Source organism: Centropristis striata, chromosome 15 (assembly GCF_030273125.1).
Source record: "Centropristis striata isolate RG_2023a ecotype Rhode Island chromosome 15, C.striata_1.0, whole genome shotgun sequence".
NCBI classification, from domain to species: domain Eukaryota; kingdom Metazoa; phylum Chordata; class Actinopteri; order Perciformes; family Serranidae; genus Centropristis; species Centropristis striata.
Window position 1 is genome coordinate 28,236,377 of NC_081531.1, and position 107,754 is coordinate 28,344,130.

Below are 107,754 nucleotides of genomic sequence, written 5' to 3' on the forward strand. Positions count from 1 at the left end.
ATAAGCATTAAACAGGCGTGATAAGTGACCTTTCAACACACACACACACACACACACACACACACACACACACACACACACACACACAGTGCTTCAAATAAAGTAAACTGTTATTTCTGGAATTATGGGATGAAAACCACCATAACGGTATTCGCACCTCGAAGTTAAAGAGACACATTGAGGATGAATAGAGTAACTTTATTCTACCATAAAATGCCCATGTGTGTTTTTTGTCTTTCCTCTATTTGTGATATAAGAAAGTTGTAGGGCAGATTACTCATCAACAGTGAAAAATGATCCAGGCTATTTCATTTAAAGTCACAGGCATTTTTACACATTGCATGCAGGTATAAAGTCATGAAGAACATAGCTCCTGTCAGAATTCAAAGGCATTTTTTAGTGCTTTATTAAAATACGTAAAAGATGTTTGCACTTTTGACAAAACTAAAACTCTCCTTCTTTGATGTTTTGTAATAAGATCACATTTGTTGTCTTTTTTTGAGCTCAAATGATCCCACAATAATTTAACCTACAGTGTAAACTAATGCTGGGGCTTGAAACAAAGGATTCGCTGTGAACAAGCTGGTGAGTAAAGCATGACAAAAGCAAGACATAGCCTCAGGCAGAAATATATACGCATTTCAACAAATCCTTTTCAGAAGAAAACTGTGATGACTTGGTTTTCTCAGTACTGCTGTCTCACATTGTTAACCTGAGATCATAAACATTGTGCACCCTGACCTTTTAACCTTTAGTCTAACCCTATAAAGCCTGAACCATGAAATAATTGCCAGAAAATTCAATTTTTTTTAAAACCGAGTGCTTATTAACTTGCTGACGAATTTTAAAAAATAAATAAATTGCATATATGAATTCTAATTTGTATCATATTTGATACATCAGGTCTTTTTGTGCAATTTGTTGCTCACAGTTTGTTTTTCTTGAACTAACAAAAACATCAAACAACAACATTTTTAACTTTTCCTTTTTCCTCAAACATGCAAAATACATATTTTTTTCCATATAACACAACATCATACATCTGCTGATATGAAGTTTTTTAATGCAGCAATGATTGATCCACTCATGGAACCTGCATATCATTTTTGCTACATCCGGTTTTTTTTGTGCAATTTGTTGCTCAGTTTGTTTATCTTCAACACATGTATACATCAGGTTTTTGATGATGTAGAGGTCTCAAAAATTACTGTATCTAATATGATACACTTGGCTTTATAGGGCTAATGACTATGGAACTCTTTGCATGTGATATTTTTCAGGCAAGGAGGTCCATGACAGAAAACAAGTCACCACCAGAGGGCGCCATGCAACTGCTTTCAATTACAAATCTCTTTGCATAAATGACGATTGACCAAGGCTACCTTCTCTGTCTCCCAAGGCAACTAACAAACCAGAATTCTGCAGGCAGACATGCATTCATTTGGTTCCTGGTATTGAATACCAATGTAGAAACATCTTCAATCACACATTTGATCTCCATTTGAATAGACTTTCCAAATATCCTCTGAAAAGATTGTTGCTGTTGGATATGCCTCACACATCTTAGTTAATAAGCACAGTGAAAATGAGTAAATGAGTGACTGTGACTTCCTCTTTTGTCATAAATAGATTAATTGTACCCAGTTTGCTCTTTTTCCTATTATGGTAGCCTTTCTAAATTAAAGTATGTTTCACTTGATCAACTAAACTGAACAACATGTTATAATTTAATTATCAGCATCTCACTATTGACTTCTTTCTCACCTGTGCAACTAAAAGCCTCTGGTTTGGTGACAGTTAATGTTTTTCATGTGTAAATGACTTTGATTCCAAAAAGTGAGTCTCATGACAATCTGGTTTGGAGTACAATGACGTGGGTAAGAAATACACTTTATATTTTGCAAGACAGACCTTTAAATGGACTTGGAATGATTCTGCCCTTGGGCAATAGAGCGAAAGAGTGGCAGTAAAGTGTATTAAAGTATAATTTCTCTTTTCAGCCCTGGACACTATCGTTTCCCTTCCAGCTCAGAAGAACTTCAACCATGTCTCTTTGAACACAGAGGCTGGAATGACAAATTTAATGAAAAGCCATGGAGCATCAAGGAGAATAGATAAAATGTTTTTTTTACTTTTCTTCACATTTTAAACTGTGAATAAAGTCAAACTTCCCTCAAGCTCAGGAAGGTTAGCCACAAAAGACAAAGAGGTGGATGCTTTTGTTTTCTCTTAAAATAAAAAAGAGTGATATTAAGAAGTGACAGAAGAAGGACTCTGGAAACTGGATGTAAAATGTAACTTTCTAATCAAAGGGAATCATCTCCTTTCAATGTCTGATTAATGATTAATCGATCAGTCACATTAAAATAATGAAAGAGAGGAGGGTCAGCAGGAACTTTAAATGCAAGGGAAATGAAACTTATAAGACAAGTTGATTGTTAGATCATGTCTCATAGTATACACCACCAACTCTTTGAAGCCCCAAAATTATGCTTTATTTCAGAGAACGCTAAAAATCCACCGTTTATCGTCGAACAAAACTGTAAAAACATGTATAAACATGACAGTTCTTGAACCGATCATCGGTTATGAAAGTTTCCGTTCGAAAAAGTAACCTACATTCCTACATGTCTCATTTTAAAGGTCACCCAAAATAAAGCGTTTGGAATAACTAGATCTTGATTTAAAAAAAATAATAATAATAATAAATTCTACGCCCCATTCTACGCTTCGACCAAACTGAGAAGCCATGATTTATTTTTGAGTCACGTGACAAATGACAATCAAATGACACTGAAAATCAGACAGAAGTGCAGGCTGTTTACACAGAGCAGAGAGGAGAGGACAGGAGAGGTTTTAAAAATGTATATAGTTCAATATATGCAGGTGGAGACCTGTTTTCCCCAATATTCAGGAAAGTACTGTAATTTATTATTTAAAAAAAAAAAAGTAATTTATCACAGAAATTCAACTTGCGTTTTTTCTTTTTTTATGATTTATGTCATTATACTTGTGTTATACTGCACAAACACATTTCTTTAGTTATTCCCTATTCTAGCCATGATTCAATAGAGGCGCAGGACTTATTGCAGTGACATTCAAGGCCACAGGAAGTAAATTGTAAAAAGAGCAAAACGCGGCTTTGGTTCAGAGGGTTAATTATTATTCGTTACAGATGTGACCTCTGATCGTGTATCCTTTATGTGTTTTCTTCTGTATGTGTGTGTTTATTTCTTTTTCCATGCTAACATGCAGCTCTTTGACTCGCCTCCCATAGCTTTCCACAGATCTGCTCATTTAGTCACTGTTGATGCTCCATGCTCTCCACTGTTTTGGAGTAGGAGGAGGAGGAGGAGGTGGAGAAGGAGGGAGGAGGGGGGGCGCCGTGTGCGTCAGTAAGTCAAACATGTTCCAATAACGGGCTATATTATCTGCTGCTATTTGCAGTTTGCTGTAACCAGGCGCCAGACTGAGCTCGAGCAGAAACCTGCAGCGCTTTCTTGCTGCTCTTCTGTGATGGAAACGGTCTCAAAAGGAATGCCATCTGCAAGGCTGCTGGCAGAGAACAGGTAGGCTCAAGTTGTCTGTTAGTTTGGGGCATGCGGCGCGCACAATAATGTATCGATTCTTATGGGAGAGAGAGTTCATTTTTCATTTGATCGTGTCTTTTTTTAAAAGATTGCATGACGCGTTATCAACACGATTTCAGCACCATGGAAAGCAACTTGATGTCAGTTTTTAGAGGGTAAAAAAGTTCTAAATAAACGTATTTGTAATTAAATAGCCAAACCTACTTTTCTTTGTTCCACATGATTACTGTACTTAAAATATATGTGCTGACTCGACTGATTAAGTCTTTCACTAAAAGGTATTTGTCTTGAAAAAAAGCAACAACACTGGCTTAAAGCTCATTTACTTTCCTTTTCTTCAGGAATCTAACCCTTACCTCAGACACTCCCAGCACCATGCCAAAGACAGCACATTCAACAGAACATCAGGTCTAGGAGGACAGAGGATGGCAGGAGGTGTGAGGAGGAACACCGAGATGGGAAATAGATTAGCGTTGTATGTGAGGCTGCTGGCAGTGTTACTGGGTGCTGATGTGAGCCGGCTGGGCCTGGAAGGTCAAGTTGGGGTCAACGCCCAGAACACAGAGAGAAGAGTACTGACACATATCCATGGTGACATCATCATAGGAGCTCTGTTCTCTGTGCACCACCAACCACCTGCAGACAAGGTACATGTTGCATGTGTTTATGTGTACGGTTAACATATTGATTTGATTGATTGATTGATTGATTGATTGATTGATTGATTTTATTTGACCATTCTTGATATGAAACAATATAATATATATATATATATATATATATATATATATATATATATATATATATATATATAATATAATGTAATATAAATAGATAAAAAATAGTCAGGGATGACACAATAAAGCCCTAAGGCTTATTTCCATTGTGGTCCCTATATGCATGTGAGGAATGTTCTCAGGTGTGTTATTCTTTGCTCAGGTCCACGAGCGAAAGTGTGGTGCGGTGCGAGAGCAGTATGGGATCCAGAGAGTGGAGGCCATGATGCACACTCTGGATCGAATCAACGCAGACCCCGCTATCCTCCCAAATATCACCTTGGGCTGTGAGATCAGGTCAGAAACCATTAACGAAACTATGTTGTTGTTAATTACCTTTAATGTTGGATTATGAGTGAATCATGTGTTGATAGAATAAAGACTTTTGATATAAAAGGAGACGCTAAACAATTTGTCAGAGATAGACATCAAACCTTACACAGAATAACAGGATTTGTAGGATAGCAGTCTTCTGAAATATACAGTATATCACACTCAGACTGAGATAGTACAAAGAGGTTTGGCATAAAACTGTCTTTTCTTAAAAATAACATATGCAAAGTATTCAGAAAGGCAGGGATCAAATCAATTAGTAGACTCACAACAACTGCCTGAATTTAACAGAGATTTTCAGCACAAGTAGTTACTGGAAAATCATCACATATTAAGCAACATTTTTTGGGGATTCTGCTTTTAATAACATGTCATTTTAAGTACAACGCACTATTCATTGCAGTCCACATTCATTCAAAAAAATGTAAAGTTCTTACTGCTAAAATAAATAAATAAATTAAAAGCTGTGATACATTTGGATTTTTTTATTTATCCAACTAAAATAAAGGGAGCGAAGTCAAATTGCATTAAAGTTAATATTCTTTATTTGGGTTTAACATTCTGTCTTTGTACAATGATTTTCATGTACACTGTAAAGTGTTTAAGTTGAAGAAGCAGGGAGACTGTAGGTAACTGAAGAGGGCTGGCTAGAACCAGGTGATCAGTGGCTGGAGGAATTATGTAACAAGGGACGATTGACAGGTAACTTCAGAGTGTGGGCGGTGAGGTAAACCAGACAACAGCAGGCATCTATTTTCGAAGTCTAGATTTAAAGACCCACAGGTCACAGCAGCAGGGCAATGTGACCTACTGACAAAGGGTGGCTGGAGAAATTGCCTTAAAAGATTTTTTTTTTTCCAAATGATTCTGAAGTTCAGTGAAAGCTCCTTTGAGGCTGATGTTGCTGGTGTTGTTCCCCAGCAACAAACCTACACAAGATAACCAGGAGGTATCTCTCTGCCGCAGCTCATCAAGGAAACGCTCTCCAAGGGAAAATAAAGAATACATTTCTTCTTAAAAGAATTTGGAAGATTGATTTGACTGACTCAGACTGCTAAAAGCTCACATTAGCCTTGGCTGAACTTTGTGTTGCAGATTTCTCACTGCTCTAAAAATTGTGTTATTCAAGTGTTTTTTTCTAAAAGCACGAGGCGCAGACTGTGTTCTTAAAAAGCATCCAGTTGGCTTCACCAAGCGGCGTTCTTAGTCCTGTCCTGCTTGCCTAAACAACATTGTAAACCCAATCTTTCTGCACCAGGGACTCGTGCTGGCACTCTGCGGTAGCGCTGGAGCAGAGCATTGAGTTCATCCGGGACACACTCGTGTCCAACGAAGAGGAGGAGAGCCAGGGCAGGTGCACTGTAGAGTCCGGGAGTCTGTTGCTGCAGTCGAGGAAGCCCATTGTGGGGCTGATTGGACCGGGATCCAGCTCTGTGGCCATCCAGGTGCAAAATCTCCTGCAGCTTTTCAACATCCCACAGATAGCTTACTCTGCCACCAGCATGGATCTCAGTGACAAGGTAAGAACAATTAACAAACACAATATCAATAAAGTTTGGAAAACTTAACTACCGAATTACAAGGAAGCAAAAAAATGATTTTCCCTAAAATTTGTTTTGTTATTCTATCCAGTCAGTTGAAAATCAACTTGAAGAGTTGAGGAGTTAAGAGTTAATCAAACTTTATTTGTCTTTATTTGTGCCTTGTATACAGGTTAGTGCAGTTCAAAGTGAAATCTGACAATTTGAGGCCAATGAATACAAATCAGATAATTAAAAAAAGAAAACTGATAAAAAAAATATAATTTGAAAATATTTTAATTGGAAAGAGCTATTATGAGAGTTATAGTAGTAACAATGGATGATTGAGTTATAGTAACAATGGATGAAAAATAATTTGATAAAAATAAGACAGAACAAGAATACAAATCATGAAATAAAAATAAAAGTCAATAAAAGTCTAGACTAAAAATTGATTTTAAAAAACAAACAAAAAAACAAAAACCAAGACCAATAAAATCAATAGGAGGGATGAAAAAATAAAATGAAATATATATAAATGTTCAACAAAAATATAATAGAATAAGTCCATAATAAAATATAAATAATTTATATAAACTATTCCTGCTTAAGTGCCAGGCTCTGACGATAATGCACCCATGACAACCACAAAAGCAGACACTTCTCTGCCTATCTCAAGGACGATTTTCACATCATAATGGAAGTAATGAATGGATGAATGAAGGCCAGGTAGAATATATATTCTTTGAAAAACATCCGTGTGTCTGATTCCTATGCAAATCAGTTCTGTCCTTTGTTCTAAACATAATCTGGAGCTTGATGTTCAGCGAGTTTTCATGCTGTTTATAACCGGGGTTATTTCATGGATTCATGTGTAACTGGTAGACAGCCTGTCATGTGTACTGCTACTCTTGTGAATATGCAAATTCCTTCCAACAGAGCCTGTATAAATATTTCATGAGGGTGGTGCCGTCAGACATGCAACAGGCCAAAGCCATGGTGGACATTGTCAAGAGATACAGCTGGAGCTATGTGTCGGCCATACACACAGAGGGTAAGACATGTGTACTACCTCCTCCCATTTGTCCTTCTTTTAGTTTTGTCATTGTGTCACCTTCTTTTTATCACTTCCTCTTATCCTCATTTACACATGGATTAGGCAGCACTTATAGCCATGTTTCCACTAGGGGGGAAAGTGGCCACCGGGAAAGTCTCAGGCCACACCCTCTCAAAAGTCTGCTCACTCTGCATGTCTCCACTACAAGTTAGCCCCCAGAGGGATTTACGAGACTCCTTAGGTGACGTATGGTTTTCGACCATCGCTAACTGTGCGCAACGTCAGCTGATCATAAACAAAGCAGCATGGCTAATTATGCACAGCGTCTCCCATGATCATAAACGTAGTGATCGTGAATCAACCAGCATTGCTAACTGTGCACAGAGTGCCTGGTGCTTGTTGTAAACAAACATAGATCTCTAAGTGAACACCTCCTGCAGCAGCAGCACATACACACTGTACTGCTAGAGAGCTAACTGTAGGCTTGTTAAGAAGAGCCTCCGACCCCTGCGGCTTGTTAGGAAGAGTAAGAAGGAGTCGCTGGATTTGTCTCTAGTCGCTTTCTTGAAAAATAGTCGCTAAGGGGGTCTGAAAAGTCGCTAAATATAGCAACAAAGTCGGTAAATTAGGAACACTGCTTCGCCGGCTTTTACAAATGGCGTGTGTTGTTCTCGTGTGGAGTACTACGTCACATCCCGCTTAGCAATCTATCCAATCAGTGACCAGGCTTTTTTAGGGATGAAAAAAGTCCCAACAAAATTCCGCTCCGGATGGCTCATATTCAAATTAGGGGCATTTCGGCGAGTGAGACCCGCCTCATTCCGGGTATTGGGCGGTAGTGGAAACAGCCCTTATGACTCTTTATTCTGATACAATCCTTAATCTTTTTAATTTCAATAGTTTCTTTCAGTTTTCCATCTGAAAGGACAGAGGAGAATCATTTTTAGTTTTAATTACTGACATTCTGCCTTAGCTGAATCACAGGGTATATTTACACGGGTACACATACATACAGAGGTGGAAGTACTTAAGAAAAAGCATTAATTACCACACTGTGAAATGACTCCACTACCAGTAAAAGTCCTGCATTCAAAACTTACTGAAGTAAAAGTACAAAAGTTTCAGCATCAAATTAAAAGAACTCATTATGTAGAATGGCCCCCACTCAGATTGTTATATATATTTCTAATGTATTCTTAGGTTATTTGTATTGATGCAGTTATGTAAGCCGTGTTTTCATTTTGTAAAGATAAGGCTCATTTAAACGACTTAGTATACTCTTGTGAGTTTTAATTTAAAAAATGTGTGTAATAACTTTTAATTGATCATGTTGTTCATGTTAAACCTCGATCTGAAAAGTAACTAAAGTTGGCGGCTAAATGTAGTGGATTAAAAATACAATATTTGCCTCAAAATGGAGTGGAGTAGAAATATATACTTATATAAATTGGAAATATTCAGGTTAAGTACAAGTACCTCAAAATTGTACTTCAATGTAAATGTACTTAGTTAAATTCCAACACTGCATACATACAATACCACACATAAAATCCTGTTAACTCTCCTATAAAACATTTTAGTTGCAACTGTTCAGAGGAGGCCAAATCTATAGCATGGATATGAAATTAGCTCTGATTATATATTCTCTGTAATCCTGTTCATCATTGGCAAAGCCTCCCAGGGAACATCTGCCACAGGCTTTGAACTCTCTGGGTGTACTGGTGCTCTGTCTTTCACTGATGCTTCACACATTCTCACAGCAGTTGCTCATTATCAGATTTGCATTTGATTTTTTCCCCAATCTATACGTTACGTTTGATGCAGTGAAAAGTACAAGTGACTGAAATCAGACCACCCATAACTTTAGGAAGCAGCCAGCATTTTTTAATCACAAAAAAGCTCAACAAGTTATTAAAAGAGGCAGATAATAGATGCAAATGTACAGTTTCTTCAGGTGAATATTTTGTCATGCAGATATAAGGATGATTGCTAATCAGCATATGGGGTTAAGCCTCTGAATCACTAATCCCAACTATTCATAAACAGAATACATCATATTGGCATTTTTATCAATGTCAAATGCCAAATGCCAAATATTCCTTAGTGTCCCCTTAATTCACTGCTTCCCTTTTAACCTCTTAGTGGCTCGAGGCCCTATGTTTTTTTTAAATAAATCCATCTTGATCAGAATACATGCTAAATCCTGACTGGATTGTTACAGCTAATTCTATATAAAGACTAAACCATGTAGAGAAGGATTTTTGTTGTTGTTATTGTTGTAAATAAGGCCTTTTTCACACCGAATGTTCTCTTCTAGGATAAAACCTCATGTCATGAGTATAGCTGTTATTGTAAGAAAAGCCATATGTTTCAATATTTATGTATTGAGTTGCGTGTTGTCACAATGACTGCACATGTGTAATTCTTTGTAAATATTGACCAGTATTTGGTTATCGTTCTCTATTTTTATATATATATATAATCAAGAAAGTCTTATACACATTTGCTTATTATAGTTACAAGACAACAAACATTCTGTGCAAAATTACATTAAATTAAAATTTCAAGTCAGGCTGTATCGGGACCTCTAATCTCGATGAATAGTTAGAAATATATTGCACATCCTTGTTAGTACAGGACTGCAATTATAATGCCCCATCTGTCAAGGGCAGGTGCACCTTGTTTTCTACTCTGCACAACATTTGCATAAACTTATAATGAGGTTTATGGCCCGGTAAATTATTCAAAATGCACAAATTCTTTAAAAAATGGTCATCTGCACTGGTGCAAAAATTCCATTCTTCTGTAGCCAGTAGGTTGTGGATGAAACACTGTACTGCTCAGCTTTTTTAACATTATAATTATTTGCTAATACCTGCGGACAACAAACTAGTTCCTTTTTAGAAAGTTGTCCGCATAGAATATTAAAGCAGCATCATCAGCTACTTTAACAGAGGGTTGAAATGAGGTGAAAATACAGTTTTAAAAAATGGAAAATGTTACTGTTATTGTTAATAGAAAATGCCACATATGTGAGTAAAACTGGAGGATGCCTCAAACAGCGTCATGCCCAAACTGAGAGAACACTTGCTGAGCAACAGAAAGTAGGTGACCTCATTTCGAGCAAATACAGGGAAATGTAACCCCTGACAGTTGCCATAATGGGGGCAAATTCATTAGATTCCCAAGTGTTGTGCTGGCTCGGAAACCAAAAAATGCATAAATGTTAATGAAACAAAAATAATTGAAAATTCTGATGCTTAATTAGGCAACTAAATCCAGGCATTTTGTGTAAACGAGCACTATTTCATTCATGTATTCTTCTGTATTCTTTAGGTAATTATGGTGAGAGTGGTATGGAAGCATTCAAAGACATGGCAGCAAAGGAGGGGATCTGCATCGCCCACTCTGATAAGATATACAGCAACGCAGGGGAACAGAGCTTTGATAAACTATTGCAGAAGCTACGAGTCCACCTGCCCAAAGCCAGGGTCGTAGCCTGCTTCTGTGAGGGCATGACGGTGCGAGGCATACTGATGGCCATGAGACGACAACGTCTGGTGGGAGAGTTTCTGCTGGTTGGAAGGTAAGTGGAGGATTACTGGATGTAGAATTTCTTACTGCACGTCTTCTCTTTATTGCTTTTATAAAGGGGATAAAAGAAATGAGTGAAATATTTGTGCTTCAGGCTTTTTTACTGTTAATTTCCAACCCAGACTCTCTTCAGATGTCCAGCATCATCAGATGTTTGTTGTCTTTGGGGCCATCATTGTCCTCACATCATCATCCTTACTTTCATCTTCATCGCATCCATCATCTTCATGGTGGTCTAGGGGAGTCAAGGTATTTTTAATCAACTTTTTTATAATTACATGACAGTGGCCCTCTGCCACAAAGATTAATCAGAGTTGATGATTCAATGTATTATTTTTACATTATTAGTCTGCAATTATACACGTTTTGCTGTTATTGAGAAAGGCTAACCCAGCCTGTTAGTTTTTGTTTAGCATTCCAAATAAGATTAAGTCATGCTGAAGTTTTAATGGAGCAGCAGGGTGATGTTTGTAAGGCCATCAAATAAATTCATCCTGCAAAAAGGTGCTTGGAAAAACACTCCCAATCCCTACAATCTAAGGATCCAAAAAGAGAAATACAGAAATTAATCATAAATCAATGTTAAATAGCATACTATGTTTTTGTACAACAGTGCACCAAAAATTAAGTTTATCTGATAACCATGTAAATATCTGGGATTTGTTATCAAGAAACTAAAATAAAAAATAGAATAGATTTACAAAAATCAGTTTTAACATCTCTCTCGTACATTTCTCAATTGAATATATTTCACAAAGGATTATCAAATATTCCATTTTGTGTTATTTAGGTTTTAGACAATGCCGCAACTTTTTTTGGAACCAGAGTTGTAGACAAATTAATAGATAACGCAGTGATTGTTTTCCAGTATGATTAAATATGCCGCATCCTAATCCATCTTTAAAAATAAAACATTGTGGAAGACCAGTGCAGGCAGAATGCAATTAAAAACGTGAGAAAAAAAAGCAGGAAAGAGGGGTTGATTTTACTCTCTCCGAGAATAACATGTCTTATTTTAAGGTTTAGCTCTCTGGCTCGCTCTCGTCCCTCGTGTTCTATAAATGCCTTTCCTCATTAGGAGCCACATATGTAGGCTGTCGCTCAACTCTGACAGCAGGAAACATAAAATAACCTTGAACTACATATTGCAAAACACCACGCTTTAGCTGTGGTGTTTTCATTAGCTTATTATTATTAAAGATTATAGTGGATTTATAAAGATGTTTCTCCTCACTGCTCTGTTAAAGAGTCATTAGATTTGAGATGTGTGTGGTGGTCTTTTTTTGTTGCGATCACATTCAAGCGTGCATTATTATGTGTCTTGTTAATGGTTCTGTCCTCTTTCAGCGTCATGTTTCTGACCTCACTTTGTTGGCTTCATCACCTTTTGTGTTATTCTAGTTAGTTACCTGAACAAACCATCCTTTTCATGTCAGCCTGGAGAATTTATCACACGTTTTTTTGTATGTGTGCAGTGCATTCATGCTTAGGTTCCATTTATAGAAAGAGAGTGAAGGAGCAGATAATGATTTTTGTTGTTGTTGTTTTGTTGCCAGCACTACCTAAGACAATTTTTAACTGTTGTATCCAAGACACTGTAAGCCTTCCAACTGTTTTGTATAGAAATCAATAGAGAAACGACAATTTGCACACATCACAAGAACATTATTACCGGTCCAAGAGGTTTAGTCCTCAAAATTGGGGCAAAAAGTCACACAACTCCATTCCCTCTGTGCTTTCAGCCAACTATTTGACCGATTCTACTTCATCTCTGGTGCCAACATGAGGTTGGCACCTGTGGTTTTGGCTGAAATATCTCCACAGTTATTGGATCGATTGCCATTAAATTTGATGCTCACATTTATGTCACCAGAAAGATGATTTACTAACATTTCATCTTGCGCTTTTATCAGATCAATTTTTTTTATTTGGTCCACCAAAGTACTTTATTTTATGTTTGAGATGTAAATCAAGAAACACTTTCAATGATGTCATTCAGTTCAGTTAAAATTGTAGCTGTACTAATACTACTTTGCATTTTTTTATCTTCTTCTCTTTTTTTACCCTTTTCCTGACACATTATCAGTTTAATACATTTACTACATCTTGGGATTGTTTTTATAACATGTTTTAAATAATTTCAAATGACTATAACCTGATATTTTTTGGAGTGGAACTGTGTTACACTTTGCAGTCATCCATATATCAGCTACTTTTAATCCAAATGTTTCCATTGATCCCGTAGTCGCAATCAAGGTAATTTGGTTGGTTTATTCAGGTTGTGTTCAGCAGGGAAGGAGAACTGAGGAACCAGTCTGGGCATATTGCAGAGTGTTGGAAAAAGCACTTGGAACTCCTGAACCAGACTAACACATCCTCTATGGAGAAGACCTGACCAAATCCAGAGGTCACATACTTAGTTAAAATGTTCCTAAGACAGGACTTGTGGAGTGGCAGACCGGGGTTGTGGTTCCTGTTTTTGAAAAGAGGGACCGAAGGCTCAATTCTCAGGGTATCACACTGCTCAGCCTCTCTTGTTCAGGGTGCTGGAATGGAGGCTCTGACCGTTCTGACTGTTGAATATGTCATACCAGATGACTGTATTAGTCATGCAGGAGACCTATAACCTTTTTCCTGGGTGTTCTATGAGTAGAAATATAGGGAATTAGGGTCATTGCATGAATTCTTGAGAGGCAGTAGTTCTCCTTCTGGGTTGTGAGTGAGTTGCCGTCCCAGCCAAGGAGTTCAGGTATCTAAGTTGGGTTCACTGAGGCGTTAGATGGACAGGCAGCGTTTTGTGGCGTCAGCAGTATTGTGAGTGTTGTACCAGACCATTGTGGTAAAAAGGGAGCTGAGCTGGACAACAAATCTCTCGAGTTTCCGATTTATCTGTTCCAACCCTCGCCTATGTTCAAGAGCTTTAGGTAATGACTGGACGAATGGGTTTGTGGATTCAAGTGGCCAAAATGAATGAAGTGTTCCAACAAACTACTTGGAGTTTCTAGTGCTATTAAAGCAACATGATCCCCCACTTGCCTCCCACTTGTAATAGAGGTTACTTAGGTCATTTGGGTGTTTTTCCTTTTCCTCTCTGTTCAGACAATCTTTCAGTTTTTCATTATTCAGTCTAATTTTAGAAACGGACACCTTTCCAGCCTCAAGCTTGTACCACTACAGAGTAAAGTGTCCTCTCAGTAAAGATTTGGCTGCAAAGTTAACCAATATTGTGTTGCATGAGGTAAAATAAGAGCATGATGTGTGTGTGAGCACACACTTGTGTGTGTCTTCAAGCTAGTAGGTGGTGTAGCAACACGCTGCATACAGCATATTGCCCTCCCAGGTCGCTGTGTGGGTTTCAGAGCGCTCGTTCAAGAGTGATTCAAACTATCCAGAGTCAAATCCATCTATGCTTTTCATATCCATTCCTGTCTTTTTTATGCCAGTGTACCATTTCTATGCTCGCTTCTCTAAGGATGTGTTATGAAATGATCTCCTACCTCACCCAGAGAACCAGGCATCATAAAAAAAAAAAAAATCCACCCACACTACTGTTGTGTAACTCCAGCTCGGTTAGCGAAGTTTTAAAAAATGACTTCCTTCAGTGAGAGAGAGAAGAGTGCATTTCTTTGTGTCAGTGAGGTGTTTACATGTATGCACATGTGTGGAGGTGTTATCAGCCTTCTGTCTTTGTTGATCGTAGACAACACTAATGTCCAGAGGGGAATATAATAATAGATGGAGTAGAAACCTTTTTCAAACTGATGAGTTAGTTCATTGAGTCTAAGCCCACAGTGTTTTTGAATAAATCGCAGATCAGCTGTGTCTGCAGACGCTGCAGTCTGATGGTGTTGTCTGCTGTTTAAAGTTCATTGAGCATTTGGTATATTTTGTAATTATAGATCGAGGGTGTTATATCACATTGTCTTATGTAAAGTGAAACTAATAACTAATCCTTTATGTAACATTTCCAAGTTACAAATTAATATTCTCAGACTTGTCTGCATTAAAGATACATGTACTGATTGTGCAATGCAGGGCTATAAAGTTATTAAAGTCAAGTAAATCTGTATTTTTATTCCAAGTGTGTCTCAATGGACTGAACAGATAATGAGCCCATAGAGAGCTTATTAATCAGCGATCAGACACTCACTTTGCAAATAACAAAAATGTGACCATGGAAGTATGGCATGGTAAAGAGAAGCCTCTCCATCCCAGCCAGCCAAGTCCTCCCAGCACCATCAACCTTTGATCCCTGGAGGTTTATTTAAAGTTACATTTACATAATTAAAAAATTGTCACTTCACAAGTCTTCAACTCAGATTATATTTTCTATCACCCAGTGTGTCTTGTATTGGTACATCTGAGTCATCATGATAAATATATTAATTTATTTTACTCTAACTCTCTGCAGAGCAGTGATTAGGTTCATTTTTTTGCGAAGCACCACCTGTCTCTTTCAATCTGTGCAACAGTGGTGCAAAATATGGCCTCAAGCATTGAACTGCAGCTTTTTACAGCAGGCCACATTCAAATGCACTGCTGTCATGGACCTGGTGTTATTCCTTATTATAAAACCTTTAGAAATGTAATGTATTTAGGAAATATTTAGCCTCAAAAAGTGTATTAATATGGGCTAATGTTGGGTGTTATTGTAACATTTGCTTCCTGGAACGCTGAGCTGGATTAGTTTGAGATTTCAACCACCCTTTTGTTCCGTGGCTAAGTTTAGAAACCCAGTACATAAGTACAGAGTTGTTAGGAGGGCGGGAGCTGTTCTTCAGCATTGACGTCTCAATCTGAATGCTTCAATGCTCTTCAGTATAAAATATGAGGGCAGATATGAAAGAAAAGTCTCCCTTGTCAAGGACAGTATACGTTCTGCCTTTTAATCATTTGTTCCTCTGACACTGTGTTAGCTGTCCTTACACGTAAAAGACAATAGGAAGTTTGAGACAAATCTTGCTGAGGCGACAGTGCTGTCTAAACAATCCAATCATGGTGTGGGTTGCAATATTGAGCAACAGCTGCCAAGATGCTAAAATGGCAAACAATGTGCTATATAAATAAATGAATGGTTTCTATGTAAGACTTGCAAAGCTTTTCTATAGAAAAATGTGTGAACATCCACTATAACTGCTCCATTATTAATATGTATGCCTTAATTTAATATCTCAGCATTGCTTTTTAATCAATAGCTTGAGAAAGATAAAAAAAAATTATATAAATGTAAAAAAAGAAGCCTTATTCTAATTAACAGTCTGTCTGTCTGTCTGTCTGTCTGTCTGTCTGTCTGTCTGTCCTCCTGTCCAGTGATGGCTGGGCAGACAGGTACGATGTGACCGATGGCTACCAAAGGGAGGCAGCAGGTGGAATCACTATAAAGCTGAAGTCAGCATATGTGACCTGGTTCGACGATTATTACCTGAACCTGAAGCCTGACGACAACCTGAGGAACCCCTGGTTCCCCGAGTTCTGGCAGCATCGCTTCCAGTGCAGGCTGAGGGGTCATCCTCAGGAGAACAGCAAGTTCAACCGCACCTGCACCTGTAAGTGAAACATCATTTTCCATGACTGTCATTTTTGTTCCACCACAAGTTTAGACAGTCATTGGGTTTCTCCTTATGAGCAGGTCTCTATTCTCCACAGGGAGAGAGTCTCTGCGCAATCAGTATGCCCAAGACACCAAGATGGGCTTCGTCATAAACGCCATCTATTCCATGGCTTATGGCCTGCACGCCATGCAGCAATCCCTCTGTCCAGGATATAAGGTATGATAATACAGTGTACAGCGCTTGACAAATATATTAGACCACCTGTCATAAAGATGAGGAAACATAAATATTTTAGAAATCTTAAAACTAAAATGTTATTGTTATTTATCTGGCAAATAAACTGAAATTACCTTTTTATAACCAGAATTGAGCCGGCTCACTGGGCTTCTCTGAGAAGTCAGAAATCAAGCAGAACATTCAACCACTAAAACTATTTTTTTTTTTGCTCAGGCTTTCAAATAAATAGCTATTATTTGACATCTTAATTAATAAATAATAATGTGCTTTAATGCTTTTACAGTTTTTGTAAAACAGTACATTTGAAAATTCATGGATTACATTAATAATTATATTTTAAGATTTAAAAATATAATTTCCGTTAAAGAGCTTCTACATACTGGTGTATAAACCATTACAGACACATAAAAAAATATTTTGGTAATTACTAATGCTGTTAATTTAGGATAGCTGTGGCACAAATTGGTGGTCTAATACATTTCTTAAGCAGTGTACACGTATATGCTTTTACATTGGAAGTGACAATACTGACAGTGATTGCTCCTTTCCTGGTGCCAGGGCTTGTGTGAGGCCATGCGACCCATTGATGGCCGCAAGCTGCTGGATTTCCTCATGAGAACCAACTTTACTGGTGTGTCTGGGGAGGCCATCCTCTTTGATGAGAATGGAGACTCACCTGGCAGGTAAGGATTATAGTAGGGAAGGAAAGAGGGAAATGAAGAATCAGAAATAAATGTTAAAGGGAAATTAAAGTATTTTTCAACCTGGGCCCTATTTTCCAATGTTTTTGTGTTGAAGTGACTAATGGGAACAAAGACATTTTCTAAATTGTTCCAGTATTGATTGAGGGTGTTGAAACCAGCAGCAGTGCGTGTTTTTGTCACTGACAGGCTCAGATTGTTACTATAAGTGTCTGACAACATTATGGTAAGATGGACAAGTTGCCATTATCCTGCCTTGCTTTTGTGTGAATGATGACAATACAGTCAACACAATAACTTTAGCTAATACACAGTTAGCCTACATTCGCTCTGACTGCAGCTGCTCTCTCCACTTTTGGAAAAGCATTTGCCTCAAGGAAAATATGCTTTAATGTAGGATTTCTTCTCCTCTTTGGTTGGCAGTAGTCACCCTGGTCAACAAAGTCACTGCAGACCTCATCGTTAGCTAGACGCAGTGTTTTAACCAAAGTGTTAGGATCAGGCTCCAGGTCTGAGCAGTGAGGCAAACCAGGAAGTGCCTTAAACTGCATTCTACCGAAAATGCCAACAGGGGACGGCGGCTGCAGAAAGATTTCAGTCCATTCATTTCTATACAAAATGAGAAAACTTCTCACTTGATTTATTACCTCAGAAGTACAACACTGGTCTCAATTGCTAGTTTAAAATCTTCTTCAAGACAATTTGATGTTAATAGTGTAAATAATGGCCCAATTAGAAGTAAATAGAAGATAAAAAAAATCATATGGTTTGTGGCATGGCTACCTTTGATTGACAGGTCACTAACAAGGCGAGCCGTCATCAGGAGAAAAGCAGAACAATGCGTATCCACTGCAACATGTCAATGAAGTTATATATAATGTTATATAGATATAAAAAGGATGTTTAGCGGTTTGGTTTCACAACTTTGACCCTTTCACTGTATTTTCACTTAATGACAGTTTATTGGAACGTTTTGTTCAGTAAAATGTCTTGTTCAGCGTTTGGTTGGACACTCGCTGTTCAGTTTTCAGGTAATGTACATTTTGTTTTTGTTTTTTGCTAGCCAAAGTGAACCTCCCAGTTAATGCTCCAGTTAATGCTAACATGAGTTAGCAGCAGCTTCTCTCAGTCGGGTTGAGGTGTAGAGAGGCTGTAGTCAGTGATCAGATCCCTCTCGCTCCTCCACAGTCCAGATATGGTCTGCACTAGATTGCAACGAGTGTAACAATGACCTCGATGCCTCAAACGGGCCACAAACCAATGGGTGACGTCCCGGTGACTACGTCCATTATCTATATACAGTATGGTTAGGACCCATTTGTAGAACAACATCAGCCTGTCCAACAAATGTAGTCTATAAAAGCTGGGCAAAGTGTTTGTTTACACAGATTGGAAATGTGGAAACACAAGCCATTATTTAAAAAAAATATATATATATATATATATTTATTTATTTGACGTAACACTAACTTTCTGTACCCAAACATAACAAACTCCGGGCACTCTGTCCAAATCTTTCACTAAAGCTTCCACTGTTGTCTACCTAAATCAAGTCATCACTCTCTCTCTCTCTCTCTCTCTCTCACTCGCTCTCTCTATCTCTCTCTATCTCTCTCTCTCTCTCTCGATATCAGAATGCGACTTCTCTGTTTTTCCATATTGTTGTCAGACACTTAAAATAACAATCTGAGCCTGTCAGTGGGAAAAACAAGCACTTATAGTGGACGCACAAGTGGAGCACAATCATCCCATGAGATTACATTGCAGCCCATTTTGTGGCTGTCGGCTGCAGCACTCTCTCTCAAAACCGGACCAATTTCAAAAACTGTTATTCCCATTAGTCACTTAGACACAAAAGTTAAAAAATGCCCAAATCTCCCCTTTAAATGTATGCACATGCTGTTTCATGCACACAGTATGTTTGCCTCAGGTATGAAATCATGAACTTCAAGCGCACAGGCGAGGATGAGTACTCTTACATCCATGTGGGAAGCTGGGATCAGGGCGGCCTAAAGATGAACGATGAGGAAATCTGGAGTAACGACAGTGACATCATCCAGTCAGTCTGTTCTGAGCCCTGCTTAAAGGCACAGATCAAGGTATGCACCACTCCAACACACACACTTGATATTGTTGAGAAAGATATGCTTTATAAATTGATTAACTATGTTGAATTTCTTAAATTATAATAGATCAACCTCTTTAGGTTATAAATGATTTAGATTCATAGTAAGCATCAAACCATGGAAATTCTTTTTTGCCAATATCGACAGCTTTTTTATTATGATCTCCAGATATTTTAATATATTTACAGTAGAACAGAGAACATATCAAAGTTTTACTGAAGAAAACTGTTGAACGAGACCCACTCAGCAGCCGTGACTTGGGCCCACAGGTTTGAAAATTTGGTTCAATCAGATCCTCGACTACCCCACCAGGGACTCGAAAAGCTCTTTGTTCAGGCTTTAATCATGTCCCATCTGGGCTTCTGTAACTCCCTGCAGCTCCTCCAAATCATGGAGAACACTGCAGTCTGCCTCCTCTTAATCATCCAAAAGTCTCTAACGTTAAACCCTTCCTACACACTCACTGACTCCCCGTAACGTGACAGCTTGTAGGGAATTCAAAACTCCGGTCTCATATTTTGGAGGAGATCTGCTTGTTCACACCTCCAGGCCTTACATCCCGGCCCACACGCCTCACTGAGGCTCTACCAGCTGCTTGGTTGTTTTTGACATGTGCTGACCTATAGAACAGATAGGAGTCATTCCCGACTTCCTATCATGGTAGCAATTCCTTTTTTCAAAAGATACCTCACACTCTCTCGCACAGTTCCCGTCTCTGCCCACTACACCTGTATTCCTTTTCATCCCTCCACGAAGCTAGTCCCAGGTTACCATCACAGGACTACTGTAACATGCAGACCGCAAATGTTAGCATCCGAGAGCAACATGCAGTTTCCAGATCTCCTGAACTGCATGTCTTCAAACTGTGAGAGAAAACTAAGCGGCAACCTCCAGGGCTTAAAAAAGGAAACAAATGAGGAAACTGCATTTCCTCGAGTGGCCACTTGATGCTGGCTGTAAAAGTGAGTCAGTCCCAATAGACCCCATTTTAAAATGCCAAAATAAACATACTTATAGCCTGGTACAAAATACGGTTTGGTTCAAAGGTACTTTTTTTCTTTATAACGGACCCGATTTAATTATATTAAGTCCTAAAGTTATGCATAGTTAAGGGCATGGCCACTTAAAGTGACAAGTGGCATGTTTCAGCAACCAGGCTCCACGTCTTTGCCCTTTTTCTGGATAAGCCAGGAGTTAAATGGGTGACATCCATGTTTTATCGAGTCTATGGAGAAAATTGAAGCACCAGGCAAACACGCAAACTCCACAAAAATATATTAATCCAGAACTTTAAAGTATGATACTTTAAGTTATAAATCTTTCTTTTGGTTTCTCCTTTTGGTCCCCTGATGAAGGAATCCTCATTTCCCTGCCCTACAGGCCAGTCAGAGTGTAAGATTAGCTACAGGAAAGTGCCATTGGAGCTTTGAGACCTTCCCGCCCTGTGTGTGTGTATGTGTGTCTCAGGTGATCCGTAAAGGAGAAGTGAGCTGCTGCTGGACCTGCACTCCCTGCAAGGAGAACGAGTTTGTGTTTGATGAGTACACTTGTCGAGCCTGTATGCTTGGCTTCTGGCCCACAGATGACCTCACTGGTAAGCACACTCTCTGTGTCTGTTACTTGTAAATTCAAGATTTCAAAGCAAAGCCAGAGGAGCCTTAAATCTGGGTCACACACTCATGGTGCACCCAAAATCCCCTGACATCTTACGTACCAAACACACACACACACCGCAAACTGGCAAACACTCTGAACTTCACTCTGAAATCCACACAAATTCTTATGTACTGTACACACACCAAGAGACTTTAGATCATTGCCAGAAAAAAGGATTTGGCTGAAGCAAGATTTCCTAACTCCAAAGTCTGTAAAAACTGTTTGAAACCCCCTTTCAGCTCTTTTGTAAACACTGATTGTCTCCCACAGTATTCCTGTCCCCCTAGAGTAGAAAAACATATAAAGGCAACTCTTTTAAGTGTAACCCCCATAGGAGTCATCCCTCTGATCTATCTCTTTTTTTATTTCTTCCTTTCCCAATAAATTGTTGTTGTTGTTGTTGATGTTGATGTTGATGTTGATGTTCACAGCAAATAGAACAATATGAGTGCATTTCTTTTGCTGCATCTATATCAAGCTATGTTGCGGGCATGCACATGAATACATAATCCTCTCACTCATGCAGACAAATCCAATTTTTTTTTCATAAACTTTTCTGTGTCTTGTTCTCTCGCTCTTTGTATCCTGCAGGTTGTGAGCCGATCCCGGTGCAGTATGTGCGTTGGGGGGATCCAGAGCCCATCGCTGCGGTGGTCTTCTCCTGCCTCGGCCTCCTGGCTACACTTTTTGTCACTTCTGTCTTCATCAAGTAAGTACAGCCTACAACTTTACTAATCATGAAGATTAAATGTGTTCCACGTCAATGTTACTTGGACTACAAATGGACTACAAACAGAAACCAGAATGCTTCGACTACCAAAATCTTGTCCCATGCCTACAGATTCTGCATGCATATGCAACTATACGTTTATAGAGATTAGAATGTCATATATATGTTCATCACTGATACTAATATGTGCATCATTTATAGTTTTGAATGTCATTTACTCATCATTTTGTGTTTAAGGTAAAACTTTAACTTCTTGTGCATGACACTGGGTCAAAACAATAAGTAAATTGCTATTTTGCCCTAACCCGGGTATATTATTAATAAAGTAATTTTAGTATGTATTTATGTTGCTAAAATAGGCTCATTGTTTATGACATAAATGAGTACATTTTTATGTATAGTTCAGATTCAGGCACTGTAGCACAGATGTCTGAGTTATTAAGATATTAAAAATATTTTCAGAATATAACAATTAATATAGAATACAGTTTATTCTTACATACAACATTAATGGCTTTAATTATATGCTATCTCCATTGAAACCAGTGAGCTTTTGCCTCACTGTCTGTGTTGAATATCAATGTGTGAAAAAAGCAATAGGCTACTTTACCACTCTAGCTTTCATTGAACAATTGTGAATTAATATAATTTGATATATTCGTAGATTTTGGGACACTCCTGTTGTGAAGTCATCCAGTCGTGAGCTCTGCTACATCATCCTGGCTGGAATATGTCTGGGCTACCTGTGTACTTTCAGCCTTATCGCCAAGCCCCACATAATCTACTGCTACCTCCAGCGGCTGGGAATCGGCCTGTCACCCGCCATGAGCTACTCCGCGCTGGTCACCAAGGCATGTTCTTTTCTGTTCCTTGCCAGGAGGTTGAGAAACACATATACACAGTTCAAGTAGTATGAGTTAGAGGAAGACTTCACTATAGTCAACTTTGTGAGTTAATGCCCCAAGGTGTTATCATTAGCTTATCAGATGAATTATGTTTTTGTTAATCCCCCAAAATGGTCTCTTCCAGACTTTTTTGCAAAGTTGTTGGGTTCGAGATGCACTGGAATAGAATGTTCAAATGTCAACAGAACAAAACTGAAAGTAGCTGTTGATCAGATCACTCACTTCTGTCATCACACACACACACACACACACACACACACACACACACACACACACAGAGGAGGTGAAGGACAAAAAGGAGAAATATAAATACAATATGCAGTGAACTGTGTATGTTGGAGCCTTTGGCAAAGAAAAGAGCTGCTGCTGATGTTGCATACTGACTCATTTAATCAGACAACTTGTCTACTAGCATAGACTATTTCTTTTTAGATTTTTTTGCATAAATAGAAGGTCATGTGAGGATAAGGGCAGGAGTAAAAGAGCTACCTCCAAAGTTTGGACGATGGCCAATTGTAAGGAATGCACGGTAGAAGTTTAGGATCCGTGTGTGGGCTGAGGTTGATGTTTAAGATCTGGAAACTGAAAAGAGGATTATTGTTATGAATCAGCGCGAGCGGTATTATCCACAGTTGATGCAAGTGAAGCCTTCATAACCATTTGATCTATTTTTGATCCAGACCAACCGTATTGCACGGATCCTGGCAGGCAGCAAGAAGAAGATCTGCACCAAGAAACCGCGCTTTATGTCCGCCTGCGCACAATTGGTCATCGCCTTCCTACTCATACTGCTGCAGCTTGGGATTATTGTGGCGCTACTTATCATAGAGCCACCACAGGTATGTGTGTGTGTGTGTGTGTGTGTGTGTGTGCGTGTGCGTGTGCGCGTGTGTGTGTGTGTGTGTGTGTGTGTTTCCAGTGTGGGGGAGGCTCATTTACATTTATTTATACACCCAGGGCGACCTCTACCTTTCTCTCCTCCTAGGTGATCTATGACTACCCGAGCATCCGTGAGGTGCACTTGATCTGCAATCTGACCACTCTGGGGGTGGTGGCGCCGCTGGGCTATAATGGCCTGCTTATCCTGAGCTGCACCTTCTACGCCTTCAAGGTACCTTAGCATAACAGTAGTTAATAACCCGTACTTTCTCATGGCTCATGTTTTTTTTTCTTTACACTCAGACCTTTTCTTTAACAACACATTATTCTTCTACTTGTATCGTTTCCTTTCTACTTCAAATTCTACTCTTCCTTTTTCCCTGCAGACACGTAATGTTCCGGCTAATTTTAATGAGGCTAAGTATATCGCCTTTACCATGTACACCACCTGTATCATCTGGCTGGCCTTTGTTCCAATTTACTTTGGCTCCAACTACAAGATCATCACCATGTGCTTTAGTGTCAGCCTCAGTGCCACAGTGGCTCTCTGCTGCATGTTTGTGCCAAAGGTAAGAAATTGAATCACTAATTTTCATAATTTCAAAGAGAAACACACACAGCTCTACAAAATCTTCTTTTTGCATCCCTACATCTTTGTGCTAATAGTTGTTTTGTTGTTTACTTTCATAATCAGGTGTACATTATGCTTGCCAAGCCTGAGAAAAATGTCCGGAGTGCTTTCACAACATCCACAGTGGTGCGGATGCATGTAGGTGATGCCAAGAAAGCTGCCAAGACCAAATCTTCCAGCAGCATGGCCAACTTGTTTCGACGCCGTGGCTCTGCGCAGGACAACATCAGGTATATCAGGGACCTGAGTGGGCATCAGCTATAAATACTTTAACACTTCAGTATCTGAAACACCTGTGCCCAGCTGCATAAAGAAAAAAATAAACTGAAAGTAAAGTCTCAGAAAATCAGTATATAATGTTTGTTAGATATACTGCGTTTTGAAGCTCTTAAATAGAATAGAATAGAAAGCCTTTTTTCATATTGTCATTGTATATCAGCATACAAAAAAAATTGTGGGCACTGCTCCTATTAGTACCATTCCATTAGTTCTATTTAGTCCATTTGAGAGAGTCTAGTACAAGAAGACAAAGACTAGTACAGGAAATACAAGAAAATCTACTGAGGCAATAATGAAACATTTGAAATATGTAAAGTGCACAGTGAGTTTAGAATGGGTGTAAGTATACAGGGTTCTATGCATTGCTATACCGAAGAGTATAGGAGGATATTCAAGCCTACAGGAGAAATTGTGCAAAAACTGGGATGATGGACAAACATGAACAGCATGAAATAAAGGAATGTACTCAAAGGCTTTATACATGACATTCCGAACTGTAAATATCGGAGTAAACAAGTATTTGCTATTTAAAGATATACTTTAGTGTAGTAATACATATTACATTTTACTTATTATATAAGTATGTCATTGTTTGGCATGTTTATCAAACAATAATCTGACACCAGACCAATCATGGTCTACATTCCAATCACTCAGCATTGTTCCCCATGTTACAGCTTTATTAGTCTAGGACAGGGATTACAGTTCCATTCCAAGGCCCCCAAAATAGCGTTTGCTAATGGCCAGCGCCCCGTTTTGCAAGATGTCTTTAAAAACTCTTGAGCAGCTTTGTAGCAGGTGCAGAGCAGGTCAATGCTGGCAGCTTATGATGTAATGTATGATTTTTGACTTGCAGGGAATTACAAAGACAGGCACAGAAAATGAGATTTTGATACGGGTACAGTAAGACAGGGTGGGAGGTGGAGGAGAAACCACCTGCTTGGCTTATCATCAGCAAATCTAAACTACTCTCCTTACAGCCAACACTTTAGTTGTTTCTGACCAGGAGTTCATGTATACAAATTAAAACTCTGCTTAGATATTTCCAAGAAGACAACCATCACGATTCTTTGCTAAACTGTCTTTGGGAAATCAGAGCTGAATCCACTACAACAGGCTGAATGTGCCAAGAAAAACTGATCCCAGAGCTGAGAAAAAGGCTACCTCATTTGGGTTAAGTACTCCCAGAGGAGATCCACAGCCTTTAAGGATTTCTCTTTCTAGGGAAGATAAAAAGAAAATGGAAGGAGATGTAAAATTACACAGACAGCAAAGGATAGTATGGGGGATGGGAGAAATACTGACAAGAAGAATTAGAACATGACGATCACTGTACAGATGGTATGGTAATTCACAGTATGTTTACACACAATGTATTGCATAACTTACATTTCTATACATGTATCTTCACAGAATATGTGCAGTATAACACATTGGATCTGCCGTAGACAAATCTTATATCTCTGTCTTTCATATGTTTTGCAGTTCCAATGGAAAATCAGTGACATGGGCACAGAATGAGCACGCCTACAGACCAAACATATGGAAGAGGATGTCTTTCCATGTCAAGAAAAAGCAGCCAGTCGAGGTTAACCAGACAGCCATCATCAAGCCTTTCTCTAAAGGAGGAGACACAGCTGCCGACACTGTTGTCACAGAGCAGTATGAGGAGCAACAGGTGTCTCCCTCCTTCACCTGCTCCCCCTCTCCGTCACCAAGAAGTTTCCAGGGAGGAGGAGATGGAGAGGAGGATGCTCTACCCACCTTTGTACCTGAGCACCCAGCTGGGGTGAGAAGAAGAGGTGGGGAGCAGGGTGCTGGTATGACGGATGGTGGTGACATTAGTGTCATAGGCGTGGGCGACATCGGGATAGGGATGATTGGCAGCCAAGCTCAGGGCACCACTATCATGGACCAAATCAGCTGTGTGGTTAACCGTTTTACTGCCAACATCAGCGAGCTGAACACCATGATGCTGCCGGGGGGAGTCAGCTCCTCCTCCACCACCGCTCTGCCCACATCTGCAGAGGCCGCCCCCTGCCCTCCTCCGTACCCCCCGCCCAGGGCCAGACAGGCCCCCTCCACTGTCACCACATACGCCGAGGTCGCAGCCGTCTCCAATTTCTGCGAGAATCGACCGGCAGGCAAGATTTACGAGCACCTGGCGGGAACTTGCGTGAGTAGCAGGCGAGCCAAGGATATGGAGGAGCTGGTGGCTCTGACGCCTCCCTCCCCGTTTAGAGACTCATCTCTGAGCTCCAGTGGCAGCTCACCCCCCTCACTGTCCCCAACCTCTGAGGCGGAATATGGCCAGCTTCTGCTGAGACACTACAGCCAGAGCTCGTCCTCCCTCTAAACCAGCTCTTTCTGCACCTTTTTCTCCTTTTTTGTCCTCTATAAAGACACAACTTCAAACTGGACTCTTGGATGCATTTCTACTTGTGGATATTCTGGATTTTTTTCTGGGTCTCATATTTATTTTCATTTTCAAATTGGATTGAAAGCGCCCACATATGCCTCATTCATTGAGAGGACTAAGGGAAAAGTGGCAAGACTAAATACTGAAACGAAGCTGAGCAGTGTCAGTGCTTCATTGTCTCCAATTGAGTAAGAAAACTTGAAAAACTGGAACATGCATATGGGCATTTTACAGACTTTTAAAAGCTATTCTGACACAAGTTTCAAACTCGGTTTTAAACTTTTCAAATTCCAAAGAAAATAATAATAAGCTGAGAAAACATATGTAACATTGCCTATTAAGTTTTTCCCTTTTAAAATGGTTATCAATTTACCAAATATTTATGTTCAGTGTTTCTTTTCATTATAACTCATATAGTGAATCTGAAAATGCCCTTTTTTTCTTAAAGATAAGTATAACATTAAAAAATAGTTGTATTTCAGTTGTATATTTTGCATCAAACATTATCATAAACACAGAAAGCCTGATTTGTTTTTATGCTTACTGTATATTATTGGTGTTTACGTTCTGGATGCGTACTGGATGTTTCTGTTACTGACAAATTGCCCTGATCTTTAATCATTTTGAGGCCAATTGTATCAGTATGAAGCCATCTCCCCAGAAGAAAAAAGCTTTGTCAAAAATCAAGAAGTCAAACATGTCACCTTTTACTGCCCTTTGATTAGTCGTTAGTTGCGGAAGACATTGAGCAAGCGTTTTCTATCCTGATGCTAGAGGAGAAAGTGCCACATAATGTGAATCAGGAAGCAGGTTTTTCTGTTAGGAGAGTTTTAAATGACCTTTCCTTTTTTTTTTTTTGGAAAGAAAAACGTTTGCTGAAAATGAAACCCCCTCCCGTTCTGAGAGGACAGGAGCTCTTTACGTCTCAAGGGGAGTGTAGGACATTGTCTTAATGGGCACAACATCATCAGGAGTCTAACCCACAAAGAGCTTATGGACTACTTCTTTAATTATTTTCTCTAGATGTGACTTAGCTGAATGTACGATAAGTTGTCATTTGAAGTGGACCAAAATCATCTTCCACCTCAGGATGTGTCCGAACCAAAATACTTTCTGACTCCTACCTGCTGAACGAGCGTCGTCATCTGTTGCATGATGTCAAGAATTGGTTGCACTCTTAGTTATATTTGTAATGGATTACTTTTTGATATTGTACATGTGAAACCAATAAGATGAATAGCTACAGTAGCAAAGTATAACAATACTACCAGTGTGTGTATATTGATGTATTTTTAAGATTAGTTTGAGGAGGAGAAGAAACTGAAAGTGTGCCAGATTTTATCAGACATCTGTTATGAAACACTTGTCTGGCTTTTTACCTACATACAGTATGTGCCAATTTCTCCCTGCAGTAAATGACATTGTGTTTCTATAAACGGGCTCATGTTTCAGGCATTATAAGGAGGATATCATTTTTTATAATATTTTATGACAATGTTATTTCTTATGCTTCTTATTCAATGAATATTCTTGTTTTTGTATCTGCATTTCTTCCTCTCTGAGGGTGTAGATGAATGACAGTATGGATTGTCAGGCTAGCAGTTGTAACTGATGATGTTCATGTCTGAGCTAGCTTATGCTTTTTTTATCAGTCCTTTTTTTGTATGTTTGCACAGGCAGGAATGTGTTCATGTTTTTTGAAATGTGCAGTGTTTTCTACTTTTGGTGTAAAAATCATCATAGACAGTTGCCATATTTGCATGCAGGTTTGTGCCAATTTTGCAGGTGTATACTCCACTTTTTGTCAATAATTCACTGATGTAATCTACAGGAGACGTTTCTCTCGGTCTTATCTCTTCATTGGCCTTTCAGATTGCCAGATTTTACAATTTACACTTGTGCTGCATTAAAGGTTTCCAGACGAAATCCAATGCATTCTCCTACAGGTGTTTGTGATTCTTTGTAAATACTCTTTATAGACTTCATTCACATTCTTAATCTCAATTGTAGGAATAACACAATATTCAAAAAACAAAAGTATAACAATAACTGGAAGAAAGTGTCTCAAAGTGACCCCATACCATAATGTTTTAAGGAGTCACATTTCTGTTTAATGCTCCAAATTGAAACGTGCAGCTGTAGTTATTTTTACACTTCCTAAGTCGATGTTACTTATGAACCTTCTCTAAATAAGAAGATAATTGTGTCAAATCACAGTGCGATAATTAATAAACCTTTTGGGAAATAGGGTTTCTGGGGCACGCATTATTAAATAACATGTGATATAATTTCCTATGCCGTATATTGTAGACCAAAATTGTTCAGTGGAATTAACATTTACAAGATGGTGGATGAAGTTTATAGTTAGAGTGTAATAGCTTTGATGAGTCCAGGGAGAGAGTAAAGGCCTCAGTGGACCAACTCATTGTTTACCCTTGAAATCTGATGGTGGTGTATGCTGTTACACACAGACATGAGGCAGAATATAGTGTATATGTGTTGTCTCCCTCAGAGATACAGTTCATAACTGGCCAAAGAGAGCTGAATATGTATCAAACAAGGGCTCAACCCAGGCTGAAGATACAGAATGAGTCTGTGAATGCACTGAAACCAAATACTTTGTATTCCAATTGGGAGATATGGCCAGTAACAAAAGGTCTGGGATCTGTTGAAACATGCAGGTGTACCACCTTATTTCTACAACCCCAAGTGGTTGAGGGTTGGTGTAAAGGTAGGGGTAGAATAGAAAATGTTTTTTTTTTTTTTCTTTTTTAAATTTATGTAGTTTCAGTTATGTTTTAGCCACATGCTAATAGGGTACAACTGCATGTATTTATCCCTTACAATTCTTATGTTAGAAGTTTTGGCTCAATTTTTTTTGTCTAATCTTTTACCTTCCTGTACCCCTAAACCTACCCTGACAGTTGGGTTTTAAGAGATTACTAATAAACATTAGTTTGTAAATAAATAAAGTCAAAGTATAGTATAGCCAAAAAAGATGCCGTAATATAGTATGATGATAAAAAAGATCATAGGATAGTATGGTGTGAAAAACAGGTCAAAGTATAGTATTATAGTATGTGCAAAATTTAAAGAAAAAGAAGAGAAAGAAAGAAAAGAAAGAAAAGCCATAGTATAGTATGTTGAAAAAAGCCAAAAAACGGACATGGTGTTATTTGTGCAAAAATGTCAAGAAATGCCACAGAATAAGCTTATGGTATATTTTGACTGGAAATATTTTTTAAAAACACACCCTATGGTATGTCCAGGTAGTATAAAAATAAATAAATACCCAGATACGTACATGTAATACATATATATTATAGAACGTCCACAAATCGGAAGAAAAAAGGTGTTTTTTAAATAATGGTAATTAATTATTACCATTGCCTTTAATAATGGTAATAATGCGTAAAACGGCGTTTAAAAAAGGACATAATGGTGTTAAAAAAAAACTCAGAGTATAATATGGCCAAATTAGTTACACCTTATTCTGAAACGAATCATTCTGCTTAATGAGTATTTATTTAGGTCTATTTTGCTAATAAATATGTCATTTTAGTGATCTTGAATGCAGGCATTTTTCAAACTCAAATTACTACTTTGGAAAAGTACCTGAGTACTTTTTCCAGCTCAGCTTCGAGTCTGTTTGTTTTGGATAAAAACAATAGCCTACCATAAAAAGTGGCACTACATTACACTAGAGAGTCTCGGAGCCCTGGAACAGGAACTACCGCGCAGCGCCTTCAGTGAACCGTGCGCACTGCTCGTTTCCCCAGGGTGACGAGGCGAGGTCACAAGTTCCCAAGCACAGCCCCTGAGCAGATCACACACTTCCCCTCAGGGAGGGCGTTTCCTACACCCGTACGAAAAGGGAGACACACGGGATCAGGGGGGACAAAGCCTCAGACTGCACTCACATCGAGTCAAAGTCCCGGACTGCTGCTGCGCCAGAGATCCGACAAGTGGAATGACCAATCACACATCACACTCCAACGGCATGCAGAGCCTCCGGAAGGAGCACCTGTACAAGGTGCTGGTTATCGGAGACCTGGGGGTCGGGAAGACTTCCATCATCAGGCGCTACGTCCACCAGACCTACTCCACCAACTACCGGGCCACTATTGGTGTGGATTTCGCCTTAAAGGTGTTGAACTGGGACAATGAGACTGTCCGCCTCCAGCTGTGGGACATTGCAGGTGGGCCAGTGAAGAAGCTTATTTTACTGCTCATTGATGTTTGTAGTGCATTTATATGCGACATAAGTGAATAATATGAAGGATATGTTTGTATTAATGTGTAAGAACCAATGAACCCTTTTATTGAAAAAAGGGTCAAAATGTTCTTTAGCAAGACTGTTTGTTATAGTTCCTGAAAATGTGACGATTTTGAGATAAGACTTATCTGCAAATGGACAGTAAGGCATGACTGTTGTAAAATTATGAAACATTCACAGCTCAAATAAGCACTGTCACTGTGAGCAGAGCTGCTAACTGTCTGTTAACTCACTCTCTCTCTCTCTCTCTCTCTCTCTCTCTGTTACACGCAGACACACACACACACAGACACACACTCACACATGCTCTAATTTCACCTCATACAACATATTACTGGTCCACTTTCTTGTCAGATCTTTACTGAATTGCCATTTTATAACCTTTAAAACCTGATGTTTTTTAAAGGTTTTTCAAATGAAACCAATTAATACATGAAAAGAAAAAAAATCAGCTATCAGAACAGAAATGAAGTAAAACCACTCTGTTCTCTGTTGAGTATCCTGGGTTGCTGCATTTCTCAGGTGCTCCAGCAAACAAAAATTGGATTATACTATATGTGATAGAGCTGAAAAAATATCTAATTGCATTTTTTGACTGATTTTACACTTATGAGGGTGAACATTTTTGCACCATTATTCTCATTTTCATTGAACATAATCTTACAATATTGCAAACTGAACTCTGGATGTGATTGTGTGATCTAGATGCATTAAACTCTAATTAAGATCTCTCCTCTGGCACTAGATGAGTGTACCATCATGCTAACAGCTGTTTGAGACTGTACTTAGGCACAGAGGTGATTTGAGTTTCTCAGGGAAGTCATTCAGTCATTCATTAAAGGTATGGTGCTGCATCATGTGCTTGGGTCCATGTGAGCGAGATTTTAAAGCCAGTCACAGGAGTGTCATTGTAGCCTAAATAAAAACAAAAACATCATTACTCACTCACACACACACACATACACACACACGTGCAGGCACATGCAAAGTAGTAAGTCTGACATTTAAGTGTGACATCTGATTTAGTTTCATCAACTGATTCAGCCGCAACTGAAGACTTCTGGTGTGTTATAATGTAAAGAGGTGGTAAAATGTACTCGCTGTACTTTGGAGTTATGTAAAGTAGTAAATTGCGCCACCAGTTTATTGAATGACTGTGTGTCAAGTGACATATGTGACGTGTGTGTGTGTCTGAGACTGCTGTCACACCGCTGCACATGAGAGGCTCCTTGTGAGCAATGAAAGTCATTGAAACACACAAGTCATTGGCACAAAAGGAGGAAGTTCTTTATCCATGTCCTGTCAGATATTCCATTTCCTCTTACTCATGAGGCATCAGTCTGTCTACGTCAAAGTATTTCTAGCAAAAGTGGATTCTCAGACATTAATATTTATCAACTATGTAAACCTTTTTTGCTGTGAAAGCATGACATATAAAACCAGCAGGTTGCACACACCTGCACACTCAGTTTTGGACTCACACTACGCAGCAGAACACACACCCAGAGGGCATGTCGGTTGTAACCTTCTTCTCAAGCATCCTAATTTCAAATCCCTGCACAATCATGAATGAACACACATGCATGCATACCTGCACACAGACGTTTCACATTCTCACCAATGTTGGTGTATTCTGGGTTGAAGTTTATTTTCATTAAAAGTCAAGCAAAATACAGGTTTAATTTAAGTAGGCCTATTATCAGCGGGAACAAGCAGTTGCATTGACCATCTGGTTAAGTGCAACGTGACAGTAAGACTACAGGAATGTGCTATTTCGTGGGAATGCAGGCTCTACTAACTGCGGCCCTAATGCCATCTGCATTAGCTGTTATGCTGCAAAAATGCAGGAAAACAATGAGAATCTCTCATCAAACTGATAGCTGGGAACAAACAACAGTGTTGCCACACTAATGAAAGAAGCTACCTGTGTTTGTGTACGGCAGGTCAGGAGCGCTTTGGAAACATGACACGAGTGTACTACCGTGAAGCCATGGGAGCATTCATAGTGTTCGATGTCACACGGCCCACAACCTTTGAGGCCGTCGTCAAGTGGAAAGAGGACCTGGACTCCAAACTGATGCTGACTAGCGGACAGAGCATTGCAACAGTGCTGCTGGCTAACAAGTGCGACCAGGGCAGAGAGCTGGCCAACAGCGGCATCAATATGGACCAGTTCTGCAGGGACCATGGCTTTGTCGGGTGGTTTGAGACCTCGGCTAAGGTGAGACCATAGTTTCATGAAGTGAAATTTAGCCCTACCTGTGCTGGGGACTTTATGGTTAATTTTCTATGTTATGAAAATGTCTTTTCTCAACAAGAATGCAAGCTTATTTATGAAAATGTTAAAATAATTATCTAATCATCAACATGGTAATGAATGAGCCAGACTGTTAGCGTTTGCAGTGAGCGGCTGACGCGTTCATCTCCCACTCAGGTCACTTCAGTCAGTGAAAAACATCCCCACAGAGCCAACTGGAATTTCATATCCTCATGGAAAGTGGCTCTGCGAGAAAAGTTTATAAAGCAGGGTCAAAACGAGTAATTGAAGTGAAAAAACATTCAGTTATAGTTTTTTCTATCTGACTCTCCATCTTGCAGGGAGTTTAGCTCTCAAGTAAAGAAAAGTTGTGTAATCAGTAGAAGATTCTAGGTATTTCGTGCATAGCATCCCAATACTTATATGGCATGCACAGAAACACTGGGGTCTTTACTAGAATTTAAAATATAGTAATGTTTAAAACTTATTTCTATACAGTATGTGTTTGTTAGGAATGAGCTTCCAAAAGATGTCATTTTAACAAAACATAGTTTCTTTGATGCATAACAATTCTACTTACACGTAGCTATAAATTCTACAAAAGTTGTCTTCATTCACACATCTTCTGTTGACACCAATGTGTTGGAGCAGCATAAGTGTGCTGCCGTTCTTGTAGCATCAAGACTCCACATTCTGAAAGGTTAAAGGTTATAAGGAGGTTTTGCCAAAAGTGTAAGAGGTAGGCTATGCAAACAGATGTACACGTTCGTCTTTGGTAGCAGTTTAATGAAATGTTTACAGAAATCTTTTGAAGTAGTTTTAAACACCTTGGTGCACTCATGATGTTGTTCACACGAAGGTGATGGCATGCAAGTTACTCACGTTTCCAACATGCTGTAGATGAGTACTGTTAATGCACAGGATGTGGACTAAAGGCAAGGTAGCTGAAGCTGGAACATTATGTGCTTTATAGGCGGAGCTGAGATGTTTTAGTAACCATCCCAAACAGAAACCATTTTAATAAATATTTCCAGTGGACCATAAATATATATTTACATGACTTTTCTTTCTCTTAGGGTCATATAATCCTATTCTTCTTCTCATTGCCCTAAATAAATATATCCAATTCCGAACAATCCAAATGTCAGACAGGATGCAAAACGAATAAAATAAAACTTCAACAACTGTAGAGTGTTGAAGCCCATAGGGGTCATGAAAATGTGGATGTGAATGACTGGGGGCGTTGTTTCATTTATTGCATTTTAATATTGTACACTAAATAAGTTTTTCAAAGTGAAATGTCAAATGCCATTTTCATTTTTAAATTCTTAGAAAATTGCATTTAATTTGTGAATAAACAATGCTTGCACAATAGAAAATTATTCTATATTGTTTATATCAAATTTCAATTTAATTTTCAAATTTAACACTTGAATATTGTCCACTCTGCAGGAGGTTAAGTCTTTGAAAATGACATTTCAAATGACACTTTTATTTTTATTTTCGCTAGGAGATTGCATTGTCAGTTTTATTTTGGATTGAATAATGCTTAAATAAATGGAGAATCAGGTTACATTATTCAACATTTTAATATTGTCCACTGTGCAGTGGGGTAAGACATCGAAAAATCGATTGTCAAACAGCTTCTCCATTTTCATTTTAATATTATCATAGAACACCCACACAAGTATTGAAAAGAAAAAAATGCTCAAATAACAAATACATGGAAAATGATAAAACTCTTGTGGAACTGCATTTAAACATTCAAGTTTAAATGATCTTCCACATTAGATATTGTAAATAAATATAGGTACGTGCATTGAGAGCCATAACTAATATTTTCTCTGTCTTTTAGGACAATCTCAACATTGGTGAAGCTGCAAACCTCCTGGTCAAACACATCATGGCCACAGAGAATGACATCCTGAAAAGCGTAGTACCAGACACCATCTCACCTCAGCTTGACTCCAAGCCACAGATGAACTGCTCTGGCTGCTTCAAATAATGAAAGGAGACGGAGCAGAATGGAGACACATGTGGACAACAAGGGACAGGTGCTCCACACAGCCTTCTCATAGGAAACCTAATTACCTACAGTAGGGTACAGTTTGGCTTCTTTGGTCCAAACTGGAACTGAGGATTTCTTGTTTGTGGTTTGTTTGTGTTCTCGGTGGCTAATTGCAAGAAAACCAGGGCTTGCAAACTAAAATCACATGGACTAAGAAGTTGCACATTTATTAACAGTGTTTTGGTAACTGTGGGTTTTGAATCTATGCTCTTGGCATTTTTATTTAAAGTATCAAATCTCGCATTTTGGGACTGTTTTTTTCTGGACAACATTGCAATGTCTTCTATCAACAGTTCACTTGGAAAAGGAACTGAAACTCAACCTGCCGGACCAAACTGAACAAATGGAGTAAATGCTCCTGACAAGCTTGATATAACACACCCAGGGCTGTGCAGTAATTACAATATGACCATTTCAACCAAGTGTGATTGTGTTGCTGTTCTCCCTTCAGTTACCTTCACCTCCACCGAAACTTGGTGGAAAAAAAAACTGTTGGTGACACACAGGCATCCATTACATTTATTCTGCAAGAGCCAAAAAAGCAGTATTGACTGTGTAATTATGTGAATTTTGCACATATATTGTTTTTTATGATTCTAAGTTATTTACAGTATGCTTTTTGAGCATTTTGCATGTTAATGTTTTATCTACTTCTGCTTAAAATCCTTCCTACAAGTGACTACTGTGTGAGTTTTATTTAATCAGGCAAGTTAAGTCGCAACACGTTTGTATTTATAGCACCAACTTGGCTGCAAAGAAAGGGAGAGTTAAACACAGAAACATCCTGGAGCTTGCATAGTGTTACTAGCATAGAAGAATAATTTGAATTCTGTGGTTACTGGTCTTTTATGGCTAGTGGGTAGTTCCACTGGAGCAGTTCAGGTTGAATTGATCAAAGGTTTGTCAGACATGTTTGTTTTGGAGCATGACCGATATTGGATTTTTGAGTCATTTATGATTTTAGAGGGGAAAGATTCACAGATAACTGAATATAGCAGCCGGTAGCGTGATTTCATTTTAAAAAACATTTCTAAATCACCTCAAGAATAATTTTCTGCATATGTTCTGTAATTTTTTTAAATATTTTTTTTACATATAAGCTGATACTGATAGATACTTATATGTCCTAGATAGGCCAATAGAGTGTTTTTCTGTCTTTATTTTTTTTTTTAGGTTTTTTTTTGTTTGTTTTTTCAGTGCATGTATGTTATTTTTCTCCATCAGGAGGAAGATTGTGTTTGTCTGGATGTTAACTGGACATTCTCATGAGTTCACTTGGCAAAGCCTAACCCTCTGTATCCATGGTAACTAGATCATTTTTTATGGGTATCCTCTAACATCCGTGTGAAGCTATTTCTTGCTGCACTCACAACCATACAGGCACGAATGCACACAGATTTTCTCTCTCTCTCTCTCTCTCTGTCGTTTTTTTTTCATCTCGTCTTTTCTCCTCTCCCACTCCATCTCCATCTCCATCCTCCGTAATTGTTTCTTATCATGGAAAAATGTTCTGTTCTTTGTAATTGCGGCTGCATCTAGTGTCTTTTTTATGTGTCCCTTGCCCCTCTTTTTTTATACTTTCTTCCATGCGGCACGTTATATAAACCTGCACAGCCACGACTACACAACCACAGAACGGTACTTTTATTGATCTTCTCACAAGTTGGCTCCAGAAAGTTTTTTTTCTTCTTTTTTAGTGAACTTGCATCTCGAGACTACTTGGTAGTATTTGTCTTCTGTTAAAGGCAATGTAGTTGAACCCACTGTCTTCAAAGTTGAGCCTATTTTTTCTTATTGTAATTTAAGACAGAGAAGATGTGTTACCTTATATAAGCTCAAGTTTATGTCTTGGTATACATTATGCCAAATTTGGATTAAAAAAACTATTGCATTATGTGGTTTTCTGTCATGTAAGTGTAATGACCTATGTTACCTTGTTTCCCCTGTCTGCACAGTCTTGATCACAACAGTGTCATGTGTTATTGTGTCAGCTCTTGGCCATCATTTACAGCATGCACATTAGGGCTGAAATCCTGACACAATGCTCCACAGATTACAATTTCACAGTGTTAGTTTGGCTCATCATGAGGGTGTGTGACATCATGTGACATCAGCATGGCGTTGCGCTATACTAGAAAGAACTGCATGCTCACACACCCACACACATTCTGTGTAGGACAATACTTGTCTGCAGCTGATTGTGTATTGTTCTTGTTCATTATTTATTGTAAAGTCGTGAAAATAAATCAACTCATTTCACAAAGTTGTTGTAGCACATTACTGACCCCGGAGTGCAGTCATGCCATTTGACCTTTGACCTGGAAGAAACCATTTTACAGCCTTGTGATCACTGTACTTGAGTGAAGCGTTCACTGTAAGAGACTGTAACTTCCAAGTGTTATTAGTTTATACTGAGAAATGTGTGTGTGTGTGTGTGTGTGTGTGTGTGTGTGTGTCTTCAGGCTGATCCAAGACTCTCAGGTTCTCATTAGGGATCCGCATGACTGTGTGGATTATTCTCTGCCTGAGGGATTACATTTGGTCGTCTGCTCTTGGCTCACATTAAAGACATCACCACCAACAACTCGTCAACTGATCCAAAAAGTGCTATATAATAATCAGTTAGTTTTGTGATCTGAATTCATCCAATTCAACCACACAAACAGTTCTTGAGCTAACTGAAGCACATAGTTTAAAGGAATAGTTCACCTGCTGATAAATGATGATGAATAATTTGTATATCAACTACTCACCCCGTGTTACCTTGAATTCTTGAAGAGAATGTTTTCTCTCTCGAGGCCTCCAGGATGAACAAAAAATCCCAAAACTGAGAAAATTCCTGATGAATTTAAGAGCATCAGAGCCACATTTAACAACAGCAGTTTACAGACTCTCACAGAACTCACACAGTCTAATGAAGTCTCATTTATCAAGTTGTACGCTCACTATTTCCCATGCATTATTTTAAAAAGATTCAGCACACTCTTGTGTAGGCATGTCATTTGTCCATGTAAGTGTTAATGAAAACAAATTTTCTGATTTGAAAGTTTTCTTAACAAAATCAAGGTAGCACAGGGTGAGTAGCTGATATGCAGATTATAATTTTGTTGGTTTAGTACTACAGTGGTGGAAAAAGTATTCAGATCCCTTACTGAAGTAAAAGTACTAATACCACACTGTGAAATTACTCCACTACAAGTAAAAGTCCTGAATTCAAAACTTACTGAAGTAAACGTACAAAAGTATCAGCATCAAAATGTACTTAAAGTATCAAAAGTAAAAGTATTTGTTATGCAGATTGTTTTATATATTTTAAATATATTATTCGATTTTTTTGCATTGATGCATTTATGTAAGCAGCATTTTAATGTCCTCAAGATAGGGCTTATTTTAACTACTTTTATTTTTCCCTATATAATGTTTAATTAGAAAAAAAAATCATCTTATCACTTTAAATGTATCATGATTTTCATGTCAAAAGTCACCAAAGCTGGCAGCTAAATGTAGTGGAGTATAAGTATGAAGTTACATAAAATGGAAATACTCAAATAAAGTACAAGTACCTCAAAATTGTACTTAAGTACAGCTCTTGAGTACATGTACTTAGTTACATTCCACCACTGCTCTTTTAAGAAACACTTCAATACTGTTCTTAATGTTGACAAAGTTATGAGAGTGGGCGTCATAGTGTTAACATTTTAATTACATTTCAAAATATGTAATTAAAAACAAAACACTCAAATTAAACTTAGATTTCAATTTGGAGCAATATTCTCCAAGTTTTGATCTGTTAACTCTTCCTATGACAACAGCTGGCACAGATCTAACTATTCATTACTGGGATTATGAGCCCAACATATTGTGTTCTCTTTAGTGCTGCGGCTCTGCCAGAGAACCACCTACAGAAAACACCCACATATTCTCTCAGAGAGAGAGAAAGAGAGAGAGAGCGATAGAGACGAGGAGAAGCAGGTAGTAAGAGAAGAATATGAGATGGAAGAAAAGCTTCAATCTCACAGCAACAAAAGGTTACAGACGGCTCACCGTGCAGGTAAACAGAAGCAAACACATTAAACAGGTGACATTTAGAGTGCCTTTGAATTATTTCCCAGACATATATTATAACTGATAAATCACAGCACATTCAGCCGGCTTAATCACATGGAAGCCAACAAAGTCTTGTGGCTGGTTATGTAATTCAGCGACAAGAAGTCAAGATGAGACGTGATCTGATCTGATGTGATCGAGCCTCTTCACAGCAGTAATTGCTCATATGGTGCCATCTGTTGTCACATTAGTAACACCGCAGGCATTTTATTCACTTGAGGAAAACTTGAATGTGTCAACAAGTTATGGATGTTGATTGATTGGAAGCAGTTGTTCAATGAAAAGTGAGCACATCACACCAGTCATTGCTGCCCTCCACTGGTTACCTGTGAGTTTTAGAAATTATTGTAAGATTAATTGCTTGTTTATAAAGCCATCAATGGTCTGGCTCCTGCTTACATTTATGATATTCTTACTCCCTATGAGCCTGATCACTGCCTGAGATCCTCCAGCAGGGCCCTACACTGAAAAAAATTGGAGTGACATTTACTTTGAAAAAAAGCTAGGCAAGTTTTTCCACCCAAAAAGTGTTTGTAATCTTTACTCAGGCTGTTTCTAAGTAATATTTATTTAATAGAACCACTTTTTTTTTATGAAAATACACAAGTAAATTGCAGATTCACTGATGTCCCTCAATTACATTTTACTTGGAAATATCAACTAATTAAGCCAATGAACTGGTTTAGTGAATATTACTTGGAACGAATAATTCAATTTACATACAAAACTGAGGACACATAATAACAACAACTACATGAAAACTGCTATTTTAAAGTAAAAGCACTGAATTCGTATTTCTTTGTAGAATGTATATAGATGATTGAAATAATAATTACAGGGCCAAAAAATCAATTTTTTTTTCAGTGTATAGTTGTTCCTAAATCCTGAGGCAATCTTTTAAATCTCTTCTTCAAACTCACTTTTATTGTATGGCCTTTTCTGGTCCTTCTACTTATTTTAAATTGTTTTTATGATGTGTTTTTAATTGCTTTTTGTATTATTGTCAAGCACCTTGTAACCTTGTTTCAAAAGGTGCTATACAAATAAAAGTTTATATTATTACACGGCCGCCCATAAAGTTGTAATAAAATACTTTTAAACCTCTTTCCATGAAATGATTGTGACAATGTGATTTATTTTTGACATATAAAGTGTATATCTTCTCACAAATGTATTAATCAATCTCCCAAACATATCACAATGAAAGTGAAACCACAATTTAAAAAAAACAAAATTATTCCTAGTTTATGGGCAACTGTCTGTTATTTCTGTTAGTAATCAATTGAAAACCCCTCCTTTATTTTGAATCATACTAACTGAGCTGATTTTCATTTCTATAGAAAAACCACAAAGACAAAGACTGTTGGATTTACCAGCAGAAACACACACCCACACACGAGTGAAGTGCAGCCACTTGAGAGTGACTGGATTTGAAACTTAATTACAGCGTGTGAACACATGCTTTCCCAAGAAATTCGCCTCCTCTGTTCGGGTGACTTTCTCATCTTAAAGCCCTGGGACCTCAGTGACTCTCCCACTCCCACTCCCCAGTGCCAAAAATCTATTAGAGCAAGTTAACCTGCTTGACCTTTGCCCCCATGGATCTTCCTTTAACTCTCTTCATAATAAGCTCATGAGAATGACCGTCGTTACGGTGATTTACAGATCCTGGTGTAGTTTTCCTAATCATCTGGGGAGTATTACGTTATGTTTGCTCACATAAAAGAAAATTGAGAAATGAAATAACAGTCTCTGTATAATTAAAATGGAGAGAGAAAGAGAGAGAGAGAGAGAGAGAGAGAGAGAGAGAGAGAGAGAAGAGGAGGAGGAGTGAAGAAAGAGTGAAAAGAAAGAGAAACTTTAAAGTAACAGTGGGAGAGAGTGACTCAGATTCAGGAGGGAGAAACATGAAAGACTAAGTGCAGTATTAAATCATTAATATATCTGTCCAGGTTGAAAGATGAGTCCTCTGAAGACCTTGTGAGCTCTGCTATTCATCACTCACACTGAACACTGGCAGATTTTTACATCTCATTAACCTTGCTGATGGTTTCCCAATAACACCCTTTGCACTAACGATCATCTTCACAATTAAGGGATGAAAACAAACATCTTTAGAGCAATATTTTCTGTTTTAATGTTGATTGGTTCTGTTTCACTTTTGCTTAAAAATGCATTCAGACATTATCATAGAAATATACAGTTATTTGTGTGCATTAAAATACAAGGAACACAGCAGTGGAGAAATTTGTGCAGTATGTAGCCTTACTGTAATATACATCATTCCAGCTTGTTGTCTATTAAATGTGCAGGCACTGCCACTAGAGGGCAATAAGCACCAGTGTTATTATGCATTACTTGTGAATGTGCAGTCTGTAGTCGGCTCAGTGGGAGAAAAAAAAACATTCTTACCATTTAGTGACGTAAATAACATCCTCAACCCTCACTTTCCTCAGAAATACAATGTGGTTACTCAGCATGGCTCATCCGTGTGTAAAAAGGATCTGTTACATGCAGAGTTTGAATTTCCCCATTATGGGACTAACAAGGGAATCTAAATCTTAATAAAAACAATGTATACCTGATTTTTTTGGTCTTTACTGCATTATTTCATATTTTACACAAATCATTTTAAGTCAGCTGCACTGTGATGATTATCTTGACAAGAAAAGAAAAGAAATATATAAATATATGCACATATAATACAGTGAAACTTGATCATGAGGAAGTTGGGGTTTTTTGGGGGTGGGGGGAGGGAATGACTGTCAAAGTTCTACAATGGGAAGGAGAAAATAGGTAAAAGGTTAGAGGTAAAAATCTACAGAAAAGCTTCACAAATTTGATTAATAAATGTGTGGATGACAAAAATAGATTCAGTTATGCTTTTGAAAGTAAAGGTAGAACAAAATATACACATAAATATGTTCATATTGCGTTCATGTTAATGCTACATTGTTGACTTGACCCTTGAGTGTAATTTAGATAAGGGTTAGTGATAATCAGGTGAGAGCACCAGAAAATAGAGTCCATTTCCTGCTCAATACAGGACAGACACATAATGTAGGAGGAATGATTTTCATTACAAAGAGTGAGGCAGCTTTTCTCAGAAAAGTGTACTTTGTTCGTGTATAAAAGCTCTGCTAAGGTGCACTTTCTTCAGACAGCACTTTAAACTAATTTAGTCAACTGTGTGACGTCTGTTTTAGCGAGTCAAAGCAAAGCTCTGAGAGCTGTGAGCCGCCTTAGAGGAGCTGTGTCACTGTGGTCTGTTGACCACAATGACAGCCTGAAATATGAGCCAGACATATGACCAGAAGGTAAACATGGCACACTATGTCAGGTCTATTTATTGAGTTGTCTGGTTTTGGTACAAAATGCTGTTTTGTGTTGCACTGCATAGTGAGTGCAGAAAAAACACTGTCTGCAAGAGGTATTGTATGCATTATTTTCCTATTTACACCTGAGAACCTGTATCAAAATGTTTTTAAACATTGATATATATATATATATATATATATAAGGTTTTATTGTGTTATCCTGAGGTAATCAAGCAGCGAAGCACATTATAAACATAGAGAGACCATTGTTCCCTTTGATTTATGATTCAAGTTGTGATTGTCACTCACTACAGAACGTCATTTTGACTTTTATAATTGGTAGAAAAGTAAAATGAATGGTTTTGGAATGCATTTCTGACCTTCTGGAATTAGGTTTTAAATTGAAAAGGTAGCGAGAGTTAGTTAACATTTGTGCTGATCATGGCCTTCTCATTATAAATTTATCATCATATTATGATGAGTGTGCTTTAAAGTGCAGCCTGTACTCAGTCCACAGTCTGAGGTAATGTCTTTAGATAATGTAAGATGCAGGGTGGGAACCTTTGGTTTAAAGGTATAGATCATCCTTAAAATGACCATTTGTATCAGTTACTCACCCCATGTTACCTCGAATTCTTGAAGAAAACTTTGTTTTTCTTACCAAAAACTCAGTTCACTAAGTCAATCCTTAGTCAATTCAAGTCAATAGGGACAGGGTTTAACAACAGTGTGTACTTTTTCTCCATTCACCTTGGAGGCTTGCGAGAAAAACAAAGTTTTTTTCAGAATTCAAGGTAACACGGGGTGTGTAGCTGATATAAAAATTGATATTTTAAGGGTGAAGTATTTTAATCACCACTTTGACATCATAACAGACACTATGGGTTTTGTGCCAAGCTGCAATTAAGTGTGCTTCATGTGTGTCTACAGCTAACGTTGACCATCTCCTGTGTCTGTATCCCTTGTGGAGCTGGACAAAGCCTCCTCAGACGCCATATCAAGGCCCACGAAACGGGCCGAGAGCGAAGCCTGAGGCTCGAGAGGCATCCCCGGCTGTGAAAGGAGCGTGTCTATGTGAGGAAAGAAAGATGACAGAGGGCAATCTGTGGAGGTGTATTTGGATAACACCTGGAGCTGTTCTGGCTGCAGGCTGGCTTCGTTGCAGATCCTCTGGCATAACGTGGAGACACTGTGACACGTTTTTGACTTCAGCTGGTTCAGATGGCTCTTCTCTGTCATCAGTTTCTCTCTCTCTGATTTCTGTGACATACACACAATGTGATTAACATGTGTGGAAACAAAATATGGCTTAAAAAGAAATTAGAATTTTTTTTCTTACCAGTTTGTTGATTTCACACTGCAGGTTATGTATGCACTCTAGTTTCCTCTTGCGGCAGCGCTGAGCTGCGAGACGGTTTTTGCTACGGCGTCTCATATCGTGGACAAATTCCAGCTGGTCACGCGTGAAGACCTGTTGTTTCAGCAGATGTTGGAAGTCATTTCTGCTTAAATCCACAATCCACTCTACAGAGAATGGCAACTGCACCTGAGGACACCCAAACAGGAAATAAAGGTCACACAAGAGAGCCAAGCGAGAGATTATCTGCATCATTGAAAGAGCACCTTTAATGACAGACATCAGTGGATAATTAACAAAATCAGTGCTTTTACTTGTATATTACTTAAAATGTGTTAACATTTGTAATCTTAAATAATACATTGTTTTTAAATAATTATTTTTTAGATTTTACAGGTTGTATATTATTATTTTTTAATGAATTGATTAATTGATTTTTTATTTTTTATTTATATTTTATATATATATATATATATATATATATATATATATATATATATATATATATATATATATATATATATATATATATATAATTACATAATTTAATCATTTATTTTATTGATTTAATTAATTGTATTAATTTTTTATTCAAGTCACCCTGTAGGTGACATGGGGCTGTGTGATCAAACAAAACATTTATTTCCTAGGATATAATTTCATAAATTAAAAATACAATTAAAAATGTTTAATTTAATTCCATTCAATTCAATTTAAAAAAATGTAATGGTGAAAAATCACTGTGGATCTTGCTGTATATAAACAAAAAAGAAGTAAATTGAGGTCAAAATGGATAATGAGTTCAGATAGTAATATAGTTATATATTTTTTTAACCAAGCTATTAATTATTAACTCCAAAACCATGGAGTTAATCTTTAAAAGCAAAGGGCGGGGGTTAGGTTATTGCTGCTGCCAATGTGTGACAGGAAATGTACAGTTTATTGGAGCAGTATCAAGCATGTAGTGTTTTATCTTGAGTAAATAAAAGCACTGTTTCTCCTCCGAAATGACCTTGACTGAGTTTCTGCACTGTTCACACCTTCTGGACTGGAACACAAGCGGTTCTTCAAACCTGTTGTTTGTGTCGCCTGCAGTCATTGTTAACTCAACGGGCTGAGTTGTCAATTTTAGATGAATTGGACTCTGAACTAATTAGCGAGACACATGCACACGGCTGCAAGTACACACATCGTGTCAACTGGGTGAATAATTAACTTGGCTCTAAAGTGATTGTGCTTTCTCGTATATGAATGCAAGTGCTCTTTGATATTATGTACCTAACACTCTTATCTAAAGCAAACGTGGTGAAGTATTGACGCAGGTTCATTCCAACGCAACATGAACTTCACAGATTTGGTGGCAACGGGACAGAAACGAGGAAGAACAGAGCAGATATGCAGAGTTGACTGATGGTTGTGCTCACCTGTCTGGCCCTCTCTCTTGTGTAGGACTCGCTGTCTCCTTCTGTTTCTGTCTCTGAGTCTCCGTCCTCCCCTGAGTTGAGGGATGACACACCTGACTGAGATGCTCCCTCACACTCAGACAGCTCTTGTCCCTTCCATAAACATTTGCTTTGGTCCAGATCCTGGAAAAGGGGACAGCTGGTGCTTGTGGAGCTGGTTTCGTAGAACTTCAGCCACTCTAAAGATGCGTTCTGTGGCCTTGTGCTCCCTGTATCAGAGGAACTACCTGTCTCAGGCTCCTGGAAGCCCAGCCGCTGGGCCAGGTGCTCTGCCACCTCCCTTTCTACCGTGCTCCTTTCTCTGGCATTATTCATGGACATGGAGGCTCTCTCCATGCTTCCTGCCTGTCCGCTTTCTTGCTCAAATTCTAACTGTTCCCCTGCATTTGCATGAATGGAAACTGGGGCTAATAAACCACAGTCCCTTGTTTTTTCTCGCTCTGCGATGTCCATGACAAACCTCTTGTGCCCCAGTGACCGAGTGATTGCTAGTCCCTCACTAAAGGTCTTCAGGGGGCACTGGTGCAATATTAACCCTGATGACCTCTCACCCTGCACTGTGCTTGGCCCTGCAGGGACTGCCTCTGCATTGGGTGTGTGCAAAGAGCTGATGTCTTCCTCTACAACCATCTCTGTTTCCTCCATACTCCATTTCGCCTGCCTTTCATTTGGGTCCCTCTCAAACATATCCCCCTCCCCTCTGTCCACACCATCCTCTGCTTTCTTGTCATGTATTTCAGTTTTCCATGGCTCATCGGCTTCTCCTTTGCTCTGCCTGGTGGAAGTTGAGGTTGAATTGCCAGAGATTTTATCGTCAGTTTCATTCTTACTGTTCACACTGCTTGAGTAGGGCAAGCAGGAGAGGTCACAGTCCTCCTTGATCACAGTAACTGGATTGTTCAGATTTTTCTCTGTGGCACAATTTTCTTTCCCACAAGCCAGCTGGAACTTGCGATACTTAGGGCACTGCATAAAATGTTCATTTGTCCCTTCAGCTACAGGTGTAGGCGTGCCTGTGCTGCCCTGACTTCCCATTTTGCTGGTTTTAGCCACTTCCTGCTGAGATGGTGAGTCAGCAACTGGTTTGACATCTTTATCTTCCAACAATACGTCATCAGAGTCATTGCCACAATCTTCCTTTGATAGACGCCTCTTACATTTCTTCTTGCAACAGGTCTTCCTCAGAACAGGGGCAGAGCCCTGGCTGCTGAAGAACTTAGGGAGGAGGAAATCAAAGCATGCCTCGTCTAGGTCTCTGAAACCAAGAATAGAAGCTGAGTTGCGTATGTCTAAGACATCGTCTTTCCCGAAGAGAAGTTTGCATGTGTAGGCAAACTTCAGCAAGGGTTCAAAGCCAGCAGCTGTCACCTGTAAAAGAGGACAAGCGATATTATGAGCACTTTCTATCTATTATGTTCACAAGGATAGCAGTAGGTAACTAAATCATATTTTCTGTCAGATAATCAAGCAAATAAAGCACATGATTTTAAGGCTTTACTTACACAACAACCAACATGAAACTAATGTGTAAGAGGCACAGTACCTGTGGAATAATATTAAACCCAAAATCTAATTAGATTTTGTTATTAAAATTGTCTTTTTAGCATCGCTAAGCCAACAGGAAAATTCTAATTCTGATATGTTTTCTCCTTAAAACCAAACTGATTGGATACTTCTTGGTCTTTGTTATTTGTTTTACTTATTTTTTTCTCTAATTATTTCTTTAACTTCCGGACTATTCCCAAATCCCCAATGGGAATATATCTTGTTGAACTTGTCTGTCTCTACTAGTAGCAGACTGAAAACCCCTAACAACCACAAACCTTTCATTGTTGATAAGCATAAAGTAAGAGCGATGCAGCACATTCCAAGCTTCCCTTTTAAACTTTGTGTTTTCAATGTGACAGGTGACAATAAAATTTTTAGAGTTTAACAGCATATTCAATTTACACAACTCAGTAAATGTAATACAATTCAGCCATTGTACCAGTATACCAATGTACTAGTTGAGGAAATACATATTTTGGTCATTTGTCTCACTTCTCTTTTACACAGGGTTGTTGTTTTGCTTGAGTGTATCTACTTTTAATCTGTGAGGTCACATCTCACCTCTTGTGGCAGAGTGATGACTGCTCCATGTTGTGTGAGGGAGGAGATCTTGTGTGTGAAGTATTCGCTACAGGAAGCAAGCACCGAACGGTGGGCTCTGAAACTCTGACCTTCCACCACCACGGTAACATCACACAACGTGTCCCGGCAACGCTGCTCGTCCAGACGACGCAGCACATGGGAGGAATGCACTGTAGACTCAAACGTAAACACAGACGAGCGGGGGGCAGACGTGGCCATCAGGGACATCTATATGTACACACAAACACACAAACACACACACACACACACACACACACACACACACACACACACACAAGACACTTCTAGTCAAACATTTCCCTTCGATCAGGATACATACTTCATACTTAAAAATAACAACAAAAACATGCCTACCTTAGAAGGCTGACTTTAAATATCCAAGTGTCTTAGAGTGTTAAAGAAAGTCCCAGTTGCTGAGCACACATGGTTATTTCGAAACGGAATGCCGTCCAACCAGACTATGTTTCCCAGAAAGCCTTATCTCAACTCTGCTACAAACTAAAAACTGAGCTTGACTCAGTCATATGGCCTGTGTGTGAGTATGTGAGAGGGAGGGAGGGAGAGATTGAGGGAGCGAGAGTGTGTGTGTGAGTGTGTGTGTGTGTGTGTGTGTGTGTGTGTGTGTGTGTGTGTGTGTGTGTGTGTGTTGCAACAATTCTGGGTGTAACAGAGCAAGCGCTGACTCATGCACTCCTGCTGATATAGGATGAGCAAGCAGTTTTCCCGACCATACCAATCCCACCCTTGGATCTAAACTAACAGACTTTTCCCAGAATAGCACTTAATAGAAACACAAACAATAGAACATATCCTGTTCAAACGCTGGGCTTGTTGACGCTGAGTTGTGTCTTTAGATTTAGAGTTGTCTGGACTTATTCTGCTAACTGACCCTTTTGCAAGAAGAGGGAGGCTATTATGTTAATCTAAAGGTTAATGTTTGTCAGAAGGTCTCATATCTTGATTCCTTGTCATGTGTTTGGGTTTGTGTGTGTGTGAGAGAGAGCCTGAGAGAAAAAGAGAAAAAAGAGAAAGACGCCTTGCTAGCAGAGGTAGAATAAGGTAACAATTGTAAAACAGTACCAGATCAACTTCAATCACTGTATATATCCTTATATCAACTTTATTCATTTATTTTAGGCTTATGGGCTGTCAGCAACTGCTTTAAACATAAATTTGATCAAATATCAGCGATAGTATGACTATAGAAGCACATTAATGCTGACAGAAAACAATATGAAATATAAGCAAGAAAAGAGAAAACGCACCTTCAAAGATGAGGTGTCAGCCAGTACAACAGAGAGGACTAATCATCACCACAAAGCACTGTTGCTAATGTCACATGATATGAAGGAAGAAGGCTGCCAGAGTTTAACTGGCCAATCAGGTGACTGTTTCATAATTCCAGAATGAGCTAATCTCATCATGAAAAGAAAAAAAGTCTAGTTCCTTTTTCCATGTAAGCACAACAACACAGTGAGAGAGCACACATCAAAAAAACAGCAGCACCGGCTTGCAGAAATGAAACTAAGGAACTGATGCTGGTGTTAAGATAAAATGCATTTTATTAATAGATGAGAAAGATAAGCAACAGTTTATCGTTGTATACTTCCCCTGTACAGGTGGCTGGGACACGCTACGTCAAAAAAAATGTACAACTCTAACAGTGTTGTGTCGTGTGAAATGGATAATGATCACCCTTCTTCTTTTGCTGTTCCTCACAAATGGCTATAATTTCCTGATCCCTGACTGTTAAACACTCGTCTCATTTCCTTTTTTAATAATAATAACAGGAACTTGACGGGCAAGTGTCGGGGTCGGATGGAGGGAGGGGGGAGGGGAAACACTCCTCAAAAAAACGACATTTTGGACCACATTATACCACCTTTGGCTCCCTCCACAGACCTCAGGTAAAAGATCTGAGTCTCCACAGGACCTGAGACAGATATCAGAATATCTGGTCACATTCACAGCAGCTGACATTGTATAAATATATACTGTGAGGTATTGCAATAGCGACCAGGAAGGTTCTGCAAGATCACATAATAACAAAACCCAGAAAAGTGGCCTTGTGCCATAGCTTGGTGGAATCACTCCAACAGCTTCACACTGATGATGACAGTACGTCTGTGGTTCAAACAAATGACTCAGACATGAACAAACACGACGCCTTTCTGCATTACTAGCTGATTCACTGACTGTAGTTGTGTCAAACGAGCACTAGCTGAGCCTTTATACTGCTTGGTTTCCTGGCCTGGTGTCAGCTGGGCGTCTGGAGGCCAAAGGTCACGAGGAGTCCTGCCTCGTTCCATCGGTCAAGCACAGCGTCTCCAGCTGCTGAGCGCGCTCGTTGTGGACAGTCATCAAGGTGCGGTTCTCTTCTGTTAGGCGACAAAACTCCTCCTCCAGACGGGCAATCTCCATGGCAACCTTCTCATCCTCCACCAGCTCTGCCAGCAACTTACGCCTAAATGAATGGGAGAGGGAGATTTTAGCATTAGGTGAAGGTTTTTATTTACTTTTTATTTTTAAATCACATAAAAATGCAAAAAACAGTATAGTCTTTTTTTATTCATTCTGCACCGATTGACTGACATTTGTTTATTTTCTATCTCCCGCTTTATCTTTTTCAGTGGACACTGTCCCAGCGCACACTTGGCTAGAGTGCTGGGAAACACCCATAGCAGGTTCCCAGAGGCAGATTTCCAGTTGACCACTCCCAGTCCTACTCATGAGCAATTCATATTCTTGTTTCTACAATCCAGGGGGAAACCAGAGAAACCAAAATAAAAATAAAAACTATGTTATAGGAAGGGCTGAGCTGCTTACTGTTGGACAATAAAGTGGACTACTCTCGAATGAGTAAACAATATTGTTTATGATGCTCAGGTCAAATTTTTCCTTATTTATTAGGAAGTATGGCGTACTGATGTTTTGTACAAACCCTAATTCCAAACATGCAAAGATGTGAAAAAGACTGGCAGGCAAATTCACAAAAGGATAACGTAGCTATTGCGACCACTTAACCTGCACAAATAAGACCACAAGGCTCTCAAAGCACCCGACTGTGCTGCCAAGCAAGTAGCACCTTGGTGCTCCTGTGCTATCTGCTCATATTTAAATGAGGCAATATGCATACATTTGACACAAAATTAGCCCCATTTCATAGAAACTGGCATCATTGCAAAAACAGTCCTATTCACAAAGATTAGCGTTGATAGCCACATGCAGTTACAGTGAAATTATTGACATCTTCAGAGAATTGGTGGCAACTTAAGCACATTTGTACAGTTTCTTTCTGACACGGTTAAATATTTTGTATTGTATATTTTGTATTTTGCCACATAATTGCAACCACATGCAAACAAAGGGTAAACTGCACTCAGCGTCAAAACACAAAGTTTTGATGCTGAGTGCAGTTTACCCCTAATATTAGTAGCACGATATCTTTCAGACCTTGAGAGGGGCAAATAGCATTTGCAAGTGATGCATCTTTGTGAACTTGCCCAAAAAGTTCTGTGCTTGCAATGTAACATATGTAAGAGTTTAGGCTTTTGTGTGATAGTTGTTTCTCCAGTCCAACTATATGTTTTGTGTCTTGTAAGTCTTTCTGAGTGATGCCAAGCGACTTGAATGACTTCAGCTCTGGTTTAGGCAGGATGACCTGACTTTGCCTGGCAAACAGTGATTTCACACTCTGGAAAGAGCTCAGCCTTTGGACTTTGAAATGCAGTGTAAGCACACACGCACGTACATGTATGTGTACAACTTGCGCGTCATGGCCTCACGTCTGAGAGTGTGTGAATGTCAGTATTGTGTTACAGCTGGTAAGTGCCAAGTCACATAACAGGAGCATCAAGAAAGAAGAAAAGAAGTCTCTATTCTACAATACAGGCTGTCTGTGAGGCTTTCAAGGCATGACAGGAGAGGACAGTACTGGTTTTATTTACTGAGCGGCGAAAAGTTTAAAAAAAGATACAAATCTTCATTTATTTGAGCTTAATCTTAAGCACAACTAACTCAATATTAAAAGTCTATTAAGTTAGCGTGATAGCGTGATACAATTGTTTTGAATTTTGCTACTTTTAGTTTGCATTGGGATCACAAATAAACCCTTTAAAAATAACATTTATTTTAGAATTATTCCTGTATGCAAAAAACTCTTATTTATATGGAAGAAAACATTTTTGAGTCCAAAATGACACATCTGCTTTTCTGAATAACTCTACTGTCTATTACAATGGATTACTCATTGGAAAATGTTTTACGCAAATATCTGCGTGTGTAAATACCTATGAAATGTGACGATTCATTTCCTGATAGACCAGATCCACAACTAAGCGACCATAATAAAAAAAAGACATAACTGCTTGGTGGAAATTTTATCTTCGTATCTACAATCTGTTTCTAGTTTTTACACATTTCCCTAATACTGGTAATTCTACCTGAGTCGGTTAGCATTCATACATACAAAACACAGGGAAGGCAAAATGGTTTCTGTTGTGTGCAATTTTACAATCATACATTATTTCACTGTTTTTTGGGTAACATGACTTTGCTCAACAGTAATTAAACCACAAAGTTTTCACCTATTAGTGGGCCTCAGTGTTATTTACAGTAAAATATTTGTGATTCTGATGCATTTACTTTTTGTGCTGAGTTACTCCTTCCTATATTAGAAGCAAGTTGAAACCCGCAAGTGCACATGTTTCTGTGTGTATTCATGATTTTGTGACAGAAAAAGGTAAGGCATCTTTTTCCAGTCCAAAAGAATCCAGAGAGGCCAGACCACGTCTGACAAACATCTCTTTATCACTTAAAAAAAATCCATTATCACATTTGTTTATTTTGTATTTTCCGTGTAACAAAATTTGTGAGAATCTAACCAAAGTATAAATGTTAAGAAAAACACTTTTGATACATTGCCCCCTAAAAGATATAACTAAACCATTTGAAATACTTACACTGTGCACCAAAACATTTTCAAAACTTCTAGTATGGACATTATGTTTTAAAGAGAACTCGTGATTTTACAGCTCTTTCAAAATAGAGGTATTTCTTGTATAATCTCTTTGTTATAGATGGTATCAGTAATAGGCTTAACTACAATCGGCCTAATATCAATGTCTGTATTCTATCCTCACTGAAGAGGAACTCTTTTATTCCTCTTTGACCCACTTTGAGAACATTTTCGTGAACCTTATGATTCTGTTTCCTGTCTTAACAGGTCCAAAACTCAATAGTTATAAGAGGGAAAATTCAATATACACTGCTATAGTGTGCACTAGTGTATTACTAACCAAAAGCAGACAGGGTCATTTTGGAAAATCCCTCCGCAGTGTGTTAAACTTCCTGTTGTCATCCTTGCAACACTTCACTGTAGGTCCTAAACCCTCCTGTCTTTCTGTGTGTAATCATATGGGAAGTTACAAACTTTTCATTGTATTTTTATGTCTATTAAAAGTCAATGACAAATAGCAGAAAATATTAAAATATTCCATGGAAATTAATCTAATGTTCTAATTAATGGAGTACCAGTATCACTTAAAGTGTATTTTGAGTATCGGTGTAAAAGCACATTCTGTGGTTTTGCCTTCACTTCAGTCTCTTTGTGTCTCACTTTACTTTAAGTGTGAATCTGGCCTTGTTTGTGTGTACGTGACAGAGGCTGTTGGCATGAGCAACAGCGTGAAAAGAGAGAACCAAGAGTTTCTACTGGACTGACTCATCATGTTCTTATCTAAACTCAAGGCTATACTCATCCCATCACAGTCTGCCTGCTGTTCTGTATTTAGGAGCTGCCAAGTGGTGTAGGTTGTGTGTGTGCGTGTCTGTGTGTGTGTGTAGGTGTGGTGGTGGGGTAACAGCAAGGGCCTTGAAAAGCCCACTGCTAAGACTACCCACAGCTGCTGAGGGCACAGGGGACAGTGTGCTCTGTGTGTTTCTGTGTGTGTGTGTGTGTGTGTGTGTGTGTGTGTGTGTTATACTCCCCTGTTTGTGTGCAAGCGGTATGTATGTGCATTAAAGCATCCCACAGGTCTCACTCAATTACTCCTGATGAGGGTTGCAGTTGGTGTAATAGTCACCCAGAAAATATGTTACTTTTCCCAAATAGTGTGATCAAACAAAGACATCCAGTGTAACCCTTACATCCACACTCATCCCTGTACGCATCACATGCTTCATTTAAAAGTCATTATAATCATAAGGAAATGCATCTAAAATCAAACTTGTAAATTACCAGCTGTTCAAATATCTTAAGGAAGCTGCTCTCAGGAGATCATGTGCTAAAGGCTGCATAAAAGCTATTAACATGTGCCATCTGGTGGACATTCTGGTCCAAAATGCCTTACAGCCCAACTACAGTACAAGCGTTGGCAATTTTAGCAAAGGTGGCCCTAGTGGGAATTTTACTACTACATACACTAAACACTACTCATAAATCCTAAATCAGTGTTGGAGAGTTGTGAACTACATGTAACCGAACTAGTAGTGCAATGACATTTTAAAGTTATATATGTGTAGTGATTAAAGAAGTTAAATTACTTTTTTGCCATTTTGTGTGTAGTTCAACTGCTGAAACTATAGAAAAATAAGGAGAATTTATTATTATTATTATTATTATTAGGATGTCGTACCATGTACAGTCTGTGAAGCCCTTTGAGGCAAATCTGTGATTTGTGATTTTGGGCTATATAAATAAAATTGATTTGATTTGATTTGATTTGATTTGATTTGATTTGATTATTATTATTATTATTATTATTATTATCATTATTATTATTATTATTATTATCTAACCATTGCTACTGTAATTTAACCCTCTTTGACCTTAAACCTTTATGTTTTTATATTATATATTTTGTTCTATTTCTAAATGAAATAAGGGAAAATACGCATGAAGAAAGGGCAACTAAAGTAAATTAATTAATATAATTTATTATTATTATTATTATTATTATTATTGATGATGATAATAATAATAATAATAATAATAATAATAATAATAATAATAATAATAATAATAAATACTACCTATTGAATGGCATGCTGTAGGTAGGCTATTAAAAAATATATATCAATCTGACAATATGACCTGGGCATCTGTTTAGACAGTGTGAGTTTATAGGTATAGTTTTCTGAGTAGCTTTAGTTGACTAGATTTCTCCCTGAGTAGCTTTACTGTAGTTCAGCTTCTTCTGGTGAAGGCTTCTGCTTTGGCAAAGAACCAGTAAGTATATAAAGTAGTACAAGGAGTGACTCCTAAAGCGATTTGAACATGCAACTTTCCGATCTGGAGTCACACATGCTACCATTGCACCAAAAGATCTCATGTTTCTTTTGTTTTTTGGGGGAAAAGAATAATTTATAGGGACTCACTTGCGGTCCTCAAGCACGGCGATCTCATGTTTGACCTGGTGGAACTCTCTCGCCATCCTGCAGTGCTCCTTGTACACATGAACGCTCTCTCTCAGAGACACACAGGGGGGCACTGGCTGCAAGAGGTCAGAGACAGATTGTGACATCAGAAAGATGAAGCAATAGTTATTTAGAACAGGATTTTACAACTTGGAAGCTTTAAAAATGCTTCCCTTTTCCCGACATTGTTTATGACTATCTTTACTACTTCAGACTCTCTGGCCTTTCCCTCAGTGCCCCAGTAGGCACCATCACCATGTACTCTGATCCATGACATGTTATCTCCTGAAGTAATAGAAGAATACCCATGAAATTTGCTGCAGACATCACTACTGGTGAAACAAGAGATTGCTGAGCTTTAAGATAACAAGTGAGACCTTCCTCATAGTACATGTATGAGACCTTCAAATGCTTTATTTTCAAAAGAGTATAGTGGAAGACTACTGGAAGACTGCAGCAAAACGGTAGCGTATCAGACGTCAGATGAGAACACTACATCCTCAAATTATGTTAGATTTTAAGATTAAGATTTTTTTAAATTACAATACCATAAATCAAATATGATTATTTATAATATGGTGATTTTGCGTAATTAAGAAAAAGAGATAAAAAAAACATGATAACAGGATAAATGAGGACAAAACATAAAGCACTTTTAGCCTGTAGTATATGAAAGCTGTCATTCATTGGCCAGCTACTACTGTTCTCATTTGATACTTTAAACCAACATGCACTTTACGTGACCCTGACACTGGCACTCGTTGAAGGATAATTCAATGACAACACTAATAGCAGATTGAGCTCACACAGTGAAGACATTGATTTACAGGGTTGATACACTAAACCCAGGCTTCTCCATGATGCACAGACTCAGCTTCTGCCATAAACAGAGTAGAGTTTTAGAGGAAAACTCCACCATCACACAGACTTTCTAGGGTTTTGGTTTTAACCAGTTTATTTCACGATTTATTTCATAATGAGGTAAATCTTCCAGCTTTTTCCCCTCTTGACCTGGCCCCAGGTTGACAATGATTTCTCTGACCTAGCTTTAACTTGTGAATTAGTTATACAGTAAGTGGAGAGAGCAATAATGACATAGATGGTAATATAATAGAGCAAAAATACTTCAAAAAGGGAATACATTTGGCATTGCCTTGTTTGACCATCCATTAAAAAAATACAGCATTAAGCCACAAAATAGCGCAATGCATAATGCAAAATGATAATGATTATGCTTTTTTGAAGAGTACAGGGCAGGAAGTGGATTTTCCTTTTATTCTTGCAGCACTGTGGATTTAAAATCATTGCCAATTGTCTCTTGTGCTGCTCGGCCAACAATACAAAGTGTGTGTTTAATGCAACATTATGCTACAGGATGCAGTGTATACCTGTAGTCGCTGTTCAAGATCCGGGCAAGTCTGAGGGCGGCTCTCCTCATCTTTTACATCTATTGAAGCAGAACACATAATTCAAACATGAATAATCAATAAAATGAATAAAATCAGAATAAGTTATTCAGAAATCCGCAAATAATGTGATGGAAACAGATATTTCTTGGATCCAAAGGTTGTTATTGTACATCAGTTGATGATACCAACAATGTAACTAACTGACTATTTTGAAGGTTTTGCATTGACTATACTATACTATATGGTTTTATGCTGACCATTTTCAAACTCAAAGGCATACTGTTTTCTGCAGTGTTTGCAGAGTTGGAATAATTTTGTTTTCAGACACAATCCTCTGATGATTGTGGTTTCATTTTCATGGTGATATGTTTGAAGAGATTAATTAATAAAGTTTGAGAAGATATACACTACATTCGTCAATAATAAATCAAATTAATAAGTCACTATCATTTAATGGAAAGAGGTAGAAAATATTTTATTTCAACTTTAGGGGTTGTAGCAGTAAACTGTACCTGTAAAAATACAAGTAAATGTCCTGCACTCTAATTTTTAACATACTCAAAGTAAAAGTACATATATATTTTGCATTGTTGCTAACTATTATGAATGCATTAACATGTAAGCGGCAGGTTGAGGCGGCGCAAAATACTTTTTATACTGTTTTTATATATAAAAATACATCTGATCATAAAATGAATCATTATTGTTCTGTATAAAATATTAATATATATATAGTAACTAGTAACATCAACTGTCCAAAAAAGGTAGTGGAGTACAAAGTTGCAAAAGATTAAAAATACTCCAGTAAGTACCTCAAAACTGTACTTAAGTACAGTACTTGAGGAAATACAAATACTCAGGGAGACTCCAAAGACATTTGGATGTTGTATAAAATGTAAATAAAACAGATACAAATAATTTGCTAATCCTATTTTACATATATTTAACTGATCATTCAATGTTCAATCTGATAAACTTCTGTTTTTTGCAAATATAGACTTGAAATTCTAAATTTGAAGCATTTCGTTTTCATGTCCAAATTTTGTGAGGAATCGGTGTTGCAAGTGACTTTCTGCCTGGAAAGTAGCATGAAACGTTCCTATTCTATTTAAAAATTAATCTCAGCTTCATTTGAGAAATGAACATAGTGTGTTCTAAGTTAAAATGTTTTCTGCTTGTTCTTGTTGTGCAGCCAAGTGACTTGTCCTTCAGTCAGTTGCTTTAAAGCCTTTCTCCGCCTCGTAAAAAGGACCAAAGTGAAACACTATAGGGGCCTCTTGTATGACAACAACATAGCAACACAGTGATGCACTTATAAATGAGCCTTGTCCTCTTACTGTACAGCAATAATGAGCTGTCACACTGATTGACATTCGGGGTAAGAACACAAACAGACAAACACCGTGGACAGAAAGAACAGACAGGCCAGATGTATGGACAGAGAGGGATTCAGACAGACAGGCAGCCAGACAGACAGAAACAGACAGGTTGTCTGCACCAGCCTCTGCCTCGCCAGTAATGTCCCCCTGGAGTTGTGGAACACATGTGGAGAATCCTGGGATGATGCAACCTTCTAAAAGCAGAAGTATCAGCGGGCCAGCCTGCAGCCATGGGGCCAATTATGATGTGGAATAAATACAGTTCTCATGCTTAGGATTGACACAGTGTGGGGTTATAACTATGCTTGGCATGAAGTCATGAAAGCCCTAGAGGATGATCCCTAGACGGAGCACAGGTCTCAGTCCCCTGCTGAGAAACACAAGTTCAAAGAGGCAACAACATGATCGTCTAGGCTAGGAAATATCTAAAATTTGATTTTGGAGGCTAAGGTCAGAGCCTTCCAGAGCCTGAACTGCTCTGGAAGCTTCAACTAAAACCATGTAGACATACTACCAACTAAAGCAGGCCATGTGGAGCTACTTTGATCCTTAAAGGGATCCTTAAAGGGAGAGACAGTTTAACCCAAAACCAAAAAAACATGTTTGTTTTTTATTTTATTTGTGATATTTATGAGTCTACATTGTTGAGTGTGATAATTGCACTTTGCTTATGGTGCTCAAAGCACCTAAATAAATGCATCTGAAAAAACTCACCAGCAATGTCTCTTTCCAATTCATGTAGAAATTATACTCGAAAGAAAATAGTTCCTACATGAAACTGCTCACAACAAGGTCTGTAGATTATTTTGAGTATCCAGGTCATGATTTCTGGAAAGACACATTGCTGTTGAGGTTTTTGAATTTATTTATTTATTTGGCACTTTGAGCACCACAAGCAAAATGCCTTATTGTTCAAATACATTCAAGAGAATGCAGACATCTCTACAGCCAATATATCCAACATATCTCTTTAGATTTAGCAAAATTGAAAAGCGAGATGAATCTGAACTTCTGTGCCTTCCATGCAAGCTAGAATTAAAAGAACAACAAATGGTTGAGAAATGACAAAGTTATTCAGTAAGAGGACATGGTGCCATGTGCGAATGACAAGCAGAATGTCATAGAGTTCAATGAATCACTGCTCAGAGTGGGATTTGAGTGTCGTTCCTGCTACAGCCCTTCATCTCACTTCCTAAGAGAAAGACAAGGGGGATCAGAGATAGGCGGAGTAGGACTGGAAGTGTTAACTGTTTATAAATATAGGCCAGTGTTCTAAAATCTGAACAGTGAATCAGGCAGCTGGACACTGTTAGTATTAGAGAGGAAACCTGACTCTGCCATTGCGTAGCGGCAGCTGCTGTCCCAGTGCCTGGCCCCACTGCAGTAAAACATCCTGACAGTACCTTGCACCATAGGTAGGGCAGACCTGAGAGTTTTGGCTGAAGATTAGAGAATTAAACAATGCGGGTCACATAAAGTGTTGTGCAATCACTCGTGTGGGTGCATACATGTGTGATTTGCAAGTGCACAGCTGCGCACATGCATGTGTGGTTGGTTTTTAATATGCTGTGGTCATACAGAAATAGAGGGAGCACCTGTCTCAGCTACAGCGTAGAGGAATGAACACAGTTAAAGTGTGTGTGTGTGTGTGTGTGTAGGGGGGGGTGCTCGGGGCAGATTGTGCCCAGTCTGTTTTGGTGGGAGGAATGTCGTTCATGTGTTCACATACTGGAAATGTAGTGAGAGTAGAGCTCCAAGCAATGTCAGGTGTAAGATGATCAATTGTGTAATAGATGTAACTAAACTTAGAATAATTTGCTGCCATTGTTTTTGAGGTGATGGGACACAGGTGTGTGTGTGTAAGGTGAGCGTATGGTTGTGTGTAAAGACTGCAGTGTGTGTGTGTGTGTGTGTGTGTGTGTGTGTGTGCGTGTTACCTGATGTGTCGTCGAGGCTGAAGGCGATTCTAACTTCAGATTTATCAGGAGACACTCTTCTGGTTGAGGTGATCATTTATCCCTTCATGAGGCCACAGGCACAAAACAGAGCTGTTAGCACTATCAAGAGGGTCTCATGAAAGACAAGTGACACAGTAACAATGAAGGGATTAGTTGATCAATTGAAAACTGACGAATCTATTAATAATATGAGATTTACCATGAAAAAATAAATTGTTCCCAGCTTCTTAAATGTGGTGACTTACTGTATTTCTCTGATTTATGGGACTGTAAATCGACTATATCTATGTTTAAAAAGGTTGATGGACAGATATGAACAATTTGAAGATGCCACCTTAGCTTTAGGGATGCACAAATACAAATACAAGAATTCTAAATTCTTAGAAAAAAGCAACATCAGACTTGTTATGTCAATTTTGATGTTGCCATATAGGTAAAAGTGTGATCCAATAACTTCCACTCAGTAATTCATGCAACTTATCAATCAATCACAGGTATTGGATCTCCACTTACAAAGGTCAGTTACCTGTGTCAGTAGAAGTAAGAACATTACATTTCCTACATCGCTTATGTAAAATTATAACGGACTGCTAAGTAAACCATTATTTTTTTCTCCTACGACCTATAAGACTGATTAATTGCTCGTCCAATTAATCAGGCTGATTAATGCCCTTTTGAGGTAATCAGCATGGGCGGATGCCTGTGCTAACAAGGCAGATTATTTATTTATTCTAAAATTTTACGGAGCCAAGAGTTAAAATAAGAAAATGTTTTATTCTCTCTCAGAAAGGATATGCTGCTATCTACTGACACTGGTAAAATACAATATAGTTTAATTTTTAAAAATGTAAAAAAAAAAGTTTATATATAAAAAACGTTTTTTTCATTCATAAGCTGTTGTGTTTTTACTTACAAAGTTTACCTTTTTTATAAACTGTGCATTACATGAATTTAGGGACACAGACAGATTTAAATGTCAAATAAATGTTAATTTAGGTTCATTAAACGTGTATCTCATTTGTTATTATTAAATTGTTGCATTCATCAGATATTTCAAAAAACAAACAAAAAAATACAATATCGTCATTAAATATTGGCTGTTCTGCTCTCTAAATATTAAAATTTGCCTTTGAAAAATCAGTCGACCACTACAACCTTGTAAACTACAATATTCTGATAATTTAACCACAATGAACTAAATACTGAACTCAGCAGGTGTTGTGTTCAGATGGATTGAAAGCTTGTTTTGATAAGGCACGTGATTAATCCACACCTCGGAAAGTATGGGGCCTTCTGAACACACACACACACACACACACACACACACCAGTTTCATCATGCATTTAGAGCTGCAGTGGGATTAAATAATTAGGGAGCTTTGACAGACTGGCTCTGAGGTCTGGATCTTGCATGCCCCCCTCCAGTGAAGGTACAGGCTTTTTATATCAGGCCGTTTGCCTGCTGTAAACCCTCTGTCTCACACAACATACCTCAATGACCTTCGACACCAGCAAACAACCACTTTTTAAAATATATATCAATTTCTTTCAAATCTCTCAAAAAAGGTACAATTTTTAAAAATCAAACGTGCATATTGTAGGCATATTATCCAGTTTATTCCCTACATATTTGCTATCTGGGGATCTAAAATAAAACCCATCTGGGTCAACAGGTCATTGTTACCTGAAGCAGCACGAGCCCGACCCAGGAAATTCCGTATAATAAAGTTTAAAATCAGGGAGCAGTGTAAGTCCTCAATATGGATAGTCTGTCCCCCGTCGGACCACCAAAGTTTCTTCAGAAAAAGTCGCCTCTGAGCCGCAGCATGGCACAACTAGATCTTCAAATGTTGACCTCCACTTCCCTCTAGAGACTCCAAACTATATTGTTTTGTGTTCAGAAGTTTCCCGACATAGTCAAAGCATCCACTACACTCGTGTCTGTCAGAGGGACTCCAAGCACCAGCAGCTCAAGTTTGCGTGGGCATGGGCATGTTATCCACGGACTGCAGCCACGCGGCGGAGAGCAACACAACAGGGCGCAGGCAGTGGAGGAATGCCGTCCGCTGTCCCCCTGTGGCGGCCCGGGCCCAATTAAATGTCTCAGATGACATGACTTTAGCCAGCAAAAATGCCCATAGCTGCAGCGCTGCTTTGAGTGACACGGTCATGCCGCTGGGATGGTCTTTGGCTTTGCAATAGCTGTGCAATGAGGCAGTTGCTCAGAATGAACTTCTCATGCTATAATGGTTCTGGCGGAAGAAAATAGAGCATCTCAGACTGTTTCTTTTGGAGGGGGTGGTGTTGGAACTAAATGCAAGAGCAAGCTCTCCTTAATGCTGGAACTGTAATATACTTTTTATACCTAAGTGCTAAGTGGAGTTTCATGCAATGCATCAAACATAGTGTGATTCAGAAAGTTAGGTGGGGTTTTCTTAATAGGGACTCCGAATTTACACAGTTTCAGTTTACTCAACACAAGGAGTACTGCTTGGCATGTGAACACTGTTGTATTAAAAGATTATGATGATCATTAGCCTGAAAAATAACCCAGATGATGTCATTGGTCTGAAAAACTCTAATTCGTGATTTACACCAATTGTACCATTTCCCAAACTAAAAAAAAAATCATCTTCCAAATTTGGTTTGTTTTTGAGCTTTAAGTCACAATTTAATATATATGTGCAATGGTTGCATCTTCTGTCTACATTCTATATACTGTTGATACGTTTTATTTTCCTTTTTTTAAATTGTTAATATTTTTAATATATTTCTACATGTATAAATTGTATTTTTTTTAGTTTAAAAATATTTTTTTTACTTATATACTTATATTTCTAGTTTATACTGTTTTTTTTGTTTGTTTTTTTTACTATTTATTGTTATTTTTATTGAAGCTCCTATATCTTGCTATCCACTTTGCTGCTGTAATACTGGAAATGTCCCTGTTGTAGGACAAATAAAGGAAGTCTTATAACTTGGAAACAGAATGGATTGCACAAGATGTGTAATTGTTGCTCATATCATTAAAGTAAAAACTATATTGATAATGTTCATTTGCAGTGTCCCAAAAAACCACTAAAGCTTTGCTTCATTTGACTTACAGTCACAACCATATTCCAAATGATATGTGAATTAAAAAGTATATGCATCAAACCAACAAGCCAATACGTTTTTGCATAATATGTCATCAATTTCCACATTCATTTTTTTTTCACATGCACAAGTTAGTTACGACCTGTGTGTGTGGAGTTTAAAAGGTTGTGCATTTACTGGGCGGAAAGGGTAAAAGTACACTATTGAGTTGCATTATGGGTAAATGTAGGATTCTGTGTTTTTGAAACTTGATGCATTCTAGAAAAATAAATTAAAATGTTAAAATGTTACTTCAGTTTTGACCATATTTTTGTGTTCCCAAATCACCTTGTTTTACGGTGCAATACTAATTTACTAGAAAACATTTACATGAATGTTTCTCTGTAATAGTCACAGATACAAATATACAAACAGAAACAACTTTTTACTTACTTCTTGAAGCTGTTCAAAAATCACGTGCCACCAAATTCCTTTATTTTCCAGCCAAATTGAAGCATTAACAGTTCCTTCCTGGGCTGAGAAAATTCTCCAACTTCTAAGACTATAAGAATCATTTATAAACCCGTCGGATTATCTAAAAAAATGCTTTATCACAAGGCTGAAAACCAGCAGTGTTACTATGCTCATAAAAAGCTGATGATCTGGAGATTTATGGTTTCATGGACTGACAGTGATGATTAAGTGTCTGTAGTTGCTGAAAAGAAACAACTTATATTTAATCTCAGCTTGAAACCTGAGTAAAGGGCATCACTGTCTGCACTCCAAGTGGTCTGTTTATAGGCTTAATGTGCATGACAAGAATTCATTAAGGCCAAAACATAATAAAAATAATAATAAAAATAAAAATAAAGTTTTACTAACCTTGAGTCTTAAAAGATGGGTCTAAAAGGGAAAAAATGAGCCATGCAGTTTGAAATAATTATTGCTCAGTTGTGATTAACTGCAACATTCTGGCGTTTTCTATCCATCAGGCCAGTTCACCTGCACGCCAGCAGATGAGAGCATTGCCCCTGAATTATCCACAGCCAGATGGAAGGAAAGAAAGAAAGACGCAGAGAGACAAACAGAGAGAGATAAATGATGTTCTGCACCTCCGAGAGCCCTCCTCCTGCTCGTTTGTCTTCATTGACAGGCTGTTGACACAGAGCTGCCTTATCATCCTCAGACAGTGTTCATCTATTGTGATGGATGGGACACACTCAAGTGTCTGCCACTCTTTGTCGTTGGAGTCATAGTTTAGATTTGAGTCTTCTGGATGTACAGTTGAGGGCCTCATGTAGTCATATGTGAACCACAGTTGATGCGATATTTAAAATGCATACTGTATAAAGAGGCAGACATTTGGGAAGATGCTTTCTGATGGAAAATGTATTTATTTAACAAAGCTGGTTTTATTCAACAAATTTATCCCTATTGAGATTTTTTCTCTGCTTTGCTGACCTTTCCTTCAGGCGAATGCAGTAAAGACAGGCTCTTTGAGCTGTCTCTCCATATAGATTTCTCTGGACTTTTCTCTCAATCCCTTTCTCATCATCTGTGCAAGAGGTATAGAAGTATGGATCATAATCTCTGACCTTCTTACTGACAGCACAAACAGACAGATGCCACCATCTCTTTATCTCTCTCCATTTCTCTCTCACCTCTCCCACCACTGCCAACGTTGAGGGCTCTGCTTTTCAGATTCCTTGAGACAAATAATAGAGTCTGTGGGTGAAACAAACAGGGATATGAACACAGGTGGAGACAGAAACATTGTCCAATAGCAGAACATTGTTCAGGTGAAGTCATGTTAGGTTAGTAAGAAGGAGGAGCTCAGGCGTACAGGATTCCTAGGCCAGGGTTGTAATCCATGGCCTCATTCATGACGGATTAGATAATGATAAAAAAAAAATACTGCTCTTGGTTTTGATTAAGAATTATGGGGTTAGGAGATTAGAGATAACCAAACGCTATTACATTGGACTGAGCCCAATCCCAGAATTAATCTGAATACCAAAAAAGAGAAAACTCATTACATGAAGAGATTAAGAAAAGCTCGGTCCAATTCTCTTCGGATGCACACAAACCAGTGTGCAAACTATTCACCGAGAGAAATGTCACAACAAAACCTCTGACTCCAGTAATTTATAAAGTATTTATATCCATTTATTGCTCCTCCCTGTTTGAAATGTCATTGCATTAGCTGTTAAATGCTAGGTCAGTTTTGAAAGTCCTGACATTATTAATAATGAATTGTATTAAGATTTAATGCCTAGGGTGCTCCATTAACATTCCTCTTTCTAAGTTAACTTCCGACAAACAATTGGTCGTGTAGACGTCAATATAATTGTTTGGGCTCTTCTTCTTTACTTGTTTCTGATTTTTACTGGCGGCAGTATTTCAAACATGTCGGAGTACAAGGCAGGTGCACTGGGTTAACTCAGAGTTAAACAGAGGGTTAATTCAAATAATCTTCCTCTTCTCTGATTCATTCATTTTACCCTGAGGTCATCTCTAATGCTGAGTATGGAGAATGTACAGGCCTTGTCAATAAAAACATTCATTGATGCTCTCCGTATTTATGCAGCACTGCGGCAAGGTAAATTGAATTTAAAAAATAATGTAATATAAAAAAAAGAAAAATATAATATAAATTATGAAACATCTTTCAGCATCTATCACACAAGCATTTTATGGGGAATGCTTAATGAGAATGAGTTCCAAAAAAAAAAAAGGTTTTAGTTAATGTTACGACTCTGTCTATGGATTAATCTCAACATGAATTATAATGTGCGTTAAACCTTGTGGGAGGTAAACTATATGACATGTATGCTAAGCCTTTTATTACCTAAAGAGAAGCTGTATATTTTTTTAAATGCATACATCCACTGTGATCCTCTGTCACTAGCGGGAGACAAGATCCTCCCTCTGGCTTTCAAATTTGACAACTGCAAACAGAAAAAAAAAAGACTTATTGAAAAACAAGACTGTTACTCCCAGGGGAACAAGGAAATTGTCTTTGACCTCCTGAGAATTTCATGCATAAAAAAACTGTTTCTCATTTTCTCCTTTCCTCCTCCCCGTATCATATCCTTTTTTTGATGCACAGGCAGCAATATTTTATGATCACAAGAATTTGCCAGGCTGTGTGTGTTTGTGTGTGTGTGTGTGTGTGTGTGTTGGGGAGGAAGGGGGTTTCTGTCTGTGATTTTGGTGCTTGAAGGGTAAAAACAGCAGGTGTGTTCCTGACTTTCCTTAGAGGTCCTTATCTCTTTTCACTGGCCAGGTTTGGTTCAGCAATCGGCTCTGAAGCTACTTTGCTGCCTGCCAGTAGGCACACAAAGTAACATGCGCACAGACACCCCTGCCAAGCACAAACAACAACAACAACAGCAGCAGCAGCAAACCGGTCGTTTAAAAAATGCAAAAATCCTTTTACTCTGAAATTCAGCGAAGTTGTCATACATTTACACAATGGGGGGTATCTATAAAGTTAGCAGATCCAACTCTGAATTACAGCCATGAGGGAACAGCAATGGTTTATATGATGAGAGAGCTCTCATTCTCATAGTCATCACCTGTATTATCATCAATAATGTTGATACAAGGCCAAGACATTGTAAGCTACATCTACAGTATAATGCTTAATGTATTATCCAGACACATAAAGACGGGGTTGATGAGGAAACAACTTCATATCATTCAGTGTCCCACAAATAAATCTGAGGAGTGGCGAGCGATCAAGTAGCAGTCTCTGATCCAAGTTCCATCAGTGTTTTTAGATCTGAGGCTCACGTGCTGGAGTCCCGTGTCTCCTCTTCCCTCCTCGTAGTGCGTTTGGGTTGACAGAGGACACAAGCGGTCCTTGCTGCGCTGTGGGGACGCGACCTCCTCCGGATGCCTTTGTAACACTGCAGGGAGATACCCAACTCCTCCATCACAGCGCTGAAAGACACGCACTGCCAAGAGAGAATGACAATAAAAGGCCTGGGTTAAGACACCAATAAAGCTGATCTCTAATAAAGTCATAATGACCTTTATGTACTTTGGCTGCAAGTTTAAAGACCGGTGAATGTGCAAACATAAAAAAAATACGGCTGCTGCATAATTGGCTCAACTCTGGAATTATTGGATACAGCATTAATTGAAAGCTACACTAATTTAAGTTTAAACTAAGGTAATGACATTTGATTCAGCTTTCTATGAGCTTGCCTGCAGCTGAATGTAAGCAGGCATCCAATTATTAAAAGTCAGCTCTAAAGTCTGACGGGGCAAACATCACAAATGACAAACCACACATAAAAATTAAATCTATCAAACCAAGTTGAAAAAGACTTGTAAACTCTGTTGTCTCATCATGAAGTCCAATTACACAGACAAGAGATGAAGGACAATGTCTGCTGTGCAACATCCTCATGCAGGATGCTAGGAACTTATAATATGGTAATTATTTGAAATTATCAAAGAGAGGGCCATCTGAAATGAGAAGCCTCAGGCTTTTTGAATTTGCAGAATAATGCATTGCACTGATCTCATTAATCTTCGATCATGTTTATTTGCCTTTTATTTTACTCTCCACCAGACTGGGTGCTCGCTACATTTATTTTGCAAATTACTATTCGCAGCACAAAGTCATCCTGGTTTTTATCTGTTGGTCTTTGCATCCAAGGACCATAGAAGGTCTTCCTCTTTCATCTTCAGGCTTTGCCTAAGGCGGCTCAAATGAATAAGGCTCCCTGCAGGGTTTCCCACGAATTCCAGTAACACTCTGTATCAGTGGAGAAAACCTACCTGGTACCAAACTCAGATCTTAAAGACTGAGAAAGACTGAGAAAGCAAAAACCGAAAATTTAAATTCATGTATTCATGTATTTTGGGGGATTTGGCAGAACACTGTAAAAAACAAACTATATACCAAATATAAACTAAGTCAAATATGAACTAAATCAAATAAGAAATAAATAATTTTCCTTGTAATATCGCACAATACTGTTTTTTTCCCATCTTGCAGTACCAAAGTAAATAATTCAGATTCACCTTTGGACACAGAAACTGCTAAGACTAAAAACTTTGTTGATTCTGGTCTTATAAGGTAGTGATTCCCAACCAGGGGGCCCGACCCCCCCAGGGGGGCGCCAAAGATCCACGGGGGTCACGAAGCCCTCTTGATTTTAAGGGGTGTAATAAATCTATACCTATAAATTTGGGGAAAAAAGCCAATCTACAAACTCACAACACATGGCTTCATGCAAGTTTGAATATCTGCGTTTTTCAAAAGTAAGTAATTTAGCATATAAGTCAGGGATGGGCAACAATTTTTCATGGACACTACCACAGGGCCACAAATAGGACCGTGCACTGAACCAGATATGATGAAACTGCAATTTTAAATATGTTTACAGTGCAGTAACAAATTTCATGCTCAAATGCATGTATAACAGTATAAATAGGAATACAAAAAGTTTGAAGCAAATAAAAAATAACCACTTACTGTGATTTCTTTTTTATCAGTGAAAGAACAGCAGACCAACATTAATTAAAATGAAAGTAATTTTGTGCATCTTTACACTGCACTTTTAAGATTTCATGCTCAAATGCATGTAGTTGTACTGAGGGCCACTTCAAGTGAGGATGCGGGCCGTATGCGGCCCCCGGGCCTCCAGTTGCCCATCCCTGATATAGGTGTAAATTTAACCTCTCAAACCGAAGTCGCCAAAGTTTACAATGGTAAAATTGTGGGTCCTTCAAGAAAAAGGTTGGGAGTCACTGTTATAAGGTATCTGGTCCATGGGTAGAGACATGGCTCCAACAAGACACACTTTATAGTTATTTAGCCTCTTTTTGCTCTACTAGTTCACATAATTATCTTACTTATGCTGATTTTAGACCTTTAGACCTTTACACTTTTTCTTCATTATTGGAAATATACTTTTGACCAACACACTGGATAATTTCTTTTTACTACATTTTGGGGATCCATTAATCTTGCGACTAGATGACAAGGTCAGCCGAGGGGAGCAGAAAAGACCTTGAAAGTCAGTAAGTCAGGCAGCGTGATCCCATCCATCATTACTTCAGTTAAAATGTCCTGCAGTCAAGAGAAGTCATTTATGAAATTACAACTGTACTTTTGGCTTCAGATCTGTGTCAGGGGACATCTTAACTCGACACGTTGCTTAATCACTGTTATCCAAATTTCAGCCAACCAAACCAGTCTACCAACAAGCTTAATGAGGAGGAAAATATTCAAATAACTTTTTCCTATCTTTTGATTTCCCAAATGGCATTCAGTGCTTGTCTCGAAAGTATACGCAAATGCCTACTGAGACTTGTTGGAAGGCTACTCCAAGAAGCAAGCAAGAAAAGCAGTGAGGCAGCACTGCAGAGTTCTGCACTGTTTTGCAACTAAAACGGCACATTTTGCAAACTATCATGAATGTTAATAACTGTATGCTGAAAATAACACAATTGACTCACACATCACATAGAAAAACTTGAAACTTAACGAAACACAAACAGATGTCTATACTCCTAAGAAGACTATTTTTCTGCTTTAAGTAGAGTTCTTTAAAAGCTGCATAACAAGTGCATACAACTAAAAGGAGGCGGCCATATATGAAGCAGACATATCTGCACAAAGATGAGATGTATTATTTTTTTAAAACAACCTTGTTCATTCTTAGTAAAGTTATATTTATAACGGTTTCAATGAATCCAGTACAAAACCACACAATTATCCTATTAAACATTGTAATAATCCAATTATCCTTGGGACATTTCAGCTGAAAGAGGACAAAAGAGCACGAGGATCAGGTATGGGAGGTGGATTGGAAAATCTTGTCATTGGAAAAGGCAGACACAGGTGCAGATATACTGGGGTATTTTCAGTGGGGGACACAGAGAAGGACACCTAGTTACAAACCTATCTTCTAGAGTGTGTATGTGTTGTAAATGTGCTGCCATGGCTACTCTGTGTCATCCCCCAGTAGCCTGCCGCTCTCCAGATCAGTAGATAAGGAGGTGCCAGAGGAGGAGGTAGAGCCACGCCGCTGGAACTGACGGGACTGCACCCCATAAAAGAAACAGAAAGCCTGACACAAGCGTGCATAAAAAAAAAGAATGGGAGGAGAAAAGACACAAAACAAGATCAAAAACAGATATGTAGAGGCAAAGAAAAATGTGACAAAGAAAAGAAAAACACAGCAAAATAAGACACAAATGCAAAGCAAAGAAACTGATCATGTGAGTGGTATTTTTTTCCTTTTTCATAGCATCTGCTTCGATATCAGCGTGGAGAGGGATGTTATTGTTTTTGAAGACAGATGGAACTTATGCTCCCGCTATAGAAGACTGAGAATTAATAATTTTCATTTTACATTTGTACTTGATTAACAGAGAGAGAATATGTAAATAAAAAATAAAGAAACACTGAGTTCACTACGTTCAACCCACTGTTTACTGTGTAGCACTGTCTGACGCTGATAAGTCATTAATCCATCCAGTCACTTTCTTGTTGTCAACACCAGCAAGTGCAAATATGATTCAGAGTGAATTAATTTTTGATCAGGCAAACAACATTTAACGAGCACTTTCATAGTTAGGAAATAGGAATCAGTACGTGTTGAGAAGAAACACTAAACAAAACTCCTCGGTCTCTGAAAACATGTGGAAAAAGATTTGCATAAGTATTACTTCCCTTACAATACCGGTGATTAAAAAAACAAAACAACCTATAATTAAACCGCATCTGTTCTTCAAAAAGACTTCAAAACAAATATATTTTCATGAAGTTTCCTCAGAGGAGAGTGTAACCTTCATCCCTCAGCAGCAGAACAGTAGTTCCTCATCCTCACTCACCTCCTCTATGTCTGCGTTCCTGCGAGCCTTGTAGATGAACTCTCCGATAGCCACAAACACAGACAGCACCAGACCAGCAGCCAGGACGATGAAGATACCACCGATGTTTTCCACGCCCAGAGCGTTGGCTTCCTTGTTGTCCTCCTCTGGACAACCATTGCCTCTCCACCACTTCTCCTTCATCATGTGCAGCTTCCCTTCCTCCTGCAGCTGAAGGATTGCAATGGTCACTTTATCCCTGTATGGAGATCCTGGAGAAGGCAAAAAGAATGATATTATCTACTGACATAGAATGTATATATATATATATATATATATATACATATATATATATATATATATATATACACTACCGGTCAAAAGTTTTAGAACACCCCCATTTTTCCAGTTTTTTATTGAAATTCAAGCAGTTCAAGTCAAATGAACAGCTGGAAAGGGTACAAAGGTAAGTGGTGAACTGCCAGAAGTAAATAAAAAAAGGTAAGCTTAACCAAAACTGAAAGATAATGTACATTTCAGAATTATACAAGTAGGCCTTTTTCTGGGAAAAAGAAATGGGTTAACAACTTAACTCTATGGAGTCTTGGGCTATTTTGTCCATTTTTTAATTATTTTCATGTCTTTGTAAGTCATTTTGTGTCTTTTGGTGTCTTTTTTTGTCATTTTGTGTCTTTTTTTTGTCATTTTGTGTCTTTTTTAACCTTTAGTCCAACATAAAATGTGATTTTGAATCTTTTCTTTACTTTCAAAACACTATCATGCTCAATAAAGAATTTTAAATGCTGCAAATGTGCATTAATTTCAGAGTACACTGAGACATTAAACTGCATAATTTTCAATTAAATTCTGGAAAAGTGGGTGTGTTCTAAAACTTTTGACCAGTAGTGTACATATATATATATATATATATATATATATATATATATATATATATATATATCTTCAAATGCCCCTTTATTAAAATATGGCATGTGAGCCCTACTATGGAATACCTCTGTTTACTTTGTATTTATTGCATTTTCTACAATGTATTTAAGCCTTAGCTACAAGAAGATAATTAACTGTATGCAGTAGGCAATTTGAGGGGGAATGCCATCTGTTTGGGTTGGAAAAACGGGCAAAATGAATCCCCTTGTTAACCTGCCGCCCCCTCTCTCCATCCCCTATTAGCATAGAGTGTGCATGGCAGAGGGGTTGTTAATATGTTAGCCTAGTCAGTCTGACTCATTCATACTCTGATTTGTGCAAGTTAGAATCTATGGCCCAAACCTTGGCTCTGAAATATCCAACTGTCCTGTGTATTGATAAATCCATGGCACTGTCTGTTGTGCTAAAGAAGCAGATGGATTTATAATTGTGCCTTTTTCTCTTATTCTCCCCTTCTGTCGGTTTTGTCATAGAGCTAAAATATTCTCTAAATTGTACCCTATATTGTAGCCTGTATACTCCACAGCAGACCTGGGCATTAGGCGGTGTAAGGTTACCCGGAAATTAGAAATCAATACAACCGCAGTGCTTTTATTTTGAAGGCGATTTATGTACGTGTGTGCATGTGTGCAAATGCGTTCCACAAAAACACTGAGTTACCTTGTTACCTGGTGAAAAACACTTATTGCTTTTTGCACAAAGTTAATAAATTGCTGGTTTATTGCATAACATACAAGCTCTATATTGTTTTTGTGGTTTGAATGTATGTTGTGTTTAAAATAAATGGAAAAGTGAGATGTTGATTGGAGTTTTTATTATTTGTACTGCTATATTTGATTAATTCCACATTAACATAGTCTTATCATAATATGTATTCTTACCAGTAGCAACTCAAAACCAATTTAAAGCATTTTTTTTTCAAGCGGTAAAATTAATATTGAGCAGAATTTAGTTCAGAGTATTGGTCCGGCCCTCCGCAACCTTCACAGTATCTCATGTGGCCCCTTTGGGAAAATGAATTGCCCACTCCTTATCTACAGAGTAGTGTCGTAATGTCGTGGAAGTGCATCACTTCTGCCTGTAGAAAACCTACAATATTTCAATGAATCTACATTTATCTTGAGGATATAAAAGTCCAATTTGCATTTCTTATATTTATAGTTATTTAAAATGCATTTTAAGTAACAGGCTTCAAATAGTCTGGAGAGAGGGACGACCTCAGGTGGCACGTATGGAGCCAAGGAGCTGAAAGAATGAAATCACTTTTAGGTTTGAGAAGGAGGCTTTCTCTCACAACATTCCCCTTCACTATCCTCCGATGACACTTGGGGGCCTAAAACATCTGGAACATTAAAGCCTGTTGATCAGATAAGAAAGAGCTGAATGGATTCAGTTGTCAGCTCAGTGCAGCTCAGCCCAGGCATGGCTGCATATGCCCTAGCCCTGAGGGCATTGGCCTAAAGGGAGCTAAAGTTGTGTGCCGTTCAGCTGTGTTTAGTTCTTAAGCTTTAACCCCAAACCTGGACCTGTACAGAGTCTCTGTGCTGTGGAAAATATCCTGCCAAAGAGAACAAACTAAAAAAGTAATTAGGGAATTGGAGGCAAAAGCAATCACTGGAACCCCTGCACTGTGTCTAGTTGTTAGATATTCCAGAAGGGAATGGCATCATTTTCCTGACGTGCATCATCTTTTTCTTAATGCCATCTCGCCTGCCCTACTCTAGACCAGCCATTCTCAACCTTGGGAGATGATTTCTGGGGGTCGCCAAATCATTTTGGAAGTCAGCTCTGTCTCCACTGTGTTAAAGTGTTCATGTGTTAATGTGTTTTAGTCTTTTTGGTCATTTAATGTCTTTTTTTTGGTCATTTTGTGGTCAATTTGTGTCTTTTTTGGTCATTTTGTTTCCTTGTTTTGGTCATTTTGTGTCTTTTTGTGGTCATTTTTTGTGGTCAATTTGAGTCCTTTTTTGCATAATTTTATGTAATTTTTTGGTCATTTTGTGTCTTTTTTTGATCATTTTGTGTCATTTTGTGGTCAATTTGATTTGACTTTTTTGAGTAATTTTGTGTCTTTTCTGACAAATCCCAAAGTAGCAAGTTATTACTTTCCAAGGAGTATCTGGCTTGAAGCTGACTGTTACACACTCAGGAGGTCAGAATGGACCTTTAAACTTATAGCAAAGGACTTAGATTAAAAGTAACAATAAAATATTAAAAAAATATATAAATGCTCAGACAGAGAGATGTTTTAGTTGTTGTCTGCTTCATTATTTGTCCAAAATTCGTCTTATCAACTCAAGTTTGTATGATCTGAACTGTGTGTGTGAGATTCTGTTCAGTGAGTGGGGGTCGCGGACAACATGCATGTTAAATTGGGGGTCGTGACTCAAAAAGGTTGAGAACTACTGCTCTAGACTACACGTATACTTCTCTCAGTGTCATAGTTAAAAGAAAAAGGAGTACAATATGTACCAAGTGCATCACAGGTGTCTCCCTTCTTGTTCACCTTGCACATCAAATGAAGCGTGCTAGTTCTTGAACCAGCAGTAAAAAAACAAGCTGAATAAAGACAAATGGTGTGTTCTCAACCACCTGCAGCTCAACATCAAACAGGGTTGGAGGAGCAACTCCACTGGCCTCTACAAGAGAGCCAACTTAACTTTCTGAGGATCAGGTCATTTTCCATCTGCAGTGCTACGCTACAGATACTCCCCCTCTCTGTGGTGGTCATCATTATAATCTACACCGTGGTGTTCACGGTGAGAGCAGCCAACTGGAATCAACAAGCTCATCAGGAAGGTTGATTTGCTGGAGGTAGAGGTGTGTCAAACTCCAGAGGATAACTGGCAGTGTCTCTCGCCCCCCGCATGCAAACTTACGTCTGCTGTTTGTTTCTGTGGCCATCAAACCGTACAACTCCTCCCCCTGCTGCTCGGAGGACAGCCTCACAAACCTTTGAACTCTGCTTTCTGAATATAATTGGATCATAATTACATTTCTTACAGTTTTACGCCACCCCTTCCTCCGTTGTGTACGCCATTAGTAATCTTTTGTATATTATTTCCCTTAGGATACATAGTTATTTATGATTCCAAACCTCATGGAAGAATAGCGTAGATAAAAATAGGTAGTAATTGCTATGTACTAATGTAGAGTATATAACTGCCATAGATGAGGACAGCCAGGGGACATCGCCCACCCTTATTATTTCTATTGTCGTGGCCATATATTTAAATGTATGCCCTGTACTTGCCAACTTATGTAGGTGTGGAAAAGGTTCCTGTTCTCAGCAAAGCTACCCCAGTTTAAAGGAAATAATCGGCTCTACGTAAAAAATAAAACAAATCTCGAGACGAGAAGAGAAAACACAAGAGAGACACAAGATGCTAAGCACTGCTTAAGTAAATATCCGACTGCAGGCGTGGTCCATCAGGTTGACTTGCTTCCAGTTTAAGTTCTCAATCCAACAAACTGGCCAGAAACCTTACACGAACATTTGCAGTGAACAGCTGGCAGAGCTTTTGGGTGGAAGTGCATTTGCATGTTGGGGATACAGGATAGCAGTGCTGTACTTGAACTTATAAAGAATGAAAATGCAAATTCCAAATAAATTGAAGTGTGTATCTACAGTACAAAGCCTCCATCTGTAGAGGTTGTATTAAAATTCTATTTAATCAAGACAATTTTCAGAAGGCCTTGGGTGCATTTTAATATTCACAGAAGGATGTGTGAATGTGATTTGTGTATATACTTGTCTATGGCTTGTTTTAACTAACTTAAGAGGCTAGATATGTGCAGCATGTACCACAGAAAACAAGCAGTAAATGCCAGAAAGCCAGTAATGAATCTCACTGTGTTGAAGTTACAAGGACAACTCTGAACTTTTCTCTCAAAGCACAATGTCAATAATTGTCTGAAGCAGGTCTCATTTAAAAAAAAAAAGATTGCTCCATTACAGTAGCAATACATTATAAAGTGATTTCTTCTTGATCGATATTTCTTTTGGGCTTTTTAATCTCCTCTATATGAAAAAGATATATGCTACAGAAACAATTTTTTACAATCAAACTTTTCTTACCTATAGGTGTTCCCACTCCATAACCCTTGGAGTCTATCAGACCTCCAATCTGTGTGAGGTTGCAGTTTCTCTGGCTGATGTACTCGATGCTGGTGGACTCCATCAGCATGGCGTAGTCAGTCGTCAGGACCCTGGTGATGCCTTCCCTGTTGTTTTTGACCAGTGCAGTGTTTTTCCTGCTGCTCATGAACGCCCACATCTTCTCATAGGTGGAGATCTTTGATTTCTGCCAAAAGAGCAGAAAAGTTAGTGAGAAGTGTCATGCATACTTTGTGTTTGTGCGGGCACATACACACTCTGTACGCACTTAAATATGATTCAAACGCTGTCATAAACACATACGTTTAACAGTAGGATGTGTGGGACTCCATCTTCGAGTGTGTGTCTTGTGTAAATGTGTGTGTGTTTCTCCTTGCTCAGTCGGAGAAAATGGGACAGCTGTGTTCTAAATCTCCTCCAGCTGATTCAATTTGTTCGAGCCATCAACACAGGCTGCTTCTTCCTATCCAGGCAGCCGTAATCACTGGCTTCAATCTGGGAGGATAAAGCCCTGCATGGATCACCCCTGCTGAGCCACCAGGATGCAGGGAGAGTGGGTGGCGATGGGGGAAGGAAGTGACAGCCCTGCCTGAGGACATCCATACAGCGATATATTATATAATACAAACTAACATATGTTTAACTTCAACGCAGGCACCCCATATCGCAAACACAAGTGGTCTCAATTAGCATCTTCTCCACTTCCTATCATATACTCACCCCTTGATTCATCTGCGTCTCCTTTCATTAAAATAAATGCTGGTATTTTTCTCTGCCTCTGTCTTTAGATTTTTTTATAAAGACTTTTTCATGGGATGTTTGGCAAAGATAAAGTATGATGAAGGGGGCAGCTGAGGAAACCATCATGCCTCTATAAATTCTATACAAGTGATTCACACTCACATGAAAAAGTACACCGCGGGAACCTGAGTGCACAAACTCACTCAAAGTCACCCAAATGATCTGATACACATTTGAGACTATGGTGTCCAGTACTTGGTATCAATATTGGTTCATTTGCTATAAGCAACCTGAGCTATTTGAGTTATGTGTTCAAAAACAAAAACACAGCATAACTCGATCACATAATTTAGAATCACAGGAGTAACCAGGAGAGGCCTTTAACTCGACTAAAATAACAACAATTTGACTTACATCATATTCAAATTATTTGATAGAATGTGCAGAAAATGTGAGAAACTTTTCTGCATTAAAATGACAAGATCTATGTTAAAGATATTTTTTAAGTTGTTTACTGACATCCTCCCAAAACAATCATCTAGTTTTAGGCCACATTTTTACGATCCACTTTTTTTTACGTCTTGGTTATTTTTAACAATATATTTTAACCAGATAAAGGATTTAAGTCGTTGAATGTCTGGATCTTAAGCTATCAGAGACACAAGGTGAGCAAACATTATCAGCAGCTCAGCTCGCAGCCCTTCCGGGACGACCTTTATCTGCCAAACAGATGATATGTGAAACTGCTTTATTTAGCGGGTCTGTTAGTTTTCTGAGAGGAGAAGAACTCTGTGGGTAATTTGACTCCTGGCAAAAAAAACCTCCTGAATAATGAACACTGAAGGAATCTTAACCAGGAGAAGCTGCCTGTAGTGACAGCAGTGGCGGTGAAGACAGCAACTCCCATGATTCCACGCTATTTCAAAACATCACAAAACACTGTGTTTTGTTATTGTTTTGATTGAGAGGCTCTCAGCTCAAATAAGAGAGCTGTACTATTATAGCTTTTCCTTGTCTTGGTTTTACTAAAATGCAAACAATTTATTGAAGAAGAGAAAATTCAAATTAGGTGTTTTATGCATTTAATTTGAGAAAGTTACAATTTATATGAATGAGGGCTATTTTTAGAACCTGTGCTGCAATTAAATTCACCAATGTGAACAATATAATTGGACACTAACTTTTAGAAGAAAGAAACATGCACTACTGCATAGTAATTTCAACTATAACCTTTTGTGCTGTGATAGAGTTAAAAACTAATTTAGACTAGTTGTACCTTGAAGAAGGTCATTGTGGATCCATCTCTCACCGCCCCGTATTCAATCCTGGTCTGCTTCGCTAGGTCATCTGCAGAATCGATGGGCGCATCCATTCGTTCCACAGTGAGGAAGGCAGCCAAGTTCGCCGTGTAGGAGGAGATGATGATTAGGGTAAAAAACCACCAGATACCTCCAACTATACGAGTGGAGAGAGCCTTAGGCATCAACTCCGAGCCTGGAAGCACAGTGAAGGGGGAGAAAGATTAAAAAGTACCCAAAGTCAGTTATTTTGCAATCATTATGGTACGACGTTTGGTGTGCTATGTGTACTATGTGAAGATGCTTTTCTGACAAAAGAAAAATATGAAAAAAACATCTCTGTTCCTCCAAAGCAAGGTCAAGTATCCCAGTTCGAGTGGGTTTATCTTCAGAGCTGGATTCACACCAGAGCTTCAATTGGATTTTTACTTCAGTGCTAAATGATAAATCGTCCACTACATTTATTTAAGTAGTGCAGAGGGAGAAAATAAAGTATCATTGTGAAAAAGACAGACAGAATACACCAAAAAAGTAGAAAAAACTAATGTGAAAGAAAATGAGGGAATATATCATGCCAAAAACATAATGAAACATAAAACTGAGAAGGCAGAATGAGCACCATTCTTTATCTTTACCTCTCTGTGCAGAGGAAAAAGCAACGAAAACAGATGGATGTCATTGAAGAATACATTCACCACATTTAATGTGCCAGGTTTAAAACATCTGTGCCTATTTTTAAACCTTTTTCCACTTGGAGTGGACAAATGCTTTTCTACGCTTTGAGGGTAAAAGACAGATTGTGGAGGGTTGATTTAACGGCCATGTATCTAAGGAAGCAGTTTCCCTCAGGCAAAGCTTCCCACAGCACGGACCAAACAGATAGGTAACCACACACACATGCAACTAAATAAACCGAGATGTAAAGGCATCCACGTTGTTTATGAAAGCTTAATTTGCTTGTCTCTTTAATTATTAACACTATTGCATTTCTGAAGAACGGATACATTTGAAAACTATAGCTTGTTGTCAGAAAAATCATAACATTTAATCAGCATCACCGTTTTCTTTTGGACTGGTGTTGTCAGTAGGTTTGTTGGCCATCCAATCAGGCATGTCGGACTTATCCTGCCCAAATCTCCTGCCTCGAGGGAGGTCAAGTCCCCGTGAAATGCAACATGATTGTTATTACAGGGTACGGTTGCAATTAATGGGAACTGGATCCAGGCTACATGGAAAGGGCATTCGCAGAAAACACAAGTGGAATGTTGATGTTTAGAATTAAGCAGCTTGGAGCAGAGTTTACAGTGTCAGCACAGTCTTTACTGCTGTACTGGGAGTTTAAGTCACATCTAGAGTATGGCATTTGCAGCCTTTAAGATTAGTAGCTCTTTAAATCTGCAATAACTGATGTTTTTAGAGTTGTGTGTCTGACCTTCTGACAATTATGAGTCTAATTTTCAATCATGAAAATGAACTGATGAGAGCGGTGAAAGTTAACCGAAATATCAAAACAGTAAAGTTATGGGCTGGAAAACAAAAACAAACTAAAAGGAAATGCTATAAAATTTGGGTTTGTCACTAGGAGCAACACACATAGTGTTGAAGAAGAACAGCACCAGTCTGTTCAGCAAGTGCCACAAACTTTTTAACTCAAGTGACAATCAGGAATCGCTTCCGATGTCATTGTCGGAGGCATGGACAAATTGTATATTTCCTGGTTTATGTTTGAGGACTTTTTGGAGCATTTGATTGATTGTTCATAAAATGATTGGTTGTGATTGTTTTGACTGTGACATGAATACCTTGCCGCATGAGAGCTCCAACGCCAAACCAGAAACTGTTGAGTAAAGTGAAATTGTTCTGTATTAGAGTCGAGGACGGGTTGCATGGATGCGGGTTGTACCACTCGTACGGAGTAAACCTAGAACAGCAAAACAGAGAGAAAAAGAGATGAAAGGACATGTTAATATCAGAAGGAAAGATGCAAGATCTAAACAGGTAAAACCTCGTCTACGTACTGTATTGATTTGCTTATGATTTTTACAAAAATCTATCTTGGTTACATGTTGCTAGGTGCAGCCTGGAAGAAGTTTTTCAAACACTACCTGAGAGAGAGCTGAGGGAGAGAATGCAATCACTCCCCATTACTTAACAAGCACAATGAAAGGCAATCTGGCAGGTGACAGGCAGTTAAAGCACATTTTGGGTTATTTTTAGAAAGTACAGTCATGCTGATTATTACAGACTATTTGTTATTCTTTTGATACAAGAGGCATGACTCTGTTTAAATTGCTTGTCCACTTTCTTGTCCGTTAAACTTTCAAATTATTTACAGTAGAGCTTGTGTAAAGCTGACCCTGGATGTGCACAGCTTAGTCAACAGTTACCAACTATACCTAATTTACAGCAGAGATTCTCGATCATTTTTAAACCAAGGCTCCCCTACGAAATAGAGAATATCCAGGAACCCCCTCATGCATGTAATAATAAGACATATAGCTTTTTTATTTTTTACACCTTTTCCATAGTCTTAGTTTTGTGAACACAAGAGTAATGAAATAAAATAAATACTACTTATATTGGATTTTTGCAAGTTGTAGTTATAGGTTTTTTTTTAGATTAGAATGTAATGTACGAGCTATTGTATTTTTTTTTATTTTTTATTTTTTATTAAAAAATATTACTTGTCTAACTACGAAGCCTTTTGTAAAATAAATAAAATGACAATTTGCAAGAATAAATCTGATCACTTTTCAGGGACCACCACTTTGAGAATCATTGTCCTACAGGAGAGCAACCCTTATTCTTTTTCATTATGTGACACATGATTGAAGTATCAATCCATCCTCTTACCTGGCAATCACAAAGAGCACACAGCTGACTCCTGTGCAGGCTAGCAGCACATACATCCAGATGTCCGGAGACAGGGGATTAAGGAAGGAGAACACGCCCGGATTGGTGCCGTTAGGTTTGCGGTACAGGATGCTGATCCCTAATGTCATGAAGGGCTTGGAAAAGTCGATGACTTTCTCTCTGACATATGTGATGGTCAGGGGGGCCACAGCGAGGTCTGCAACCTTGAAAATAGTAAGAGGAAGTCAGAGACTTCAGGTCAAACAAGTTCTGCTGAAGGTTACATATGTACTTGATGAATGTCTGTGTTATTCCAGTGACATATTCAACTTTTATAAAGCTTTGCATTGTTCTTTATTGAACAACTGGGACATTTGTAATATAGAACAATATAAAAAAGCTAAACGAGATTAGAGGAAGGTGACATTTTTCTTCCCTAAGACTGATAGATGAGCATACAACAGTATTTATTAGATGTCATTAGTGTTAATGCGTTGTTTATTTATGTGATCAAGCAAATTAAAGTTAAATCATTTCAATTGGATAGAAATTTGTATTTGGTACAAAAACATATTTTAAATATCCAGAATTGATATACTTGAATTACATAAACATTAACATTAATAACTATTAACCATAGTCATACATTTATTTTCTTCTCAGTTTCATTTGATGTAATTACAGAAATTGCACATTTTAGTCAGATGAAAATGACAAAACATGATAAAATAGGCCAAAAATGTATTTAGTTTTGAACTCACATGATCAATCAGCTCCCGGACCATCCCGTTCCACTCTCCCTTATCATTCTGGGCGCCATATTTCCCATCACCCACCAGTCTGACTTCATATGTAAAACCCAAGATGTTGGAGAGCTCTTTCAAAAGGTCCAGACAGTAACCCTCGAAACGATCATTCCCACTCAGCTCCTTGTCAGACTTTTTGTACATCACATATGGAGGTTCCTGTATAGCAAAAGAAAACAAAGAAAACACTGTATGTTAATGTTTTAATGCATATTCTTCACTCTGATTCAATTCAAAAAGTGCTAAATTTAAGGCAAATTAATTTGGATTTTAATCTTAAAGATGCTTAACCACTTTAATTATTATGTCTAATTATTATATGACTTTGGTTAAACATCTACTTAATTATAAATTATCTTAAAAGCTATTTTTTCTCTCTGTATGGCCTGTGTGCATGATTAGACAAAACAGAGAAACAAATTCATACTATCCAGTTCAGCATCAACTTTCTTCTTCTTAGCACTCTTTTTTCCCACCACCTCCCTTCTCATTGTATTTCTCTCTGTTGTCCCCCTATCTGCTCTCTACATATGCACTCCCCTCCTGCTGTCCTCTGTTTAACCTTCCTCCTTACCTGGATCGTGGTGACAATAAGAGTCCTGTTAGCCAGAGAGTCTGTCACATTGTTATTCTTGTCTCGGCTGGATTTCTCTGTCAGGTTCATTCCCCTGTACGAGTTCCACACAGCAATCTGCAAAGGCAAATAGGGCTTTAGATTTATTGAACCACATTTTCTGGTTTCACCTGAAGGGATACTATGGAAGACAACACGTCAGTGTGTAAACATTTACCCCTGTTAAAGCTTTGAATTAGGCTGTATTTGGATCATTAATGATCGCTGACACTCATTCATCTTAAAGGACAGAATCTGTCTGAAGATATTTTGTCTCAGACACTGAATACTAACTAACTATACTGAAACTAGAAACTACTCCACTATGCTGCATATTAATCATATTTTCTAATTCGTCGAACAGAAAAATGAACAAGTGCAGAGGTGAAAGACCTGACACTTCTGGCCCATTTTCAACCTTCTGTTCCTTTCAACAACATTTCCTTTCGCTCAGCTTTACTCTGATGATTCTGGGCACAACTCCATTTTATGTCAAGTGAATATGAAAATAGAGAAGTATTTTTCCCCCCAAACCGAGCTGCTGATTGTGTGAGTCAGCTAAAAGTTTATAGCTATTTTTCAGCAAATTTCTGTTGTGTGTGAAGATTAATCTGACTCTCAGGTATTTAATATTTGTGCAAAAAGTTGTTGTTTTTTCCATAACAAATGTGGGCACAGCCACTTATTTATGAGGAATTGTTGATTATGACTATACTGATCATTACTTTCCATGAAATGAATGACAATTTGATCGATTCTTGACAGACAAAGTGTATATCTTCTCAAAACTTTTAATTACAATTAATAGAGGAATGTGTCAGATAACAAAATTATTCCAACTTTATGGGCGGCCGTGTACTTAATTCTGTTTGAGTCTAAAAAATACAAATGTATATATTATAGTAGTATATATAAATAAGAGCAAACAAGCTTTAATTACAATAACTGTTAGATAACCTGCTTTTGTGCATGTTATTACTTGAATATAGAGCAAAAAATGATAAGACAATTTGTCAATCCTCAATCTGCAACTATTTAAATATTTACATTTTATCGTTTTAGTCATTTAAGGCAAAAAGTAACATTTCTAGTCCGCTCTAAGCTGTAAAATACAACACACCTTTGTAGTTTTAATGTTATTTCCACGTTACGACTTAAAAGACTTGTATTATAGAAGTGAATCAGGCTCTGCCACTCAGCGTTGCAGACAGTATCTTCCAGAGGAAACATTGCAGACAAGGTCAATTATGACTATTTCTAATAAAAAAACTCTCATCCATAATTGAGATTTTATATTTTTAAACCTTTCCTTGAGCCAAAAAAAAAGCGATTTAAAATCAATGACGTCATCACATTTCAATTTCAGTCTATGGGGTCAGCGGGAACTCATAGGCAAGGAGAAACACTACTATCATTCAGCCTGTAAGACAGAAGCGACTTGGAGCTTTGGAGCTTATTTGGCATAAGCATGAGGTGGGCAATTCTAATTGGACTGAGTAGCGGGGCATTTTTGGGTCCAGTTGCCAGTTCTTCTTATACATCCATTGTACATTTTACACTTAAAGCTCATGCTTACGCTTAAGTTGGAAAAACGACTTCCCAACTCGGGAAATGCGACCATCTAAGGAGCGAATGAATGCAGCATTAGGTAGTGAGGAATTGGAAATTGCACCAGCAGGGACAGTATGAATGGGGGGGGGGGGGGTGTAGAGGACGACATGGTGTCTGCCCTCCAGTCTGTCACAGGAACTGTGAATGAGAGTGTCCGGTTCATCGGACGAGGCGGTATAATCCAGACAGTTATCAGATTAGAACAGGCGTCTGGCAGTTGGATTTTGACCCTTTCAAATCCCCTCACTGAGCAAAGGTCAAGGGGGCTCATGACATTGATGCAATGGAGTTAAGTGCATTAAATGATCAAGCTTGATTGTTCACAGAACCAAAGCTTTCCTCATTTTGCGATTCAGTCTGTGAACAAAAAGAAATGAATTTGGGTATTTCCAGTGAGAAACAATGGCCCGTTCATTCATTCATCCATAAGAGGATGAGTAGTAGTGAACGCATCAGTACTTCTTATTAAACTGAGCACTCCAGAAGGTACAGTCTTATTTTTCACAATTTATTTTGCAGAAAAGGGCTATATGGGATTACCTATTGGAAAAGATAACATGCTTTTCACTCCTCATTACGCTCTATCTTATTCTGTTCACCCAGTCAGACAGACAGAAAATGTGCTCACTTATAACCTTGCTAAAAGCACTCTATATCTCCACAGTGGCACTTTCGAAAAGAGACCACTCTGTGCGGGAGTCCATAAATCTGTCTTATCTCTGGACACCGCAGATGAGAAACACTGTGAATGGTTTTTGGGTTTAATTAATTGTATTGTCCTCAATCTCAAAGATAAATGGGCAGAGTGAGAACAATATTTTTGGAAGTGTGGAGGGTATTTTGGGTCTCCGATTGTGCGGTTTCACATAAATTAGCTCACGTTGTGTGTTTTTGGGGGAAATATCATCCTCTATGAAATATCAAAAGCAGGATTAGTCAGTTTGAAGTTTAAGTAATAAAGTAAACTGACCAAGTCAATGAAATCAATGCTAAAATATAGCCTAGGACGACTGAACGGCATACAGTCATCATCTTTTAAACCCCTAAGTCAAGGATTTACTGTGTATAGCCTTGCAAATTTATCATGCGTACCAGAGCGGCTCCCAACAACAAAGTGAGCTATAAAAACTGACAGGAATTCTCTCTCATACGCTGGGAGTAAAATGTTATCTATGAATCATAAAGCTCATCTCCATCCAGAACCAAATCAGACTGGAAAACCGTTACCAGAGAGCAGGAGACGCACTAAGCCAGAAAGCTGAGAGGGTAAAAGAAAAACCTTATTTCCAGAAAGTCAACAACTTTAAAATACTTCATTTCCTCAGAGACTCTCACTTTGTTTAGTCCCATCATCCTCTTCAGAGTGTATTTAACACTCCAGTGCCCAAGAACTAACGCAACTGCAACGGACTGATAATTCATTTTTCATGACCATAAAGTCGAGCGTTTTATGTGATGTGCTTACCATGTTGTGGTATTTCCTCTGAGGGGAGGCTTTTGAGGGCTAAAAGTACGAATGGAATTAAAATTACAGTATAAATCACTGTTTCTGCACCTTGACAGCTGCTGCCTGCCTCCACACCTGTCTGTCTGACAACTGAGACGGACGGAGAGGAAGAACTTCTGCCAACTTCTGACAGTAAACTATGTGTTTGAGGGGATGAATTAATTCAACATCCCTTATTTCTTTCAAATACTTGGTTTCAAGGTGATAAGCGGCAGTAGAAAAAACTATTTCATTTACACTTTAATATAAAGTTTATTTTGTAAGACTAAGCTAATGATAGATTCAGCTTTATTTGACCTAGAATTGTTTGATAAATACAAGGTGGATTTGATAGACATCTTTAACAACTGCAGTGGAGTGAGCGTTTAAATTATGCACTGACATATGCCAACTTGACTTAAACGCACAATATGTCAATTTCTGTTGCTATGGGGTCGAAGTCTGGCATAGGAGTTGTTGGCTTCACCACCATTGCCACCATTGCAGTCAGTCCCAATTCGGATTCAATCAGTGTTGTGATTCAATCACCCAGAGCCGGATTATCCACAGACGTCTCCTCCACTCAAAAACAAACGGACTCCGTAATTAAAACCAGTCAAAACAATAAACAAAGAAGTTTCAAGTTTAGAAAACGTGTTTTTCTCTAATGCTTTTCGGCAAGCAAACATCGTCCCGGAAGGACTTCAAGCCACGCAGCCGCTAACATTTGCTCAACTTGTTTCTCTGATAACTCCCAGATCCAGACGTTCAGAAGGTTTCTACAGCGAGCCGAAATACCCCGGGTTTTTCTGATATTTGAAATCCAGACTTCCAGTGACTAAATCCTTCCTCTGTTAAATTGATGTGGTAAAAACATCCACGATCTTGAAAGTGCACTATAAAATGAGGCTTCAAACTGGATAAAAGTCACTTCATGATGTTGTTGCGTAAAGGCATGAATATGACGCCATTGACAGTTGACAAAATTAACCGTAACGGACCATTATCATGTTAAAAATTATTATTATGTCCAGGTTTGAAAATCGTTGGAAACACTTGGGTTAATGCAAGTACACACCTCACCAAATATATAACAGTTCTATTTGTTTTTTAGACACTTTAATGCAGAAAAGTTACATATTTTACAGTTAAACTGTCATCCCCTCTGCCAACTGGATCCCTTGGGGTGCATTCAATTCTGCCAGTGTGTATTATTTCTACGAAAGTATGAAGGCAGTCTAATAGTGAAGCACATTATGAGTAGTGGACTGACAAGTCTCTGCAAAAGTAAAGGATCAGGAGAATGAATTCTCTTCTCTTTCTTTCTTATTTCTCTCAGCAACAAGCCGTGGTAAGGCATTCCAACGAGTCAAACTGCAGGACTTCTAACTTCATATGGAGTTATTCGTATGTCTACTTAAACAAAGGGGATAAAAAAAATGTTCTACCCCTGCTGATAAAGTTTTGACAAGTGTCAGAGCACTGCCTGGACCCAAACACGGGGAGAACTGAAATGTCAAATACATGGCATTGCTGTACACAAACCCAGTGAAGAGAAACAAGGTTGACAAGGCAAGGAGCAGGGAGGTGTGCGGCATACAGAGTGAGAAAAGTGGGGAGGAGGCGGGAGACAGGTTTTGAGGGGGGTCGAACAACAGAGGCTTGGACCGAACATGGCACTGGCACAAACCTTGATCCATCTTTTCGTGAGGCGACTTCCGCCCTCCACAATACCCTTTTTGAAAATGTGAAGACGACGTGAAGCACAGACAGCGTGGAAAGAAATAATTAATTGTTGCAGCATTATTAATATTCATGAGTGAACAAATCAGAACTTAATAATAAATGTGAGGATGGATTATGGGGAACAGAATCGCTCTCTCTCTCTCTCTCTCTCTCTCTCTCTCTCTCTCTCTCTCTCTCTCTCTCTCTCTCTCTCTCTCTTTCATTCACACATGCCTTAATGGAATGAATCAGCCTGGGTGAAGCAGTATGAGAGATGTGTAATTGGCTGTTGTAGGCCTCTGTGCTCACCCTGGCAGTTCCGTCCTCTTTGAGGCTGATGATGTCCAAATCAAAGTCTCTCCTCAGGCCATCTGTCTTATTAAGAACAATGTGCCCTGTCAGTCCATCCCACTGTGCCTATAGAGAGGAGACACAGAGGGAGAGACAAGTGGGAAATAGTCTCAAATGCAGTTTGAGTGCTTATTGAAGCTCTGGAGCAGACTCCCAGGAGGAGAAGTGTAGGGGACCAAAGCAGAGAGGGGAAGTCAGTGTTGACAGGTGAACACTGGAAAAAACTCTACAGGTTGTTTCTGGGGTAAGATCTCAGTATGCATGAACATTTAACTACATTTACGCATATTCATAGTAAATTTAAGTTGGTTTGCATAATATTACACATGCATCTTGTACATAGAAATGATTCATTTTCAAAAAAAGTCATCTATATCAGTTCACATAGTATATTTAATAAGCTGCAGTGTTTTTACAACACATGGTACATACAAATAGCTTTTCATTTCAAGCATGATTTCATATCCTGAACAAAGTGACTTTAATTCACATTATTGTCCCATGTGACACTTTTTTTTTTCTTGGATATTGGATATTTTTGGATGATTCCTGATACCTTATATGTGAATCAAAGCTAATCACAATTCTCTAAATTTGAATTGGTTTAAATGCTAAAATTGAGGGTATTATACAGTCATGGACATATCACACAGTATTTCCTGTGTGGAAACTGAAGAAATAATAGATCTTTTCTCTGTGCCTCTTTCAATTCTAGAAAGCTGAAAGTACGAGTTTCTCATGACAAGAAAATTGATAAGACCTCTTGCTTTATTTTCCTAGAGAAGAAATATTTCTTGCAGTAGGTCATATATTAACCATAACAACAAGTAAACAGTACACTGAGTTAGTTGACCTAAATTAACTGAAGTTAATAGTTATCTTCTGTTGATATTATTTTACCAGTTTTATATTATCATATATTGTTGCACACATTAACATTATATATACTATATATATATATAAATTGTATAATGTGTGCAACTGTAAACTGTTAAAATAACAAAAAAAATAATATTATTAATAACAGTGTTACCATTATGAAATGTCACTAAAAATACATCTCAAATATAAGCAAAAATATATTCACTGAAACTGAGAAACACTTTCCTGCAGTTTTAGAAGTTAAAATTCCTAAAATAAATTTAAAAAATGTAAAATCCAGGACATGATCCCCCTTTCTGTGTTGTCTGTCATGAAATGATGTGCACTGAATAACGAAAATGTGTCCACACATTCGAAATAGAATTCAGCTACCTCTGTCCACAGAAACACATGGAGTATTGTGCACAACAATAGCTAGAGGGAAGAGAAAACACGCAGGTTATAGTTCCCAGGATTTAATTTCAGCCATTGAAATGAAAGCTGCCTCACTCTCTTGTCAGAAATGTTTTTTAATTGAGTGCTTTGTGAGACATATTACTGGTTCTTGCAATCAAAAAGGCTCTTATCTGGTGATGAATGGCACAGGAGGACAGATGCTTCAAAGGATGGGCAGTGGCAAACAAAAACAAAAAGCTGATGAGGAAAGAGACACTTAGATGCAAAGAAAAGCAGAGAGAGAGAGAGGAAGAGAGGGAAGGAGGATAGGGGGCATGAAGAGGAGAATATGAGTGAGGGGATTGAATGAGAATGTTCCCTCTCCATGGTGGGCAACGGTCCTCTGCTGGATTTAAGACTTAGGAGATCAAAACACTCATGCATCAAAGGCCTCTTTTCTGTCTGTAGGCATCCAGTCTGACAGTCAGGCCAAACCACATGCTTTCAACTTATAAGTACATAAATACCGTATATTTGTGTACTTTCGGAAGCAAAGCCTAGCCCGTCAGGAAGAACCTAGAAAGTAACGTATCACATGAAATGATCTGAAATCCAGTTTCTGTGAGTTTTTGAGGGACATTACGCGAGAAATCTGGCAGATCATGTGCCCTCTCAAAACGCACCGAAACACATCGTTAAAAATGCAAGACGGTCAAGCTAAAAGCAACAGGAGTTTCTTTAGCCATGCTGGCGGGTATTTTAGCCCTCTGTGATCCAAGGACTTATCTGTCACTGACCTCTTTGAAGAGGTTCATGAAGCGCGGTCCAAAGCGCCAGGGTTTGTGGCGGTGACACTGCAGGGAGCTGACGGTCATCTGAGTGGCCCGCTGCGAAGCCACAGCAACCATGAACACTGCATCATACATCAAGGCTGCGTCTGTCTGCAGAGGAGGCAATGAGAGGAAGATGTTTTTTTCCCTTTTACAGCGCATTCAAAAGGCCATGAGAAGTACGAAACACCACTTAGAACAACCAACAACGGCTGAATTACAGTAATAGATGAGAGCTTGTCTTGAAGATAAAGAATGTGCTCCAGGAAAAACATTAGAGAAGTAAACAAAGTGTAGAGAAAGACTAAGGATGGAACAAACACAACTAGATTCACAGCCTCAAAATGTTGGCAGCAGTCCTGCAAAATGTAACGGTTTGGACTTTACATTTGTATGCACTCAGGCATGCAGCACACAGAGGTGCATCAGTGGCCTTCAGCAGAGCAGGTGTTTATATTGTTCGTGTTCAGTCATGTGAATAACAGTACACGGCTTACAGTCATTATTCCATCCATCAGGCCACTTTCTTGCTTGGGACCCTGCAGTCTTTCCATGGCCCACTTGTCCATCGTGGCGGCTACCCACGGGTCATCCACATTCAGCAGTCTGAAGCCCGTCATATTGACACCGCTGTAGCGGTATGGCTCCAAGTCCAAGGCAAACAAATCCTGCAATGGGAGAGAGGGGAGGAGGAGGGAAGGAGGAAATGTTGGTGTTTGTTTATGTGAAATGGAGAAAGAGCAGGGAAGAGATTTATGCTCTAGTTCAGGGTGCAACTCTCTCAGCCTTTTACTGTGAATTGATGAGCCACAGCAACATTTTTTTTAGCATTCCCAGTGAATTTACCAACCAGTTCAAAGCTGAATAAGCACACAGACGATCAGCTTGGTTTTACTGTGTCTGCTTTCTCCTTTTACGTATTCTAACTCACCAAAGTCGTGAAGAAGAAATGGTAGTACTCTGTCATCATTCCCATTGAGGAGAGCTGCAAAACGAGAGAAATAAAGTCAGAAAAGAAAATGTCAGGCCATGTTGATTACTTCAATTATGATAAGCTCTCCAGTGCTACAGCTACAGCGTCACATCTTCAATAACAAAATTATTTGGCTGGTCATTTCTCTTCTGCACAGTGCCTCAAATATGTTATACATTTAAAGTTATTATATAACTTTTATATGTTTAGGTTTATTTGATTAAATGAGATTCAAACAGAAGGTGCCATGACACATGAATAAGAACAAGTATTAAGGGATTTTACCAGGACTTGGTATAAATTAAACCACTGGAGGCTTAATTAAAAAGGTTAATGAATGTTTTGTCCTCTAAAATTGTTAATGATTTGCAATATAGATAAAAACAACATGAACAAAGATTTGAATGTAGCTGTAACAATTCCGTGTAAGGTATTAGGACTACACTGTTCAGTCCATCAGGCATGTTGGAATTGATGCACAAGGATAGTCACAATTACATGTGTCAGCATGTCTGTTGATTTCATAAATCATCAGCTACCGCACATCACCATCTGTGCTCAATTAGCTAAACAGAAACAAATCTATGTAATGAGAAATTAGTTCTGTATCATTTAAAATTCTGACTATGCTGGGAAGTGCTTTTCCTCATTTCAATTATAATATACTTTAATGACTTTCATCCCAGTGTAAGCCTTAGTAAACAAGGTAATAATGTGTTACCCCCGAAGGACGGATGTAGATGTGATGTAAAAACACTGACGTCAATCAATGGTCAAACCTGCTTGAGGAGCTCTGCAGCCATCCGGTAGGAGCAGTCAAAGAGAATAAAAAATTCCTTGTCTTTTTTCAGTTCCTTAAGCAGCGGCCGGGCATCTTGGTTACCCGGCGTCAGCTGGCGGATCTTGATCTTCAGGTTGAACTTTGCCGGAGCCTTGATCAACTCCTGCATCCGCATTAAACCTACAAAACGAAGAGTTAATTAGACGTTTATATTATCTTCTCCTAAACATTTGTTTTCCCCTGCTCTGCTGCAGGAAGGTCAAGGATAGTTCAGCAGGAAATGTGCTTGCTTTCATGGGAACTTCTGACTCCTAGCCTTTAAGAGAAGGCTGTCGTCTCACATGCATCACCCTGTTGCCCAACATCTTGCTTATCTTCTTCTCAGATTCTTCTACTTTCTTTTTAAACCCATCAAAGTGTTGGATAGCTTTTGCACATACCCCACATTATTTTATCTTGTACATCTGTGTTTTTTTACAACAGTGTGTAAATATGCAGGTGTGTATCCGTGTGACATTTCAGGAAAATATATTTCTGATCGAAAATAAAAGGTAAAAAAAAATCTATAAACCGTGACATTTCAACAGCAGCATTTCATATTCTCTGGGTCGTGGGCAGGGACTCTATATGGGACACCGCTGGATTTGAGGCTCTCTGTGTGAAGGCAGAGGGCAGGAGTGCTGGCAGCTGTTTGATATGAAGCACTCGTGCCCCGTCACAGATTGGGTTCACTAGCCGGAACAAGGAAAGTAGACAGTGGAATTGCATTTTGTGAGTAATTAGAACCTTGACATATGAATATATTGTAAGGTCCAGAAAACACAAGCAAGCTCTTCTGACCTCTTCTCCCTCTCCATTCTTCACTTCAAATGTCACCCTATGTTATAGTTGATATCCACTAATGCAGTGGCAAATAAAATCATTGGAAAAATACAGTTATCATTCAGAAAATAGTATTTTTTCACTTTTGAGGATGATTTATCTTTATAATATTGATATTATAATATAAGACAATATATTGACTGGGATCTGGATGAATTGCTTTTGCGTTTTTTGGTCTTAAAGGCGATATAACAGATTAAAAGAAATATTTCTGAGCTGAATTGTTCTGTTGTAGCTGAGTGAAATGAGCTGTGAATATGCATCAACCTGTTTGATCATCGTATCCACCATCCTCCATTAGCAATGTTTATCTTCCCTCAAAATCTCTTGTATGTAATATTTTCTGAAAGCAAAAAATAGTTCACACCGAAATCATTTTGTCAGATTTATATCACCCAACACGATGCTGCTGATAGTGCTTTGCTTCTGCAAATTTGCTTTTATTTCCTCATACGCTGATTTAATCAAGTGGGTTTACTTTCCATTATGTTCCTTTTCATGCATGGCAGAATCTAATGATGTTTTGAAGTATATCTGTGAATCAGTTTTGAAAGTTACAATGGCAATCTGACTGATAAAAACAATGGGTCCTACCTGTGCTGTCCTCATAGACCACTGTCAGCTTCCGCCATTTGAAGAAAGTGACCACGTCGAGGATGGCCCTGGCGATGGCCGTGTACTCTGGAAACAGGTTGATGAAGAAGGTGTCTTTGTTGTCCACTGACGGGTGTTTCCAGCGAGTCTGGATGTGAGGGACTTCCAGAGCGTTGCAAATGGACTGGACAGCGCTGACCGAGGAACTGTGGGAAGGGCCGAACACGGCGACCACCCCGAGAGCTAGCTGGTCACACACTGATGGCAAAAAAAAAAGCGGTACAAACACATGGTTTTCACAAGGTACAGGGAGGAAGAAGGGCTTTAACAACCGGGTGTTTTCATAAATTATAAATTATTCATGTATTTGTTTATGTAATCTATTTCTTTTCAAAAAAAAAAAAATTTTTTTTTTTTTGTAAATATGTATTATTTAAATATGTGTTTAGGTGAAAAAAAAAAAGTGTTAATTGAGTAGTGGAGAAGTCGTAGGTTTAAATAAGCATATGCTTCATCCTACTCCTTTTCGGACATATTGCGTTCACAATACAGCGTTTGTTTTGACTATTGCTATTTTTTGTTTTGTTTTGATTATTCTCATTGGATGTATTTGTCTTTGTGTTTCAACAAACAACTTTGTTGTGTTACTCGCACATGTTCGAAATAAAAGCTGAACAGAACTGAACTGAACTGAAAAACAAACAAACAGTTGAGTACCATTGCATAAATCTATGTTTTAATTATAATGGGGCTTTTTACGGCCAGTTGCCTAAAAATTGCAATATATCTCCTTGCCCACAGTATTGCAATGTATTGAATCATAACACCTGTATCATGATACATATCTCACCACCAGATTTTTGGCATTAATAGTATGTTTTTCTTTCTATATTCCTTGAGGATCTGTATAGGGCCAGGCTACGAAAATTGGATCAAGCTGTTAAACTAGGCAACGTTTTATAATGAGATGAGACAAGATTATGCAGTTCATCTCAAAAAAAAAAAAAAAAAAAACAACACAAAGGATTATTTGGTTTTGCAGAACTGAAACACATTCTACTCTTTTTTTTACCCAAAGTGAGACAATCCCACACTGTTGCAAGGCGACATTAGTCAAACTGCATGCAGAGTTATTTAAATGTCATTTATTAATTTATCCCACTCTGGATAAGAAAGAAAAATTGTTAAATAACCGTTAAATAAAAGTATCCATTTAAAGGTAAAGGCTCTTTAATTTTTCAGAACACCTGCTATGCACAAAGAACACACGAATGATTTGGGTGATTATGTTGTCATCACTTACAGTAATAACAGGTAAGCTTTGAAGCTTAACATAGATAAGTCTTTTAATCATTTCCTACCTCTCCTGGAAGCCTCAAAGCCATCAAAGAGGTTGATCCTCTGAATGTCGTATGTGAGAGTAGTGTTGGGCATCAGGGTCTTGTTGCGGTTGATGTTATTTACAGCAAACTTGAAAGCCAGCTCGTCCATACTCACTAACTCACTCTCCCGGGTCTCAAAAATACCACCTGCACATGGAGATGGGGGACAAAGACAAAGACACTGTCACTGCAACAGTCTGCGTGATAAGAGGGATTAAACTGATGGATTCTCTGCTCCTGTGTGGGTTGAGAAATTCTGCCACCTTTGATGAAATGAAAGCCTTTTAAAACCCACCACAGAAATGTAACAAAGTAAGACAGGGCTTCCAAAGCATCTTGTCACTGCAAGGATCAGCTGGAGAGGAAAACACAGGGAAGCCTGTTTTATTTGAAGTTTACACCAATACGCCGTTCAGGCTGGTTTTTAAAAAAAACAAAAAGTATTTATAAAAACGAAAAAAATGTTTTCAAAAGAACGTATTGGCCACTGGCTATTGGCAGCAAGTATCCAGAATATATGCACCTGAACTGAACCAACTTCAACTCCAGCAAGAAACCCTTGAAGTGCTTCTACATCTTGCTTTTAAAGAAGTTTGTAGAAGTTAGCTTTCAGGGCTTTCTGCCAGAAGGTTTTAGTTTTAATAGTAGTCATAGTAAGAGTAGTACTGGTATAAGGAGCAACAACGTGCATGTAAGGAAGAGGTTTGGATGAATGGGCCAAACACAAGACTTTCATACAGGAGATTGGGATTCATGTCCAAAAAACCTAGTTTAAAAACTTGGTTATTTATTACTATCTGTTGCAGTTGGGTTCAGTCATATTATTAAACAGGCAGCTGTTCTTTTAATGGAGATATGTTTAACTGGATATTAAAAACTGTATATAACAGATAAATGGGTACAATATAAAAGTGTGACTTTTTAGAAGATGAGCTAAACAGGAACCAATAGAAGGCAAGTTAAATGGATTAAAATGTGTGTTAAAAGGCAGCTGGATACCAGAAAAGAAGAGCTTTGATAACAAGTTCTGACAAAAGCTTTATGAATATTGTTTGTTTCATGGAAAATTTGTGGAATTTGTTAATTATGTCCCCCAATTATTGGACTTCTGATTTAAGAAAAACAAGTGGTTGTTAGACTCAGGCAGGTTCAAAAAGAGAACACACGTTTTAATCATCCAAGTGCACATGTGCTCTGCACAAAAACAACTCATGGATTTTCTCTTATTTTCATTAAATACAAAAATGACCAACAGATGAGCAAACATCATTGCCAAGTTAATAGAGTTCATTTCTTAGCACACACTTTCTAATAAAGCACCTATTTTAAAAAGGTTTTGAGTAGTAAGAAGTTTGGTTCATATCATCCAGTAGTCAAACAGTCCAGCTATCCAGTCAAAGGGATTTTTCACAAGCTGGCAACCAAAATGTTAACAGAGAAAGAGTATTTAAACAGCAATAAAGACACAGCTTCAACATGTATAAAGGGTGCCTTATAAGAAAGCAGCATCTGCATCCTATTTCCATGGAAAGGATACAAAAAGAATATATGTAAGAGTCTACAATAAGTTAGAAAAGGTGTTCATTTGTCATACAAATCAGGACAACAGGCTGCACGGTCTAAAATTAAACCAAATCTTTTCTGCGGCCTGTTTTAATGACGGTCATTTCAAATAGTTTGTTTTATGCAAACCCAATCCCCCAGCCATGAACAAATCCATAAATACGTTATGACCACAATAAAAAGATATTTGTGGTTTCAATGCCTCCAGCTTCAATATTCTATGAGCAGAGAATTCATTTGGAATTCCCACAGAAGCATGCAAATGAAGATGAATATTAAGTGCTCTAAGATGAACAATCATAATTTTTCTCCAAGGCATAAAGTACATTCTTAAAGACTTTGCTTCTCAAAGTAGGACGAAAGTCATATGGAGCTGCTCTAGAACTGTTCGGGACCCAAGGCCACACACACAACTGGCTGCATGGACCAGCTGTCGGCGGGCTTTGAAGAAACAATGCTGTTCAGACAGACTTCTTAAATTGCCCCGAAACTCCTCATCAACATCCTGTCATCCGGGTGCAGAAGATGTGAAGTGTGGACTAAAATGTGAGATGAAATGGAAGTAGTGTAATTGCTACCGCACTGTGAAAGGGCAGGAAATAAAAAGGCTTTAAGAGCTCCTTGTGAAAGTTCAAAAACAGGTTTTTGAAAGATCAGTCAAGTCACATCACAGACACGGAGCAATGAAAAAAATCACTGGACAAGGAATTGTCACTGCTTGTAGTTACATTTTTCAGGGTAGTTTCTTCAGCATGAAACAGCAAGTTTTGGTTCCTTTGCTGATTCTTAAGATGATTCTCAAGACTGAATCAAATCAAAAAACATTTGTTCCATTAGTGGTTGAGTTCTAATAAAATGCTTCCTGTCCTTTTTTTGATGTGTTATAGTGAGCAAAAGATAACAATGACTTCAACAGCTTTTACTTTTATAAAAACATGACATGAGAACAGAGAGAGCAGTACATAAGAAGAGTAGAAGTCCAAGTTTGTTCAGAAGCACTACAGCAGTTGAAGACCATTGCATTAATCTATGTTTTAATTATAACGTGTTTTTTTTTTTACCACCGGTTGCCTAAAAATTGCAATATATCTCCTTGCCCACAGTATTGCAATGTATTGAATCATAACACCTGTATCATGATACATATCTCACCACCAGATTTTTGGCTTTAATAGTATGTTTTTCTTTCTATATTCCTTGGATCTGTATAGGGCCAGGCCAGGAAAATTGGATCAAGCTGTCAAAGTAAGGCAACGTTTTAAAATGAGATGAGACAAGATTATGCAGATCATTTCAAATGTTCTTAGAAAAAAAAAGATTTTTGTTGCTTGTCTAGATCATATAACGGAAATGGGTAGCAGAGAACCAGGGACTGGTGCATCCGTGTGCATCCCACGATTGGGTGCTGTACATATAACCTATTTTATGTTTTATTATACAAGCATCTGGTTTTTAAAGCTGAAAAAGAAGAGGTTTGTTACTCTGCTCAGATTAAAGGTGCGACACTGTGCGACCTATGCACTGAACAAATAATCTATCTATAAAAGCAAGAAGCGACTGTGTGTGTGTGTGTGTGTGTCTTGTGCATTTCGTTAGTCAGACTGACCTAAGATTTCGAATGTGGCTTGCGCTTGGCACGAAGGTGTGCATCCTTGATTTTGAAGATATTTTAATTCATTTTTCAAAATATCATTATTTACGTAGGACGTGTTGCAGCATTGCACTGTTTCCGATCGGACGCCTTTTAGGGGAGCTCCGCCCCATTGTTTGATAGGCCTGGTCAGTAACACAATTCACTCTGGATTTCCACACCTGACTCATCTCATCTGTAAGTCCATTTAGCTTTATTCCCTTCCTATGTTGCATTACTATGTAATTCAGGGATGACATTCATGTTCCTTAGCATAATGCCCATAATCACATTTTGATATGAGATACTTACGCAATATAGTGTATCAGATAACTGGGTTCATGTTAATGTACTTTTAGTGCAGCGTACTGCGTAATGTGCTATCTCACCATTAGCATGCTAAGTGGAGATTTAAGCCCTTTCTTCCGCATCAGTTTGATCCATTGAAAACAGTTAAAACAAAACTTTATTAACTGACAGCTAAGCATAATACGGACGGAAAGATAGCGTTTCTGTGTTATTTAAGGTTACACTAGCAAGAGGCATTAGCATTACCTACAAAATACAATCTCACACTATACGAATACATACTTCCTACGGGCACTGCACTACTATTTATAAAAGACTGCAAATTAATTCACTGGATTTGCATAGTTTTTATGAACCTGGTCCCAGTAGTGACACTGTAAAGTACTTCAGGGTTTGTACTAACTTTTAAATACATCCAAGATACTTATTTCTACAAACAGGCACTGATAAATGTCCAGGGGAATTATTTTAAGGCATCCTGAATCACTGGGTAGTCATAACAGGTGGAGAATTGATTCTACCTGGCTAATTGCTGCTTAACAATAGAATATAATATGGGAGGCTGGGCGGAAACATATCAGGATGTTGTGTACACAATAGGGAACAAGTGCTGGTCATGTACTATACATGCAGAACAGCCTGAGACGCTCCATGTGTTGTGTCAGTCATAATATAAATAACCAACCTGATTTAATGTGCTGTGTGAAAGTTCAGGCGGTTATGATCAATAGCTGATGCATGTCACTCCCTCAAAATGATTTATCTGTAAGGCTTCGATTGGTTCTCAATGCATGCTTAAGGAATATTAATTTGTTTTGCCACAGATTCCTCATGCATTTACACAACATAAACACATTAGCAGCATTCAAACACCAACATAGGTACTCAAAAATGTCACAATTAAGTCCTTGTAAATGCAAGGGCAGCCAATTATCATAATAATAAAAAAGAACCATTAGGCCGTTAACATGAAAATATAATTTGTTCTACAATTAAAGTGATTACTGGGGGGAAAAAAATGGTCCCATAAAAATGTGAATATTTGGTACTGTACAACGGACGGATGAGAGATTTATCTGCCTGCTGCAGTGGGAGGAAAACATAAAACAAAAAGCTGAAGAACGATTTTGAGCTTTGTGCCAACCTGTCAGGCAGACCTGATCAATCTCCTCAACAACCCACCGGGGAGATGAAGATGTTTGTTTGTGTGTAGAGAATCTCACCCTGTCTATCCATCACTTCATTATTTAATTACAAATAATTATGTTTTACATTAGTCATGCCTCATCCCCTCTTGCGAAAGGAGCTTGAGCTCTACTGTGGGTTGTGACTGTTGCAATCATAAAAATGACTTTTTTTTCTTGTCTTTTTTAACAAGGTGTTTTTTTTCCATGTGAATGGATTAATGTACCTTGGAGCACTAAAAGCATTCATTCAGCTCCCAAGATAATGAAGAATAATTTGCCTCGGGAACATGTATTCATCTGGCCTTAAAGACCGCATAAACAGGTTTTAAAAGTTTCAGAGGACCCTGTAAATGCCTTTTAACATGCGTTTGAGGTTTGCAGGTAGATTTTATCTGCATAATATATAAGCACACTCAAGATGCGCGAAGGCTGCTTGAAACACATGACAGCTCATTATGGCCAAACTGAGGCTGAGTGTAAACAAAAAAAATCTAATTTATTTCCATTTGCCCCACTGGGGATTAATGTTCGTGTAAGATTTGTGCTATTCGACAACATTTTACATTACACCCATGTCAATAATTAACATAATAAACATACTTATGTTTTGTAATCCTAATATTTCTTATAAAATTCGTACAATATATTATAATCCATGTTATAATTATCATTTATCTTATGGCCCGTTAAACAAATGAATACCTTTTGAAAATGTTTGTGATTTGTTCTTGCATTAATTTAGTTATATTTACTCCACTTTTATTTCAAACAAATACCATTAATAGTGTTTGATGACCATATTCATGTATAAGTCAATGTATAAGTCATTATAAGATGCTTTATAATGTGTTATGAATATTGTTACAAAGCATTATGAATATCTATGAGAGCTTATAATTATAACTAGCAGCGCATTTTGCAGAATGTATATAATGCATTATACACAAGTGTTACCAGTATGTCTTCTTCATTTCTTCTGTGTTACAGAAATGACAATAACATCTTCACAGTTGAAAGATGTACCCAGGATGTCACAGTTTTGTAATTTGTTAAGGTGAAAAACAGGAAAATTCTGCATTTGTCATTTTTTCACTTTTGATTTTTGAAGTTGTGCTAACCTGCAATTTGCATAGAGATCACGGAGATATTTTGAGCACCCTAACCTACAATCTGGATACAGGATTTTGTTGCTGTTCCACATCACTTTGACGTCATAAAAAATATCAGACTGCTATAGTTCTAGAAAATGCTACTTACACATTACTGATTGAAAATGGAACAATAAGTGGATGATTGAGAGCCATTAGGTTCATTACTGCACAGGCCTGAATTATCGTACCACCATGCTCCTGAAATTTTTGTACTTTCAAAAAAACAAGAGGGGAGTAAATTTAAGGGAAAAAATAAGAAAAGGAATAATTTCTTCTTTATCTGTTTGACCTCCAGATGGTAATCGCAAAAAACTGTAGATGAGTCATCTTTTATTCAACTCTACATTCCTGCCTAGGAGTACCTAGATAGATAGAAGAAATGTGGATGTTACTCTGTAAGATCACTGAGCTGGACAAGAAAGTTCTCCTTTTTCGCTGACAGTGACAGAAACTACTGCCATCTGTGTCTCTCTGAAAACAAGGACTGTCATGCACTTAGCTACAGGCAGGAGGAAAGGAAGGCATCTGGGAGGGGAGGGGAGGGGAGAAAAAGGGTCTCAGGTGTCAAACTGAATGACAGACATTTCACTGACGGCACCCTGGCTGAGAAAACACAGGGGAAACATTTTGTTCCGACAACAAATCAAGGGAGTCACAGAAATGGGCATACAAGGGAAAAATGCAATCAGGGATGTCAGAGGGGGGAAAAGAGAAAAAATAGACGGAATTGAAAATGACTGCAAGGGCACCAAAAACACTTGGGAGTAGTATCTGAAAGTCAGCATCACTACCTGAGTGCACTTGCATAAGTGAGAGTGATGCACATGTAGAATCACTTAATACAAAATCTCTCTATTTCAGGTTTTTGGTACAGAAATCATAATGATCCAGATAATTACCCTCAATTGCAGCATTTTGACAGAATTACAGTTTGACATTTTGGGCACAAGGTTTGCAAGGAAGCAGTATGTGTTGCAGTTGCAATAAACTGGCAAAAGAAACAAAGCCTCTTTTCAGATTGTGTCTCCGTCAGGTTCCAAAATCATTTGTTGTGCAACACTAAACGAGACGAACGAAAGGGAAGCGTAGACGTGACTGTTCGCTCACCATCTTTAATTCAATCTGTACGTCACAAGGGAAGCCTCAGGATCAATATGTACAAATGGATACCAATGTTATCAATGTAATCCCATGACAAACTACAGCTCCTTCTCCTTTCTCACAAGCAAAAGTCTGGGCTTCTGCCAGCATGATGAACGATCACCCTACTGAGGCAGCCAACTCCACAGCATATCTGTGTATATCTTCTACAGAAGTAAGGCCAACTTTCCAAAACTCTGGCAATTTGGCCGAGGAGATATTCATTCGTTCTCCTAATGGCCAGTAGCTGGAGAGAAAGGACCTAATGAATAAAATTAAGCAGGCACCCTTTTTTATAAATGTAGGCTACGGCTCGAGCTTGACTTCATTTTAACACAAAGCGACACCTGGAGCCAAACTTCAATGATTTCTCTCACTCGCTTACAGACACACACACACACACACACACACACACACACGCATGACTGCGTGTGCACACAAGTCTGTCAGAGTTGTGCAGTTCTCTGGACTTGTGTTGTTCAAGGGGGTCTGAGCGGAACCATCAAAGCTGAACTTATTAGTTTTGAAGGGTCCTGAATATTAATGTGTGACTCCGTGCTAACTCCAGATCAGAAACCCTGTGCATTTTTAACTGTGACCAGATTTTAGAAACAAAACGCTAGCTGTGCAAAAAAGAGATCCTACACTGTAGTGAGTGTATCAAGATTTTATAGATCTTAAGATAAATAGATCCATAGAGCTTATATATTCTGGGTGGCAAGAACTGTTTGTCATGAGTACCAGTTTCACTTTAATTCAGAAAGTGTGTCACAAGTTAATAGTTTGTTCACCAAAGTGCACTGATCCTTTAATTGTTCAGCTTCTCACTTATACACTGTGTGAACTCAAGAGTGAGAGTGGTAATTTATGAATGGGTGATACATTTATAGACATTTAAGAACCTATAAAGACATTAAAAAGTATTTTAGGTTGACAGATTGGGAACCGTTTGACTGGTGTCTAGCCTCTGGGATTCAATGTAACCTTTGTCCTTTCAGCAAGCTCTTTAAAGTGCCCCTCCACTCAAAAATGTGTTTTGCCACTTCACTTAAATGTTTGACCTTCACTGTGCAGAATGATATATGTGCAGAGGTTGACAGAGGAAGGCTGTTTTACCATGAATCTGCTGAAGGGGGGAAAGTTTCCCTTTGCTCACCTTAAATCTGACTTTAATACAACATCAAGTCCAAAACAGTTGGGAAGCTGTGTAAAACATGAATTAATCAGAAAGCATCAAATTCATAATTCAGAGTGTATATTTACAAAAGCAAATTTTTATCAGATTGAACAGACCGTCTTTGTAGTTTTCAATTGAATGCATGTCAAAATGGATGAGTAAATCATAGCATTTTGATTTATTAATGTTTTAGAAAACATCTAAACATCTATTTTCGTAATGGGGCTTCTTTGTTTTGGTCAGGATAGAGGTAATGGGTGTTCTGTTTTCATCTCATCACTTTGAACCTGTTTTCAGTAAATCAAAGTTAATTGTAAGATTCTGTTCCAATGAAAAAGGTCTTGTTCAAGTTTACTGGTATGACAAAAAAACTCAAATGTTTATTTTTGCTAGTGTGTACCTATACTTTTAAGCCTGTTTGTCGCTAGAAAAATAGCATCCTAGCATCCCATTTAATGGCACAGTTCACCTGAATTACAGGTGCACCTTGCTGAAAAAGCGAACTAGCCATTGCTAAAAGCTAGCAAGCACTAGCATTACCTGATAACTTCGTGTCCTCCTCACCAGCTCGATCCTCTGGTCCAAATATTGTCAAAGTCATATGGCAACTCACTTATTGATAACTCACATATGGTCACTACAAAGCCAATGTAACGCTCGGTCTGTTTATATAACAGTACAAAGTGAGCATATTAGATAAGCTGTTGTTTGCAGGGATGAAGAATAATCAGTGAAGTGAAGCTGAGGGGAGAGCACTTTATCGGACAGCTACCAGGCCTGTTAATGGTAACTGAGCGACCCAGTTCTCTGACTTTCAGCGAACGTTACTGTGGTTGTTGTAATTATGGCAGCGATTGAAAACTCCCCATTTGTTTGGTTTTCATTAAAAAGTCAAAATATTTGATATTTTTTTATTCTGATGGATGCATCATGTAGCCTAGATAAACTATTTAGTTTATTTTAAGCATAAAAAGGGTAAACACTGTTTAGCGGTCATAACTATAGCAGTCAGATGCATTCAGCATAAAGTCCCAAGATAACATGGTCACTTGTTAATCCATAACACCGGTCCTAACACAACCCCATCATTCCTGACCACCACCAGTGGCTATAACTATTTTATTAATCTAATTCAATCTTTGGGGATATTTTACCTGTATGAGATGGTGCCATTTCACTCAGCACACTTACAGTTACATTAACCCATTGCTAATGCTACCTATTTTTATTCTTTAAGTCATTCATCTAGTTATTCCCCTTTAGGTCATTTTAGGTTTCCAGGGAATCTCCAGATTGGAAATTGGATGTCTGGATACAGCAGGTCTAAACTCTCGTAAATCTCCCCTGGGGCATTTTAAGGGGTCAGTGGCGTTTAATCCAACAATTTTTGCAATATAGAGTTAAATTTCCTTTGATTTAAAGTGCGAACTGAACTCTTGAAATACTTGGAATGAATGGTTGGGCCATTCATTTTGCTAACATGTCTTCTGCCAAGATGGTGGCATAAACAAAATGTGAAAACACCTTATATTCATTGTTTTTGTTTTGTTTTTGAAAACCTATTTTTGAAGTCCCATGCTTTCCAGTGCCTAACCCAGACCCATAGAGTCTTTATAGCATTAAATGGCTTATTTTCTGTTGTTAATGTATCCTGTGTTACTGGACCTTCATTGTGGAATGTTTTATTGTGTATTGTCAAATATGCAAATGGAAACGCAAAAGAATGATTTATTTTGTAGAAAAATGTAAAATATAATAATCCGATCAAGGACCAGTATTGCATGTGAACTTTTTCTATCCTATACTTCCTCAAGTTAGAAACCGGTGGCAGTGACACCAATTTCCAACCAATTCAGCCAATTACGTCCACATATTACAGTTGGACTCAGCTGTGATTCAAAGCCTGAATGTGAGACGCCTGGATAATAAACAGAGCCCAGAGCCTCCTCCAGTCTAATCAAGTCCAGGTGAACTTCTCTCACTCCTCTCTTAACTCCACTACACGGCCTATGACAGCAGTACTGAGGATGATTACATCGTCCACACTGGCTACATTACATCCATCTAAGTGATAGATAGGTTTCAGCTGTTGTGAAGATCAAGTGCTGAGGGAATGATTTTGAATGAAAATGCCCTACCAGGAGTGTCTAGTCGCCAGAGGAGTATACAGGGGAGAATCAATAATCTATTACTTTCAGATATTTGTGTGCCTGGTGTGTGTGTAATAATACTAAGTTGAAATTGGATTGAAATTTAAATGAAAAGACACTTAGATATAACACATTGCAGATAATATATTGCATGCGTTTCAAACAGAATCACTCATGGTAAAGTGTGCTGAAAGTTTAATCACAATTATAGTATTTTAGCTGTCATTTAAAACACAATTTTAACATTATAGATGACATTTTTAAGACATTTCAACAAAATTATGATTACTAGCAAGACATTGTCTGCTCAAGATAATTAATTGATAATTTTGAGTGTTTTAATTATCAGCTCAGGTGGATCCTCCACACATTTTGGTGCTCTGTGATTCAAAATTTGCATAGTAATTGAATTTGTAGACTCAATAAGGGCTGATGGGTGTTAACATTTATCTCCAATTAACCGGCTGGGAGTTTAACTGTCAAAGCATGTTTTGTCCTTTGATGCAGTTAACCTTTTCCTCTGTCGTGCCACATCCTCACTGACAGTTTAACATAGATAACAAGACGAACAGGAAATAGGATGCGAGACTCCAAATACCCCTGAATTGATATTTAATGAGGTAAGTGAAAAAAATAAATCTATAAAAGTTTGGGGTTATAAAAACTATATTTGACACACATTTGAGAAAGGAGGGAGTGGCAGGTGCTCCCCTTTATCTGACAGTAAAAAAGGATAACTAAGCACTCTTGGTTCAACTCAGGGAAATGCCAACAACACCGCGCGTAAACAGCTGTTGCGCTTACCGATTCTGAGGACTTGTGCAGAGCTCAGACAGAGCTGCGCAGCGAAGAGAAGATAGAAGAAAAGTCTCTTCCTTTCCTCCATAGTGCTCCAGGCGAACTCACCGCAGGTATTGACACCATGACAGAAAGAAACTGCCTCTATCCAAGCGCCGAAACACCTGCCGTGCCATGCCAGCGCGCAACCCAAGTTTTATTCCCAATCCGAGCCTCTCCACTCTGCATCACTCCGTAACGCCGAAGAAACGAAAAATGATGATCACCAATCACCTGGATTCAACTTTCCTTTTCAAAAATCAATGCAAGTCACATATTCTGAATAAAACCTGGCTGCAAAGAAACTGAGTCAGAGGATGCACGTCCACTTTACTACTCATTCGTCAGTGCGCCTCCGCTCCGAAGCGGCAGGAGCTGGAGGCAGTGAGCGCGCGGATTAGTGTCAAGCACGCCGAAATATCAGTGATTTCCGGTGAGACTTTTCAGAAGAAAAAACAAAAACGGGTCGTAGCTGCTTGTTGAGTAATTGTGGAAATTGACACTTAAATGTTTTTGTTAATCCACTCTCCATAAATGAGAGAAAGAGATGAGATATTTGACTGGCAGAAGCTTTCATTAATGTCATCATATGACGTCTATGTCACATAGGGACGTATCATTATACATTACACATGCATTTCATATGCATACTGTGAATTATTGCAAAATACTTTTTTTCACATTTCTGCCCAAAACAATCAGTTTTAATAACTGTATAACTTGCATTTTTATCATTTATTTATTGTCCCAATATTCTGTATGTCAAATGCATTATGCCAAAAATACCAGGGTGTCCTAATGCATCCGATCACATCTTGTAGTATGCAAGCCAGCATGCCTATCTTTATAAAAGCAACTTTTTGCAAAAAAGTAAAAAGAAAACTGCTATATGAATGCAGCCTATATTTAGGTCTTTTGAATCTTTGCATCACTTGCCTGTTTTGTTAGATTCATTTTTAATCTCTTGTTCATGTTCTGCACCAAAACACCAAAGCAAATTTCTTGCATGTGAAAGCCTTGGCAATAAACCGCATTTGGCAAAGGGATACTTTGCATATGTAAATACACTCTTTTGACTTTATTTTACTCCAACTAGAATCAAGACTTGCATTGTTTGTAGCAAGAATGATGGCTATCTATCTGGAAATACATGAAATCAAGTATTTTTTCCCCTTTATTTCCCAAACATAATGGACATCTGTGCTTTTTAAACTTGATAGAACAGCTTTTACACTGAATGCATCCGTGGTCTAATTCTGGTTATCTCTGGATAGTTTGGCTCTATTCGGTTTGGATTAAGGAGCAGATGGATTGGCAGTGGTTCTCTCCACCGGTCCTGATGAGAGGAGAATAATCTTCAGGTTACAGGGCAGATGCCAGATTATCTCTCACTACAGACAAGCAAGGTCTTTATCTGACTGGGTCACTGGATGACTTCCCATCCTTAAACATTGAGTATAGGACATGGGAATGTATTTTAAATAATAATAGTAAAAGAGTGTGCTTCAACATCCACCTTCAGCAGAACATAAAACATCTTTATAGAGAACTGATTGAATACTATTATTTTTTCCATGTTTTGTATCATAAACAAAGTGATTTGTTTTTTTGGCTTGGTGACAACTATTGACAACACTTGTGGATTTCTGTAGTTTGTTAACTCTGGGCTGTTGTGTCATATTGTGACATTTGAAAAAGGCAGAGATTTCAGGTGCCAGCCATCTAACAGTCTTTCCCTCCTCAAGCAAAATCCGCATTACGTCAGAGCTGACATTTTATTTATCACAATGTTTGTGAACTCACTCAAAACTGGGAGCTCAAGTGATCAGAAAAAATCTGCCAACTTCAACCTGGACCTCTGACAAACAGCCTATAGACAAACTTAATTAACTCAGAAAATGGCCATCCAGCCTCTCCAGAAGGAGTCCTTGGGCAAAAGCCCTAACACTAAACTCGCCTGATATGAATACTGAGCAGAATGGTCTCTCTGTAGAGTGTCTGGTTAAATATCATGCATTTAAATGTCCACTAGAGCTTCAGAAACAGGACTATTTCAAATTAAATGCATTTTAAAACTTTATAGACAATGAAAATAAATTTTCTTCAAACAGTATTGTGGTTGTGGTTTTTCTGGTTGGGTGAATTGGCCCTCAAAGACATTTTGTCTTACTATACTGTATATATTAAAGTCTAATTTAATATGAAATTATATGTCTTTGCCTTTATACCATGCAACAGTTTTACTAATGCAAGCCTCCACCTTGATTTAACGTTTTTACTGCCTCAGCTTTCAGAATATTTTTTTAGTT

At 38.3% G+C, this 107,754-nt stretch overlaps 5 protein-coding genes across 5 annotated transcripts; 2 read left to right on the top strand and 3 right to left on the bottom strand.

Annotated features, from left to right (window-relative positions):
* The first annotated feature begins 3,402 nt into the window (after nucleotides 1-3,402).
* Nucleotides 3,403-29,235, top strand: grm5a (glutamate receptor, metabotropic 5a). Its single transcript, XM_059351326.1, has 18 exons — nucleotides 3,403-3,569; nucleotides 3,932-4,237; nucleotides 4,530-4,663; nucleotides 5,958-6,219; nucleotides 7,159-7,273; nucleotides 10,613-10,862; nucleotides 16,181-16,416; nucleotides 16,517-16,638; nucleotides 17,218-17,342; nucleotides 19,291-19,459; nucleotides 20,954-21,080; nucleotides 21,734-21,851; nucleotides 22,537-22,723; nucleotides 23,458-23,616; nucleotides 23,763-23,888; nucleotides 24,043-24,225; nucleotides 24,351-24,517; nucleotides 26,052-29,235. The coding sequence occupies exons 2-18, from the start codon at nucleotides 4,016-4,018 to the stop codon at nucleotides 26,920-26,922; spliced, it is 3,573 nt and encodes a 1,190-aa protein (XP_059207309.1). The 5' UTR covers nucleotides 3,403-3,569; nucleotides 3,932-4,015; the 3' UTR covers nucleotides 26,923-29,235.
* A 1,620-nt stretch (nucleotides 29,236-30,855) lies between these two features.
* rab38b (RAB38b, member of RAS oncogene family) lies at nucleotides 30,856-37,783 on the top strand. The gene is made up of 3 exons (XM_059351791.1): nucleotides 30,856-31,184; nucleotides 33,205-33,482; nucleotides 35,374-37,783. Exons 1-3 carry the CDS (start codon nucleotides 30,956-30,958, stop codon nucleotides 35,521-35,523), a joined length of 657 nt encoding a protein of 218 aa, XP_059207774.1. The 5' UTR covers nucleotides 30,856-30,955; the 3' UTR covers nucleotides 35,524-37,783.
* Nucleotides 37,784-41,816: 4,033 nt separating this feature from the next.
* Nucleotides 41,817-48,522, bottom strand: LOC131987234 (transcription regulator protein BACH1-like). The gene is made up of 5 exons (XM_059352426.1): nucleotides 48,336-48,522; nucleotides 47,940-48,188; nucleotides 45,792-47,198; nucleotides 44,350-44,556; nucleotides 41,817-44,270 (listed from the first exon to the last, which is right to left on the bottom strand). The coding sequence occupies exons 2-5, from the start codon at nucleotides 48,186-48,188 to the stop codon at nucleotides 43,941-43,943; spliced, it is 2,193 nt and encodes a 730-aa protein (XP_059208409.1). The 5' UTR covers nucleotides 48,336-48,522; the 3' UTR covers nucleotides 41,817-43,940.
* Nucleotides 48,523-48,700: 178 nt separating this feature from the next.
* map3k7cl (map3k7 C-terminal like) lies at nucleotides 48,701-62,475 on the bottom strand. Its single transcript, XM_059351988.1, has 5 exons — nucleotides 61,827-62,475; nucleotides 60,123-60,204; nucleotides 56,786-56,844; nucleotides 55,359-55,474; nucleotides 48,701-50,445 (listed from the first exon to the last, which is right to left on the bottom strand). Exons 2-5 carry the CDS (start codon nucleotides 60,196-60,198, stop codon nucleotides 50,265-50,267), a joined length of 432 nt encoding a protein of 143 aa, XP_059207971.1. The 5' UTR covers nucleotides 60,199-60,204; nucleotides 61,827-62,475; the 3' UTR covers nucleotides 48,701-50,264.
* A 4,126-nt stretch (nucleotides 62,476-66,601) lies between these two features.
* grik1a (glutamate receptor, ionotropic, kainate 1a) lies at nucleotides 66,602-105,894 on the bottom strand. Its single transcript, XM_059352226.1, has 16 exons — nucleotides 105,413-105,894; nucleotides 94,281-94,448; nucleotides 92,920-93,177; nucleotides 91,442-91,623; nucleotides 90,621-90,674; nucleotides 90,187-90,357; nucleotides 89,657-89,800; nucleotides 87,561-87,668; nucleotides 82,391-82,507; nucleotides 81,772-81,975; nucleotides 81,011-81,234; nucleotides 79,960-80,078; nucleotides 78,136-78,353; nucleotides 76,080-76,305; nucleotides 71,075-71,325; nucleotides 66,602-67,176 (listed from the first exon to the last, which is right to left on the bottom strand). The coding sequence occupies exons 1-16, from the start codon at nucleotides 105,492-105,494 to the stop codon at nucleotides 67,009-67,011; spliced, it is 2,694 nt and encodes an 897-aa protein (XP_059208209.1). The 5' UTR covers nucleotides 105,495-105,894; the 3' UTR covers nucleotides 66,602-67,008.
* Between the last annotated feature and the right edge of the window lie 1,860 nt (nucleotides 105,895-107,754).

Bases quoted from the DNA above. Each gene is read 5' to 3' on its own strand.
- grm5a (XM_059351326.1), top strand. From the start codon at position 4,016: ATGGCAGGAGGTGTGAGGAGGAACACCGAGATGGGAAATAGATTAGCG. The intron at 22,724-23,457 runs GCATGTTCTTTT...TTTTTGATCCAG, and splicing joins ACTCCGCGCTGGTCACCAAG to ACCAACCGTATTGCACGGAT. The intron at 24,226-24,350 runs GTAAGAAATTGA...TTTCATAATCAG, and splicing joins GCTGCATGTTTGTGCCAAAG to GTGTACATTATGCTTGCCAA.
- rab38b (XM_059351791.1), top strand. From the start codon at position 30,956: ATGACCAATCACACATCACACTCCAACGGCATGCAGAGCCTCCGGAAG. The intron at 31,185-33,204 runs GTGGGCCAGTGA...TGTGTACGGCAG, and splicing joins CCAGCTGTGGGACATTGCAG to GTCAGGAGCGCTTTGGAAAC. The intron at 33,483-35,373 runs GTGAGACCATAG...TCTGTCTTTTAG, and splicing joins GGTTTGAGACCTCGGCTAAG to GACAATCTCAACATTGGTGA.
- LOC131987234 (XM_059352426.1), bottom strand. From the start codon at position 48,188: ATGTCCCTGATGGCCACGTCTGCCCCCCGCTCGTCTGTGTTTACGTTT. The intron at 44,557-45,791 runs GTGAGCACAACC...GGGTGTCCTCAG, and splicing joins CAAGAGAGAGGGCCAGACAG to GTGCAGTTGCCATTCTCTGT. The intron at 44,271-44,349 runs GTAAGAAAAAAA...TGTATGTCACAG, and splicing joins AGTGTGAAATCAACAAACTG to AAATCAGAGAGAGAGAAACT.
- map3k7cl (XM_059351988.1), bottom strand. From the start codon at position 60,198: ATGATCACCTCAACCAGAAGAGTGTCTCCTGATAAATCTGAAGTTAGA. The intron at 56,845-60,122 runs GTAACACGCACA...CTGCTTCAATAG, and splicing joins CAGCCTCGACGACACATCAG to ATGTAAAAGATGAGGAGAGC. The intron at 55,475-56,785 runs GTATACACTGCA...GACCTCTTGCAG, and splicing joins ATCTTGAACAGCGACTACAG to CCAGTGCCCCCCTGTGTGTC.
- grik1a (XM_059352226.1), bottom strand. From the start codon at position 105,494: ATGGAGGAAAGGAAGAGACTTTTCTTCTATCTTCTCTTCGCTGCGCAG. The intron at 90,675-91,441 runs GTTTGACCATTG...CTCGTTTTGCAG, and splicing joins CTGCAGAGCTCCTCAAGCAG to CTCTCCTCAATGGGAATGAT. The intron at 81,235-81,771 runs GTGAGTTCAAAA...ACTATTTTCAAG, and splicing joins TCCGGGAGCTGATTGATCAT to GTTGCAGACCTCGCTGTGGC.